We start from the raw sequence: 144,179 nt of genomic DNA, 5'->3' as shown, positions 1-144,179 counted from the left end.
CAAATATCCAAGATTTCTATGAGTAAATCTAAAGTCATTTTCATCTTGAAGATAAAACACGCAAATTCCTAAAATAAAATGTTTATTTATTACATTTTATTTTAAGCCTTCTTTGTGAGGGGAATTAATGGAATAGAGGATCAGCCTCAGCAGTACTGGAGTTTGGAGTAGGGAAGAACATTAACAGCCAAAGAAGACTTCCTGGAGGAAGAGAGATTTGATCTAGGCCTTTGCGAATAAAAAGAATATTCACTGATGGACCAAGGCATGGAGGACATTAAGAAATGAGAGAACAACAGGGAAGAATTTAGACGTGTCTGAAAAACAGTGACTAATGCAATTTAGAAAAGTGTATGGGTATTAGTAGTATTAGTATCATAGCAACCCAGAAAAGATAATGTGGTAAGGGAAATGTATTGAGCATCACCTATGTGCCAGACATTGTTGCAGGCAATCAGAGTGTAAGGTGGCGGGGGGTGGGTATTGTATAAAAGAAATTATAAGAGGCCTTTTGACAAAATACGGAGACTTATTAGTATAGAGTCCTTGGGAAAAGGTGAAGTTCATGAGCATTCAGAGGAAAATCCCCCATATGCATGAGTAAACAGTGCTATCCACTGCAGCCTGAGGAGTGAAGACAAGCTTAAGGGGGAAAAATTGATATGGCATTGACTTCCACTCGTTAATTCAACAAGTACTTATGGAGCCCCTTACTTTGGGCTTAGTGTCATGCTAGCACGGGGAGGAATTCTGAGCTGCTAGAAATGACCCTAAGAAAGGCATAGGGCTTCCTCCCAGAATGTGCTGCTGAATAGCACAAGCCTGACAGGAATGATTGGAGCTCAGGGCTTGAAGGACATGTGACATCTTTTGATGGGGCAGGAAGCTTTTGCAGCCCTCTGGTCGTCATTATGGACATTGGCTATCTTTTGACTACAGATTTGCAGAACTGAAAGCTATTAATAGACAGCAGAAAGCAGAGTTTACTGTAAGAGCCTGATAAATATAGATTTCAGCTATCATTATGCTGCCAATTTCTCTTCAGCCTGCAAAAGGTTTGCTGGGCCTTGTACGTCCTCCTTTTTCATGGTATTCTTACTAGGACAAGAAAGCACAATTGGCCAGGTACAGAGCATATTCTAGGTCTATCTTTAAACATAGATAAGGCACAAAATAAGAAATAAACTCTGTTCTTCTAGGCTCACTTTCTTATATTTATTTACTCTCTGACTTTTCAAGGACTAAACATTTCTTCTCCATCTTTTGGTCCTCTCTCCACTCTGAGCAGCCCAGAGCATTTAAACTTACATCTACTTTTATGCATGATTTACAAGCTTTCTTGGGAATTTTGAAGCTAGGTCCATCACTGAGAGAGAATCCTTAAGTCATGTCAGAGAAAGCTAATATCTTTTTTTTTTTCTAATGGAGCAATAAACTGGTTATGGAGTTTTCTTAGAACTTTTTGAAAGACTGCTGTAGGCCATCATTTGAAAGTCTTCTGAATTCCAAACCTGTCTTTATGTCTTTAATAATTACAGCACTGTCACATGTTTGTGGTTATCCCAGTGATAGACTTACTTGGAAACAGAGCAAAGGACTATTAAAATATTGTCCACATGGTGGTTCTTTACCTGCATAATTGCTAAAGTAAAATACATCAAACTTCCGGGAGTTTCAGCTATAGCCTGAGAAAGTATACACTGTCTCCACTTGTGAAAAAGTTAAATTTCAAACATATTGTTAAAGGTAATATTATGGAATTTAAATTACCTATGAATGCAGATACATAGCATTGTAGATTTTTAAGTGAATGATAAATGTCAGTTTCCAGTTTCCAGTGTAATTTTAATTGCTTATCTAGATAGAGTAAGCCATTGTGGAATTACGGTCTGACAGCTTTGAGGAGAGCAGTGGTTCTCCCAGCACGCAGCTGGAGATCTGAGAAAGGGCTGACTGCCTCCTCAAGTGGGTCCCTGACCCCTGACCCCCGAGCAGCCTAACTGGGAGGCATCCCCCAGCAGGGGCAGACTGATACCTCACACGGCCGGTCAGGTACTCCAACAGACCTGCAGCTGAGGGTCCTGTCTGTTAGAAGGAAAACTAACAGAAAGGACATCCACACCAAAAACCCATCTGTACATCACCATCATCAAAGACCAAAAGTAGATAAAACCACAAAGATGGGGAAAAAACAGAGCAGAAAAACTGGAAACTCTAAAAAGCAGAGTACCTCTCCTCCTCCAAAGGAATGCAGTTCCTCACCAACAACGGAACAAAGCTGGATGGAGAATGACTTTGACGAGCTGAGAGAAGAAGGCTTCAGACGATCAAATTACTCTGAGCTACGGGAGGATATTCAAACCAAAGGCAAAGAAGTTGAAAACTTTGAAAAAAATTTAGAAGAATGTATAACTAGAATAACCAATACAGAGAAGTGCTTAAAGGAGCTGATGGAGCTGAAAACCAAGGCTCGAGAACTACGTGAAGAATGCAGAAGCCTCAGGAGCCGATGCGATCAAATGGAAGAAAGGGTATCAGCCCTGGAAGATGAAATGAATGAAATGAAGCGAGAAGGGAAGTTTAGAGAAAAAAGAATAAAAAGAAACGAGCAAAGCCTCCAAGAAATGTGGGACTATGTGAAAAGACCAAATCTACGTCTGATTGGTGTACCTGAAAGTGACGGGGAGAATGGAAACAAGTTGGAAAACACTCTGCAGGATATTATCCAGGAGAACTTCCCCAATCTAGCAAGGCAGGCCAACATTCAGATTCAGGAAATACAGAGAACGCCACAAAGATACTCCTCGAGAAGAGCAACTCCAAGACACATAATTGTCAGATTCACCAAAGTTGAAATGAAGGAAAAAATGTTAAGGGCAGCCAGAGAGAAAGGTCGGGTTACCATCAAAGGGAAGCCCATCAGACTAACAGCGGATCTCTCGGCAGAAACCCTACAAGCCAGAAGAGAGTGGGGGCCAATATTCAACATTCTTAAAGAAAAGAATTTTCAACCCAGAATTTCATATCCTGCCAAACTAAGCTTCATAAGTGAAGGAGAAATAAAATACTTTACAGACAAGCAAATGCTGAGAGATTTTGTCACCACCAGGCCTGCCCTAAAAGAGCTCCTGAAGGAAGCGCTAAACATGGAAAGGCACAACCGGCACCAGCCACTGCAAAATCATACCGAAATGTAAAGACCATCGAGACTAGGAAGAGACTGCATCAACTAACGAGCAAAATAACCAGCTAACATCATAATGACAGGATCAGATTCACACATAACAATATTAACTTTAAATGTAAATGGACTAAATGCTCCAATTAAAAGACACAGACTGGCAAATTGGATAAAGACTCAAGACCCATCAGTGTGCTGTATTCAGGAAACCCATCTCACGTGCAGAGACACACATAGGCTCAGAATAAAAGGATGGAGGAAGATCTACCAAGCAAATGGAAAAAAAAAAAGGCAGGGGTTGCAATCCTAGTCTCTGATAAAACAGACTTTAAACCAACAAAGATCAAAAGAGACAAAGAAGGCCATTACATAATGGTAAAGGGATTAATTCAACAAGAAGAGCTAACTATCCTAAATATATATGCACCCAATACAGGAGCACCCAGATTCATAAAGCAAGTCCTGAGTGACCTACAAAGAGACTTAGACTCCCACACATTAATAATGGGAGACTTTAACACCCCACTGTCAACATTAGACAGATCAACGAGACAGAAAGTCAACAAGGATGCCCAGGAATTGAACTCAGCTCTGCACCAAGCAGACCTAATAGACATCTACAGAACTCTCCACCCCAAATTAACAGAATATACATTTTTTTCAGCACCACACCACACCTATTCCAAAATTGACCATATACTTGGAAGTAAAGCTCTCCGCAATAAATGTAAAAGAACAGAAATTATAACAAACTATCTCTCAGATCACAGTGCAATCAAGCTAGAACTCAGGATTAAGAATCTCACTCAAAACCGCTCAACTACATGGAAACTGAACAACCTGCTCCTGAATGACTACTGGGTACATAACGAAATGAAGGCAGAAATAAAGATGTTCTTTGAAACCAAGGAGAACCAAGACACAACATACCAGAATCTCTGGGATGCATTCAAAGCAGTGTGTAGAGGGAAATTTATAGCACTAAATGCCCACAAGAGAAAGCAGGAAAGATCCAAAATTGACACCCTAATATCACAATTAAAAGAACTAGAAAAGCAAGAGCAAACACATTCAAAAGCTAGCAGAAGGCAAGAAATAACTAAAATCAGAGCAGAACTGAAGGAAATAGAGACACAAAAAACCCTTCAAAAAATCAATGAATCCAGGAACTGGTTTTTTGAAAGGATCAACAAAATTGATAGACCACTAGCAAGATTAATAAAGAAAAAAAGAGAGAAGAATCAAATAGATGCAATAAAAAATGATAAAGGGGATATCACCACCGATCCCACAGAAATACAAACTACCATCAGAGAGTATTACAAACACCTCTACGCAAATAAACTAGAAAATCTAGAAGAAATGGATACATTCCTCAACACATACACCCTCCCAAGACTAAACCAGGAAGAAGTTGAATCTCTGAATAGACCAATAACAGGAGCTGAAATTGTGGCAATAATCAATAGCTTACCAACCAAAAAAAGTCCAGGACCAGATGGGTTCACAGCCGAATTCTACCAGAGGTACAAGGAGGAGCTGGTACCATTCCTTCTGAAACTATTCCAATCAATAGAAAAAGAGGGAATCCTCCCTAACTCATTTTATGAGGCCAGCATCATCCTGATATCAAAGCCTGGCAGAGACACAACAAAAAAAGAGAATTTTAGACCAATATCCTTGATGAACATTGATGCAAAAATCCTCAATAAAATACTGGCAAACAGAATCCAGCAGCACATCAAAAAGCTTATCCACCATGATCAAGTGGGCTTCATCCCTGGGATGCAAGGCTGGTTCAATATACGCAAATCAATAAATGTAATCCAGCATATAAACAGAACCAAAGACAAAAACCACATGATTATCTCAATAGATGCAGAAAAGGCCTTTGACAAAATTCAACAACCCTTCATGCTAAAAACTCTCAATAAATTAGGTATTGATGGGACGTATCTCCAAATAATAAGAGCTATTTATGACAAACCCACAGCCAATATCATACTGAATGGGCAAAAACTGGAAGCATTCCCTTTGAAAACTGGCACAAGACAGGGATGCCCTCTCTCACCACTTCTATTCAACATAGTGTTGGAAGTTCTGGCCAGGGCAATTAGGCAAGAGAAGGAAATCAAGGGTATTCAATTAGGAAAAGAGGAAGTCAAATTGTCCCTGTTTGCAGATGACATGATAGTATATCTAGAAAACCCCATTGTCTCAGCCCAAAATCTCCTTAAGCTGATAAGCAACTTCAGCAAAGTCTCAGGATACAAAATCAATGTACAAAAATCACAAGCATTCTTATACATCAATAACAGACAAACAGAGAGCCAAATCATGAGTGAACTCCCATTCACAATTGCTTCAAAGAGAATAAAATACCTAGGAATCCAACTTACAAGGGATGGGAAGGACCTCTTCAAGGAGAACTACAAACCACTGCTCAAGGAAATAAAAGAGGATACAAACAAATGGAAGAACATTCCATGCTCATGGGTAGGAAGAATCAATATCATGAAAATGGCCATCCTTCCCAAGGTAATTTACAGATTCAATGCCATCCCCATCAAGTTACCAATGACTTTCTTCACAGAATTGGAAAAAACTACTTTAAAGTTCATATGGAACCAAAAAAGAGCCCGCATCGCCAAGTCAATCCTAAGCCAAAAGAACAAAGCTGGAGGCATCACACTACCTGACTTCAAACTATACTACAAGGCTACAGTAACCAAAACAGTATGGTACTGGTACCAAAACAGAGATATAGATCAATGGAACAGAACAGAGCCATCAGAAATAATGCCACATATCTACAACTATCTGATCTTTGACAAACCTGAGAAAAACAAGAAATGGGGAAAGGATTCCCTATTTAATAAATGGTGCTGGGAAAACTGGCTAGCCATATGTAGAAAGCTGAAACTGGATCCCTTCCTTACACCTTATACAGAAATCAATTCAAGATGGATTAAAGACTTACATGTTAGACCTAAAACCATAAAAACCCTAGAAGAAAACCTAGGCATTACCATTCAGGACATAGGCATGGGCAAGGACTTCACGTCTAAAACACCAAAAGCAATGGCAACAAAAGCCAAAATTGACAAATGGGATCTAATTAAACTAAAGAGCTTCTGCACAGCAAAGGAAACTACCATCAGAGTGAATAGGCAACCTACAAAATGGGAGAAAATTTTCGCAACCTACTCATCTGACAAAGGGCTAATATCCAGAATCTACAATGAACTCCAACAAATTTACAAGAAAAAAACAAACAACCCCATCAAAAAGTGGGCGAAGGACATGAACAGACACTTCTCAAAAGAAGACATATATGCAGCCAAAAAACACATGAAAAAATGCTCACCATCACTGGCCATCAGAGAAATGCAAATCAAAACCACAATGAGATACCATCTCACACCAGTTAGAATGGCAATCATTAAAAAGTCAGGAAACAACAGGTGCTGGAGAGGATGTGGAGAAATAGGAACACTTTTACACTGTTGGTGGGACTGTAAACTACTTCAACCCTTGTGGAAGTCAGTGTGGCGATTCCTCAGGGATCTAGAACTAGAAATTCCATTTGACCCAGCCATCCCATTACTGGGTATATACCCAAAGGACTATAAATCATGCTGCTATAAAGACAAATGCACACGTATGTTTATTGCAGCATTATTCACAATAGCAAAGACTTGGAACCAACCCAAATGTCCAACAATGATAGACTGGATTAAGAAAATGTGGCACATATACACCATGGAATACTATGCAGCCATAAAAAATGATGAGTTCATGTCCTTTGTAGGGACATAGATGAAATTGGAAATCATCATTCTCAGTAAACTATCGCAAGAACAAAAAACCAAACACCGCATATTCTCACTCATAGGTGGGAATTGAACAATGAGAACACATGGACGCAGGAAGGGGAACATCACACTTCAGGGACTGTTGTGGGGTGGGGGGAGGGGGGGAGGGATAGCATTGGGAGATATACCTAATGCTAGATGACGAGTTGGTGGGTGCAGCGCACCAGCATGGCACATGTATAAATATGTAACTTACCTGCACGTTGCGCACATGTACCATAGAGCCTAAAGTATAAAAAAATAAAATAAAATAAAATAAAATAAAATAAAAAATAAAGTAAAATAAAATAAAATATTTTCCCCGCTACGGATCTATTTTCTGTTGCAACTTTGCCCTTTACTTTGTTTCAAAATATTTTATTTTTTTCCTCATAGACTTTCTTGCCTGTAGGTGTTTTAAAACATTGTGCTAATATAATTTTTCCATGGTTTACACTTTTTTCATTTTAACCCTGAATTTAGGACTACTTTTTCAGTCTTTAATTGGAAAATTTTTTTATCTTTTTATATAACGCAAAAAAACTTTGGCTTGAAGTTCTGCTTACTTAATAATGCATTGTGAAACTAGAACATATAAGTGGCATTGCAAGCATTAGAGCATCTCTATCAGAAAACAGTGAGAAAATAAATAAACCAGAAATCTGATGTTAGTGGCGATATGAGGAATATTATTTGTTAGTGTAATGTAAACTTGTGACTTGTTATGTGTCTGTGAAGATATTGGCTGAATGTGAGAACTGGGTAAAAATCCAAGCAGGTAATGTGACACTTAAACCTTATTTATTGGAAAGCACTAATATTTCTGAAGAATGTTGTGTGAATAATAATTGCTTCCATTTGTCACATGCTGAAAAATTGCCAGGGACTGAGAAGGATGCTGCAGATACGCTGGTGAGCAAGAGAAAATCTCTGGCTGGAAGGGCTTAACGTTTATCGGGGAATGAGCCATCGCAATACTGTAGGATACATTCTATGACGGTTAAGTGCAGGAAAGTACATGGGAGTTGGGACTAATTCAGTTTTAGGGGTCAGCAAGGTACTAAAGGAAGAGATGTTAACGTTGATGTGGTAGGCATAATTCTAAGATGATCTCCAATGAGTAATGGCATTGAACTGTCTTTTCCACAGTTCAATTCCATTGAACTGTGTTGGGTAAGTCCTGTAACTTCTTTCTATCCATAGAATATGGCAAAGGTGACATGATATAACTTCTGTGATTATCTTAAATTATATGGCAAAGGTGTGGGGACATAGCATATACAATTAAGGCTTCTCATTAATTGACTTTAAGTTAACCAAAGGGAGACTGCCTTGAGTGGGTCTGACCTAATCAGGTAAGCTCTTTAAAAGAGACTAGAAGAGAGAGAGATTTGCCTCCTGGCTTTGATGAAGTAAGCTGCCATATCGTGAGAGAGTCAGTGAGTAGGCCAGGTCACATGACAAGGAACTGTGGTGGCCTCTAGAATCTGAGAGAAGTTCCTGGCTGACAGCCAGTAAGAAAGCAGAAACCTCTGTCCTACAACCACAGGGAATTACATTCCCTTAACCATGTGAGCTTAGAAGAGGACTCTGGGCTCCAGAAAAGAATGTAGACCAGCTAATACCTAGATTGAAGTCTTGTGAGCCCCTGATCAAAGGACCTAACTAGGATGCATTTGGACTCTTGGCTCATGGAAACTGTTAAGAGAATACATGTGCGTGTGTATATATATATATACACATATATACACATGCACATGTATATATATATGATTTAGAGTACATATATATTCTATATATATATTCTCTCTGTATATACATGTATATACGTATATATACATATGTATATATACGTATATATACATATGTATATATACGTATATATATATATGATTTAGACAGCTAAGTTTGTGGCATTTGTCAGATAGCAATAGAAAGCTGATACAACTGAGATGTGAAGGATAACACTTAGATGGGGAAAGAATGTTCCAGGATTTTAGTAGAGTGGCTAAAATCACAGGCTTTGTAGGCAGATTAACCTGGCTTCTAGTTTAGCTAGTAGGTGACTCAGAGCAGGTTACTTAACCTCCCAATTTTTCATTTTTTTTTTTTTGTTGTTGTTGTTGTTTTTATATTTTGAGACGGACTCTCACTCTGTCACCTAGGCTGGAGTGCAGTGGCGCGATCTCAGCTCAATGCAACCTCCACCTCTCAGGTTCAAGCAATTCTTTGCCTCAGACTCCCAAGTAGCTGGGATTACAGGAACCCGCCACCATGCCTGGCTAATTTTTTTTGTTTGTTTTTTTTTTTTTGTTTTTTTTTTTTGTATTTTTAGTAAAGACAGGGTTTCACCATCTTGGCCAGGATGGTCTTGAACTCCTGACCTCATGATCCACCCACCTCGGCCTCCCAAAGTGCTGGGATTACAGGTGTGAGCCACCACGCTCGGCCTAACCTCTCAATTTTTCTAATGTGTAAAATGAACATTTTCATTATCATCACCACCATTTCCATCCTGCTCCTCTTCTCCTCCTCCTCCTCATCATTCTTCTTCTCTCATAGGGCTATTGTGAGGATTACATACATTAAGCTGTCGAATGGTTTTAAACAGAAGAGTGGCATGAACAGATGCAGGATTCTAACTTAGTCAGCCTGACACTAGGTCCTTGTTATTTTCCAGAATGATCTCCTATACTATAATTTATATTGTTCTCTATTGTTATGAGCTCAGCTTTAACAATCTGATAGAGCTGGATTTAAATTCTAGCTTTCCTTTGAACAAAACAAAATTTTAAGCCTCGGTTTCTCATATATGATATTTAAGAATAGTACATACTTTATAGGGCTGTGAAGATTAAATGAGATAATGTATATGAAATGTGTATACATTTAAGAATTTCTTAAATTATGGAAGAAATGTTTATACATAATATGATTTGCAGTCTTCATTCATTGTTTATATGACATATATAAATAGTTATGTCTACACACACATTAAAAGCTTTCCCACACAATGAATAGATTATTGAGGGAAACGGTAAAGTCTTTCTAAAGATCATTGAAACTAGGTCATTTTCATTGGTCTTGAATGCTTTGGGTCAGGTAAATACCGAAAATTAGTTGATGGGTTAGATGTTATTTTAAAATTTTATTTTAAACATGCTTCATCATAATAATTTCCTGGTATAGGAATCTTCCTGAGTGGGCTGATTTATATTCCTTCGGTCCTTCTTCACGATTGCAAAATTATTGTTCTTTGATTTTCAAGGGATGAACTATTGCTTTCTAATTTTTAGCTCCTTTTTCAGAAGTGGTTTCCTTGCCCTGTGACTAGGCACTGATGATATTTAGTTAGCTGAAAGCAAGTGTTTTCACATCATGTGGCTTATGATTACTATAATTTTATAAACTTGGCTATTGCTACTGCTGGTCCAGAACAAGCTGAAAATCAAGATGCTAGAAGTTATGATGAGGAATGGGGAAGACTTGTTTTATTTTCTCATTGTGTAAACGCAGTCGCTCCCATGGCTGCTCTGCTTGTTTTATTGGCACTACTGTTTGCTCTTTCTTTCTATCTCATTGGGTATAGACTATGTTTATTGTTGTCTTACAAATTATCCTTGCATTTGGCACTTCTGTTGCTAATTGCCTACTAACTTTCTCCTCGTTCGAGTAATGGGTGGCAATTTGGTGTCTACCTCCATGCAGACATTATAGTTTCTTATCATTATTACACTGCATCTATTTCTCCCTTTTACTTTATTTGACTTATATGTATATAATGCTTTTTTTTACATGAAGGAAGCAGAAGCCATTTATATTCATAATTATTCCATCTTTTCAAGAGCAAAGCATAAAAGTATATTCAATGTGTTCTGTATGGCGACTTAGATTACTGAATTACAGTTACTAACATTTTCAATAAAGTTTGAAAATTGTGCAATTGTGCAAACATATCAGAGCCTCTTTATCACTTCTGTCAGGGCAGAGCACTGAAGCCTATATTTGCTTTAGAAGAACTGGTTGAGATTTCTGAGTGCTAGTGGTAAACTGATAGTTTAGTTGAGACCCCTTTATTGGTCACCCTATGGCACATTTGAAACTCTCAACAGCTGTGCCCATTGACAGCACCATCTTCTCCGACATCATTTGGACCATTGAGAGTCCTGAGACAAAAAGCAATAGAGGGCAGTGCTCTTTTGCTATAGGGAGATTACATAAAACATAGTACATTTATTATTCTGTGGCTGATTTGAATACACATTTCTACCCATATTCACCTGATTTTGGATGGGAGATTCAATAGGCATCCTCCAGAGGGTAGCTGATTGTTACTGTAATCACTATTGACAACACTGTTAGTTTAAGGTCCTGTCTTCTTTCGAAACTGAAAGCATCTCCCTCTTCTCTTAACTCCAGGCTCATCCTTAATCCACTGTTCACACAGCTACCAGGATTCTCTATTTTAAATAGGAATCTGATAATATCACCCTATATTTAAAGATAGTTGCCATCTCTTACTGCACGCAGGAGATGATGATTAAGAGCACAAGCTTTGGTGCAAGGGAATTTTGCCTGGACAACCTTGGACAGTTATTCTATCTGAACCTCAGTTTCCTTCTCTGAAAATGGGGTTTTCAGAAGGTGACAGTAACCTGCCACACAGGGCTACTATTATGATTGGAAATAACACGTGAAATGTTTAGTGAAGCCCTTGGCACAACGCAGACTTTCAAGAAATGCTAACTCTTAACTATTATTTTTTAATAAGTATGATTGAGGTAAAGTCAGTTTTCCTTTCAGAAAAAGGAAAAGCATGAGGAGAGACAATTCATGTAATTTGGTCTCTTCCTCCAATCCATCAAAACTTATTGTAATCCAATTATAAAGCAACAGTAATTCACTACTCCATTTTTCTTCATGGTGCCAGGTTATTTTATATGCTAGAGATCATGACGATTAGAAGAATATTCCATTTTTAGAATCTGTTTTTAGGGGGTTGACAGAAATGCCAACATAACATGGCCAAAAAGAAATAGATAAACAATCAGATCAAAGAGACTCAGCCAGAAGAAAATCATATTCAGAGCAAGAGAGAAAAAAATGTTCAGAGGAAAATTAAAGACGCTGACAACAAATTAAATATAGTCAGCAAGAACGTTTTTATCTGATGCAAGATGCTGTGTGGGTTCATATTCATTTTTGAAACATGCATTCATGTGAATATCTTTGCATTTGCTGGCCCTCTGCCTGGGATGCACCCCAGCATCTACCCACATTGCTGTTTCCCTTTATGCACATCTTTGCTCATTCCCCATCAGCTAACAGTGCCTTCCCTGATCACCCCATCCTAAGGAGTTGCCCCCTTTTATACCTGTCCCTCTTCACTGCTTTACTCTACATGATTTCCTACTTAGCACTTTTCACTACTATGAAATACTTGTGTATCATCTGTATCCATCATGAAAATGAACACTGTCCAAGGACAGGGGCTCTGTGCTATTCAGTTATATCTCTATTTCCTAGAGTAGACCCTGGTACCATACTGGGTACTCAATAAATACTTACAGACGAGGCCGGGTGCGGTGGCTTATGCCTGTAGTCCCAGCACTTTGGGAGGCCAAGGCAGGCAGATCATCTGAGGTCGGGAGTTCCAGACCAGCCTGACCAACATGGAGAAACCCCGTCTCCACTAAAAATACAAAATTAGTCGGGCATGTTGGTGCATGCCTGTAATCCCAGCTACTGGGGAGGCTGAAGAAGAAGAATCGCTTGAACCTGGGAGGTGGAGGTTGCGGTGAGCCAAGATCACACCATTGCACTCCAGCCTGGGCAACAAGAGTGAAACTCCGTCTCAAAACAAACAAACAAACAAAACAAAAAACAGTAACAAAAACAAACAAAACTTACAGATGTGTAAATGGACATTAGACTTAAATCCCCAAGGATAAATATTTTAAAGACATTCTCCTACTTTGTTAATTGTCAAAGAAATTGATTTTTTATGCATTGGGACTTCTTCCTAAACGGGTCCTTGGTAAGGAAAAGCTGCTTGGGCACCCATTTTGTCTGCAGATAATGTGCTTAATGAAGTTATTGGCATATAGTAAGTGTTTAATAAGTACTAATTATTGTTATTATAAGTATGATAAATTAAAAGTGGAAATTCTACTCAAGAATAGAATAAAGCCTGCATTATAATAGTGTGAATATACTGCTCACAAAGGTGTTTCTGGACATCGGCCTTCTGTTAGACTTGAATGACCAAACTCAAATTGTTAGTAGGTGTAAAACAGGAGTGGAGATTGGGGGAGAGGGTGATTAGTTGGAGCCTGTTGCTGATCAATGAGTATAAAGTTTCAGTTATGCAAGATGAATACCTTCTGGAGATCTGCTGAATATTGTGACTAAAGATTACAGTGTTATATTGTGCATTTAAAAATGTTTTAAGAGGGTAGATCTTGTCACATGTTCTTATCACAATAAAAATGTTTAAAAAGCTGCATTGAGTTATACCAGCAAAGCCTCATGGCCACCACTCCTGAGATACCTTCTTGCTCTGAAATTTGGTGCAGTTCCATCTGGCAGAGTTTTCAATGCTCTTTCCTAAGTTTCTTCATCATTCACGTCAGACTATTCACAGCTGCACTCAGAGAGGCGCCGAAAGAGGAACTGTGGGTCAGGAGACGTGGGTTCCTGATTTAGCCTCACCACTGTATACTCCTCATTAAATACTACTTAATCTTCTGCTAACTTAATTTCCTATCTAAAAATGGGAATGATCCTAGCTGCCCTATAGTACCTGAAAGGAATGTTATGAAGAGGAAACAAATGATCTCATAAAAATATATTGACAAATATAAGCAAAAAAAAATTCTTTAAAAAGCAACATTTAGCACAATGTATTAGCCTCTTTCTTGCATCACCAAAAGAGACAAAGAAAGAAAATAAGAAAAAATCCTGTAGTCATTTTAAATGCAGTCCTAGCTATGTTAAAGACACGGAAGAACTGCATCCTATCTTCAAAATTAGCTTCACTGGCATAGTTTTCTAACTGCCATTTTATATCTGCTTTAAAAGAATAAATATGAATGACAGATTATAAAGAAGTAAAGACTAAGACCAAGAGAAAATACAAAAGAGACTCTGTAAATATACACATATCTCAATTTTGGTGTATGTTAGCTAGAAAAATAAAAAAAAATATGTTTGTAAGATACATCATCTTTTATTTTTCCATCTCCCTTCTCTTCTTAATTTCTCTACAGATTTTATAAACTTTGCAGAGGCTTTTTTTTCATATTAAACTTAAGGGGTTTCAAATGGGAGCACAAACAACCCTTTGCTCAATGAAAGATAAAGTAAGTCTCTTACCACATAATTATTTTTGCAAAAAGCTATTATGTAAATACACAAGCTTATACGAGCTTAAATAGTCTGAGTCAAGGATGCACAGAAAGGGAATACATACTACTGAAGCAATGCTCACAGCAGCCTGACTTTAACAGAAAATTGCATACACTCACTTACAGGGCAAAAAAGAAACCATATGTCTGTTTTAGTGACTCCATCCTGAGATGGTGCACTCATTCCTTTTATAATATTTTCAAATAAATACATATGGGACCCGTCAGATGTCAGCAGTGGCTCAGAAAAGAGTATGAATTAGTCACACTGGCACACAGGGCTCAGGAACAATGAACAGTGCTTTGGAAGACCCTTGAATACAAGCCTATTTGCCTCTTAATCCAAATGAATAATTAATGATAATTATCATGCTGCAGTTATTATCTGTGATAATAATATATCCGTAAGGTGAATAAATTTAATCTGCTACTATGCAGAAATGGCAACTCATAATATTCTTAAGAAATACAGATATAATTATCAGTATTAATGGTCAAGGAAAGAAAGAAATTTTTATATAAGGAGTTACAGCAAAAGGTCTAAAATAAGGTGGAAATGAATCCTCCGGATGATTTTTTTTTTCACAGCCATCACTGCTGTGGGCCTGCTGTGGTGATGTTAGGGTTCCTACTTTTGTGGGCAGGATCCATTTAAGTAAAAGCTTTACCATGCACTATGCACTGCAATCTGCCCACAACATTTCCATTATTGCCCTTTAGAAAATGACTTCAGTGAAGTTTAAAATCCTGTAAAGGGCATGTGAAACATGTTAGGACAGGTGGGGGTGATTGGGCCACCACCTTGACAATTTAACACTGAAAGGAAAAAAAAGCAAAAAGTCAAACCAAATAAAATGTGAAAAGCTTGGTTATGTGACTGGGGGTGGTGGTAGGGTAGTGCTGATTCATGGCGGTTGTGGATGGTGGTTGTTTCTTTTAAAGTGCCCTAATGGCTTAGAGTCAACTAGCGAAATGGAATGCAATTGTGGCACATGACCTAATCCTTCCTAGCAGTTCTCATCACCATTGGAAGGTAAGCTGCTTGACTCCATCTTTGTATGGCACAGAATGAGCATTCGTACGTATATATCCTTTTTTGCAAAAGTCAGGTCTATTGAGGTATAATTTACGTATAGTAAAAATTATCCATTTTTGATTTATAATTTTTGAAGTCTTCAAAAAAGTATACAGTGATGTAATCTCCAGCCCAATTTAGATATAGAATATTTCCATTACCCCAAAGGCTCTGTCATGCTTCTGTGCAATCTCTCCCTTATTCCCAGCCTCTAATAATCATTTATCTGTTTTCTGTTCCTATAATTTTGCCTTTTTCAGAGTGTCACATAGATTAAATAATATGTGGCTTTTTGTGTGTGTCTGACTTATTTTGCTTAGCATGTTGTTTTTAAGATCCATCCACGTTGTTGCATATAACAATAGTTGTTTTTTTGTGTTTGTTTTCTGAGTAATTTCCATCATGTAATTTTTCACAATTTGTCTATCCATTTGCCTGTTCATGAACATTTTGAGTTCTTTCCAGTTTTTAACAATTATTAATAAGTCTACTGTAAAAATTAGCTTACAGGTCTTTATGTGCACGTATTTTTTAATTTCTCTTGGGCAAATACTTAGAAATGGGATTGGTAGGTCAAATAGTCAATGCATGCTTAGCTATATAAGACTGCAAAATTATTAAAAAAAAAAGTGGCTGAAGCATTCTACATTCCAGCAGCAAATGAGAGCTCCAGTTGCTGTGCAGCCTTTCCAACACTTGGTATGTCAGTTAAAAATTTTTTGCTATTCTGCTTGGTGTGTAATGGTATCTCATTGTAGCTTTAATTTGCCTTTCTGTATTGACTAATGATGGTGAACATCTTTTTCATGTGTGTATTTACCATCCATAAATCTTCTTGGGAAGATTTTTGTTCAAATCTTTTTTTATCAAAAAAAACTAGACAATATGTCTTATTATTAAGTTGTGAGAGTTATTTATTTGTCTTGGATTCAAGTCTTTTATCTGATACATGTTTTGCGAATGCTTGTTTTTCTCTGGGGGTTATGTCATTATTTTGTAGGCAGAATCTTTCAAAGAGCAAAAGTTTATAATTTTTTGAGCCTGTCTGACTTTAGCAAGCAAAACAAAATAGAGAAACTTTGCAGATTAAGACACCTCCCTCCTTCCTAAATAAATCTCTGATACTTACTGAGTATTTACTACATGTAAGACTCTAGGCTAAATCTGTAAGAGCATATAAGAACACACTTAAGAAAAAATAGTAGCAATAGTAATTCAGTAGCTTGCATAATTTAGTTAAACGTCATCCTGCACTGTGTCATTTTGTCTCTACAGAAACAGCTATAGGTAAATATTTTTGCTTAGGAAAATAACTAAGATATGGGCCGGGTGTGGTGGCTTATGCCTGTAATCCCAGCACTTTGGGAGGCTGAGGTGGGAGGATCACCTGAGGTCAGGAGTTTGAGACCAGCCTGTCCAACACGGTGAAACCACGTCTCTGCTGAAAATACAAAAATTAGCTGGATGTGGTGGCGCTTGCCTGTAATCCCAGCTACTTGGGAGGCTGAGGTAGGAGAATCACTTGAAGTGCTTGTTAGATGTTGGAGAGGGAATAACAAGGAAACAGCAGTTCATCTCCTTGAGGTCCTTTGTCCCTGACAATGAACAAAAAAGGATTTAAAAACTTTTAAAAGGAAAGCTTCATCATGACATCCGGTTATTTCCTTTCTTTTTCCAGTTGTGTCCTGTTTGTGCCATTATGAAATTACTCCACTTTACTGGGTTAAAGAGACTCAGCAGGGGTTGGGAGAGTGAAACACATCAATGTTACCAGAGCATCTGGGTTTTGACTGGTTTTCTTTACATGTTCCTACTTCACGACAAACTTTAAGTTCTTACTGGGACTGTCAAAGTTAAAAATTCATTTTATAATTGTTGAGAATATAATCTCAATATTGTGATGCTTTTCAGTTGGAGAACTTCCAAAGCAAGATCGGGTATGTTATGTTTAAATCTCAGCTTTACAGAAAAAAAGTCACAGATAATCAAGAATGGACTAGATCAAAAAAAATAGAGAAGTAGAGACTAGGTTAGAGAAAATAATAAACTAGAGAAATTAGAGAAGCCATTTTGCCCATTCCTTTCTTAAAGAGATGAAAAACTAATTTTGAAAGATCTTCGAAAGTGATGCCTTAATCCAATGCATTGTTTGAATCAATTATTCAACAATATTTAAAGCCAAAAAATATTTCTTTAGGTTTAATGCTTTATACTGAAACATGGCTTTACTTCCATTCTCCAGGGGCCTCTGTACTCTGTGTGGGAGCCCGTCACACACCTGAAGACAATAACTAAACCTCCCCTCAGCTTTTCCCAGCATGTTAATCATCTTGGTGCCATGTCCTGAATCTGCCCTGAGTTATTCTTTTCTCTTTTACAGACCCTAATACAGGGCAACTGGATAAAAGTCTGACTAGAACTGATTAATATGGAGAAAATAATTAATTTTGTGCACCCTAATATTCTAATAAAAATTACAGTATCATGTTATTAACTAACTGCTAGTTTATTACTTTCTGTGATTTTCTCATCATTTCTGATTTATATTTCTTCTGTGAGGATTCCTGGGTTTACCACGTGAATGGACACATTAAAAAATACACACATACGGCTGGGCGTGGTGGCTCACGCCCGTAATCCCAGCACTTTGGGAGACCGAGGCGGCCAGATCACGAGGTCAGGAGATCGAGACCATCCTGGCTAACACGGTGAAACCCGGTCTCTACTAAAAATACCAAAAAATTAGCCGGGCGTGGTGGCGGGCGCCTGTAGTCCCAGCTACTCAGGAGGCTGAGGCAGGAGAATGGCGTGAACCCAGGAGCCGAGATCGCGCCACTGCACTCCAGCCTGGGCGACAGAGTGAGACTCCATCTCAAAAAAACAAACAAACAAAAAGCAAACAAAAAAATACATTTACCTTCCTACTTATATTTCTGCGCTTTGAAACTCCTTACTGGTTTATGTCCTCTTTTTTTCTTCTTGAAACGGAGTCTCGCCCTGTTGCGGTGGCGCCATCTCAGCTCACTGCAACTTCTGCCTCCCGGGTTCAAGCGATTCTCGTGCCTCAGCCTCCCGAGTAGCTGGGATTACAGGTGCCCACCACCACGCCCGGCTAATTTTTGTAATTTTAGTAGAGACGGGGTTTCACCATTTTGGCCAGGCTGGTCTCGAACTCCTGACCTCAAGCGATCCACCCATCTCGCCTTCTACAGTGCTGGGATTACAGGCATGAGCCACTGCGCCTGGCCTATCTACTCTTCTTTACTCCATGGGGTCACCAAGAAGTGGGATCCTATCCCTTGGTGTAATGGAGGGACTTGGTGTGTTAGCAGAATTTTTATTTTTTGTTGTGTAACCTTTCTATTATTCAAAAACACAACATGGGATCTGAAAAACTAAAAAGCCCGAAGAGTTCCAGACACCAATGAGAGGCATTGACCGTGGTGAGCTGGCACTAGCATGGCAGATAATGGCCTTACGTCAGAAGTCCAGACTGTCGATGGATAGTCTGCAAGTGTAAAGAGAATCAGGGCCTCCTACTCCTACTGTGATGGAAGAATCTGGGATTCTGAATGCGCATGACAGAGATTTGAGGGAGAAACTCACCAGGTCCCAGTGTTTTATGCACTGGCTCCATCACTGCTTTATTCTCTTGAATGCTTCCTAAATTATAATTTATTTCATTACAAATAAATTATAACTTACGTTCCAGACACAGGTCTGTATAGAATATATTCACTAGGTAAATGTCTACATAATATTAAGACTAATTAATATCAATGATATTTCCTTAATTTATCTGGAAATATATATTCTGCCTCTTAAATATAAATGCTCTGTCAGTCTGAGGAGAGGAGTTTTATTTTTTGAAAATTTGCCAAAAAGTTTTGTGTGGAATTAAAGTAAAAATTATGTCATATTAAGGCATTTTTATAAACTGTTCTTTTTATAACCAGACACTAAATGTGCTGCCTGACATATGCAGAGATGATACTATTGTGATAATGATAAGCCAGGGTTTTATGCTTTGAGGCAATGAACTTACCTTGTGTTTTCTTATTGTAACCAAATAAACCTCCAAAATGTCTGGCCAAAATTAGTGGATCAGTTATAGTTGTGAAACAAACTAAATGTATGTGAATAAAATTGAAAATTTTCTAGAATTTTTTTCTAGATGTTACAGGGAGACTTTCCTATTTGCATTTCTTTTGTGAGGACCCCTCGGTTTGTCACCTGAGTGGGCACATTTAAAAATACACACACATACTCCACATTTACAATGATATTACTGCCATCTATATTGGTAATGAGAACTGGTCTAATGTACAGCACTGCATCATGTATTCAAAAGGCCATGCCATGTTATTGTGTGTAATGGCCTGGAGCAAGATGACCTAGTTTTGACCTTCACCATAGTTGTCTTGAGTTAAAACTGTGTGATAAATGAATTTGTATTTGGCTCATTCCATCTTTTTTCTTAGCTCTCTTCCTTTCATCTGCCCAGACCGTGTGGTCCTCAGTTACTTAGCATTCTCCCGCTGTCTGCTGGCTGCTTAGAATCTTCCACTAAAGCATCACCACTTGGGCCTTCCTAGACTCCAGCTCTTTCCCTCTGCTCTTTCCAAATAGATCTGCTTTGTGTTCCATACCTAGTATTCATAGATGATGGAACCTAAGATGATTTATTTTTTTAAAAGTGGGCCATGAAATTCCTCACCTAGAATGATTAGCATTATGAGAGTTTCAGAGACTCTTGAAGAGTTGAAGGGTGAGATATTTTCAGGGTAGAGAGTAATCTGGATTTATGTCCATCATGTCTGTAAATCCAAGTACTTTTTTAACACATTTGGCTAACTCAGAAGTATGACTGGGAGTAAAGCAGGGAGAGCGGTTGATTCCCTGGAGCACATGGCACGCCTTCTCTCAAGATGGCACTTTTCAAAAAACATTTTCAATGTCATGGCTCACATTAAAAAAATTATTTATGGCATGGTGATTTTAAAAACCATGATAAAAAGATGGCTTTAGAGTAAGCAGAGTGGCAGAGAAATGAAGGCAACAGCTTGGAGAGGGCCAATGTTCTTTCTTCCTCACCAATCAGTCAGGTGGGCTCACCTGCCAACCTGGCCCCATCCTGAAGGTGGCTACCCCTGATGTTAGAACCTGGAATTGGCTCTGGACCAACTGTGAGCTCCTCCAACTGACCAGAACCTAAGCTGTTTTGGGAAATCCTTGGAATTTCTAGAACATTCGCTTCCAGCATTTGTCATCTTCAGGGGAAAATTCACCGACTAGGAAATCTTACCCTTTAATACACACATGTTAGCAGAGTTTGATCTCTACTGACAGAGCAAAGAGAATTTCAGGCATTATGACGTTGCTGAGGAACTATGAGTTTCGAAAAGCAGGCAGTGTTCCTGAATAGTTCTGGATCTGGATACTCATCTAACAAATTTTAATGGCACACCTGTTCAGTTAATGTATTGAAGGTAGAGGAAAGCAAAAAGGGCATGGGGATTTAAGAATCTTGCACTCTAGTGGCATGAAAGCCTGCTATAAAATTGAAATCACTGTATAAATTAGTTACTGGTTATAAATTGCTACAAACACTTCAATAAATATTTAACAAATATCTTTGTATTCTGAGCATTGTGCTTGGTTCTGGGAACACTTAAGAATATTAAGGTATGTAAAATAAAATTTCTTTGCCTGAAGAGTTTACAATTTTGGATAGACAATTATCTAAACAAATAGCCAAAATGTCTAGAATTAAGCTCTTTAAGAGAGGTAGATACAAAGGACTTCAGGAGCACTAAGAAGGGTACTGCTAACTACTTGAGAAGGTCTAGGAAGGCCTCTAATAAGCAGATGGTGTTTGATTTAGATTTGAAGGATGAGAAGGAATCTATATGGTAGAAGACAGTCTGGGTAGATGGAAGAAGGGAAATCCAAGATGTGTGTGTTGGGGGACATTTCCAAGGTCTGGAGTGCTGTGCATTCATTCATCTGCACAGGCACGAGAAGAGTTTTGCACATGAGACTCATACAACTCCATAACTCCTCTGAAACTAACACAATGGGCCAGTTTTCTTCCTTCATACCTGGGTTTATTCTGATATAATATCTTGGCCTTCACCAGTAGCTTACTTATTAGTACATTAACAATATGTTCGTATTTGCATAAATATCTCTTGCAAAATGTGTTAACAACTCAAGTGTAATATAGCAATAGTGTGTAATATGGCACATATACGCCATGGAATACTATGCAGCCATAAACAATGATGAGTTCATGTCCTTTATAGGGACATGGATGAAGCTGGAAACCATCATTCTCAGCAAACTATCGCAAGGACAGAAAACCAAACACTGCATGTTCTCACTCATAGGTGGGAATTGAACAATGAGAACACATGGACACAGGAAGGGGAACATCACACACCGGGGCCTGTTGTGGGGTGGGGGGAAAGGGGAGGGATAGCATTAGGAGATATACCTAATGTTAAATGACGAGTTAATGGGTGTAGCACACCAACATGGCACATGTATACATATGTAACTAACTTGCACGTTGTGTACATGTACCCTAAAACTTAAAGTATAATAAAAACAAAACAAAACATACAATATATAATAAAATAGAAAACATTTATATCAATGTAATATAAAATTATCTCTTTAGAAGATAGATGTTATCACTTAGTCAAGTTTTCAAAATGCCTTAGGTATGTAAGAACTCATATGCCCTTAGGTATGGCACTTTTGTCTCTATATTATCTTTTTAAAACATAGCTCCTGAAATCGTCGGCTATATTTCCTTTTCTATGGTATTATTTCTTGGAGGTCTGGATATAGAAATCCAAGGGCACTTTTGGCTCAGAGAATTGGACAGGAATCTCATGCATTGGTGCATTGACATTTCACCCAGCAAATTATGATGGGTTGGTAAATGTGAATTCAAGTTTAAGCAGAGAAATGTCTGCAGAGATTTGCAATCTATTTTGATGGCCCCAAATGTCACATTTTCTTTCCTTTAGAAAAGAATAGTTCTGTCCTTCAACATCTTTAAAATTCAGATCTTTAACATTCCATGATCCTTTGAGTTTGTAGTTGGTGAAACTGGAGTTTTCCATTTCTTCTCTTATGCTATAGTCTTCACCCTTCATTTCATCAAACTCATAATCTAACAGTCTTTGTCATTAATATTCTCTTTTCATAACCCCCTTCCACCTCTTCATTATGATCCAAACATTTGAGGACTTCTCTACCTACAATTTGCCCCAAAAGATCCTCTCATTTCTCTTTGTCCATATTTTTCCATTTATTTCCCTTTCTTTCTCATGGCTTTATAGACCCTGAACTCCTCTGCTTTCTCATCATCCACTAATTAGCATGTCTCCATGGTAACAGACAGTTGCAGAGCGGGAATCATTCTCTCTATCGGCTACTGCTGAGCAACCTCTGGGCCTAGCAAGGAGGGGCCTTGACCCGATTAAGATAGGAAGACTTTTCTCTTCTTGGCAGGAGAGGATCCATACATTTCAGAGAAGGCCCTGTTTCCTCAGGGAAAGAATAAGTCAATTTGGTTGAAAAGGAGTGTATACTTAATCTCAGGCATATGAAATCAAAGTATGAAATAAACTAAGAAAATATCCAACAAGATCTAGGAAAAATATCTAATGTTGGATCTCTGCTTCTGGTTTGTAAAGATTAGCAGTGCTTTGATCTGGAAGATGCTATGAAGCAGCTAGTAGCAAATATTTGTTAACTTTTACCTTCTAATTTTACACATGCAATTCCATAACTGTGCCTTATGGGGCTGAATCTATGACAGAGAACAACCCTACTCCTAGTTTTATGAGGTTTATTCATATATTATAATTTTTTAATTTTATGGTTCCTATTTTCAGCTAGATTTCAACCCATAATCATATGCTTACTAAACAGATATTATTGCATTAACTATTATTGGAGATTCTGGTTGCAGTTCTTTATTGATAAGTTGCATAACATTATACAGTTCATATCAGAACACATTTCCTGTATATTTTCCTATAGTTCAGAAGCTAGAAAAGATATTATTAGTTATAATTTATTAAGTGCCTGTTATGTGTTAGGCATTATACTAGGTGTTTTGTGTTTAATGTCTCTGAACCTCATGCCAACGTTTCAACCTAAGATACCACTAGTCCAGTTTTGTAATATGAAGAGACTGAGATTCACAGAGGTTAGGTAGTTTCCAAATGAAAAGCTAGTAAAAAACCTAGTGCTGGAATCCTGGATACCTGAAACCAAGTCTGTACAAGTATGCATTACCTATACATTCTCATATAAAGATCTTTGTGTGATAATTAGAAAGCTATACAGATTTGAAACTGTAGACTTCTGCTTTCATCCAAGGGAGACTGAAGTTTGAGGTCTTCTCAGTTGGAAGCTGTAGCCGCTTAGGAAATGATAACCTGAAGCAGCAGGTGATTTTCCTGGATGTCAAGAAATGAAATGTTTTAGCAACGTATGAAACCCACAAGAGTAGGAGTGTGATGCCTGAAAGCATAGATTATGATGTAAGCTTGTGTAAATTGGATGGAAAAATTTTACCCCCAGACATGTAAACCACGGATGCCACTGCTATCCTGGGAACTCTGCCATTGATAGCAAGCGGGGATGGACGACTCGTGTCTGCTGGAAGAGTGCAAGACTTTCATCCTCTTCTTCCTTCAAAGTTTATGATGAAAAACATTCTTTTTCCAAATATGAATGAGATGTCACCAATTTGTATACTGCATTTCATAACTGCATTTCATAAACTGAAGATCAACTTACATCTCAAAGTTGATTTAAATCACGAAGACTTTTAACAAAATGACATCAGGCTGGATGTAGTGGTGTGTACCTCTAATCCTGGCTTACTTGGGAGGCGGAGGTGTGAGGATAACTTGAGCCCAGGAGTTCAAGATCAGCTTGAGCAACATAGAGAGACCCAGTCTCAAAAAAACAAAAACAAAAACACCACCAGAACAACTCCATCTAAGGGAGAAAGTACATGTATTGAATGACTTCTATATGCCAGTTACTGGTGCCAAGTGCTTTTCATATGTTATCTGTTATGAGAACATGTCTCTCAAATCTCTTTCAGCAGGGAGCATAATTGTCTGGCCCCAGCTGTTGTGTTCTGAAATCCATCACCAAGTTTGTATGGAGGCCAAGCTTCCCACGGCTGCTCCCAGCTGATGATTGAATGTGGCAGGGATGCTAAGGCTGATCTGTTTCTGGGAAATGGAGAATTCGCTGACAAGTGACTTAAGCTTGGCAAGTACTTCCCATTGGCCTTGCTGAACTTTCTTAGAACCCCAGTCAGGAGGCTCTCGCCCAAGCCTTCCCTCTCGCCTTCACAGGGGCCAGACTGCATTGTGGTCTATCTCTCAGCCTACTCCGCTTCCTTCCTGTTTTATCTCTCAGATGTTTCCCTGAATGAACTCTCTTAATGCCTGCTTCTTGGAGGAGTTAAATCAACACATTATCTAATTTAACCTTCCAAATCCCGTGAGCTATTTATGGTGATAAGAAATTGAGCCTCAGGGCATTTGCAGTACTCACTCAGGTCACTCAGCTAACTAGTGACAAGCTTTAAACCCAACTCTGTCTGCTCTCATGGTCCTTTGACACTTCCCATTGTACCATGCTGCCTAGGATGCCTTCCTGTACTCACCACTATTTTTTTAGCTACTTTATCTGATGACAAATTGCTTAGTAAAAAAGGGAATAGGTAAAATTTTTTCTCAAGCTCCCTGAAAAAAAAAAAAAAAACCTGGAAGGAAACAAGTTGTTAATATAAAATGTTCAGCCTTTTCCTAGAATAACTTAACAGTTTGAGCTTTCTTATCTGTGTCTGTGACAGGGAGCTGTCTGGCTACATGAATATGTTTTTTTTCTTTCTTTCTTTCTTTCTTTTTTTTCTAACACCCCTTCTTAGGTAAATCAGAGCTGCAAGTGCTGTATCTATTTTTCAGAGATAGCATGTGAATTTGTGACATTCCCTGGGGAGTTTGAGGTCTAGAAACCAATGAAGAGATCACAATGAAACACGAGCGTTATGTTTTCAAGTTCGAGGGTGATTATTATCTGAAAGTCTTAGCGTTGCTTAAAAGGCAGTTCTTCTCATTTGGATCAGGGAGCAGTGTGAATTTTCCAAAGGCGAGAAGGCCTTTCTAGCATGAATAAAAGCCGAGTACAGAGTGGGGCTGCAGGCTGCTTGTGTTACTGTGAAGGCTACCAGTGAAAGCCAGGGTAGCTGGCTCCAGGGATGCTCCAGGAACTGGAACGGATTCCTAATGAATCAAGAACCCAGTAGGGGAGTGAAGAAAACAAAGGGAGACTTTTATTTTTATTTTTTTTTGGCCCTGCCTCTTTTCTGGGGCCGGGGGAGGGGGGGTAGAAAAAAGAAAAGAAGAGAAAAAAAGTACAAATTACTGCAGTTCTCTCCAAAACCTGGTGAGGGTTCAAGAGGACAGGGAGCCTGAGGACCTCCACCTGAGGAGCTTCTTGAACATGCTGTATCTAAGATCTTTAGTGCCAGGAGAACATTGACATTTTCACCTTTTACTTTGCAGGGCATCTTTTCATGTGATTCAGGAAACTTTATCCTTCTCAGAGTTGTGCCCCTGGTGTTATGAGAGCTACAAGACCCCTGCTGCCAAGCCAGTCTCTGTTTCTGTGTTCTAGACCCCAAATAAGGGCAGACCCCCTTGATAGTTGTGTGATTTCTTTCCCTGGGATGTGCCTTCCACAGAGGCATTAGCTCATTGATGAAGGCTACCACTGTTGGTCTTAACCTGCTTCAATATTCCCTTTAACTTGATAGTGTCTTGCCTACTTCTCCAGCTTCATCACACATGCCTTCTTCACATCACACATTTGTGAGAATGTAGTGCTTTCCATTCTAGAATCTTCCATGTTCCCTTATGTCACATGCCTTTGCTCATGCTGTGTCTTTTGCCAGCAGTGTCCTCCTGCCCCTCATCAATGCCTACACTCTTTTCCCATTTGGTGCATGTCTAATTCCATTAAGACTGAGTTCAAATGTAACCTCCTCACTGCCAGCTTCCCTGACCTCCCCAGACTCAATTAATAACTTTGTTCTTTGCATATTTCAGTAATTTTGTTGAGCTGAAATTAATTTACTTTCCTATGAAGATACAGATTCAAATTCAGTACTTTGTTTTCTCACTTACTACTAAGTGCCTGGCAAAGGAATGGTCATTTTTATATGTAGCATTTCTTAAATTTTTATTTGAAAAAAAAAAAAACTAGAGACAATGATTCCTTTGGATGGAGATGAACTATTACTATTACTGCATTCTGAAATTACTATGGACTTGTCAGAAGAGGGTATGATTGGAGAGATGAAGGACAATTTTAGTCACTGGTAATGATCAAAACAAAATAAAACAACAACAAAAATCCTTGTTATGTAAAATCTCTGATTTTCTCAATACCCTTTGGAAGATGTTCTAGAAAATTGTGAGCCTCACTTCCAGAGAGCCTCTGCAACTCCAAGACACATGTAAATAATCTTCCTCATAGATCTCTTTGGAAGCTGCATTATTTTCTCACAGTTGTGTGAGCTCTGGGGGCCTCCAGTGTCAACGCACAGACCCTGCCTGGTCCCTGTCTAGATGGCCACCTGAGCTATGAACCCCTCAAACTCGGTCACTCCTTCCTGTACAGTTGTAGGTAACAGCGAGTATACCAACATAACACAAGAAGTCCCACTATTTAATGCCTATTGGAATTTTGATCCACTTCTTACACTCTACTCCAAGCTGTAAGGAGTGGATAGTCAGCTCCAGAAAGCAATCATCAATCTGAAAAATAGCTTTTATTTTTCACTAATAGAAACATCAAAAAATATCTTTTGGAAACGACAACTCTGCTTTGAATTGAGGACATAGACCAGGGGCTGGTCAACCACAGCTTCTCTATCACATCCATCCTGCTGCTTGTTTTCCTAAATAGTTGAAACACGCTCATGTCATTTATTTACATATTGTCCAAGTCTGCTTTCACATCTTAATGGCAGAATGAAGTAGTTGCAAAAGAAACTGTGTGGCCCATGAAGGCTAAAATATTTGCTATTTGGTCCTTCATGGAAAGTTTGCCAACTCCTGACGGCAATCCAGAGTTCTGCCAGAACCCATAAATGCAAACTCTCCAATATCCATTTATTGCTCAAAGTCTGATTCTGAGAATATATTTCTCTCAGAACGCAGCATCAGGAAAGCCACTGGTGAGTTTGTAATCTTAGGAGCACTGTGAATCGCATAATGGATTGTGTCTCCTCTTTAGCTTTGGCTCTTAGAATATGCTGAGCCAAAAATTGTCATCCTCTGTAGAGAGGTAGGTGGTACTTATCTCTACCCACTTTTAGATTTTCCTACCTTTAAATCCTCTTCGCTCTGATTTCCTAACTATTAGCTTTTGTCAGATGACCTTGCATGTACATATCTTTTAAGAAAAAATTAGATATAAATACATGTCAGTAGTGCATACCCTCCGCACTTTCACAGTTGATTGTCTAGAATTAGCTGCTTGAACGTCTGCTTCTATCTCCTAGTTTAAACACCCTTTGGGGGATTTTTTTTTGTTTGCTGATTTATTTTGTTTTGTCTTTTTCGTTGTGTTTGTTTTGGTAGTGGATTACTTTCAGAAAGTATTTATTTCAGAGACCAGCACATTTTCAACTTAAATGAATTGTCAGTTGTAGTATAAATAATAGTGTCTTCAAGGTGCCTGAACTTCACTCCTTGGTTAAAATAAATTACTGAGTTTTCATGCTTTTATTAATAAAATAATAATTGTTACTATTTAATAATAAAATAATAATTGTTACTATTTAATAAGTGCCTAGTATTTTCTGGGTGCTTATGTACATTGTTGAATTTTTTTCCTTGTAGCAGGCATGGTGGGTCTTAATATTTCCACTTAATAAGATAGTAACAATAAGCCTCAAAGAGATGACATACCTTCCTTGGAGGGAGTGTACAGTGTTACAGCCAGTGATGCCTGCAGGAGTCAAGTGATGTCCATGAATGAAGCAGGTGGGTATAATACATTCTGGAGCCATGGGGACCTATGAGTGCATGCTTTGTCTGAAGCAGCAGCTGCTATCCAGGTGGCCAACCACTGCCATATTCAAGTATCAGCTTGCTATTGCTTGAGTTCCCAACTTATCAGAAACCAGAAATCCACACATTAGGTGAAATATTTTAATTTTAAAAACACTGTTTCAAAATAATGAAACATGTTGTGGATTAGGTTTGGCACCCAGGCTACCAGTCTTTAAACTTGGTGATGACCACAGGCCATTGGGCCTGATAAGTTGGGCCCGAATCCTAACTTTACCACATTTTGTGTTACCTCGAGCAACTTAACCTCTCTAAGCTTCAGTTTCATCAACTAAACAATGAGACTAATAGTAGTATGAACTTACTGAGATTTGGTAAAATGTTTAACCTATGCCTGTCACATAAAACATACTCATTAAATGGCTAACCATTATGTTACGGCTAAGTAATTTCTTACTTGGAAGTTATAATCAGGCCTTTATGACCTCAAAACCACATCCTTTTCTCCCAGTATAATCCTGTCTCTCATAATTCAGTGTTTCATTTTTTTTATTCCTAACTCTAGTTTGCCAGTTGTTTATCATAATAGAAGCAGACCAACAATTTTATAAGCCATATAAACACTTGTACTAAAAAGTATAATTGATTGAATAAATTATTCCTTTCATTTTTGTTCAAAAAGTCATTTTTAAAGTTCTTGCGATTTCTTCTAAATTAAAAAAGTTAAATTTCTCTTTATAAATGCACATACAGCTCCCATTGATTTCAGGGGGAGTCAAGAATCCAAGGTTAGAATCTAGCCTGAAGAATTTTAATTTCCTGTTTGTTTACAGCAGGAAATAACAAAAATGGCATGTTTGCTTAGAGTGTATCAACATTAAGTATTCTAGCTAGCTGGGTCAAGTACAGTATTATGACTGAAGTTGACAGCAAAGGGTTTCTTCATTTCATGAGTAGACCTGAAGATGCATTCTTACAAATGAGCAAACATAGCTGTAGGTATCAAAGATAACAAGCAATATTGAGTAGGAGAAAGGATTTCACTGGGGTGAGAAGGGGAACCAAATATGCATTACAGTTGTTAAGTAGATTTTTACCTGTGTCTTTTCTTCTGATATTTCTATTAAGAGAAATGATTAACATAGTAAAGAAATATTTTCTCTAATAAGATTTTTTTTTACAGGGAACTTTATTCACACTACCTGGAGGGTTATTCTGTCCTGACACAGTTGAGTAAAACAGTATCATTTCAAAGTACAGTGGCAGGATAGGGCAATGAACAAAGAACTGGTTTTGGGAACGAAGGGCCATAGGTTCTAGTCTCAGTTTGGCACACAAATAACTGTGATTTTGGGCAAATCACTCTCTGTTGATTGGAGATAATAAACCCATTCTATCAATAGTGAGAATATCTGTGGAAGATTTTTGTTTTTAGATAAAAGTACAGTATTGTTGCTATAGTTATTTTTATGTGATGATGATGATGGTATAGAGCAGATATGAAATTGTAAGCACTAATCTACTAAGGAATTAAATAGTTTCAATTTCTTCAACAACAGAGGAGACATACACTGTCAATTATGTACATTTTGATTTTGACCTCCCAGAAATAAATAAGTTAAGGCCATTCATCTTTTTTTTTTCCCTGAGAAGTAAGAGGCATTTTGTGGACAATAAAAAGAGTAAAAATGAATGGCTTGTGGATAGAACAAGAAATAAGGAATAAGTAACGTGAGTAATGTAAAGTGGAGTTAACTGAATGTAAGTAAAAGCAATGCTAAGCAGCCTGAAGCCCCTGGTGGTGTATAATTTTGATAGCTCAGTTAGCTGATTTCTTTCTTTCTCTTTCTTTCTTTCCCCTTCCTTCCTTCCTTCCTTCCTTCCTCCTTCCTTCCTTCATTTTTTTCACAGTACTTAGCAGTCTGGACACAGGAGCAGAAAGACAAATTGTAGGTATTCATATGGCACTGGTGACTATTTGGGAAGGGGATTCAGGAACATGACAAGTGGGCAAACATATTAATGAATTTGGAAATAGAATTCTTTACTTGGCAGAAAATATGTTTCAAAAACAGCGGAAAAGGAAGTGAGAAATGAAATCTAAAGAGACTAGTCATTGTGGTAAAGGAAATGTACATTAGTCTTTGATGTCTGGAGATGTCTTTATTGTGCTCGATATGATGATTTAGCTGGGTGTAAAACTTCAGGTTGACTTATTTTCTTTCAGAAATTTGAGAAATGCCATTGTATTCTGACATATACTGTTGCTGAAGGGAAATCTACCGTAACTGTTGCTCTTTTGTTGGTATTTTCTCTCCAGCAGCTTTTAAGGTCTTATTCTTATCCTTGATATTCTGCAGGTTTCAAATCATATGCTTCAATGTATCATATTTTCATTTATTGTGGGACTCAGGTATTTCTTCAACTTTGGAAAATTCTTGACTATATGTCTTTAAATATTATTTTTCTATAATTGAAAAAATGGAATGCCTGTTTCACAAATGTTGCATATCCTTATTCTATCTTCTATGACTTTTTGAAGTCTTTTCTTTTGTCTATCGATGATGAATTAAAAATAATTTTCGGAGTATTATCTTTCAGTGTTTAGATCTTATCCTTTGTGTTTAAAACAAACTTCAATAACATTTTTAAAAAATTCTAAGATATCTAGCAAGTTATTTTTATATCAATTTGTTGTTTCTCATTTCTGCCTGATTTTATTTTATATTTTATTTTCCATTTCTAATATTTTTAAAAGTTTATAATTCACAAACATATAAGTTAGTTATCCCAATGCAAACACCTCTGTAGCTCTCACGTAAGTCAAGAAATAAAACATTGCTAGCATCCCAGATTCTTTTCTTTAGGCCTCTTTCTAATCACTACCCTGTCTTTTCCACACAAAAAAAACAAGTATCATATATTCTGACATCAGCATGTAGTTTTCCTGTTTCTGAAGTTTGTATAAGTGAAATCGTAGAGTATATATTTTTTGTATCTGGTTTCTTTCACTAAAATTTATGCTTGTGATATTCTTCTATCTTGTTGCTGAAGGCTATAGTTCATTAATTTTCATTGATATTTAGTATTCAATTGTATTGATATACTGCAATTTAATTATCCATTCTAATGTTAATAGACATTCTGATTTTTCCTAGTCAGGATTTATTATGAATAATGCTACTATAATCATTCTTGTACATGTCTCTTGGTGCACATGGCATACATTTATGTTAGGTAAGTATGTAGAAGTGCTAGCTCAAATAATATGCATGTCTTCAGCTGTAGTAGATAATGCCAATTGTTTACAAAGTTAATTTACCAATTTACATTCCTATGAGCAGTATATGAGAATGCTTATTGCTTCACATGCTTGTTAGCACTTGATATTATTCGTTGATTTTTAGTTTTAACCATTCTGCTAGCTGTGCTGCGATACCTCGTTGTGAGATTGACACCTTTACATATATTTATCCTTTCTTTGGATAGCATCTGTTATGAATGCCTGTTTAAGTGTCCTACTCCTTTTTCATTAGATTGTCTGTTTTTCTACTTGGTTTTTATTAGTTCTTTATGCATTTTGGATGTGAGCTCTTTGTTGACTAAATTGCTGAAAATATCTTCTGCCGTGTGCTAAAGCGAACTAAATATGGCCTGAGAAGGACTGCATACTTCCATATTTGAGTCTTTGTGGACAAACTGCAACCTAACTTAACAGGTAGAGAAGACTGAAAACCTAATTTAGGAGTATGTGCCTTTAACAATAGCTGAGTCTTGGCCAATCCCAGCAGCCGTACTTCAACCACTCGTACACTGCTGAGTGTTCAAACTGTGTTCAAATAAGGCAAATGCTGAGCTGTAACCAATCCTCTTGTTTCTGTACCTCACTTCTGATGTCTGTACCCACTTCCCTTCTTCTGTCTATAAATCTTCTTCCACCACGTGGCTGCACTGGAATCTCTCTGAATCTGCTGTGATTCTGGGGGCTGCCCAATTCACGAATTGTTCATTGCTCAATTATACACTTTTAAATGTAATTAGGCTGAAGATTTTATTTTAACACATGTCATAGCTTGCCTTTTCATACTGCTGATGGTTTCTTTTATTTCTGATCAACAGAAATTCTTAATTTAATGTAGCACAATTCATCATTGTTTTCTTTAATGATCTGCTTAAGATCATTTTCCTTTTCCAAGGTCATAGAGTTACTATTCTGCATTATTTTCCATTATTATTATTTGCCGTTCATGTAAATATCTCAAACTACTCAGAATAGATTTTTTTCCCACGGTAAAATGTAGAGAGCATTTTTCCCTTTGTGAATATTCAGTTAGCCAAACACCATTTATTGAAAAGGCTACCCTTTTTCCACCTTTATTATAAATCAATGTCTACATAAATAAGTATCTGTTTCTGTGTTCTCTATTTTCTTCCATTGGTCTATTTGTCTATTGTGTACCATCGACACACCATTTTAATGTTAGAGCTTTATAATCACTAATATAAGTAGATAGAGCTTTATAATAATCACTAATATAAGTAGAGCAAGCTGTCTTACCTTTTTCCTCTTTAAGGTTATCTTGATCATTCTTGACCTTTTGAATATCCAAATATACATTTAATATTACTTTTAGAATCAGTCTGTCAAGTTACACACACACACAATATTTAAATTACATGGATCTATAGATAAATTTGGGAGAACTGGCATCTTTACAATATCAACTCTTTACTCCATCAGCATGGATTATCCTGTAAGCATTTAGATTTGTTTTTATTTCTGTTAATATTATTTTATGGTCTTATGCTTAGATATTTTGTATTCACTTATGTTTATTTCTAGGTATTTTTTATATTTTACTCTTATTGTAAATGCTATCTTTTAAATTTTCATTTTTGGTGTCTCTAGTATACGCAAATTTAATTGACTATGGTGGAACAGCCTTTATTCATGAACTTTGCAAAATTCATTTTTTTCTCCAAAATTTTATTCTGGAAATTTTCAAACATATAGAAAATAGACTTGTGTAACAGACTTTTATGTGCCCATTGTACATCTTTAACCATTACAGTAAGTTTTTTAATTTCCTTAACTCGTATTTAATTCTAATACTTTTTTTATACTCTTTTGTATTTTCTATATACACAAGCATACTATTTGTAAATAATGGCAGTCTGATTTCCTTCTTCTGAGGTTATTTATTCATTCATTTGCTATTCATGCTGCTGAAGATATTCAGAACAATGTTGAAAAACATTATAATAACATTCTTACTATGTTTGTGAGCCTGACCATTCCTTTTTGTTTTCGTCAAAAGACACTTACAGAAGATCAATTCTTATGTATTTGTCATAAAAATCAATGTCTTAACTAAGTTAAAGCACGTTTATGCTGAAATATTTGTATAATTTGAGCAATGCTAGCCATAAGTATAATAAATTCAGAACAAGGTTTTTTTAAAAAAGCACTGCAAACATGTCAGTAGGTAGTCCGTGTTTATATGTGGTACTTACACATTTAAACTTAATTCTCAGCATTTACTGTACAGTTACTGCTGTAACTTAAAGTCTCACCAAGGGATAAGATATAACAAATTGGCATATTTGTTAATTTTTTAGTTTATGAAAATATCTTGAACTGATTTATACAGGGACCAAATTTCAACTCTGACAGTAATCAGCTTTTCAATGAACTTCATAGTTTGCAACTGCATAGAGGCAACAGAAAATATGAAAGAATTTCTAACTATGGGAATTACATGTTTAAAAAATTTAGCGTTGTATTAGATTTTATTTTATTTAACATTCTAGGGAGTTCACAGCCATCAGCAATTTCAATGTAATTTCAGGTGCAATTGGGAATTTGGCATTCTCAGTAGAGCTGTTAGTATAGAAAACCTTGTAGATGGAATAAGTACATTTAATAGCACATGTGAAGGGATCGTTCTAAAATTCACTTCGATGGCTTCATTTTCCACAACTGAACTGGGTCGCTCAACATGGGTGTTATTGTTCCTGATGTTAGGGCATATTCTCTTTTTACCATAAAATTATGACTGTCAGAAGATTTTAACTTGACATATGTGGCATCTCTGCCTCCACAACCTCCATAGGATTGTTTCTCTCCATCTATTATGTTCGTGTGAAATCCTATTTCATTGCCTTAGGAACTACAATAGTTTCTTGTCCGTCACTGCAGCTAGGTTCCTGCGCTTGGCCACAGCCCCTACTCCAGGGCCAGCTCTTCTCCTTTTCCTGATATATATATATATATACACACACACAACATATATTCTATTTATATTTATTGAATATAATTCTATTTTTTATATTTATTGAATACACATATGTGTATATATATATACACACATATATTCTATTTATATTTATTGAATATTCAACACAATATATAAAAATATATCCAAAATGAAGAGTAATAACATAGGTTTAAAAATATACATATTAAAATATATATTTAAAATATATATTTAAAAATACATTAAAAATATATTTTAAGCCTATGTTATTGCTCTGCATTTTGCATCAATGTGTGACTATTGTGTCATCGTGACCAGAAGCCAAATTTGGGGTCACTGTAGCAAAAGGTGGAGGAGAAACTGGAGGCGAGTAGGCATGGACACAAAGCAATTGTGTAAATCTTTGGGACTGAGCTGGCACCATAGAGAAAGGAAGAACAATCTTCTGAATCAGCAGGCTAAGCTAGAGACCTCTGAATCTTCACCCTGACTCAGAATTCTGGGGACTAAGGATGTGTTAGAAAAGGGCAAGTCTTAATTTAACTTAAGATGTTCATAGAACTTTCTGGAAAGGATTAGGACTTTTTTCCAATAGAGATGAGATTCTGAGAGTCCTGGATTAGAATCTAGGTATGGTGTGTCAAGGTAGGTGTGTCAGGATGGGAGGGGGACACAGGGTCCCACTAAGACACACATTGAGCTGGTAGTTATCATGAGAAGAGGACTGATATTGTGTACTTACAAGATTTATGGAAATGCATTGGGGAATGGCAATCAACCTTTAGAAGGAAGTGAAGAGATGAAGAGAAGGAGTGTGAAAATATATGTGTGCACAAGAGAGAAAACATACTAAATCAGAGAGTGAAAAAATGAATATTTCTGTGAGTCCACATTTTTTCCCAAAGCTGAAAGGATTTGTGGATGCATGAGTTGCTCCATGAAAATTATCCAGCATGTTGCTCACCCGCAAGATTTGCAGGTCTATGGAGGAGTACAATAATGGCAGTGATGACACTCATGTAAAATGACACTCATGTCTTCTTTTCAATATCAATAACACATAGAACTCTTCTTCCATCACATTTGATTTCACGTTTAATACAGTATGTAGCAGCTGAATATTTATATCCCCTTATAATTAAGAGATCAAGAAGGCATGACCTTACAATAACTGCACAAGGGGAGGCTTTTATTCATTCACCCACTCATTCAGGTATTTAGAAAATATCTATTAACAGCTGATCGAGTTCCAGGATGTAGTCTAGGCCCTGGAAGTACATCAGTGGGCAAAATCGTCAAATTTGATTCGTAGTAAATGAGAATAAAAGGAAGAAACAGAAAAACTGTGTGTACTTTCTAAAGTGTTTTAGTAGTGGTGGAAGAAAAAGAACCAGGACCTAGTCTTTTAATCACTAGTTTTCTGGATCTTCCTTCAACTAATTCAGCTATGAAACATAATATATACAGAATATACATATTTGTTTGCATGTGACTGCTAGGAGTTTGTGGGGGGTACACAAAAACAAATAAAATCAGATTTCATTATTCAAGAGACACACAGTTTCAAAGGGAGACATATGCTTGATTACAAACAAAATGGTACAAACACGACTTTAACAGAGCTAAATGCAGGGAACTCTGGAGCACATAGTAGATGCAGTTCCCTGTGCTGGAAGGAATAGGAAAGGCTTTTTACAAACGACCTCTGAGCTGGCTCTGGAGAGAGTGGGAACTGGCCAGTGTTGGTGGTGGAGGGAGCAGTGTTCAGGCCGGGAGAGGGAAATGTGCAAATACCTCTCCTGACATGCTCCTAGTGCCACCATGTTGTTACTATCTCCTATTCTCACCTGCTGGCTTTCATGAAATTACGTTCTCCTTCTTCTTAATGGGCACACTAGAGGGTTTTTTCTTGGCCAGTCTCCTGTGTCTGGCAGAAGACAGGCCCGTGATGAACTTTAGGTATGGGGTGTGCAATATGACTGGGAAGAAGCAAGAGGAAGCCTGCTGGAGTGCTGGAATGTTTTAGATCATGATGTGGGTGTTGGTTACACGTGCCAAACTCTATTCAGTCATATGCTTATTAGTGCATTTCCAGCATTTTACTATGTGCATACTAGACCTCAATGAAAGCAGGAAAAAAAAAAAAAAGACTCCTAACCCAATGATATTAATGTCGGTCCTATGATACTAATTTCTATATGGAGCAGTTTAGCACTTGGTATCGAATGTATTTTGTTTTGTTTTGTGTTGTTTTGTTTATTCTCTGTTCATTTCTTGTATGAGAATCTTTTCAGAAATCAGATTTTAAATGCCATTTAAGATCTCAATTTTGTCTTAGGCTCATTTGTCCTATTCTGTGGAATCTCTGTGGCTTTGAGTTGGAAATATATAAACTCACACACGGGGAGCAATTGGTTTTATATTTTAGAAGTTTCCTTTGCATACAGCCTGTGGAGCACATGTTTTTGTTTCTCTCTGTAAGTGCCCTGTGGCAGGGGATAATTCTGCTATTTCTCTTTGTAGTATCTGGGAGATTGAGCTGTGTACACAGTCGGAGTCCTCAATAAATATTGCTGAGAGGGAACAAGTGTGAATTTTTTTATTTTGATTTATGAGCTTCTTAGAAAGGAGAGGGGAAAGACCTAAATAGTATACTTAAGGGATCTTATTTCTCCCCATACCCCTTAAACAGATTAAAAGAGGAAAAGAAATAAAATACTCTTAAAGGTTGATTGAGGGATAAAACATCCACAAACAAATTAGAGTTACTCAAGTTTTATGCATCTCCAAATAGCAAGTTTATATAGATTTGCTGGAGTTTAGATATACATGTCTGCCAAACAAGATAACTTTTAAAGAAAGTAGGTTTTTTTTTTGTTGTTTTTTTTTTTTTTGCATTCTTTTCAGGTCAGAAATTGAGTTTTTAGCTTAGCTTTTGCTCTTAGAAAATATCAGGAAAAATATGCCATCTATGTTGTAATTGTACAACAAACTCAATGAAGAGATCTCATTTCAGGTAAAGCAACTCAGAGGTCCCCTGAACCTCCATGTAAGCATAAAGAACACTGTATTAGTCTGTTCCCACGCTGCTAATAAAGACATACTCGAGACTAGGTAATTGATAAAGGAAAGAGGTTTAACTGACTCAGAGTTCCACATGACTGGGGAGGCCTCAAAATCATGGTAGAAGGTGAATGAGGAGCAAAGTCACGTCTAACATGGCAGCAGACAAGAGATTGTGTGCAGGGGATCTCCCCTTTATAAAACCATTAGATCTCATGAGACTTATTCACTATCACAAGAACAGTATGGGAAAGAACCGCCCCACGATTCAATTACCCTCCACCGGGTCCCTCTCATGACACCTGGGAATTACAGGATTCAAGATGAGATTTGAGTGGGGACACAGACAAACTATATCATAAGCATGATTTTTTTTCATGTTGCTCTTACTTGGTGATATTTGAGGCCAGCCAAGGCAAAACTTATTGAGCACTTTCAGAATCCTTCTAGAGCTCTCTTTTTCTTGGTAATCCCTGTATCTAATTCTCTCTTACTCCTACCAGAGTTGCCAGTGACCACACACTGGCCTTGTGGCCTAAGACCCTTTGCTATAGATCCCCACCTTGGGCTATGCTGCATGTCATTAAGTAATGCTTGGTCATGCCTTGTCTATCTTTAATTCTTTTCCTTGGTATCCTGAACTTTGCCATCCAAAGATTATTTGTTGATTCCAGAACCAAACTATGCAAATATGTTTATGTATGCAATTTTTGTAATGCAAGATATATTTATACTATGCTTCTCCTTTTTACCTTCTTTTTTTATTATTATACTTTAAGTTCTAGGGTGCATATGCACAACGTGCAGGTTTGTTACATATGTATACATGTGCTATGTTGGTTTGCTGCACCCATTAACTCGTCATTTACATTAGGTATTTCTCCTAATGCTATCCATCCCCCATTCCCCCACCCCACAACAGGCCCCGGTGTGTGATGTTCCCCACCCTGTGTCGTTTTTCATAAGTCAAATGTATGTGAAAGTGAAAATGCTTTGCTGGGCTGGGTGCGGTGGCTCACGCCTGTAATCCCAGCACTTTGGGAGGCCAGTGTGGGTGGATCACAAGGTCAAGAGATTGAGACCATCCTGGCCAACATGGTGAAACCCTGTCTCTACTAAAAATACAAAAACTAGCTGGGCGTGGTGGTGTGCACCTGTCGTCCCAGCTACTCGGGAGGCTGAGGCAGGAGAATTGCTTGAACCTGGGAGGCAGAGGTTGCAGTGAGCATAGATTGTGCCACTGCACTCCAGCCTGGCTACAGAGTGAGACTCCATCTCAAAAGAAAAGAAAAAAAAAGAAACAAAGAAAATGCCTTGCTGCAAAGCACAGAGAAAACACAGATAATCATTCACAAGAGAATAAAATGTTTTCAAAGTCTCTCCACCGTTAACCCCACACACATGCACATACACTCACACATATACACACACATATATACATACACACACATTACACGTATTACCTGCTTTTTCAATTTAAACAATATTTAATTAAAATGTTTCATGTCAGTAAATGTATTTCCATAACATTTTTGTTTGTGTCTGGAAAGCATTCCACTTTATGAATAAACTGTCGTTATCACTTTATGAATAAACTATCATTTATTTACAGTCTCTTACTGTTACACATTTTTGCTATATTAAATTAATAGGGAATCCTTACAATACATATGTTTCTCATCAACAATTTTTTGAAAGCTTCTTAGAATATCCAAGTCAAAGACATGCGTTAAAAAAACTCTAGTCACTTTTGGATCTAGCTTATTTTTATTAAAAAAGGAATGTATGTCCATTGTAAAATTTCAAATAGCATATAATGAAAAATAAGTTCCCCTTCCACCTGAGCCTCCTACTTCTCCCCATAGGCAACCAGACTTGTATATCTCTTTTATTTCTTTCTGGAAATATTCTATGCAGATATATATATGGAGTTTATCCTTTTCTTTTTATACAAATGTGTGTGTGTGTATATATATATATATATATAAAATTCTGTACCTTTATTTTGGAAATTTTAAAAAATGTATTTTGGACCTTCTTTCAGTTTAGGACACATAGATCTAACTCATGTTGTTTTTATGGACACACAGTAAACAAAGTATAAATATATGAAATTTGATATAATTAGTGGGCTGTTGATGGAATTTGGCTATTTCTTTTGTTGAGATAAACCCAGCAAAAACAAATACTCTTGCACATATGGCTTTTTGCACAAACATGAGAGTCGATGAATTCTAAGAATTTTAAGGCTTTTGATAAATACTGACAAACTTTTATTTAAAAGAGAATTTACACTGCTATGGAAAAAATGTCCCCACCCTACCCCGCCCCGCCACCTCCTTTAACATGAAGATTTTAGAGACGGGATTTAAAGCCTGAGGACTGAGGGTAAAGTTGGCATTTTTCAGTCCCTGGAGAAGAAACTTGGGTAAAGACAGCTTTCCTTTAATATCCCTCCGTTTCTCTGCTGAAGAAGCCAACTGCTAAGCCTACATGAACATTTTAGTGCTGCTGTTTGTGGCTGTGCTCCTCAGAGACGTTTTAACCTTAGCTCCTTCTCCATGGAAAGGCACCATAATTCTGCCTGATCAAATCGCTTGGTCTATTTCTTTGCCCGCCGTAGCATCTGTGCTTCTTACTATAGTTTTCTTAATTTTTTTTGGACCTTTCTTTTAGATATCTTAATCTTTTTTATCTAAAATGTAAATTCTGTGAGAGCCGTTGATGATTTTGTTCACTGCTATATTCCTGAATCTATCTAGTCCATAGCAATGGCTTAAAAAGTTTTTGTTGAAAGAATGAGTCCATTCAGTCAAACAACAGAAGTTTCTAAAAATCTCCATACAGCTTGACATAGTTCCCCATCACAAGTTTTGCACCATTGTCTTGGGGTTTGTTACCCTCTGACTAAAGCTGGGATTTAAAAAAATCTATGTTTGGAGGATGAACTTCAGAGGGTGTGTGAAACCCCAGGGCTTTCAGGCCAGGTCTGGGGTACATGTCTGAGTGTGCATTTTCTGGGGTGGGAGGAGGAGAAGGTTCCTAGTACTTGTGGAAGCAAAATGGTTAATTCTTTTTAATCTTTCTCTCAACAATAATTTAGCATAAATGATGCTGAAACAGATGTGTTGGGAATGATTCTTTTCAGAGACTGGCAAACTAGGTGTGACCCCTTGGCTCTAGATAAATATTACCTAGATTTAAAACTAGATAAAACTCAGATTAATCAGAGTTTTGGGTAACTATAGGGCAAGCAAAGTTATGGGCAGCAAAGAAACCCTTACTAGTTAGAACCAAGATCTTTCTTTTGGGTTGATAATGATGGCTGCAATTTTTTTGAAAAAAAATAAAAGGGTGACATTTGCACATTCACTTTGAAAGAGAGATAATCAAGCCTACATTATAAAACATTAAAAATAAAGTATATTAATTATTTTGATCACTGCCACTTATAGATGAATAAAGTGGATGAAATATGATATTTTATAATTTAAAAATTTTCATGTGATCTTTCTGATTTTAGAAAAGAAGAATCCCAGTGTAAAGTGGATTAATAAAATGATTTAATCACATTTTTAATGTTTCTCTCTTCAAAGAGAATTTCTAATAACTTACATTTTGGACATAAAATTGCTACATGTGTGAAACTATGGGGATAAATGAAAAAGCAGAGTGTGTTCTTTTTGAGCAGGGATTTTTTTTTTTTTTAACATGTGAGAGGAAATGGGACAGTGATTTAGATGTCTTTGGGTTAAGTATGGTACCGAGAGGATGGACAGTTCAAGACCCAAGAAAGTGTGCTGCTGGAAAAACAATGAGGAGAAGAAAACATTGGAGCAAATGTTTGAGAAAGCTGTCAGAAAGTAATAAAGATAGCAATAACATCTTATTTTCAGAATCAATATTAACACATCACTCAGGTACCAAAAATCATTCAGGAGAAACAAACAGGATTGGATTAAATGAATTTGGACTGGATTTTAGGAAGGAATTGTTTGGCCTTTTAAACAGGACATTTCCCTTCATTTATTCATTCAATATTAACATAGCATGTACTATATCTTAGCGCTAGATATTTAGGAAGACAGACCATTGGCAACTTTGGTGAATGCCGGGGAGGTTACCTAGTTAAAGTATAGCAAATTTAGAGTGTTTTAGCTTTTTAGAGGGGAAGCTGAAAATGAGACAGGTCCTTACCATGGCCAATTTTATAATCAATTAAAATTATAATTTTTTCTATAACCCCACTACGCAGGTAGGAAAAATAAGCTACCAAAGGGTACATGATCCTGGACCTCAGATTCTACAGCTTAGCTGAAGTTAACCTCACTATTGATGTTCATCTAGACTTTCATTAACTTCTGACCCATGCTGATATGCTTCAGGTGAAAAGAAGTAAAGATTTTATTGTAATATGAACAAATTACCCTGTTTAAATTTTAAATGTTTACTAATGGAACATAGGCCGGGTAACAAATACATGGAGTAATTAGGCAGTAAGCTGCTATATGGGCGCCTATTAACTGCAGAATGAATTTGACCAGAGATTGATTTTTTTAAGCATTTCTTAATTAACAAAGAATGAGCAAGATAAATCTGAAAAATGAAGAGTTACACTGAGTTTTAAATAGTGAGCAATTTGGAAACAGAAGTTCACTGTTTATTCTTTTCAGTACATGAAAATGAGCCAGCATAGTTAAACACATTTCATATTTTACATTTTCTTACCAGAAGTGAAACACCCACATTTGCATGATTGCCCAAAGTTATGCTGTATGTTAAGGAAATATATAAGGAAATATATATAAATATATAGGGAAAAATATAAGGAAAATTTATAATAAATATCTAAAATGCTGTATCATCATGTAATGGATTTAATATGGTTAATATGTATCATCATGTAATGGATTTAATGGTTCAACAATTGGGAATGATAGAGTCCTTCTATGAGCAACTTTTAGAAGAATGTCTACTTAGTACACATTCTCGTATATGAAATAAGCTTTCCAGTTGCCCAAGGATATTTATTAATCATGTGTGTCTTGTTTTAGTCCTAGTTTTAATATTAGAGCTATGATACAGACTTTATTAAAACACACATACACACACACTCTTCATCAAAGTTAGAACAAATTATGCTCAGTCAAAATAACTGTGGTTTCCTTTAGTAGAAATTTGGAATGGTTGATATATCCATGTAATAGTTTTAAAATAGACTATTATTGCTACATGAAAGAATTCTTTAAATTAAGAACGGCAAATAAAACATGATTTAAATAGGTAATTTTTAATATCCTCCTTTTTAAATAAACCTTAATTTTGAAAAGTTGGATGAAGGGAACTTTATTTGTTACCAATAAGACATGGTTTATTAACATTTGTGCATCAGATTTATAGTTATTTTTTAATAAAATTGTGCATTTTTTTTATACAGCTGGGCCACCTCCATGAAGAAGCTAAAAATTTGCATGATGACAGCTTACATTGGTTTCGGAGATAAATCATTATATATTTCTTTATCTTTTGTTTTCATTTTCCCTTATAAGCTGAGATAATTTGGCCAGCCTAATGGTTGCCCTATTTATGGTACAGTTTTTGTACCCTGACCAAAACTATGACCTTTTTAAACTAATATGTTTGATGTACCTATTCAAACTTTTTTGGATAAATACCTTATCAAAGAAATACCTCAAGGTTGGGGCATGGTGGCTCATGCCTGTAATCCCAACGCTTTGGAGGCCAAGGTGGGAGATCACTTGAGTCCAGCAGTTCAAGACCAGCCTCAGGTCGGGCATGGTGGCTCACGCCCATAATCCCAGCACTTCGGGAGGCCGAGGCAGGCGGATCACTTGTGGTAACTTGAGGGCCAGACCAGCCTGGTCAACATGGTGAAACCCCATCTCTACTAAAAATACAAAAGTTAGCCGGGCATGGTGGCACACACCTGTTATATCAGCTACTTGGGAGGCTGAGGCATGAGAATCTCTTGAACCCAAGAGGCAGAGGTTGTAGTGAGCCAACATCACACCACTGCACTCCAGCCTGGGCAACAGAGCGAGACTCTGTCACAGCAACAAAACAAAACAAAACAAAACAAAACCCAAAAACCCCAAAACAAGCCTGGGCAACATGGCGAAACTCTGTCTGTACTAAAAATACAAAAATTAGCAGGGTGTAGTGGCACAGGCCTGTAAACCTGGAGGCAGAGGTTGCAATGACCCGAGATTGCACCACTGCACTCCAGCCTGGGCGACAGAGGGAGACTCTGTCTCAAAAAAATAAATAAAAATAAATAAATAAATAAATAAATAATTAAAAAAAGAAAGAAAAATTAAAACAGAAAAATCTCTCTCTCTTCCTCCCTTCTTCTCCCCTCTTCTGACCTTTTAAGTCTTTTCTTCTCTTATTACCATTTTCTTTTAAACAAGTGGATACCCACTTAGTCTTATCTTAATCTCAATCTTAATTTTACCTTAATCAGATTAAAAAAATATTCAGCGTGTAAAATAACCCTTTTAACAACAGGGTAATCTAAGAGACTGACATTTACAGGAGTTATCTTCTTGCCTCTCTCTCTGAAGTGACTTGTGAATCTGAAGGTACAGTGGGTAAATCCCCTCACAGTGGGTGGCTGGGAGATTACTCCTAATGCTGACTCTGCAGGTTATCTATCTCCCTCTGCCTCTCTTTTATTCCTTTTCCCTTTTCTTTTCTTTTTAGCCAAAAAAGTAATTCTTAATGACATATGAAATGACAAAACTCCCACGAAAACTTTAAGGCTAATATTGTTCCTCTGAGAAACAATGAGCTAAATGATCACTTTAGACAGAAGAACCAATAGAAATGAATACAAAGTGTGATAGGGGTCCTGGCTATAGCTCAAGTTGTGTTGATTGCCGAGGTTCAAAGATGTGTGAGCCTGTGAGCTGTACTGGAAGGGGTGGTCCCCCAAAAATCTCTTTTTGGGAGGGACTAGGGATCTTACTAATAGATAACTCATCCTATGCAAAGGAGTTGCCATGCATAAGAAGCTTGATTCAATAACAACACCTAGGACTCCTGAAGGAAAGAGAGTCTCTGGGCCTTTCTCGGGTGGCAGTGTCTATTACCCAGGGGAATTCTTCCCCCTGTACCAACTGGACTCATGCCTGAGTCTTACAGTGACTCTTGAACAGGATCTGTAAGTTAAAATAAAAAGACATGTTTGACAAAGTGAAGAATGGAGACACAGTATAATGTTTTGGTTGCAGCCATTTAACATAATGTAATACATGAGGAGAGAGAGAGACATTCTTATCCATTTTGCAGGCCAACAGCCAATGACACTGGTTCTTCAGGGGCTCAGATGTATTAGCAGTAGTAGTAAGTTATGATGTGTGTAAGGACAGTAGTGCCCAAAGTTAGTGCCGTATCCAGCAGACCCAGTGTCTGGCAACTAGAGATGTATGTTCTGGAGGGGCAATGGCATGTTGTAAAGATGAAATGTGTGGTGCTGAAGTCAGCAGGTATAGCATGCTGGGGAACCACACCCATGTATGAGCCAATTGGAGACACCTGAAATACATGGAGGTAAGGGGCTTTACAGAGGTCTTAATTATTGGAGGGGTAAAACAGTGATATTTGTGTTATTACAAATAGACTCTACTTGCTACCAGTGTGACTCCTGAAGAAACTCAGCCACCCAGAAGTGGCACACAATAACACTGCCATGCATCAATACTTTAGTTCTCCATCCCATTTCCATTCAGCCCACTTTTTAAGAAGATAGAATAATGAGTGTTACGGAAAGAAAAATAGGTCACCAGTTTGATAAGGAAGAGGATGGATGGTGAAATGTGGGGGCAGAAAAGAAACAGCAGAATTAACAAAGGTAATTAAGGTAGCAGAAGCGAGAGAAGCTGGTTTTCACATTGCCAAATATATTTCAACTGAGCAAAAAGGACAGTTATTCACATACATGTATTCACAGAAGGCAGAAACGGAGAACAAAAATAACCATGAAAACTGACACTGGAAATTAAAGAGGAGGAAATAGAGTAGTTAATTCTTGTCTTCAGCCTAGTTTTTTTCCCCAAGCTGAAAAACGACTGTGAATTATATAAGCAAAGCTAGAATAAAATTACTGTGAAATAATGCTAACTTTTTAGCAGCCTCCTTTAAGTGCATCCTCCTTATTTGTCAATTCACCTGCCAAACATACAAGAACATTCATTTTTTTTTCTCCTTGAACTACCCACAGATTGGGCAATCTTCGTGCACTGAAAGCATGTGTTTCTTCATGCATTGGTGCATGCTGAATAGGGCTGTCCTTTTTCCAAATTATCATCTGCCTGCCTGGGCAATTTCCATGAGCAAATATGGGTATTTGCACACGCAAATGGAAGTGCATGAAAATAATATGTGCTCGGTATTAGTGGGCCCAGTCAGGATTTGCCTTTTTGGAGTTAAAAGCCCCGTAAATGCCGCATGGATTTCCGAGGAAGCTTCATTTAGCAAGCACAATTCATGAGCCAAGCCAAGGAGTTATAATTCCACTAGCTAAATATCCCTTTGTGAAGAAAATAGATTTTTTTAAAGGACTTGCACTTGTAGAATGGTTTAAAAGGCAACATTTTACTAGGATATGGTATAAGCTAACTTCTGGCTCTGAAGTATTTACTAATATGTTACGGGTTTGAGATGTACGGTGCAACTTTCCATTTCCTCTTAAAGTGTCACTGGAAAGGTTATATATATAGTTATGAAAAACAAAAGTGAGAGCTTAAACATTCAGGGTTATATTGCCAAATAATATCTGAAATGCAAAGGATTACAAAAATTAGCAAAGATTAGTAATTACACAGAGCCAAGCTTCCTCTCAGAGGACACATAATATTTCAATACTTCAGGAAATCTATTTTCCATTTTACCAGTGCAGTATTCTAGTGCATATGTCTTATAGCTATGCTCACACACATATCCATATTTTGAGGAATCTATTAATTTCTTCTTGCCAGAAATCTTCTAGCCATGGCTTAAGAAGTGACTTCCAGTCTCTCTAATTGCTCTAGAATCTTTTAAAACCTCCCAGCTCATAGACTCTGAAGTCTGAATCTTGCCTTTCATGACACCAGCACAAAATCCTAAAATGTATTTTTCAGTTTGCATTTTCACAAAATAATTTTCTTAGTTAAGCTATTCTGAAGTATCATTTAGGAATTTCTGCTTTCTTATACATTGTTTATCTTTTCTCAACACTATTTTTTTAAATGAAAAAGAATACAAGGAGGAAAGGGAGATTTTATTGGACCTTCCAAATGCAAAACAACTGATTAACAAGTGAAAAACTGAATCAATCAACTGGAATTGGTATATACTGAGTAATGAATGAGTCAAATGACATTTTCCCCATTATTTCTCATCAGTGATTTTCTTGAATTGAGGTGGCCGATTGAATTTTCCAAAGAGGGCTGCAATGCAACTTCCTATCCTACATGCTATTCTAGAACCTTGCCACAGTCCTTTCAGGAAAGAATGTCGAATTCTCTCCTCTGTGAACCTGGGCGGCTTGTGAGTTGCTTATCGATGGGAGAATGCAGTGGAAGTAATGCGTGTGATTTCTGAGGCTGAGTTAGAAGAGACATTGCGGCGCTGCTTTGTTGGCCAGGACACTCAACTCCTGAAACCCTGACCCACCATGTAGAAGTCTGATCATCCTAAGCTTCCATGCAATGAGGAAGCCCAGGGACAGGTAGAGGCCACTTGTAGGTGTTCCTGCCAACAGGCTGAGGTGCCAGGTGGCAGCCAGCATCCACCACCAGGCATGTGGCGAAGATGCCTCCAGATGACTTCAGCCCCTGGTTATTGATTCACCCCCAGCCTTTGAGTCTTCTAGCTGGGAACCCTGACATTACAGAGCAGAGACAAGCCATTCCCAGGAAGCCATGCCTGAATTACCGACTCACAGAACCTAATAGCTCAATATAATGCGTATGTTTGCTGCTAAGTTTTGGGTTACAGTTACCCCTCCCTCCGTATCTATGGGCCACATCCCTGGTTTCAATAAACTGCAGATCAAACATTTGAAAAAAAATTACAAAATTACAGTATAACAACTATTTATACAACATTTACATTGTATTAGCTATTAGAGATAGAGATAATGCCAAGTATACAGGAGGGTGTGTGTAGGTTATAGGCAAAAACTGCACCATTTTATATAGGGGACTTGAATGTCTGCAGATTTTTGGTATCTGCAGGGGTTCCTGGAACCAGTCACCCACAGATACAGAGGAATGACTATAATTTGTTATGTAGCACTAGTAACCAGAACTGTCAACAAATTACTTGAGACAAAATGTTCAAATCTAAACAGTCAGAAAGTATCATCTCATATTTCAGAGTCCATTTGGGATAAGATGTTGAGCTACTCATTTCCAAAATCCAGTGGCATTTGATAATTTTCCAGGGAGAAATTCCACGGGTTAATTATTTTTAGGTCAACAGTCTCTATTTAAAAATGTTGTAGCTTAAAAAAAAGTATATACAAAAGTTTATTTTTTAAAAGATCTCATTAATAAATTGATCAGACTAGGAGATTCGTTGCACAGAGTGCCCTTGGAACACACATAATTTGAGCTTGGCCAACAGGCAGGTTGCCAGTATATGCAGATGCAGGGGTGGCTGCTCCTATTCCATTTTCACTCTTCTTTTCCTTTCTCATCCCCTTTCTTTTCTCTCCTTCTAGCCAGTGCCCACTTACAAAGTGGCTGTTGCATGTATGTGGTGTTCAGCCATGTGTGATAAGATGCAAAATGAGCCAGGCGCGATGGCTCACGCCCGTAATCCCAGCACTTTGGGAGGCCAAGGTGGGCGGATCACCTGAGGTAGGAAGTTTGAGACCAGCCTGACCAACATGGAGAAACACTGTCTCTACTAAAAATACAAAAAAAATTAGCTGGGCATGGTGGCACACGTCTGTAATCCCAGCTACTCGGGAGGCTGAGGCAGGAGAATCACTTGAACCCAGGTGGCGGAGGTTGTGGTGAGCCGAGATAAAGCCATTGTACTCCAGCCTGGAAAACAAGAGCAAAACTCTGTCTCAAAAGAAAAAAAAAATGCAAAACAAAAGTGGCTTATGTCTGGCCTCTCATCCTATAATCCTAGATGTATCGGATCATGGGAAAAGTTACTTATATGTGAAATAAACATGAACTTTTAATTTCACCTCATAAGTCATGATGAGAAAAAGCCAATAAATTCTTTTCACCAAATATTTTGAACCTGAGAGTACCTAATGCTAATGATGAAAAGACAGATCCATGGCTAGAGAAGTGCAACAGAAAAGCACAGTAATAACTTTCCAGTATATAATATACACATTTAATGGAGAAAAAAGAATTCTAAGAGGAATAAATAGTTAGGAGTGGAAAACAGAAGCATAAGATAAAGAAATAAGCTGCAGTGAGAAAACAATTCTCAGCAATAGCTCCTGTATTCCAAGTGATTCCCATGTATCCATAGGTAGACATGAGGCTTCTGCAGTCCTCTGTACATTATTTATATGATAGTGAAGTGAGAAATGGATTGGGTGGAATTATGGGAGCCAGTTAGGATTGGAATGGTAATACGAGTTACTACAACTCTAGAGCACATAGGCTTAAGAATTGTGCAAGTGAGAAGTCAGTAAAGACGTGTGAGGTCCTCATTCAGTTTTGTGTTTTTAAATGTGCGCTTCAAAATAGTGAAACTTTTAGAACAAATTTGGGGGATAACTTCTGTGTCAAATTCTCCTTGCCTATAAAGGAAACTCCATATTCTACAAAAAGCCTTAAAACTGATTTTATTTCTTTCTTCAAAATCCTGCAATGCCTGACATGACTCATTATTGTCTATAAATCTACCTCCATAGCAACACAACTTTCATAAAACAGACCCTTCTTTCTACTGCTACCTTGCTTTCTTGGTGACAGGGACCAACGGAGGGTGGAGTGAGTGAGCCCCAGGGTGGAGGGAAGGGAAGGATGAGGCTTCCTGACAATCTCTGTTGGTTCTTAGTGGTCATCAGACCAGTGGTAAATGCTGCTGTAGGAAGGATGAGAGCAGCATCTGCTATCTGTAGTCTGCAGGAGCATTCGTTTCCTTCAGGGCAGATGCGTTTGGTTAGGATCCAGCTGGTTCTTTGTGGTTATGTTTGCATCCTGGTCACAGACCTGTGCTAATAAGTGTTCAATTAATATTCAGTTGAATAAAATTTTTTAAAAAAAGGTGTCCTCTAACCTGCTAATTTCCCTTTCCAACACCTTATGATTTTTTCCTCCCACAGTGTCTCTGATTCTCTTCTTTCTTTTTTTTTTTTCTTTTTTTTTTCTTTTATTATTATTATTATTATTATTATTATTATACTTTAGGTTTTATGGTACATGTGCGCAATGTGCAGGTAAGTTACATATGTATACATGTGCCATGCTGGTGCGCTGCACCCACCAACTCGTCATCTAGTATTAGGTATATCTCCCAATGCTATCCCTCCCCCCTCCCCCCACCCCACCGCATATTCTCACTCATAGGTGGGAATTGAACAATGATTTTCTTCTCAGTGTGGTCACTGGAGCTGATTACACACAACTAAATGTGGATAAAAACAACAGCAATAATCATAATACTGTTTATAATGACAGCTAATTTTTGTTAAGTGATTCCCATATCAGGCATTGTTTTAAGCACTTATTGAATGCAGTCCTCACAACAACAACCCTACCAATTAGGTCAGTCTTTTCTTCTGAACTTCATGATGAGGAAACGAAGTCCTAGAGGAACAGACGTCTTTGGGAAGTGAGGGCAGATGTCAGCAGAGGAAAGAGGGAAGGGTGCTGTGTGGCATTAGGACAGAGTCTCTTCTTGAGGATCCTGGCAGAATCTAAGGCTGTTTTGCCCCCTCCAGTCATCTTTACTTTTCTATTTGACTAAACTTCTATTTCCTTTTACTATTGTGGGAAAGTTGGTCTGAAGTTATATCTCTCTATCTCTCTACACTACCCTGTGCTCTAATCTCCCAGGTTTGTTTTGGATTCGTATTGCTCTCAAGCTATTAGAACTTAGAAAATCCATTTCTTTTTCAACAAATCTGAATTTTAAGGCTATAAACTTAGAAAAAAGTCTAATTGGAGACTTAAAACTGGGCAAGAACTGCTTTGTTTTAGACTGTGACTCATCTTGAAAGTGAGAAATGCCATTGATTTAATGAATGGGAACTACAGGGAGACAGGATTGACAGTATGTAAAAAATATATTGGAAACCATCCTGCCTCATTTAAAGGAGTGTGTGGGGATAGTTTACTCTGTGTTTTGGGCTAAATACATATAAGCTTTCTACTGAGTGTCGTTCAAAGGCATTTGCCTGTCTGCCCTCTTTACCTTCTGTCTGTTTCCTCTGCTATTCTCTGTTTAATATCAAAAATAAAACTCAAAAAAGCATTTACATGAATTTTGGCGAGGGCTCATTGTGGTCTCAGATTTTCAGCTTACCTCCTCCTACACTCAGTTTCTTGAGTAATGAGACAGTGTCTGTTTTGTTCCAGCATCTAACATGGCAATGGACATATAGGAGGTGTGCAATAAATATCTGGATGTTAGGAAATCATAAAATTACCGAATACAGGAATGTTCAGAGAATTAGTTTTTTTTTTCTCATTCAATCCAATTTCATTCCTGCTTGTCTGCCTTCCTCCTCCTCTTCCTTGTTTTTCCCTTCCGTGGGTATCTGTCTTGGCCAGAGTGGTTCCTGGAGTTTGGAATGCCAAAACCGAGCACAGGCAGGAAAACAATCGATCTAAGAGGCTGGAGGTTGAGGGAGAGGTCTCAGATGAAGAAAAAAATTGGTGGACCAGAGGTGGTGGGGGAGGGAGTCAGAGGCTGGATGGACAGTAGAATTGGTGGGGAGTGGTGGCTGGAATAATCCAGGTTTGCAAGCATATGAGGTGCAAAAAATGAACTAGGAAGAACAGTTACGAGAAGTTTGGCTGGTGATTATGAACAGAATTCTCTTTAAAGTTTTAAACCACACAAGTGAAAAATGACATTCCTTGCTTTTTATTTATATTTTCTTTGTGTGTTTTGACTAAATTTCTTTAAAACAATAGTCATGGCTTAACAGAGTTGTAATGTGTTAAAAGGGCTATAAGAGAATGAGCTTCCTTTATAGGAAGATCCCATCTTCTTTTCCTCTCTCTGCTAGTCACTAACATTCATTGAAGTTTACTCTGTCCCAGACACTGTGTTAAATATTTGCATGATCATATTTAGTTTTCACAGTAACACTCAGAGGCAGAAATTATTACTTATATTATTCCAAAGAGAAAAACAAATCTGAGAGAGGTAAAGTTGCTTATCCAAGTCACACAGTGACAGACACAGGATTTGACCATAGCTGCATCTAATGCAAAAATTCAGATTCTTAAGTTCTATGTAATACTCCTGAAGATATTAATTAAAAATGTTTAATAATAAAGTTCTGGAACCATGAAACTACTGGAAATTGATGCTCTCTGTTCTACGATATGGCTAATGATTCATACCACATGATTTTTGTTTATCCCTTTGTGCTCTTCAAAATGCACTTGGATTGCAGTTACATAAGTTGCCAACATACTGGATTTTCTGGATTCTGCCTTTTGAGAGACTCATTGTGGTTCTCAAAGTGTGGTTGGGGAACTCTGAGATCCCTGTGACGATTTTAGGAGGTCTTTGAAGTCCCCAAACCACATGTCTGCAGATGCAGACATTAAAATCTCGCTGTCTTCTATTAAGATAGATGCTAAAGAAATTTACAAAATTTAAAACTGCTTCTTTTCGTACAAATTTTTTTGCTTTGGAAAATATAATTGTTAATAAAAATATGTTATGTTACTATATAGTAAGTTTATTTATTAAGTCATTTTAATTACTCAATAAATTAGTATTTAAAAAATTCTCAGTTTTAATTTTCAGTACTATAAATAGCAATGTAATTAAAGCTCTTTTGGTTCCCAGACATAAAGGCTTGAGAACCACTGATATAGTTATTCACAAATCCATTTAGTGTACTTTTGAACACCCATTATGCTCAAGCATTGTGCCAGGTGGAAATAAAAAGGTAAATCTGACATAGTCTTAAGCTTGGAGTAGCTCCAAAGTTTACCTGTTAATGGCGTGTAAACATAATCATGGTATACTTAGTACTGCTGTTGCAGAGATACAAACAAAATGCAAATCTTCTAAATTGAATTTAATTCAGCATCCCAGTTGCAATTCTGTAATACCTGAGGTAATTCCAGCATTCCTGTTTTACAGATAAGGAACCTGAATGAAGCTCAGAGAGAAAGTGATGTGGCCAAGGTTTCACAGCTAGTGAGTGGGGAACGAGGGTAGCCAGTTCAACTCATAGGATGTATTTGTGTTATTACCATGATTTCCTCACCTGTCTTTGTTAATCTCCAATATTCTTGGATTGTATAATAAATATAAACTCAGAATTTGAATTGTTAAAGAGAAGTAAATGAACAAATCTCTTTGGGACAATTTGTAAAGTATATCAGTGACCTTTATTAAACATAAGCTAAATCATTTGGTATAAATTATAATAAATTATGTTTTAGAGAATAAGATTATTTGTTACTTATTTAAGATATTAGTTTGTGAATTTTCCCTTTACTTGGGTAAATAACCCATTTCATTGTTAAGTTGAATATATGCAGTAATGTCTTAAGAGGAATTTCTGTGTTTCCACTTTTATTCAATTTCATTAAAATGTAAGAAGAATATGACTAAAAAAACCAAATCTCCAAATAAACATACAAATACATAAAGTAAAATGCAATAAATCTGCTGGGAAAATCACCCAGTGCCAACTGATAGGATTTCACTTTGTGCAAAACCATGTCCATTTCAGATGATGCTCAGTGCAATAAATGTGGCTCAGCAGAACTTTTATTCAATAAGGAAACCTTCATAAATACACACCTTGTGCATTTTACTTATCTGCCATAGAAGTGCATTTTGTTGAAACATAACTTTAAAAAGCTTATGAAGACATCCCTTATATTCAGAAATATCATTCTTGCAGGGGAAAAAAAAGCATCAGCAGCCCCTCGAATCCTTTAATCATAGGCATTAAAGATGATCTGTTCAGAGATTGCAAGGCTGCTGACTCAAGTTAACATTTTCTTGGCTTGCTTCTGGGCTGCTAGCTATCTTTGCATGTGCATGATGCTGATGTAAAATGACATTTGCACCTGTTGTCACCATCCTATGTTAATTAGCATAGTGCCCTAAGTAGTAACCAGGGCATCACATCCAAACAGAAGCTATTAACATATTGCAGCTGTCATGACTAAGAAAGATACTGGAGCTGGGAGATGTGCGCATCCCCACGTACCTTGACTCAGTTAGCAAAGCTCTCCCAATTGGAGTCACTTGGGAGAGGAAAAGAAGCGTGGGATGTAGCCAGTCAGGAGTGAAAGAATACATTTTACTGCAGGTTTACTTTCATGTATTATGCATAGCCTTCAAGGTCACTGCATGATCATTTATAAGATTTTAATGAGATATCAAAGTGGAAAGAATGGAATATAATTAATGGAATCTTATTGAAAAGATAGACAGGTAAAACAAAAGCCTCAAAATACAACGCAATCTTCCGAATTCTAGAGCTAAGTAGGAGACCGAACATCAAAATCACACTGGGGGGGAGGGAAGGTTACCATATTGAGATAATACCTCATTACAAAAGGCCTCTTTGTGTTACTCTTTTCAGCAAGGCAACAATTCAAAAAATTAAAGAACACATAGAAGTTTCTGTAAGAGAATAATGATAGGTACTTGAGTTAGAATACATAGATCTTTTCTAAACCCAGAGGAGGTAGATGACCTATTCCAGGACTTCAAGAAGAGCTTCTATTAAGTATGGGTATCTTCTATGAATCATTGGAACAGGGCACACAAGGTCAGCTATCTCATGCCAGTGAGATTCCCCAGAAGGTGTTTTGCTCAACATACAGTCATGTTTCTTTGAAGTTAGTTTGGCTGTATGTATTTTTCAACTTATAAAAATTGCTCAGCTCATACAAATGCTGGTTAAAATGTAGACACATAGCATAGGAAAAGTCTAGATTGATGAGTGGGTAACCAGAAACTTCACTCAATTGACTTTTTTGCTATCAACCTAGGAGAAAGAGGCAAATGGAAATAAATTAAATGGGCAATAGGGGTTTATTTATTATTATTATTATTATTTTTTTAAAGAGCAGCTTATGGGATATGTCCTGGGGACTGATATCCATGCTACTAAATTTTTTAGATCTTTATCCCCACATTTCTGTTCAGGGAGAACTGATGTTAAAAATAATGATCCCGAGGCCCAAAGGACTTTGAATTCTTTCATGATTCATCAAAGAAAAATAGATTCCATTCAGCACACTGGTCTAACTAAAGCAGGAATGTGTAGTATGGCTTAGAAAGATTTCATAGCTAAAAATCTTGGGGGGAATAATAACTCTGCTTAAAAACTTAACCTGAAAATCTAGATATTTAATTCCTTAAACATGCTGGTTAATTTCATTAAGCCCCAAATTCTGTCTTTTAAATGTGAGTTTCTTTGTGTGGGTAAAAATTTCTTTTTAGGGTAATAGCAAAGAATAGAGACCTCATCTAAATTTCTTCTTACATATTACCTTCTGGAAAGTTGCTTTGTAAAACATTTTTGTCAGCTAGAAAATGTTGTCACTTTTATTTACTCAATATCCAACAATGTAGTCAACTTCATATGCATGTAAATATACAGCAAAGGGGATGGGAAACAACTAAATCAGCCTAATCAAAACTATAACACATATTGATTGGCTAACCAGCTAGTGTTTTTACTCTTTGGCTGTAGTATTTCTGGGGTTGACGAGAGAAGATTTTTATCTGTTCGTAAGGCTATCATAAACCACATGGAATATTAGTATTTTGAACAAGTTTTGTTTACTAGTCATAAAAATGCAATAAAATCATAGACTTATTGATGATGCAGAAATTTTTATGTAACTGTCTCAAAAACGCTTTCAAAATTATATTTTCTCTTCTGGTCTAAATACAGAGAAATTAAGCCATGCTTGAAAGATACTCAAATAATTAAATGAAAAGTTAAAAATAATCTTACTTCTGCAGATCTCTTATTATACAGCATTTGCATATTATCAAATAACTAGAAATAATAGCCAGGTGCTTTATGTTTCACCAAGATATTGGACCTCATTTAATCATTTCTAGATAAGTAAATAGATTGGATAACATCAGCCACAAATTTGAGAATAAAATTTGTCTACTTCCTCTTCAATACTGGAGTTATGAAAATGTGCTATTTTCTTTAGGCACATTATTACACTAGTACTTACTAATAGGTCTCCTTCAATCTGTAGCCACAAATATGAGTACTATCATTTATATTTTCCCCCAGCCATGTGTGACTGAACAAAATTTGGTATTGGGGTAGGGGGAGAAAACAAAAAATCATTTTAATCTAATCAACAATCCTAGTCACTGGAGATAAAAATAATTTAAAATTCATGAAGACACCATCTTCCCATTTTTAAAAGGTTAAGTTCCCCTAAGCTATGAAAGAAAAACGCCCTCTGAAGACCTGGGGAAGCAGTAAACACTGGTGGCAAGTGACAGGAATTGATCCTCCTTGGCTGTGCCTGTCATGTCTCTAAATTTTATTTCCACCATCTCTAGAATGCTATGAAAAGAGAGTGGGTGCCGGACTATGGCCCGAGGGCTTGGTACCTGGGTCTCTGACTTTTTCTCAATTAGGAAGCCTCCCTGCCTGATGGAGAGACGTGCATCTGACTGGGGCATGGACAGTTGTGAGGTATTGATTAGCCATAATGTGAAGTCAAATCTGAATAAAAAAGACCTTCATTGGAGACAGCATGCCCTCTAAGTCAAGGGTCCAGAGATTCTGATGAGCTCTGTTTCCTTTCTGGGAGAGAGAGAGTTCCAGCTTCCTTATAAAGGCTCTCTTGATAAGAAAGTCCAGTGGACCTTCTGTCAGAAAAGCTGAGGCTTCAGAATTGACAGGCGCTTGTTAGTTTTTCATTCCAGATCACTCAACATTCAGGGAAGAGAAGAAAAGAAGATTTCTAATATTGCCGGGCACCACAAAAGTTAGCCTTGCACTTGCAGTAGGAAGCTACAGCTGCCTTCCGCTACATTAAAGAAAATGCAAACTCTATCTAGCGTGGAAGGTGCCTTTTTCTACAATGCTGGCCTCACTGCAACACAGCATACAGAACATGCACTAATTTTTTAGATCATGAACAACCAGCGCATGGATTTGAGTTGAATTTTTTAAAATTATTTTATTTTCAAGTGATACCTTTGCATTCTTTTTGCAAACCCTATATTATGACCTTAAAATGTCTCAGTCCCTTTCATTTGTACGATGTTTTTAAGACAGTTGTATATATCATCTGCCTTGAGGATTTAAAATAGCCCTGTGAAGTAGAAAGTCCAAGTGTCATGGTTCCCATATAAAGAATACAGAAACAAAGATACACAGAGGGGCTCTGAGATGGTCTACGGTCGTAAAGATAATTAATGTTAGAATCAGAATTAGAACTCAAGCACCCTCTCTTTTAGTCGACTTTCTTATCCCAGAACCAGAAATAAACCATTCTGACACCAAAACTACACACTTGCAAAGTTGTGACTGAATGCTGTCTTAGGTAACCTCATTCTAGAATTGCCATACTTTCATAACCTATCTCAGCAATTACTGTTCCATTTTTAAAGTTAGCAAGGATAGAAACAGTGTTTGCTGCATCTTCTCTTCACTTAACACATTACTATTAATTGGTGACTAACTAAACTCTTATTCCTACTGAGAATATCCTCCTTTTCTTCCAGTAGTCCCTTAATATGCTTACATGGATTTATTTAATCACATATTGTTTTGGATTTTAATTTTCCTTTGTTTCAGAAATATGTTTCTCTTACTCACTCTTGTATGTGTACCCTGGTCTAGCACCACCTCTGACCCAGAACAGATGTTCAGTAAATACCAGTCACAGGAATAAACAGATGAGTGAATAGAAGCACCAAGAATCAAAAGGAGGACCATAAGCAGATTAGATGCTATTGATAAAACTCTCTATAAATGAACAGAAAACACTGCGACAACTACTACCTTTGTCAAATTTTAGAGAATTTGGGAACTCTTTTCAGAGCCCCCCTTTCTTATAACATAAATCATGTCTTGTTCACCTTTGTTGTTGTCTGTTTGTTTTTTGAGGCAGGGTCTTGCTTTATTGTCCAGGCTGGAGTGCAGTGGCATGACCATGGCTCACTTCAGCCTCAACCTTCTGCACTCAAGTGATCCTCCCATTTCCATCCCCCAAGCAGCTGGGACTACAGGTGTACACCACCATGCCAGGTTAAGGTTTAAATTTTTTATAGAGACAGGTCTCACTATGTTGCCTAGGCTGGTCTTGAACTTCTGGGCTCAAGTGATCCTCCCTCCTTGGCCTCCCAAAGTGCTCAGATTACAGGTGTGAGCCACCATACTCAGCTTTGTTCACCTTCGTATCGCCAACTGCCTGGCACAGAGGAGGCACTAAGTAAGAATTTGTTGAAATGACTGTAGAAGACAAATTCTTTCTCCTCCTTTTTCCCTTCTGTTTCTAATGTACATGTAAACATTAAAAAGAAACATTTATTGAGTACTGCAACAGGCATGTTGCCATGCACTGGATGTGCATTATTACTTTTATTTCTCAAATAACCCCAAGAAGTAGATACAGTTATTATCTCCATTATGGAGGTGAGGAAGCTGAAGCTCAGAAAAGTCATATGACTTGCCAAAAGTTGATAAGAGGTGAAGCACCTGATGTTTTGACCCAGGTCAGATTCCTAACTATTCTACTAGTCTGCCTCTCAGACAGACACATTGTACTATTTGATTTGTAATGAATAACAGTAGCAAACACTTACGTAGCACTTACTGTTTGCCAGCTATTGTTCTAAGCACGTTGCATAGATCAATCAATTTAATACTCATATCTTCTCTTATCAACCTTCTCATGGAGGTTCTAGTATTTTACTCATTATGCTGATCAGACAATGGATGCCTAGAGAGTATAAACAAGATGTGTCAAACCACACAGCCAATAAGGGTGAAACTAGGGTAAAAACCCAGGCCCTCTGACCCTGAAGTCAATGCTTTCAACCGCTTTGGAATAATAATACTCTCTTGATAGGGTAGTCAAGTTTTCTAGCAATATAATCGTAATATTTACCCCATAATACTTAGAATTCCCTTAGCATACATAGTCTATACCTCTCATTTGGTACTTACCCCAAAGTGTATTAATGTTTTTTGTGCAGCGTTCAATTTCTCTAACTAGATTTTAAGCTTTAGAGGAAAGATGGCTGCCAATTTTAAATCCCGAATCCTTAGCTTAAGAGTGGAAACACTTGTCCAGAGATGTTATGGTATACTCATAGTATAAGCTAACTTATAAAAATGACTTGCATATATTCATTCAGGGTGGATGAATATTTCTATTTTAATACCAAGAATATAGAAGGTAAAAACTAAGATGTTGTTAAGTATAGTTAAGAATCTAAAACTATTTTAGACATATCAGGGCTATTACTTCTTAGATAATTCTGATCAAATGAAAATTTGGTATTCAGCAAAATGAAATTCTAGTGTTACAAATGAAATTGTAATTTTATTCTGACATATGTCTTATTCTATTAATTAACCATTGGAAATGTGTGTCAAGCCCTTAAAAATATAAAAAGGGAATGCTAGGAAGTAAAAAAAATAGTGTTTTAGTATTTATATTTGCACTTCTTGAAAAGTAGCAAATATATTGCCTGATGTTTAAAAGCATAGGAAATCCTTTCAAACACATGTTGAAATATATTTGATATTAGGCTCTCCATTGTCAGACTAGAATGTCAGACTATTTATGGCTCATGGGAAATACTGACAAAGTCTTTCTGTTTTGCCTGAAACCCTCTATTTGTCTTTATTTATACAAAACATCTTTTACCACAATGTTTTGCAAAACTTGTCTTCCCAAACGTTAAGCCAATGATAATGCATGGAATGTCAGTACGAATGTCAATTTACATTGGTTTCTATTTGAATTGATGCCAAGAAACCCTTTCAAAAAAAAAATCATTGAGTTTTTAAAGCTTCCTTGGATGTTGCTAGTTTGACAACCAGCAAGGGTTGATTTATAGAGTCTGGGTCAGCTTTCTTAGTTGCCTGATAAAGAGATTTCAGGAGTATCCAAATATAATACATTGTATATTATGAGACATATTACATTAACTTGGTGGTTCTCAATTAGGAGTGATTTTGTTGCCAAGGGGACATGTAGTAATGTCTGGAGACTTTTTTGGTTGTCAGGACTGGGGGATGCTACTGGCATCTAATGGGTAAGAGGGTCAGGGATGCTGCTAAACATCCTACAGTGTATAGGACAGCCCACACAATCAAGACTTATCTGGTTCAAAATGTAATAGTGCCATGGTTGTGACAGTCTGCTTAGTTTAAGGCCTCTGTCTTTCTGTTAAAATGCCAGTGCCCTTCAAAGGATATGAATAGACATTTTTCAAAAGAAGACATGCAAATGGCCAACAGGTATATGAAACAGTGCCCAACATCATTAATCATCAGAGAAATGCAAATCAAATCCACAATGAGGTATCATCTTACCCTAGTTAGGATGGCTATTATTAAAAAGACAAGATGTAACATGTTCATGAGGATGTGGATAAAAGGGAATGCTTACACATTATTGGTGAGAATGTAAATTAGTACAGCCTCCATGGAGAACAGTAGGGAGATTTCTCAAAGATCTAAAAATAGAACTACCATTTGATCCAGCAATCCCACTGCTGAGTATCTACTCAGAGGAAAATAAATCAATATATCAAAAGATACCTCCACTAATATGTTTATCTCAGCACTATTCACAATAGCCTAGGTATAGAATTAACCTAAATGTCCATCAATGGATAAAATGGATTAAAAAATATGACATGTATAGATACACAATGGAATACTACTCAGCCATAAAAAAGAATAAAATAATGTCTTCTGCAGCAACATAGATGGAACTTGAGGTCATTATCTTAGGTGAAACAAGCCAGGCACAGAAAGACAAATATCATATATTCTCACCTATAAGTGGCTGCTAAAAAATGTGTTTACATGAACGTAAGAGTAGAATAGATAATGGAGACTGGGAAGGGTGAGGAAGTTGCGGGGGGACAGTGGTGGTGAGGATGATAAGAAATTGGTTAATGGGTACTATGTATGTTACTTTGGTGGTGGATACCCTAAAATCCCTGCCTTGACTATGATATAGTCTATACATGTAACAAAATTGTACATGTACTCCATAAATTTGCACAAATAAAATAAAAAAGCTCAGTACCCTTGAAACAGGGAATACTAATGATTTGAGTCATATCAGTCATTTACATTTTAGTGTGAATTTACCCTTACTTTTGGCCAGAGTTTTTGATGGGGTGGGGGTGGGGCTTCAAGAGAGGGAGGAGATTTCTGGAGACACCGCATTGAGAAATGGCACCATGGTAGGAAAAGATAGAATGCAGAAATGATAGGCTGAAGGCTAAAGAGGGCAGTGCATTTTTTTTCTTTACATACAGCTTCAATTATAGCCTAGGAAATAAAGAATGAAACAAGTACGCATACAAGAACATTATATAAGTAGGCAATCGGATAACAGACCCTAGTAACCTGAAAGAAGTATAAAAATGAGGCAATTGTTTTAGCCCTTAGCAATCTAAAGTTTTCTCTTATTTCTATCCTATGTGATTTCTGCTTTCCAAGCTGAAAATATGCTATGAACTTGGCTGGCTCCACTTTGGCTTACATTTCTTACTTCTGCTTGAAATGCATTTAACTTTCCTCTCTGCTTTTTTATATCAGGGATGCCAAAGAATTTTACCTTGAAGGCCAACTCCACCCAATTGGAGTGGACTATGTTGAGAAGGATTCTGATGCTCTGTCTGGGTTAAATTGGAAAGACTCTGCCATGCTTACCTATGTCTTGTATGGTCTGGGAAGGAGTTGTGGGCTCAATTGTGGCCAAGCATCTGCCATCCCAGACTTAATGTTTCCAGGCTCAGTTAGTACCATTTCATCAAGTCTTCCCTAACTAAATTAGCTCTTCTCTGAGTTTCCATAGCAAACATAGTCTATATCTCTCATTTAGCACTTAATCCAAAGTGTGATAATGCTTGTTTTGAAGTAGTGTCTGATTTCTCTAATTATATTTTAAGTTTCTGGAGGAATGATGGCTCCCAATTTAAAATTCCAAACGCTTAGCTTAAGAATCGATGCTTGTCATGAATGGATAAATAAAATGTAGCATACATATACAATGGGTTACTATTCAGCCCTAAAAATGAAGGAAATTCATTTGTAACAACATGATTGAACCTGGAGGACACTATATTAAGTGAAATAAGCTAGGCACAGAAAGACAAATACTGCATGATGTCACTTACATGTGGAATCTAGAAAAGTGGAAGTCACAGAGGCAGAGAATAAAACAGTGTTTGCCAGGAGCTGAGGGTGGGGGATTGGGGAAATGTTGGTCAAAGTATAAAAAGTTTCAGTTAGATAGAACAAATAAGTTCAGGAGATCTATTGTGTAACATGATGACTCTAGTTTATAACAATGTAGTATATACTTGAACATTACTAAGAGAGTAGATTTGATGTTTTCTCACCACAAAAAATAATTAGTATGTGAGGTAACGCATATGTTAATTAGCTTGATTTAGCAATTTCACAATGTATACATATTTCAAAACATGTTGTACACCATAAATATATTCATTTTTATTTTTCAGTAAAAAAAAGAAGAGTTGACTCCTACCTCTACAGATTATTAATCGCATCTTTAACACGGTCACCTTTATTTGCCTTTCACATCCTCTGCCAATGACTGGCCTCAGATCACCAGTGGAACCTTTTCAAAAAATACACCGTTGGCTCTATCTAGTCCTACTGATCTAAAATATCCATGTGTGGGCCAGGAGCAGTGGCTCATGCCTGTAATCCCAGCATCTTGGGAGGACGAGGAAGGAGGATCACTTGAGCCCAGGAGTTTGAGACCAGTCTGGGCAACGTAATGAGACCCTATCTCTATAAAAAATACAAAAAAAAAAAATAGCTGGGCGTGGTGACCCACAACTGTAGTTCTAACTACTTGGGAGGCTGAGGTGGGAGGATTACTTGAGCCGGGAAGGTTGAGGCTTCACTGAGCTAAGATCTCACCACTGCCCTTCAGCCTGGGCAAGAGAGGGACATCTCTGGTTTAGAACTGCTTGGTTACAATTTTTTTTTCAAGTTCCTATTTCCTTCTCCTATGTGATTACAAATGCTGTTTTACCCTTCTACTGAAATGCTTTCCACATTTTGCTGTTATCTTTAAAACTCCTGTTGTCCTTTCCAGGTCAATCTCAGAGGCCATCTTTGTTGTGAGCCTTTCATGGTCTGTTCAGATTGAAATTCTTCTGGTTTATTCCTTGTGAGCTTTTCTAGCCTTTCAGTGATAATTATCATATGACCCCTGTGTGGTGGTAATTTATGTATACATCCCACTCTTTGGGCCGTAATCACTTTGAATTCAGAAATCACATCTCATACAGAAAAAGTGATCAATAAAATTTGGTTGAATGAATTTAGTATTGGTACAGCCCTTTTTTGTTTCTTTTATTTTCTTTACTGTTTTGCCAAATATAAAAGTTAGTATCATAAAGGTGGTCATTGATGAGATATTTTTAAGTCTTTTATTTTGTTAAAGACAGTTGAAAACTTCACATTAACTAATTTCTGATTCTGATGACCTTGTCAAATTATATCACTATGTAATCATTTTCTTATTTTGTGTCTTCCATGATGCTTTATGCTAGGTACCATTCTAGGCACAGAAGATGAAAGCATAAAACAGGATTCTTTAAGGAACACATAGACTAACAGAAAAGACAGTAGTGTGACTGAGGTGCTTTGTCAGCTTATGCACGAGATAGAGTGGAGACACAAGATGGAGAGTACACAGGAAAGAGGTTTAAGAAATCTTCATGGAAGATGTGACACTGTGTTTCAGTTCATTTCAATGTTATATACAGTCCTGCCTCTAGATTACTTATAGTACCTGACATAATGCCACATATCACTTCATTCATATGGATTCAATGTGGTACTTCATGCATGACAAGTTTGCTTTGCTTTATGAAACTTTGTGAAACTTCTTTTTTCATTTAAATTTTTATTTTATATTCAAGTGTTACATTTGCAGGTTTATTACAACAATATATTCTGTGATTCTGACTTGTGAGTTTCTATTGATTCTGTCACCCAGCTAGTGAACATGGTACCCAATAGGAAGTTTTTTACCCTTTCCCCGGCTCCCTCACTCTCTCATTTGGTGGTCCCTAGTGTCTACTGTTTCCATCTTTATGTGCATGTGTACCCATGGTTTAGCTCCCACTTATAAGTAAGAACATGCAATATTTGGTTTTCTGTTTCTTCATTAATTTGCTTGGGATAATGGCCTCCAGCGCATCCATGTTGCTGCAAAGAACATGATTTCATTCTTTTTTATGGCTGTCTAGTATTCTATGGTGTATATGTACCACATTTTCTTTCTCCAATACACCATTGGTGGGCACCTAGGTTGTTGCCATATCTTTGCTATTGTGAATAGTGCTATGATGAAGATACGGGTTTATGTGTCTTTTTGGTGGAACAATTTATTTTCCTTTGAGTATAGAGCCAGTAATGGGATTGCTGGATGGAATGGTAGTTCTATTTCTCATGTGAAATTATTTTTTCCTGAGCATTTTCTAGGTGTAGAAGGTTGGATTTCTAGATGCAGAACCCAGGGACATGGAGGGCTCATCTGTACATATACTGAAATGCATATCATGGGTCAAGGACTGTCCAAAGTTCTGAGAAGACAGAGATGGATAAACAAACTATGAGTAGCAGATTACAGAGTAAAAAGTATAAAATTGTAGATAAAGCCAGGAGTGGTGCCTCATGCCTGTAATCCTAGCACGCTGGGAGGCAAAGGAGGGAGGGTCACTTGAGACCAGTGGTTCTAGACCAGCTGGGCAACATAGCAAGACCATGTCTGTATGAAAATAAAAAATAAAATTAGCTGAGCATGGTGTTGCATGCCCGTAGTCCTAGCTACACGGGAGGCTGAGGCAGGAGGATCTCATGAGCTCAGGAGTTTGAGGCTCCAGTGAGCTACAATTGCATCACTATACTCCAGCCTGGGCCATAAAGCAATACCCTGTCTCTAAAAAAAAAAAAAAAAAACAAAACACTAATAAAATAAAATAAAACTGGGAATGGTCTAAGGGCAGAGAATGCTGAGGGACAGGGAAATGCATTGCAAGAAGAAAGAGTGGTGCTGAGTAAAGAGTTAATGGTGTAAAACAGAATCAGGCTTCTGCATCTTTAGGCATAAATGGCACATAGGATTCTCACAACTAAAACACAGGATGTTAGCTTGTCTGATGATAGAAGAGGCTGTAAAAGCAGCCAGAGTCTGAGTGAGAAAAGGCTTTATATAACCTATAGTACTGTTAGAACTTGGTCTCATGGCAGTAAGAAGACAGGGAAGAGCTTTGATGGTGAAAATGTGATTGGGTATGTGTTTTAGAAAAGTTACTCTGGTAGGTATGAATACTCCGGTTTACTAGTTATGACAATAAAATATGAGGGAGCCAGATGTTCTAGATGTACCTTTTCAAAAAAAGCAAGAACATTCTCCAGAAAACATCTTTTTTCTTCTTAAAAAAAGAAAACAAAAAAAATGGGATACATGTGCAGAATGTGCAGGTTTGTTACACAGGTATATGTATGCTATGGTGGTTTGCTGCACCTATTGACCCATCCTCTAGGTTCCCTCCCCTCACCCCCTACCCCGCAACAGGCCCTGGTGTGTGTCATTCCCCTGTCTGTGTCCATGTGTTCTTATTGTTCAACTCCCAATTATGATTGAGAACATGTCGTGTTTGGTTTTCTGTTCCTGTGTTAGTTTGCTGAGGATGATGGCTTCATCCATGCCCTGCAAAAGAAATGTTCTCTTTTTTTATGGCTGCATAGTATTCCATGGTGCATATGGGCCACATTTTCTTCATCCAGTCTATCACTGATGAGCATTTGGGTTGGTTTCAAGTCTTTGCTATTCTAAATAGTGTTGCAATAAACATATGTGTGCATGTGTCTTTATAGTAGAATGATTTATATTACTTTGGGTATGTACCCAGTAATGAGATTGCTGGGTGAAACGGTATCTCTGGTTCTAGATCCTTGAGGAATCACCATACTGTTTTCCACAATGGTCAAACTAATTTACAGTCCCACCAACAATGTAAAAATGTTCCGATTTCTCCACAGCCTTGCCAGCATCTATTGTTTCATGACTTTTTAATAATCACCATTCTGACTGGCATGAGATGGTAACTCATTGTGGTTTTGATTTGCATTTCTCTGATGATCAGTGATGTTGAGCTTTTTTTGCTTTTTTTTCTTTTTGAGACGGAGTCTCGCTCTTTCGTGCCCAGGCCGGAGTGCAGTGGCGCTATCTAGGCTCACTACAAGCTCCGCCTCCCGGGTTCACGCCATTCTCCTGCCTCAGCCTCCCCAGCAGCTGGGACTACAGGCGCCTGTATGTTGAGCTTTTTTTCACATGTTTGTTGGCATGTAAACGTCTTCTTTTGAGACGTGTCTGTTCATATCCTTTGCCTACTTTTTGATGAGGTTGTTTTTTTTCTTGTAAATTTGTTTAAATTCCTTGTAAATTCTGGATATTAGACCTTTGTCAGATGGGTAGATTGCAAAAATTTTCTCCCATTCTGTAGGTTTCCTGTTCATTCTGATGGTAGTTTCTTTTGCTGTGCAGAAACTCTTTAGTTTAATTAGATCCCATTTGTAAATTTTGGCTTTTGTTGCAATTGCTTTTGCTGTTGTTTTTTTTTTCATAAAGTCTGGCTAGCCATATGCAGAAAACTGAAATTGGACCCCTTCCTTACACCTTATACAAAAATTAACTCAGGATGGATTAAAGACTTAAATGTAAAACCCCAAACCATAAAAATCCTGGAAAAAAACCTAGGCAATACCATTCAGGACATAGGCATGGGCAGAAAATATCGTTTATACAAGCTCTAGTAATTATGCATAAAGAACATAAACAAGAATTGCATAGAACCATAGAAAGGGCTAAAATCTGTGTAAGTAAAATTTTTTTGTCCAATAGTAAAGTGTATAAATGTATTTTAATAAAAAATACTTCATGCATTTGTACATATAAGCATACATAATACATATATATGTATATACGTATGGGAATGTATTTTTATACATATGCAGGTTTGTGTGTGTGTAATTTAATCAGGCATTCTCATATTAAGGAAAAGTGATTAGGAAGCATATATTTAGTGTTATGCCACAAGCTTTGAATGCAATTATTGGAAAATTCTCTTTGGATAACTTCTCATTCTCTGGATAATAATACAACTGCCACAATATAGAATTATATATATGTATATATATATGGATTAATAAACTGTCAACACCAATATAACCACTAAATTTGGTGAATGCATTTTAAAGGAAAGAAATGCCTTGAAACCTAGGGCTCTGTGAAAGTGCAGACCTATATCTGTCTCTGAAATATATACATATACATGTACATACCATATTGTATATGGTATACATAACATAATAGAGATTGTGTGTGTGTCCACACGTGCACATGTGACTAGGTGGCTGTGGGTGTGTTTCCACATTAAATGGAATGTGTAAGCACAGAATTCACACCTCCATGCTACTCTTCCCCTCATCTCAATAAACTACCAAGTTGTTAAAGACAAATTATAATTGATTTCTTGTTTCTTTTATCATATTCACTTCTAAAACTCTAGAAACTCTTTCAACTTTATAACTAGAGTATATCCTGAACCCTTACCCTTTTTTCCATCATCATCACTTCTACCCCAGTTTAAACCAGGATGGGCTTAGTAGTTCCTGGATTATTGCAGTGGTCTCCTAACCGTCCTTTCATACCCAGTCTTAACCACATCCCCTTTCAGAAAATTAATCCTCCACAAGGTGAACAGAATGCCCTTTTTTAGAAAATAAAAAAATTGTACAAAACTACAATCCTGCTGGAACACTTCTAAGACTTTCAGTTACACTTAGTTGCAATAACATCAAAACCATTTTTTGGCTCCTGCCCTCCTGGCTAACCTTGCCTGGCACCATCCCATCTAGCTTTCTTCCCACTTTATGATTGTTCCTCCTCTATCTTCATGTCTGGTCTCTCTGCTCCTGCCACACTATCTATTCCCAGAGGATGTTAAACTCATGAAGTCCTGGAGCCTTTGCCCCAACTTCCTTCTGCATGAAATGTTTATTATCAGATATTTTATGGCAGCTTGCTTCTTATAATAAATGTCACCATCTCAAACACAGATCTTTCCTATCTACCTAATATAAAATGGACATCCCTCAATAAAATATTTCCATTTTCCTTATAGCAATTGTCTGATATTTCTTATCTAATTATTTCTATTTTTTCTGCTTTTCTTCACTGGAAGAAAACACTAGGAGAGGAAGAATTTTTATCCATCTTGTTTAACACAATAGCCTGACATCCAAAACAGGGTCTGGCACACAGTAGTTGCTTACTAAATGTAGTTGATTACATATTTTTGAATGGCCATTGGATATAGATGGTATTTCACAGTGAAAACACAAATGACCCTCTTTGGGGAATACCCATGAAGTGATCTGTTGGCCCTTTCCTAATTAAGATTCCAGACTTTTAGCTTCACAGAAAGCAGAAGAAAACCATTAGAGCAGTGTCAGTAATGGTCTCTTTGCCCTTGGGTCAGGATGTTACAGAGAATGGGCTTAACGTAAAGACTTCCCACCTATGCTCCCGCTAATGGAAGATGTAATGTTTGATGTAAGAATTAAGTTGGGGATAATCACCAATTTTGCCAGCCATAAGGCTTTTCAAAATTGTTAGAGAATTGGGAGATGGATGACAAGAGAAGTGAGAAGCATTTATTTTATTACTTATGAAGCACTTGAGCTATTACTAAGCTCCATATACTCTACATTATGCTCAAAAAATACAGCAATCTGCTCTTCCCACCCTCTAGATGAAAGATGGGCCAAAATTGGCATCAAAACATGCAGAATCTTGAACTATGCTTCTTTTTAAGTTAATCAAAGTGTGTGGAAATGATCAAAGGGATAATACAAATAGAAAGTAATCATGACATTGGTGATTGGAAGGTGTAACAAAGAGTTTGCCAATAGCTAACAAAGGTAACAGTAGCTAAAATGGTGTGCTTGTTTTCTTAAGCAAGGAAACACATACAGACAAGAGGCTTTACTTGATGTTATTTGAGTTTCTCCTACTTTTGCAGCAGTCATGAACTCTTAGGGCAGGCCATGTGTATTTAGTGCTGGTCTTGAGAGCTGCAAGTCATCCTCATTCTGGCTGTTTCACTCATAGTCAGGTAAGCAGATTTACTCCACTGACCTAACTATGATCTTCTCTAAGGTCAGGACATATTGTCTATTCAGGCATTTCTCCAAAGAAGATATACAAATGGCCAAGAGGTATATGAAAAGGTGCTCAACATCACTTCAGAGAAACGCGAATTAAAACTACATCAGTTAGGATGGCTACTATAAAAAACAAACTAGCAAAGAAACAAATCAAACCAAAGATAAATGTTAGCAAGGATGTGGAGAAACTGGCACCCTTAAACACCGTTGGTGGGAATGTAGAATGGTGTAGCCTCTACAGAAAAGTTTGATGTTTCTCTCCAAATTAAAAAATACCATATTATTCAGAAATCCAATTTGTGGGTATAGATACAAAATAATTGAAATCAGGATCTCAAAAAGGTATTTCTATCCCTTGTTCATTGCAGCATTGTTCACAGTAGCCAAGATATGGGAACAACACAACTGTCCATCAACAGATGAATAAAAGTGTGGTATGTACATACAATGGAATATTATTCAGTCTTTGAAAAGAAAAAAAGTCTTGCTATTTGCAATAATATGGTTATGCCTAGAGGACATTAATGGTAAGTGAAAAAAGACAGTCACAGAAGGACAAAAACAGAAGCATTCTACTTACATGGGGTACCTAAAATAGTCAAACTTATAGATACAGAGAATAGAATGATAATCACCAGGGGATGAGGGCAAGGGATATGGGGAATTGTTCCTCAATGGTAGTAAAGTTTCTGTTCTCTAATAAGTCCTAGCGATCTGCTGTACAACATAATACCTACAGTTAACAATATGGCATTGTGCAATTTAAAATATGCAAAGAGGATAGATGTCATGTTAAGTGATTTTGCAAAAACAAATAAAAATCAAACAAACTCACAAAAGGACACAAAATTTTTGGAGGTGATGGATATGCTTAGTACCATCTTTGTAGTGATGATATCATGGGTGTGTATGCATATGTCCAAACTCATCAATATGAATACATTAAATGTGTGCATTTTTTTGTATGTCAGTTGTACCTCAATAAAGCTTAAAAAACAGGAAACAAACAAGGTTGGGCACGGTGGCTCATGCCTGTAATCCCAGCACTTTGGGAGGCCGAGGTGGGCAGATCATTTGAGGTCAGGAGTTCAAGACCAGCCTGGCCCACATGGTGAAGCCCCATTTCTACCAAAAAATACAACAAATTAGCTGGGCATGGTGGCACATGTCTGTAGTCCCAGCTACTTGGGAGGCTGAGGTGGGAGAATCACTTGAACCCAGAAGGCAGAGGTTGCAGTAAGCTGAGATCATGCCACTGCACTCCAACCTCGGTGACAGAGTGAAACCCTGTCTCAAACAACAACAACAACAACAAAAATAGGAAACAAACGAAACAAAAGAATATTGTTTCTAAGCTAATTAGAGCTTAAAAGCTAAATAGATATAACAAATCCACTTAGCATCAGAATTGCTCCAAAAAAGGAAAAGAGGAATGGTTTCATGCCAGTTCTGAGTTGAATATTTGGTTTCCCGATAAGGCTGGATAAGCAAACTTTATTTAAGAGGCATACACTGTAAAAATTTCAGCATAAGGAAAATGAATGGTCTCAATATAGGAGGTTTTGGAGTTTCCATGGGTTTAGATACTAGAAAACCTGCTGCCTCCACAGTTTCAACACCTTTTCCTCAGCAAAATGTTACACAATTGTGTTGAAGACACTTGTGGCCTCTAATGGCCAGATAATGGACCACAATAAAAGTTATGGGTCCCCAGCTGGGGTGAAGCTCATAATGGTTGGCAAGATCCATTATTTGACCATTAGGATCTACAGAAAAGGGAGACAATTGTCAACCAAAAAGAAAAAAATATGTCATTACATGTATTCCTTTTATTTGAGAAAAAAATTCCAGTTCCCCATAGAGTGCGTGGCAATTTTCCTGCGTATACAAGTTTCTCTATACCCATCCTGCATGTATTTTTAGAAAGTTTTCAATGTATAAATGCATTATGTCAACACAAGTTGATGGATAGTGATTGCAGCTTCACATTGGATTTCAAAGTAATTAATCACAATTTTCAGTGTTTTAAAAGAAATAGAGAACAACAATAAGAGAAAATATAAAGAATAGATCGGGTTCAGGTTAAATCTCTCTGTCCTCAATTCAAGTATGTTCCACAACACAACATGTGAACACCATCATATATTCTGGATATCTGTCCCCTGCTTTAGAAAGAGCCAAGACCTTTTCAATGACAACGGTGGTGAGTTATTATTCCAGTGTCTTAGTAATATTTCTTTAGAAATCAATAAATACATCTTTAGCCATTTCATTTTGCCTTTGGGAAGTATTGATATTTTAGTTGTTGTCTTCTAGTGAACATAATGGTACATAATATCAATATATATATTTTAAATATAACGCCTGCAATTCTGTTCTTTTGTCCCTTTCGCCTTTGGATGAGACTAAAGTCAAGGTAGAGTAATTCATGATCTATTGTATGTGCTTGGGATGGGGGAGGACGGCCACACTTTGTGAGCCTTAGGATCTATTAAAATCCTAAATTTTTTTTAGGAGTGATTGAGATTATCTATCTGAGACCTTTTCTTATTAAAGGAGAGTCTAGTCCTGATCCTAAGGTAGCTCCCCATTTTGAGGAGTTGCATATTCAGCCTTGGTTAGTTGATTAGAGAAGTACATGTTAATATAGTTTGTTTAGAAATGTTAACATTCTATTTAAAAATGATATTCTGTAGCATAAGCAAATATTTCTAGGACTTTTTATAGTTAAATGTATATGAATCTTTCCCTTTATGTCACATAAGAGATGAGTTTCTTTCTTTCTTTCTTTCTTCTTTGTTTTTTAAGAGGCAGGGTCTTGCTCTGTCACCTAGGCTGGAGTAAAGTGGCATGATCACAGCTCACTGTAGCCTGGAACTCCTGGGCTGAAATATCCTCCTGCCTCCATCTCTGGCATAGCTATGACCACAGGCATGTGCCACCACTCCCTACTAACTAACTAAAAAAAAAAATTGTAGAGATATTGCCATGTTACCCATGCTTGCCTTGAACTCCTGGCCTTAAGCACCTCAGCCTCCCAAAGTACTGGAATTACAAGTGTGAACAACTGCACCCAGCCAAGCTTCAGTTTTTAAAGAACCTGAATATTGGTTTGAAAACATCCAAGGCACTTAAAATTGCTATTATTATTTTTGAAAATCTTGATAAATGTTCTGTTTTAAATTTTAAAAAATTTTTATTTTATATGGGTACATAATAGATGCATACATTTATGGTATATATGAGATATTTTGATACAGGCATACAATGTGTAATAGACACTTTAGGGTAAATGGGGCATCTGTCACCCCAAGAATTTATCATTTCTTATTTTTTGTTGAGTTCTTCATATTTTGTGTGTTAAATAAAATTTGCTCTAATATATTTATTTACTGATTTTTAAAAATGTAGTGCATTTCTTTTTTGAATGGAGTTATAACATTTGTGTTTTATAATTTTTTTTGCATTACATTTTTAATGGATTTTCATCATTTTATGTTCACAAAGTTTAGTTCTGGCTCCACAATATCACTGTAATCTTTCAGGGTTAGACAGTAAGAGGCTTATTGTTTTGGACATATAATAAGAAGGTTGACCACCTGTTAGATAATTTGAATTACAGAAAAAGCATGGAATAGTAAAACAATACTACCAGTTTAATTTTTCTTAAATTTTTTCAGGATCCAAGTCTTTTCATAAAGATCAGTTTTTATCACAGATATTGCGTGAGAGTTTCAGATAGTACTGATAGACTCTGGTTTCTAGTGTGTTGTAGAGCAGAGTCTTAATTCTTCAAGTAAATCTGAAAAAAGCACCACAGACACCCTTTATAGAGTAGGCCACCATTTTGTATTCATATTTTAACTTGGTATGAGTTCAGATTTATAAAGCCAGAAGAGGATAGTTCTCTAGAGCAATGGTTTGAGTTATCTTAGCAATGCTGGACCATATACTGTGAATTGTGTAGTTGGTCATGCTGCTCACTTTCTCTTGTAGCCGTATTTGTGGCTGGATTTTTAACTAGTGAGTATGATTTCATGTGTCTTTAAATGGTATCTTCAGTCTTTTTTATAAAAAAAATCATTTTCATGATTTAGAGTCCAGGCCTGTAGTTATTGCTATTATATCCTTAGCATATAGAGCACTCATAGACAGAAGGAGACAGAGAGAGAGAGAAAGAGAGAGAGAGAAAGAATGACTAGGAGGATGGAAGATGAAGAGAAGAAGACAGGAAGGAAAGAAGAAAGGGAGGGAGATAGGAAAAGAGGGAGAGAGGAAAGAAGGCAGGAACTCAGAACGAAAGAAAGATAAATTATTTGTGTGTGTTTATACTATAAAACTGTGCTATCTATGTTGGTAGCCACTGGCCACACGTGGGGTATTGAACACTTGAAAGATGGTTAGCCCAAATGGAGCTGTGGTGTATGTGTAAATACAATGTATTTTGAAGACTTAGTATAGGAAAATAATGTAAATATCTCATTAGTTTTTATATTAATTATATGTTAAAATGATATTATTTTGAATACATTGGGTTAAATAGATTTTATGAAAGTTTTATCTGTTTTTTACTTTTTAAAAAGTGACTATTAGAATATGTAAAACGATGTGTGACTCTATTTATGACTTTATTATATGTCTCTTAGCACTATTCTGTAACATCACAATAAGCTGGAGTTGTCTTATCAATTTTTCAGAACGAATTTTCCTTTGACCTCATATTCTCTCTCTGAGTTAGCTGTAGACAAAGCTTATTTGTAGCAAAACCGAAGTTGGCAGGATCTCCCATCCCCACCCTCCCAATTCTTAGACTTTTTCATTTTGATAATTGTAACTCTTAATATAATCACAAAAACTGCTCTTCCAAATTCTCTGTTGAGAACCAGGCATTATAAGATGTCACCTCCAAAGGATATGGTCACATGGCACTCATGCTTTGGGAGAATATATCTAAGATATCTTAGTGCACATATACACCTCCAGTTTCATATACTTAAAAAAAACTCGGTGAATTGTCTGTCTCTACCATAAATTAAGAGTAGAATACACAAAGCTATCCTCTTTTCTAGAGAACAAACAAGCTGAGGATATTGTCTTCTATCTAATTTTTCTTAGCTTTATAAAAGCTTGGCTAGGATAGTCATGTAGAAAATTCCGGATGGATACATTTTTGAAACTTAGAAGATATTCTGTATGAATGTTTTCTGAATTGGAATTCTGAATTAGAATCTATGGCAATTTTATTTTATTGTAAAATGTATATATTTTCATTAATTTTGAGCCATAACTGTCAGTATATTGTTCTGCAGTACTTAAATTATGAGGATAAGCATATTGGACTCAATAATGTGGCCTCCCTCTCCAGCTTCAATTATTTCATTTGCTTGGCCATTTAAATACGAGTGACTATTTATAAGTGGCTATTTCCGTGACTGTTGAAACATGGATCATTGAGAATTTCTCAAAGCAATTTATTTCCATATTTCACCGTGGGGCCCCACCCTTTCTGTCCTGCCTCCTACAAATTACAGTAGAGGTAATTCCCTGTAAGAGAAGGTGAAATTCCAAGGCCCCTTTGTCTTCTCCATAAAGCCCATTGCCAATGTCAGTGCATGAAATTATCACTATTAATGCAATTCCTTGGGGGTGAAGGCCTTGTCTGCAGAGGGTCCAGGTAAATTGTTCCTGTTAGAGAATGAAGCCACTGTCAGTGGTCTTCGGGAACACGGAGCATAGTCAGCTGAAGAACAGCACTTAGGTGAGAAGCAAAAGAAAACTCTTCCTTCTAGAATAAATTTCAAGGCACCAGGAAATGTTTTGCTAGTAATATAATATTTAATGTTTTCATGAATAAAATATTGGTTTGTAATACATTTTTTAAAAAACGTGAATGTGATGACCAGTTTAAAATTCATGCATCTATTTTCCTCTGGAATGATCAGTGACTTCTGATTAGGATGACAAAAATGGGTTATAAGCCATGCGCCTTTCTGCAGAATTGCTGTATATTAGAGGCCAAGATACAGTAAAATTAGATTAAGGTTAAGGGAGGAATGTAAATTTTGTTAATAAGGTTTCCATATTTTAATTCAAATCCAAACACCCTGAGGGCCTATTGATGGTAATCCCATTTAATCTTGCAAAAAGCTTTTCTGGTATCAAGGGATCCAGATCGGTACTGCCTTTATTACCTGGAAAATGAAGAATTTTCTTAAATCTTCACCTCTAGTTAGTATAAACATAATAATAGAATTTTATTATTTCTAACAAGCAAATATAATCATGTGATTATGTATCAACTCAAATGAGTATGTTCTATCAATGAATGTTACATAGAAATGTCAAATGCATAAATCATAGAATCATCCATTCTACAACTTTGTGTTCAAAATGACTATACTTGCATCTATAACATTTATGCTTAATTTACTAACATGTGCCTTTTGAGGTGGTGAAAGCTCAAAATGCTTTGAAAGGACAATTTTTTAAAAAAAATTAAAGATATATCATTGTGGTCCTTTGTAAATGAATGGATCTTTGGTAAATGACTCACTTTGGTAAATAACTTCTCCACTTTAGGGATATTTAGCCATCTGCTTCTCTCTCCTTTCATGTCTGTGTCTCTCTGCTTTCTTTCAACTCCATCTTTCCATTCACATAGTCCCACTTGGACCCTTGTCATGATGTATCTCAAATTTTAACATATGCTTGTTCTCTTTTTCATGCATGCTGATGGCATCCCTCTTGAGCTAGGTGCTAAACCATTCTGTATTCATTTTCCTTGGAACTTTACCTATCTATCTATCTATCTATCTATCTATATATATATATATATAGGAAAATATATATAGTATATTTAAAAATATAAAAAATATATATATTTCCTAAAGTCCCAAACGCTTAAATCTTTTAAAAAAAATATTGCTATAATGGCATGTAAAGAATGAAAATTTTAGAGCCAGATAAATGCATGTATGCTCTAATTTCCTCCTTTCTTATCTAATCAAGACATCAATACCTACAATTGCTGCCCCCATCATAGTTTCTTCTATCATTCCCATCAGCATAAAACATGCAATACTAACTTCATATCTTGAAAATGCTCTGGATGAGACACATACCTGCCAGGGTCCCTTACTAGATGAAAGCCCCATGATGCCAAGGTATTTATGTGTCTTATTCAGTACTATTTACCCAGCATTTAGAATACTGCTAACAGTGTTCTAGCATCTATTAAATTTTCAACAAATATTTGTCAAATGAATGAATTAATTAATGATATCTGGATCATAGTATAAGCTTAGTCAAAATCAGCTATTATGAAACTGACAATTTTTGAACATGATATTTGTTAAAAGTGACAAAATGATTCCAAACAACTGTACACAAAGGCTGTCTAAAAACATTATATATGTCACTGAAGTCTGGGAAACTGGTATGTACACATTTCAGTGGTTATCTGGTTTTATGTGTTTGGCATTTCTTTAAAATTCTACAGCAAAAAGTCTGCCATAGATTCTTAGGACTTTCTATTTTACTTACCTCCCTATTATTGTTTAAATATGGTAGTGTTTAAATAAACTATAATTTCTAGCTATTTCTCTATAATTTTAGGATATGAAAACAATAAGCACAAACTTTTATAAAGTTTTTCATCTAGCTAGAATATGTTAAAGTTTTAAAGAGCAGAACTGGCTCATTTCAATGATCTTTTGGACTTAGGAAACAAATAGTGAATGCAGCCATTGATTGACAGAAAATATACGACACATGAACAATTCTAGCTCAATATATTCCAATGGTAACTTAACTTTAAAGCTTTCAAGCATTGGGTAGAGCTGAAGGTCATTATCCTAAGAAAATTAATGCAGGAACAGAAAACCAAATACCACATATTCTCATTTATAAGTGGAAGCTAAACATTGGGTACTCATGGACATAAGGAGGGCAACAGTAGATGCTGGGGAGTATTAGGTGGGTACAGGGAGAAAGGTTGAATAATTATTGGGTACTATGCTCAGTATCTGGATGACAGGATCAATTGTACCCCAAACCTCAACAGCACACAATATGCACCCAAATCTCATCGTGAATTATAGCTCCCATAATTCCCACGTGTTGTGGGAGGGACCTGGTGGGAGATAATTGAATCATGGGGCGGTTTCCCCCATACTGTTCTTATGGTAGTGAATAAGTCTCATGAGATCTGATGGTTCTATATTTCCCCTTTCCCTTGGTTCTCATTCTGTCTTGCCTGTCGCCGTGTAAGACATGCCTTTGCTTCTCCTTCGCCTCCCACCATGATTGTGAGGCCTCCCCAGCCATGTGGAACTGTGAGTCCGTTAAATCTCTTTTTCTTGATAAATTACCCAGTCTCAGGTATGTCTTTATTAGCAGTGTAAAGTAACTAATACACAAACCTATGTATACCTCTTGAATCTAAAATGAAAGTTGAAGTTATAAAAAATAAATAAAATAAAATTAATGTGTTATATACAGAAAAGAACTTTCTCTAAAAGAAAAATAAAAGCTAACAATGTAGAAAGTTTTGATTTTGTCCTTCCAATGCAATCACTGTGTGCTTGGTAATCTATGACAGATAATGTCATTGTAAACTAGATTTTAGTAAAACTACACAGTACAATTAACAACACTCCTGATTTTAGTGCATGCATCCTATCAAAATAAGTCCCACAAAACTAGAACAAAATCATCTTAAAATACAATTTGAGCATGCTATTTCACTTCCCACAAAACTGATGTCTCTTCCTTACCTAGAGGATAAACAGCAAACAACTCCATACCCAGGAAATCATGTTGTTCTGCACTCTGACCCCAACCGGTCTTCATAGCTTTATTTTTGTCTAATCCCATATGCACACCCGGTGTGACAGCAGAGTGATTCACAGTGTGAACTCTGAAGTCAGGCAGAGCCAACTGAGAAACCACTAATTCCTAAGTTGTGTGACTTTGGAGAGGTTTCTATTCAGCTTCCTGAGCCTCAGTTGTCCTATCTTGGGTTAATCATACCTATCTCACTGGATGGCTGTGAAGATTGTGGTTATGTCAAAACTCCACATCGTCCCTGGCAATCAGAAGTTTCCAATAATTTAAGGCACTATTATCATTCCTTAAGCATGTCTTTTTTTTTTTTTTTGAGACAGGGTCTTGCTGTATCACCCAGGCTGTAGTACAGTGGTGTGATCTCAACTCACAGCAACCTCTGCCTCCCGGATTCGTGATCTTCCCACTTCAGCCTCCTGAGTAGCTGGACCTACAGGAATGCACCACCATGACCGGCTAATTTTTGTATTTTTTGTAGAGACAGGGTTTCACCACGTTGGCCAGGCCGGTCTTGAACTCCTGAGCTCAAGAGATTCTCCAGCCATGGCCTCACAAAGTGCTGGGATTACAAGAGCGAGCCACCGCATCCTGCCAAAGTATGTCCTTTTAAGTTCAGCCTCAGTGTCTTTGTGCCCTTCCTTGGAACTCCCTGAAAAGTCCATTTTTCTGTGTACTCATCATTTAAAGCTTCTCCTTCTACATGAAGCCCTGAAAGCCTGCTCTGCAGGAGTACAATGATTGCTTGTTCTCTGAACTCACAGTTCTTATTTTCTGTATTATTCTTGTAAAAATGTATCATCTTTTATTATCTCTGATGGTCTTCTCTCACAGTTTATCTTTCCATGTAGTCATTTTATGGTCAGGGTTAGCTGCTTAAGAAGCTGTGGATAGGAGCTAGAAGGAAATAAAAACATGATCAGACTAAGTGGATCCTACAGTGTCCCTTGGAGCTTCCTTGGGAGACATCATGGTAGGATAAGGTGAAGTGCAGTGGTTTTTGGAGGATGTCAAGTAAATAAGGCTCTGAGTCTCATCCCCAATACTTATTAAAACAGCAATTTTTCAACTATTTCTTCATCATTACTGTTATTATCAAAACCCATCTTGTAAAATTAAATACTGAGATTCCAGTAAGAATTCACCAACAAAATAATTCCATTATTATATAAAATTTTTACAGTCATTTATCCAGTGCCACCTTCTAACATTTAATGGGGGACAAAGACTTAGAGAAAACAATCAAGGTTGTGTACCTAGGATTGGCATTTGAACAACATTCTCAGAACTCCCGCTCCTTTGGTTTAAAGTTTGCCTGTTTATTCAACTAGATGATCAGAGGCCTTCAGGGCAGAAACCATTTATTAGATTTCCTTGTTTTCCTCCCAGTCTAGCTCAGAGCCTTAAATATAATCCTGAAGCCTATGTATAAGGGGGCAATATGCAAATAGTGCAATTGAGAGCATTGGATTGTTCCAACCATAGCTCTTGTAGACTGAAGAGACTTTAGCCAGAGTAACATAACACACTATATGTTAGTATAGTATGTTATGCTATATAGTAAGGAGTATTGTAAGGAATATATGTTATGCCATATAGTAAGAAATCCGCTGATAATGGGATTGAGCCTTTCAGGGAGCAGAGCTTAAACTTCAAAATATTAAGTTGCCAAAGGCTTAGGGGCTGTGGGTGGAGCGGCATTTTTCACACTCCCACTGAATCTGGAAAGAGCAGCTGTGGAGCATTGTCACTAGTATTAGACAGCAATGAGGGCACGATTGACTTGCCAGCACTTTCTGAAATCTGTGAAGTGCTAACAGGGACTGAAATAGACAGAGTTAAGGAACCATATGAAATAACAAAGACTGAATAATCAAAAGGGAACTGTATAGTTTCCATACACAGATGGAAAATTCTTTCTTACTGGTGTTTTACTTCTGCCACAGAAACTGATCGGTCCATTGTAAATAGCATGGATCAGTATTGAAACCAGGGTCCATTTCACTTTGGACCTTTTAGATGTACCTGAAAGGTCCATTCAAGTCAGCCTGGGAAAACCTCATGTAAAGCTATCCCCAGTTTCTGCTTGCTGCCTTCGGAATTCCTCAGATAAAATTCCTGTTTATCTTGTCGCTGACCTTTGTGTTCCATCAAGACACCAGATTCATTATTTTCTTCCACCTCTAAATACCACAACTATAGGCAAGAGTGGTCTGATTCCTGTATCTTGCTCACCTCCAGGAAAGCTATGATGGTGTCTTCCCTTCCCTGGGATGTAACTGACTGAAGAGAATGACCCAATCAGTCTAGGCCATGGGCTAAAGAGTAGATGATGAAAACAGAGCAGCCAATGACACACGATCTAGGAAAGATACTAAAATGTTGGCCTAGATCAAAAGAAGGACCAAAGAAAGTTTGATATAGGAAAAGAAGCCAGACGAGTTTACTCTTCTCTCTACTACTTACTAGCTAAACCCTGAGATCCCAGACAAATTTCTTCATCATTCTGAGCCTTCATTTTTTCACTTTTAAGAGTTATTTTCAGGAGTCAATGACATGACCCAAGGAAGATGCCTAGAATCTGTAAGACACATAATGGGACTCCCACCTTTCCACACACTCTAGTCCCTCCTAAAAATTCACGAAGGGCAGTTCTCAGGAAACACTGATACGCTACTCTTAATTATGTGCTGTTTGTAGTTGTTTTAAATATGTTTAACAAGTTGTACATATTTAATTCCCACAGAATATTTGGTTGTTTTCAACACATCTTACACATTTCTAAGTTAAAAGACCACCTCAATAGAATATTAGGTGCCTGAACAAGGATGACAAGAAAACATGGATTTTAGTGTGAGGCAGGGTTAGTTGGTTCCATGAGTTACTAGTTGTGTGATTTAGGGCATGCTTCAAAACCTATCTATGTTTTCTCACCTATAAAATGAGGAACAGTGATAGCAAAGCCTTTGGGTTGTAGTGTGGATTTAAGAAGACAAGGAATCCTTTCAAATAGAAAAACACAGTGTACTATATTTCATGGATTTATCCAGGATGATGTTATCCAGTAGAAAGATGATGTATGCCAATATGGGTCACGTGTAATTTCAACTTTTCTAGTAGTCACACCAAAAAGTAAAAAAAAAAAAAAAAGATGAAGTTAATTAAAAAATGTTTTTATGTAATCCAATACAGTAGGTTCATAATGTTATCATTTCAAAATGTAAAACATATACAATTATTAATAAGATATTGTGCATTCTTTTCTATATTAATTCTTTGAAATTTGGTGTGTATTTTACCGTTTTGGAGTAGTCACATTTCAAGTGGTTGATATTTATTAATGGCTATTGTATTAGGCTATTCAGGTCTTGGAGATACCTAGATTTTGATTGTCTATTTTCCAATTAATTCACTTAAAACTTTGCTGTCATTTTATTGCTAAGCAAGAATGATAATTAAAGTGCACAGTTAAGTTGCCTATAACATTCTGTAGGCAACATTACGGTACCTTTGACTGTTCCTTTAGGGAGCCCTACAGTTTTCTCAGAGCCATTCATTTGCCAAAATGACTCTTCAGGTCTGTCCCCAAGAGCCAGACCTTGGATGAGGCTCTTCTTCAGTCACTGGGCCACATGATCTTTGAAGAGGAAGTAAAAATAACCAACTCTGTGATATGAATATTGTTTCTTTCTGAAGCACAGAATTTTTGGCAGCAATTTGCTCCTAATTCCTGTGAGTAATTTTTTTTTTTTATGGACATGGTGAATGTCCGGTCAGGTCAGAAAAGAAAAAATATATTCCTCAACTTCATCAGATCCTACTTTGAGTCAGTATCCTGCTAGCACAAGGGAGGCCTTTCCCTCAAAAGGTGAAGCCGACCCGTGAAGACCACTAACCCTGTGGAACGACATTGTAGGCAACTCATGAATGGAGAAATTATTTTGGAGGAACTTTGATTACTTCGTAAAATAATGTGTTAAGACCCCGTTACTTCAATATCATTTTATTTAAAACAAAGTGCAATTCAAGGTGACTTTTATGCTATTCTTCAACTTTTTTTTCTTTTTTAAAGGATCATCTGAAACTTGGTTAATTCAAACTCTATTGTTTTGGCTCCCTGAATTTCAGATTAAGGAGATTTTGCTATCAAGACCTGGCATTGTCCTTAGTCACTGCATTATCTTTCATAGTTTTAGAAAAGCTGATTCTCTCTCTGGTTCTGATTTCCCTTTGATCTACAGATTCTACCACTGCCATCCTCATTGAGCTAGAGCAGAGGCCTCTCCATTCTTTCATTATGTGAAGATTATTTATTGGTCTGTAATTTCAGCCTCTATTTTCTCGGCAGTCAGAAGCAGCATCTTAGCTGGATCATCTCTTGCTCAGAAGGATGCTTAATGTAAATTTCTTATTTTTTTTTTGATATGTAGGCAAGTCTTATATCGCACACCTATCCTTGATTCAGAGGTCTGTGTTTATTCCCTAGGGCTATAAACATTTTAAATTCCTATATAGAAAGGTGGCTTTACTCTGAATGGTCTCATAAATAGAGAAAGCCTGATTTTTCGCTGTTATTTAAAGACAAGTCTCCCTTAACCTGGGCTTGATTGGAGACCCCAAATTATTACCAGAATAATTTTTCTTCTGTTTCCTAACCTCCTTATTGTTTCCCTCCTTATTGTTTCTATTAATAAATCTATCTCCAGTCACTTACTTATATGAACACTGTCATGGGAACCCTGGTGTTACTCCTATTAGCCTACCACCCAAGGCAACTCCTTGTGCAGAAATGATCCACAATGCCTGAGGGGAAGCATCTTGTGGCAAAAGTAGTTGGAGCCCCAGCCCTCCAGTCATGGTGCTCCAAGCAGCTGCCTCCTTACCCTAAGCAATGAATCTATCCATCATTCCAAAGCACTTGATTTAAATGTGAGTCAGACTAAAGAATTATAGTTTTGTCCACAAAGTTTTTCAATATGTGTGAGGTGAAGGAGCATTTAGCTTAGCATTAACTCCTTGTGACATGGGAGTGGGCTATCATGCTGCTAGTTTTGCTAGTATTCATTCCTGGGACAGTACTGATATTATAAGGCTTTGTGTGCTTTTATCCATTTTTCTTGATATCAGTGGAATGGTGACAATTCATTAAGACCCAGAGTTGATCACTAGGAATCTAGTTAGAAATTAGAATTCCATTGTAATTTGTGATTAATAACCAAGAAAGAAACATCACCCAGCAAAAGAAGACAATGTACTGCGTTTCTCCACTTTTTTTTTTTTTTTTTTTTTAGTTCGCTGTTTTAGCATACTTTCACTTCTCTGCAGCCAGTTAGTTCAGCTGGTATGGCTAACGAGGTCAAGGCGGCAGTTCGTCCTGTGTCTGTCGTTCAGCATTGTTGTGTTTCCAGGCCATAGGCTAACTCCTCAACGAGAGCCAGCTCACAAATTTGTGCTCTCGGTCACAAATAGTACTCCTCCAAGAAAGTGGGTCTGGATGTGGATCAAAGCAAAACCATTACCGCTATTTGGAAGAATCATATAGATCCATATGTGTGTCCATGCTAGATTAGTGGTATTTCAGTTATGAATTAAGGATTAAAAATTCTGTTCAAAATTGATGGCCTTTGTTTCACTTTTTGATCTAAGTAGATTACTTAATCTTTCTGGGCCTCAGTTCACCAAAGTCATGACTTAAGTAATAGTTTACACCATTTATTTTATAGACATATCAATATAGATGATATAGCTATAGGTTATTAGTTAAGAGAGCAAATTCTGGGGATAGTCTGTCTTGTTCAAATCCCATCTGCATTTCTAACTAGTTGACCAAGGGAAGCATTGCTTAATATCTCTTCCCTGCGGGTTCCTCATTTGCAAATAAGCGTAGTAATGAGGGACCTACATCATAGGGTTGTTTTAAAGATTAAATGAGATGATACATGTCAAGAGTTTATAGCACTGCTTGGTACATTGCAAAAGCTTATTTTGTGTTACCTATTTTAGCTATTATTAAACCATTCTTTAAACTAGCTAACAGGCTGGTTTAAAGATCTTGAAGAAATATTAGTAGAACACTGGAAAAACTTTTATTTTTTTAGTTTTGGAAAAACTTTTTCAAACCAATGTTATCAACATCATTTTTAATACAACAAGTAATTGCATTGATAGTCAACCCATATCTTTGGCAATAGTAACAAGAACCTATTTGTCATAATTGCATTTCAGTTTCATTTTAGACTAAAATAAGATAAGTACTATAGACTCTCTTTCAAAGTCCTGTGGCTCTGCTGGAAGAGAAACCAAGCCCAGGTATCTCTTATGGTCTAGTGTTATATATATGTTTTCTAAATGTAAAATCAATGTTTGAGTTTATTACACCGATCTGAGTCTGCCATGTCCTAAAATTTATTATTCCAAATTAGTGGCATTTATGTCTTTGCTATGGTGGTTGCTATTCAATACAGACATGCATTTCCTAGTTCCAAATGACAAAAACTGGACTCCACTATAGGTTTGTTTGTATTGTCAGCCTGACAGTGTTCTTCCTTTGGAAAGGAATAATGAGATAATAGCTAAGTCAGAGTCAATGAAGATTTTATAGCATTGAGATAATCTTTTCTCAACTACATCAGGGTTTCTGCTCATTTTATAAATTTGGCTATATTCACAATATTGTAAAGGCATTATATCTTTTCCTAGTGCAATAAGAATATGCTTAAATAATTTACATTAATAAATGACCTCATAGTAATTTATCAGTTTTATTAAACGCTACCATCAAAATAAACTGTCTGCTCTTTTAATTCTTATGTTTTTGGAACTTATTTTTCTAATCTTTTTTTAATTCAAGATGCTAAGTTTCAGTTGTAGAACTGCCTTATATAATGGAAGAGAGTTTATGGTACTAAGTAGCCATTGGCATTTGCATATTATTCAGGGCCTATTCTTAATCTATTGGACAAACATCGTTTATTAACATGCACTAGTGACTGATTTCTGTGAAAGAAATAATATAAGTCTGTATCATTCTTTACCATCCCCACCCCTTCCAATAAGAAAAATTGGGTTCTCATTATTTGAATAATTTAAGCCCATCTCTCCAGTGCTTTTTGTCTAAAATAGTTCTCAGTTGGGGCAACACTGACCCCAAAGGACATTTGTCAATATCTAGAGACATGATAAGATTGGCATGGGGGTGTCACTGGCATCTAGTGGGTAGAGGGGAACCTGCTAAAAATGCACAGGACAGTCCTTCACAACAAAGAAATGTCATGATCTCGTCTAAAATGTCAATAGTTTTCAGGTTGAGAAACCCTGGTATAAAATGTCCCAATGTCTCAGTTATGGAATTAAAACTAGAGTTTATATTTCAAAACATTCAGATAGGTTTCCGAAATAGTTACCTCCTTTACCCTAAAAAAAACTGGACATGTCTTGGCAAAAGTATTATTTGACACTGTGATAAAGATTTTTTTTTGAGAGAGAATAATCCAAATTAAATAGAAATACATGGTGTATATAATCTTTCTTCAAAGTGACTTTTTAATTATGAAAATTAGCTAAAGATTTAAAACTTTACAATTATAAAGTATCTTTTCATTAAAAATAATCTAAAGAATTTTTATTGTAGGACTTTTCTTAAGTCAATAACATCAGACACATACAGAAAATAAACAGAATTTATTTTCTTTTTCTTTCAAAGTTCAATGCTTCTATCTTTTTAAACAAATGCATGCTGTTTAAAGACTGACAACTGGATCCTTTTACCTGATCTTTGAATATGATCACTTGAAATTTAAGAAAATGCAAGTTATGTTGACTCAGAGAAACAGTTTATATCATAGAAAAACACACATATACACAGACACAAATCAACAAAGAAACACAGCATCCTCAAACCAGGCCTTCTAGAAAAAGAGTGTGTGTGTGTGTGTGTGTGTGTGTGTGTGTGTATGTATTAGTTTGTAAACCTAACATAAAATACTTTCTTAGGCAATTTTCCATTGAGCATCCAAGTTGTGTTGAATGTTCCATTTCTAACTCTTAAGTCAATTTATGGGAGGGGTATGTAAAAGCACTTTAGTGAAGAAAACCAGTGATTGCAATGCATCAAAGTTAAGCCGTAGTGGGGTTATCACTCCATGAAAAATCACATAAACATTTCACATATAAAATATTATTCATCAAGGCAAAACCCTCTAAGGGGTTGAGAGATAACAATAGTGTCATAAAATCTTTTTCTTTCTTTTGAAAAAACAAAATATATGCCACAACTGAGACAGAATCTGTGGTCATGTAGCAGGCATGACAACGAGGTAAGACATGAGTATAACTGAGAAGAAAATTAGCAAATCTTAAATATCTGACTCTGCAATATCATTACCCATAAACTTGACCTTTTTCTACCCTCTTTTCCCCAAAGACTGATGTCCCATATCTGAACCGAGGGAAATGTGTGCTTTCTAACAGCTAAATCAACAAGGTCTCACATGAGTAGTGCTGTGCGGTGTGGTTGACTGATTTCATGAAAAACTAATCATGTATTCATCATTGAGATCAAACACTCTCCAAGTAATTATCATCCAAACCCAATCTGATAGGACCTGAAAAATGGCACTGCTGATATAATCAGAGGCTGAACGGAATAGTTCTCTTAGCTTTTGTAAACCTTGGTTTGGAAGGCACGAAACTGAAATTGTATTTTATAATTAAGAAAGGTGAAGTTGGCAGGCTGCAATCAATTATTTCAATCAATCATAACAATTTTAGATTGCTTGGGTAATTACTGGAACACATTTAAAGATTGACTTTTCATACATGGTCTTTGGAACTTTTTTTTCATCTGAAAAAAAAACACAAATAAATTTTTCAAATTAAAATATGAACTCTGTATGTATCCACTATAAAAATGTGTCATATCGTTTGCATAGCTTCCTTATTTTTAGCTGCGGTACTATTAGTTTTCATAAAGGGATGTTATTATATTGAATTACATGTCATGGAAAAATGATTGTTTTCTGAAATCTTATTTTAGCTTTCTGTCTATGATTATAAATTTAAATGAAGACAATGTAGAATATTTAAATGCTTTACAAAATATTTCTGCATTACCACAGGTGCTCCTTATGTCGCAAGTAACATACTTTTCATGTGTTATTTCATTTAATCCTCAAACAGGTTAATGAGAGAGATCAAGTTATAACTCCCATTTACAAAAGAGAGCCACAGGGGAGCTGATGTATTGCTCAAGGTTATCTGTAATAAGGGGCAAAGGTGGGACATGGCCCCAGCCCAGTGAGTCTCAGCCTAAAGCAGGCCCCCTTGACCATGATTCTGTAGTGTTTCCTTGCTAGCCATTTGATCTTAGAGTAACAAATATTTGTTTTTAAAAGAACTTTATATATGCCAGGGATTGAGCTACGCCCTTTATGTATCATCTATTGTTCCTAATTTCATCCTGACAAGGTTTTGAATTAGATGATATGTTGTTCATTTTACAAACAAGGCAGAAAACTTTGAGACATCAAGAAAATCGAAAGTCGGAAAGGGAAAGTATTAATATATGTTGTTGGGAATCAGGCCTAAGTTGAGAATCACAGCTCTACTGATGGTGGCCTTGGGCAAGTTACTGCACCTCTGTAAAGCTCAGATTTTTTAATCTGTGAAATGGTGATAAAAATTATTTTCAGTTATGAAAAAGAGCTATTGTAGGTCATGGCTCTACTGCTACACCTACAAAGTGCAGAGAGCTTGTTAATTGACTTGTCTGGGGTTCAACAACCTGACACTGACAAACATAAATATTTGTTTTACAGGTTGACTGGACTTCAGATATTAGCCTGAGAGGTTGGCAAAGCTTGGACTTCAGATATTAGCCTGAGAGGTTGGCAAAGCTACTGCCACAATCATGCCATTCTTGTGGGTACAAGAAACATCACCAAACCCAGGTAGTGGGAGAGTGCCCTTTCCAATATATCCTGCCACCTCTCTGGAAAAATATGTATAACCGGAAGTTTAGCAAATCACATCGCATTTTTCTAGTCCCATATTACCATTTAAGAGGTGTTTAATCTATTGCATTATTGATTTTTAATCAATTCTAATATGGTAGAATTGCTTTATTATTGCTCCCTCCATTTTTGCTCCTCTTCAGTGTAATTAACGCTTCATGAAAAAACATGTTAATGAAATATTGGAAGAATTTTTATGAGATATTTTTAATATATTATGTTTAAAATACACATGTGTTTCATAATATTAGTAATTGATTTTGTAAGTCTAAATATTCACTTTTTGTAATCTCTTTAAGATGCAACCACTGCAATTTTTTATATATTTTCTGGCTTTCTGTACATTATTCCAGATTAAGTGCAATTATACATGTCCTTAATCTAGAAAGTTTGCTTCATTTTCCATTGTTTTCTTTCATTTATTGTTAACACTAACCAAACTATATTCTATGTCAACACTGAATTTTGAATTTCTTTATCAAATTCAACAGTATTCATTAAACATTTACTATTTGTCAAGCACATGGAAAGCACCTGATTTTTTTTTTTTTACAGAACTGGAGTATAAAGAATTGGGAGTTCTTTCTAAGAACAAACCTCTTCACCAAAGTGAAACTCTATTCATTTAGATGAGACTTTACAAAATAGTTAGAAACTTGTCTTTTCAGTGGAGACAAATTTATTACCTTAATGCTTCACTTAATTCAAGTGTACTGATGAGAAAAAATCGCTTAAGCACAAACCTTTTAAGAATCACCACTGACAAATGAAAACATATGCATTCACACACAAAGTCTCTTAAAGTCAAGCCAGGCCTGTGGGGATGAGATCAATTCCACACATTTCACCTTAGATCTTCTTTTATCTAAATGTTATTTTTGCCTCGTTACAAAATACACCGACAACTAACTGAGAAAGTCCTTTTTCTCACTGCATCATTTGTTAATGGTTCATATCTACATGGATCAAGGAACTCATTGATTTGTCTACCAGTTAGCTGCAAACACTTTTCTTTTTGTAGGCGGGATTTATACACTTGCCTCATGGTGTAAGGCCCGAACTGGTTTTTAGTTCGCTAGAAAAGTAACTCCTAAGGCTACATTATATAAGTGTGATTAGAAGTAACGTCCCTCAAGGGCAACATTGGTGTTGAATTTTTGGATTAGAAATTTTTTGATAAACATGTTTAAGATGTAGCAATAATGTTAATGTATTAATAGCAAAAAGCACCATTTAGAATATTACCCTTCAAATATTTCTGAGCACAAAATGATTAATATTAACGAGTTAAAATAATTTCAATTGTCATGATAGAATGTATATTTTAAAATGCTGTTTTTTCATTTTTCATATTCGATTTTTAAGCATGTCTTTTAAATTCCAGTTTTTCCCAGATTTCCTTTTAAATGGTTATTTGTGGGTTTCAAAGTATCTGAAAACAGTCCAGATCTTATTAATTGTCTAAGTATTATCATTACTTTTAATAAATGTGACATCATGGTTGTTTCTTGACAGAACAGTACATCTAATGAGTAGCAGTAGCTGTTTTTTTTTACATGTATACATGATTCTACCTAACCACTATTTCATTTTCAAGTAATTTACATTGCTATATGACAATAAACAAAGAGCCCAAAAGAAACATTCAATGTGTTTGTAACTCAGAAATTTCAAGAAAATTAAATCTATAGGCCACTTTAAGGATTAATTTTAGAAGGATACATATAGAAGAGTAATTTTACCTAAATTGTCCAAATGTTTGGCCTCTGAAATAATTGAACTATTTACATGTTCCATTATTTTTACATGTTTACATGTATAATGAAACTATATACATGTTTCAATATTTGAAACAAGGAAATTATATGTTAGATGAGAAAATTTTATATACAGGATGATGGTGGCCGGTTTATTCTGGTGATATTTTAAAGTGAAAGCATTAGATTTTGGCTTCGAAAGTGATTCAGTAGATCACTGTCAGTTCTGTCTAACCTACAAAACAAGAAAAGTCAATGAATTTCTACAGCATTTGTGATGACAATTGCATGAATCCACTCCCCCTGCCTTTTTTTTTTTTTTTTTTTTTTTTTGAGACGTGCTCTTGTTACCCAGGCTGGAGTGCAATGGTGCAATCTCGGCTCACTGCAGCCTTCACCTCCCAGGTTCAAGAGATTCTCCTGCCTCAGCCTCCTGAGTAGCTGGGATTACAGGCATGCGCCACCACGCCTGGCAAATTTTGTATTTTTAGGAGAGACAGGGTTTCTTCACGTTGATCAGGCTGGTCTCGAACTCCTCACCTCAGGTGATCCGCCCACCTCAGCCTCCCAGAGTGCTGGGATTACAGGCGTGAGCCACCATGCTCAGCTGAATCCATCCCTTTTAACTGGGCTTTGAGATGCTGAAAATATTTTGTGCAACCCTTCAGCATAATATCATTTTTGTCCATTTAATAAAAAAAGTGAAATTCTTCTTGTTTAATGTAACACTCACCAACATTTGAAGATAAAAAGTTGTTAGAACTCTTATCCTTATTATATTATGAGATTATAGGCTGAAGCATATTCACAAAAAGAAAATGTACAAGTCGTTCCAGAGTATGAGTGTTATGGGGACTACTTCAGTATTTATGCTGGTGTGTGCATGGCCTTATAAATGCCTCATCTGTTTAGTTCTTTTGAATTACAATGCAAGCCTTTCACTTCTTTCAATTTGCCTTCTGTTTTATTTTATTTTTATTTTTTGCTGGAGATCATTTAACACTGTGGCTCTGGTTATAGTAGAATAGCTGTGTTTTCTCTGTGCTGTTCCCAAGTGTTTCCTTTCATTACAGACATCTGCATAAGTGAAAACACAAGAGATTGCATCTAGGGCTGTGGAGGCCAACTACAAGTAAAACTAAGACAAACAATAAGCAAAGATTTAAAATCCTCATCTGTCAGAAGTAATACAAGTGGTAGATTATCCTCTGGGGTAAGTAAAAAAGCTCTTCAAGAACTATAAATGACAAAAAAATAAAAAAGCAGGAGAATCCTGTGGATATTGTTAAAATGGTAGAACCCCTAATGCAAATATGAGCAACAAAACATGTTTGTATTACAAAGAAGGTATATATGGAAAACAAGGAAAGGGACAGGACTGCTGAGACAAAATGGTAAAATTGCAGGAGTCAGCCATGAAAGAGGCTTTAGAAAGCACGAGGGGAATAGGAGGTGCAAAAAAGCAAGAGACAAGGAAAAAACAAGCATCACTGTGCTTTTATCTCCTTTGAATTTTAAACTAGGTCATCACCAAAATGACATAAAAACGTAACAAGAGGTTTCCTCTTGGGGTTTGTAGAAATACTTTTTGTTTTGTCAACTAATTAATTAATATTATTATTTTCGCACTCTCTCAGAAATGACTTCTTAGGAAATAAAATATACACTCTTCACCAGAGTACTCTTAGAGACTTTTCCCTCTCTATATTTGATGTCTTGCATTTCCAAGCCATCTTACTTTTTAAACCTCATTCCCAGGAGCCTGAGCTATTGTTAAAGCCACTCTGAAAAGACACACACAAGAAAACAAAACTATGTCAAATGGGAAAAAGAAATTATTAAAAACGGCCGGGCACAGTGGTTCACCCCTGTAATCCCAGCAGTTTGGGAAGCCGAGGCGGGTGGATTACGAGGTCAGGAGATCGAGACCATCCTGGCTAACACGGTGAAACCCTGTCTCTACTAAAAATACAAAAAAAATTAGCCAGGCGTGGTGATGGGCGCCTGTAGTCCCAGCTACTCAGGAGGCTAGGGCAGGAGAATGGTGTGAACCCAAGAGGTGGAGCTTGCAGTGAGCTGAGATCGTGCCACTGCACTCCAGCCTGGGCGACAGAGCGAGACTCCATCTCAAAAAAAAAAAAAAAAAGAAAAAAGAAAAAAGAAATTAATAAAAACAACTTTCTTCACTGGGCATGGTGGCTTACACCTGTAATCCCAATCCCAGCATTTTGTCAGGCCATATCAGGTGGTTAGCCTGAGGTCGTGAGTTTGAGACCAGGCTGGCCAACATGGTGAAGCCCCGGTCTCTATTAAAAATACAAAAATAGCCGGTCATGGTGGCGGGTGCCTGTAATCCCAGCTACTCAGGAGGCTGATGCAGGAGAATTGCTTGAACCCAGGAGGCAGAGGTTGCAGTGAGCTGAAATTGTGCCACTGCACTCCAGTCTGGGTGACAGCACAAGATTCTGTTTCAAAAAAATAAACAAACAAAACAAACAAAAACACACTTTCCTGTAGCAAACAGTGAGTAAATTTTTAGCCTGTGAGTATTCACTCTAATCATCTGATGACTCTATGGAGATTCTTACTTTTCATGGATGCCAGCTGGGAATATTAAGTCCATTCCATTTGTGGAATCATTCCATTAAATTACCTTTTAGCCTAGGTGAAACAGGATGTGAGGAAATTTTAAAGATTATTCATATTGGTTTTGCAGAACAGCTCAGGGAGGGGTTTTCATGCTGGGATCTTGAATAACATCATTTCTGTCTACTGGGGCTTCTTTATCGATTTATTTACCACCTTTTAAAACTGTATCTTAATTTAAAAGCTGTCATTACAAACTGGAAAACAAGATGAATAAATCAACCCATCAACACATATTGCCAGACACAGCAGAACATGTGAAGACCTATGTAAAATAAATAGAAACAGAGAAGTCCACATGACACTAGAAAGAGTTCATTATTCTTTGGAGCTGTTGAAAAAAATCAATATAAATCACTTGTATTCATGGCAAGAACCACATGCATTGTATTTAGTACTCACCAGAGTAATGCTCAACAGTCTTAACTGAATTGCTTTCACATTTGATTTTAGCACTAGCTTGCCAAAACACAAACCAAAAAAAGACACCCTTCCTCCCAAAATCAATCTATCTATCTATCTGTCTATCTATCTATCTATCTATCTATCTATCTATCTATCTATCTATCTGTCTATCCCTTCTGTCTTTTTATCTACATATTGGTAGCTTTTTGTTTCCTTTTCTTTTAAGTGGTAGGTACCAAAATAATATAGATATGGCTTATTGGTAAAAATAGAAAGTTGTCCCTTCAGATGTTATGACTTCTGGCTTCCAGACCTTTATGTTCACCTCAGTAGGCATAACCCTTCAATAAAATTCTCTGCCAAGGGAATCTCAATTCAAAACTGTCAAAGCTTTTAGATCATCTGCACACAAAATCATGATCTTTCACTGGTTTACATTAAATATTATCTGTGACTAAGTGAAGGAAATAATGTATACAGTGGTCCGTTTCCAAGACAAAATGCCTTAAATTGGCTTAGGTCAGCAAACTAGTCAGAGAAAACAGGATATACTAGGCCCTGCTTGGATAGCCAATGCCGGCTTGTCAGCCTTAGTTGCCCTCACCTGAACCAAAGAAGTTTAGTCTAAAATGAAAGTTTATCAGCCTGCAAAATAGTTCCCTTTGTCTGTTCTTATCAGCCTGCCCAGCTACTTAGGTCATAAGTCAAATACTTGAAGAGCCCGTGAGCTAACTAGGATTGTAATGCGTTGTGGGCTACAACAAAATGCAACAAGACATTCCCCCAGAAAACCATCTGAAGCCCCTAACCAACCATCAATAGGCGATGTCCAGGAAAATTGTAACCCGATAGTAGTCAGCCTATAAGGAATTGGGGGAGGGACCTGAGCAGTAGGGGATAAATTGCTTGTTAAAACTGTGCTGGGTGTGCTACTAAACACCCAACCTTGCAAGACCATCATTAAAGTCTCACTTTCGCTGTTCTCTGGTCTGAGTCCATTTTTGGGTTTGGACGGGTGAGTTTGTTTTTCACAACCCGATGGCCCATACGGGGATCTCTGTGCCTGCGTGGAGTGAAGCTCCGACTGAGAGGGGAGATGCATCCCACTTGGTTTATGTGGCCTGCTCTCTCTGGAAGTCCCAGCTCCCTGCAAAAGCCATAGACAAACCCGAAACTGTTATTCAGGAGACAATGGAAGTGACACAGGGAGAAAAGCAGGCACTGCAGTAACCAGGCAACCTCATGCACTAGCCAAGGTAGGAAAATTGGACTGCATGTACTGCCTTGGTGGTTGGACATTTTTGGAGGACTCAGGATGTGCAAGAAACTGCCAGTCAGGGAGGTTGAATACATAGAGGTGTGCAAGAAATCTCCAGTGAGGGAGTTAAGTACAGAGGGTAAAGCTCAGATACAGAGACTAACTGAAAATGGGAACCAGAAATTCTAGGTCTAGGGAACAAAAGAAAGAGGGAACTAAAAAGACCCCTTGTGACATTCTCCCAGATAGTCCACTGGGGGGAATGTTGCAGGTTTGAAGGGATAATCCTCAAACCAGGGACAAGGAAAAGCAAAAGATAATAAAGTATTGCATTTTATCTCGCCCAAAGAGCCCATTTGTCAGCCTTCAGTCTTTCAGCCTAAGTTTGGCTCAAATGAGGTGTGCCCAGCTTTAATTCTCTACGTGAATAATAAAACCCCATTCTCATAAGAGGAGATGAGTTATGCTTTGTTGGATTGGTGGATTAACTCCCATGTTCCCCCTTAAAAAGGAAGAAAAGAGCATAGTAAAGCGCCTTCGCCCAGTGAAAAGCCCTGGAATCCCCTAACACGCTTGCCCCCATACATCTCAGAAAGTAGGGGACAGGAAGATCAAGGGGCAACACGAAGGCCAAAGGAAGAGAAATACGGGGCTTGTGAAGGAGCTCAACCCAATGCTTCCCTAAATCCTTATCCAAAATTGAGGAAATAATTAGAGCAATGTAAGAAGAACATTAAGAATTTCCCTATTGCTTCTAAACAGCAGATGTCTAACAGGTACCCTCTTAGAGAAGTCCCCATGAGGGGTTGGATTTGTGAGTGCACCTCTAACAAGTACTGAGGTTAGGAATTTTAAAAAGGAAATGAGGCCACTCTTGAAATTCTCTCAGATTAGCAAAGCAGCTAGATCAATTTTTAGGACTCAGTTTTTATACTTCGGCTAAGATAATGTCAATCATGAATATTTTGTTTACTGGGGAAGAGAGGGGAATGATTAGAAGGGCAGCCATGACCAACTGGGAGAGATAGCATCCTCCCGGGCAAGGAATCTTGCCAGCTGAGCAGAAATTCCCAGTTTGCAATCCCTGAAGTAGAGAGAGATCTGCTGGGGAGAAGTCTGCCAAGATGCTTTGAGGTGGGATATATGGAAGCTCTGTATCCCAGAGCCAGGCTGGGATGGGGGAGGATCCTTGCAGCTGAAGAGGAGGAAAAGCCACTTAGTCCCCTCCCAGAGCTGGACAAACCAGAGACCCTTTGCAGTTGCTAGGTCACCAGCAGGGGTGGCATGGAATAGAAACAGTGCAGCTCTTGGCCTGCCAGAGAGATGGATGGTGCCTTTGAAGCAAAGAAAGAGGAAGGGACAGCGGAGCCAGGGATGCCTTTGCTGATAAGAGTGTCCATCAGGGAAGGTGCCACAGGCTGGCAGCTCTTCAAAACAGCAGTTCTTGGCCCAGAGTCAGACCCAGCAGAGCTGGGCTAAAGGCATCCTGGGAGGCCAGCTGGTCAGTCCCTTGCCTCCCCAAATTCCTCCTGGGGTCAGTGGGCCCTGGGGAGGTGCCTAACCTAAATCCAGTCAGTTTCTTATGGAAAGGAGAGAATAAAAAGGTACCACACCATAACTTAAAATATCATAGAATATCAAACTAAGGTTAGATCAAACCTTAAAGAAACTCCACTACATAATGGAATCAGGCAGTTTGTGGATGGGTCATCCCAAGTGATAGATGGTAAAAAACACAATGATTATGCTGTTGTTAATAAAAACAAACAATCCTTATGTAAAAAAGATAAATTACCCAATAACTGGTCAGCCCAAACCTGTAAATTATATGCTCTTAACCAGGCCCTAAAGCTCCTAGAAGGCCAAGAAGACACTACATATACTAATTCCAAATATGCCTACAGAATAATACACACCTTTGGAAAAATCTGGACAAAGCAGGGCCTAATAAATAGCAGGTGGAAAGAATTGGTACATGGGAAACTGGTCAAACAAGTTTTTAAAAAGCCTCTTGCTTCCAGCAGAGATAGCCATAGTTCCATGTAAATGGCCATCAAAAAGGAAACACTATAGAAGCTGCAGGAAACAGGCTTGTGGATAAAGCTGCTAAGCAAGCCTCCCTGGAGGAAAAAGTTAAATTGTTTAACCTAATCCCAAACATCCCTAAGGTGGTATTAAAACCCCAATTTTCTAAAGAGGAGGAGGAAAAGCTGGGCAAGGTAGGGGCCACTCAAACTGAGGACAGGAGATGGGTGCTCCCTAATGGAAGAAAAATAATAAGCAAACCCATAATAAGAGAACTAATGTCCATACTGCATAAGGGAAGTCATTGGGGTCCCCAGGCCATGTGTGATGCAATAGTCAAGAACTATGAGTGTATAGAGATTTATACCCTTGCTAAACAAGTGTGTGGGGATTGAGTAACCTGCCAGAGAATAAACAAAAAGGTAGTTAGAAAACAGACTACCGAAGGAAGACCTCCTGGGTTAAGGCCATTTCAAAGCATTCCCGTATTTAGGCAGGACTATTGACCGTCCTACTATGAAAACCAAAAAGCAATTTTGAAGAGATAATATACTGGCCATATCCTCCACCCTGTCATCCCTTAGGTTAAAAGAACTTCTAACTCAAACCCCGCCTCTTAAGTTCAAGTTCACCATTTCCAGCCTGGTGATAAGCTCCACCCAAGCTGGGAAGGTCCCCATCAAGTGCTCCTCATCACTGAAACGGCCGTACAAACAGCTGAACGGGGGGTGGACACATGACACTCAGGTCAAGAGACTGGCAAAAGAACCCCCAGAAGGAAGGGAAAAGGGTAAATGGAGAGTGTAAAATCAGGTAAGGAACGCTTAAGGCTAACTCTAAGGAAAGCCTAAGAGGAAGCTATAAGCAGGCTCTGTCACTGGGGGTAAATATGCTTAGGATGAATCCTAACACAAGGTGTGAAAGGAGACCTAAGTACTGGATAGGGCCCAGTATTAGGGGTGAAAAGTAGGGAATATCCAATCAAACCAATAGTCAACACAGCTAAGACCTCCACCTGCTCCAAACTATAAAATTTAATGCCTGCCAAGTCTTACCTTGTGGGAATTTAGAGAACTAAAGGCAGTTGTCACAAGCAAACAAATATCTACATCCTAAAACAGACTGTTATTTGACCCTCTCAGAAAAGCCCTGTGCTAGCTGGAATCAGGTCTGGTGGACCACACAGTATCGAGGCTGGGTGAGTCATTCTTCCAAAAACAAACCCTTAAAGAATCAAATATGAGGACCCCATGACACTTAACTATAGAAATTTAGAATGCAATCCTATATTAATTACTGTAAACAACCCAGCTACTCTGGACCAGGAACCTTGGAGGTATGTATTAGGAATAGATATCTCAGGAAGGAATCCCGTGGGACAGTTAGCTTTTAGACTGGTTACCAACTCCACCCCAAGCACACCAGGATTACTGTAACTCCCAGTCCCACTACTTCTTTAACCCACCATACAATGATCCTAAGAAAGTAAAAATAATTAAGGTAACTAACTTGAGGCAAACTTTAGAAATTAAGACTGGATATGGGGATGTAAATGCCTGGGTTAAATGGGTCAAATTTTCTGTACTAGCTCCTGATAAGAGTGACTGTTATGCATGCTCTGCTGGGCAGACTCAGACACAGGTAGTTCTATTTCCCCTAGAATGGGATACCTATCCCAAAGGAATACATTGCATGTTGGCTGTATAGCAGGACAGGGATGCAAGGGGAAATAAAACCTGCAAAAGTCTATTATTGCTCTTTCCCACCTTGCGAAGGTCAGATCCTAAAGCAATCCCCTTGTTCTCCGCAGAGAATATGAACCACTCCTCTTGCCTCTTTAGGCAGGGAGCAAAGTTCAATAGGCCCATGGGAAAACTCTCAACTTGTACCCACATCTTAAACGTTGCTGGTGAGCCAAACAAAGGCAACTACTTGGTTCTTCATATACCCCGGGCTAATGTCTGGTGGTATTGTGGGAAGAGGAGCCTTTGTGACCTGTTGCTGTCCAACTGGACAGGGACTTGTGCCTTAGTTCAATTGGCCATTCCATTCACCTTGGCATTCCATAAGATCCCCGAAAATCCACATGGCTACCAAAACTGGAGAAATCTAACAAATTCTTTTAACCCCAACATTTATGTTAACTCAATAGATGTCCCTAAAGGAGTGCCTAATAAATGTAAGAACCAGAGGACACAAAAATAAATGTGGAAATGGGACCAATAGGGGTCAAAAAAAAAAAAAAGACTACAGAATTGAAGGAAATAATATATACAATGATCCATTTCCAAGACAAAGTGCCTTCAGTCAGTTTAGGTCAGCAAACTACCAGAAAAAAACAGAATATACTAGGCTCCTGCTTGGATAGCCAAAGCCTGATTGTCAGCCTTAGTTGCCCTTACCCAAACCGAAAAAGTTTAGTTTAAAATGAAAGTTTACTAGTTTGCAAAATAGCTTGCTTTGTCTGATCTTATCAGCCTGCCCAGCTACTTAGGTCATAAGTCAAATACTTGAAGAGCCCCCTAGTTAACTAGGATTGCAATGTATTGTGGGCTGCAGCAAAATACAGCAAAACAACCCTGAAAAAAACATCTAAGGACCCTACCCAACAATCAATAGGCAACGTCCGGGAAAACTGTAACCTCATAGTACTCAGCCTATAAGGAACCTGGGGAGGGACCTGCACAGTAGGGGATAAATTGCTTGTTAAAACTGTGCCGTGTGTGCCTGCCTATCAAACATCCAATCTGCCTCAGCAGATTCTCCTGCCTCAGCCTCCCGAGTAGCTGGGATTGCGCCACCATGCCAAATTTTTGTATTTTTAGTAGAGACAGGGTTTCACCATGTTGGCCAGACTGGTCTCGAACTCCTGATCTCAGGTGATCTGCCTGCTTTGGCCTCTCAAATTGCTGGAATTACAGGTACGAGCCACTGTGCCTGGTGATAATTCCCTTTTAAAAATAACAATAATTTATTTTATGACCTATGACCATTTCAAATGGTCTGAAAAAGTGAGACAGTTTGGTGCCCATTGATAATTTGGCCATAATTCACCCTCTCCCCCCAACTTTTTTTTTTTTCTCAGGCCACAAATTGAACCTAAAACCCCTTTCTTGTTGCTCTTCACTTTATTTCAATCAAAGACAGTTTCAGGAGCTCATGCCCCATTTAACTGTTACCCTTTACTTTTTAAGTAGCAATCTTTTAAAAAAAAGATTTTAAAAAAATGCTCATTAGTTTTTTTCCAAAATCATCGTTCTGCATTTCACAAAACAGACCAAGTTAAATGAAATCTTGTATCCCTAGTGATTCAGGTGTTAAAAAAGGAGGTAGCTAAAATTTTAATCCCTAGTTGCTAGTTTATAAATAAATAAACATGGATTTGCCCTACACAAAGGAAATGTGCTGGAGGATTATGATGGCAGACTTTCTTCCTTCCTTCCTTTCTCCCTTCCTCCCTTCCTCCCTTCCTGCCTTCCTCCCTTCCTTCCTTCCTTTCTCCCTCCCTCCGTCCCTCTCTCTCTCTCTCTCTCTTTCTTTCTTTCTTTCTTCTTTTTTGATGGAGTCTTGCTTTGTCACCAGGCTGGAATGCAGTGGTGTGATCTTGGCTCACTGCAACCTCTGCCTCCTGGGTTCGAGCGATTCTCCTGCCTCAGGCTTTCGAGTAGCTGGGATTACAGGCACCTACCAACACGCCCAACTAATTTTTATATTTTTAGTAGAGACGGGGTTTCACCATGTTGACCAGGATTGTCTTGATCTCTTGACCTTGTGATCTGCCCGCCTTGGCCTCCCAAAGTGGTGGGATTACAGGCGTGAGCCATCGCGCCTCTCTTTTTCTTTCCTTTCTTTTTTTCTTTCTTTCTCTTTCTTTCTTTCTTTCTTTCCTTCCTTCCTTTCTCTCTCTCTCTTTCTTTCCTTCCTTCCTTTTTTCTTTCTCTCTCTTTCTCTCTCTTTCTTTCTTTTCTCTTTCTCTCTCTCCCTCCTTCCTTCCCTTCCTCCCTTCCTTCCCTCCCCTCCTCTCCCTTCCCTTCCTTTCCCTTCCCTTCCCTCCTTCCCTTCCCTCCCCTTCCCTTCCCTCCTTCCCTTCCCTCCCCTCCTCTCCCTTCCCTTCCTTTCCCTTCCCTTTCCTCCTTCCCTTCCCTCCCCTTCCCTTCCCTCCTTCCCTTCCCTCCCCTCCTCTCCCTTCCCTTCCTTTCCCTTCCCTTTCCTCCTTCCCTTCCCTCCCCTTCCCTTCCCTCCTTCCCTTCCCTCCCCTTCCCCTTCCTTCCTTCCTGCCTTCCTTCCTTCCTTCCTCTTTCCTTTTTCCTCTTTCCTTCTTTCTCTTTCTTCCTCCGTCTCCTTCATCCATGTCTCCCTCTCTCAGTCTCTCTCATTTCTCTCTCTCTCTTCCTTCCTGTTAACTTCTTTGCTGAATTAACTTAATTTACAGTGATAGGGATAGGAAGGAGTTACAGAGGAAGTAACTGTAGCTGGGCAGGCTAGAATACAGATATTTTCTATGAATACGCAAAACAGAAAAGGGGACCATAATTTCCCAACTGTTGTCAGGGCCAAGATGAGAGAAAGAATAGCCAGGCTGGCCATATGCGTAGCATGAGCTAGGACCTAGACATCAGGTTATCTGTGTCGACAGCTGTGCATATTCTCTGTCCACTTTTTATTTTTGAAATTCAACTGCTGGTGTTGCTCCGGAGGTCAGAGGTATTTGATGCACCAGGTAGCCTGGACTGTGCCCTGTCTAGCACAGAAATAAAAGGGTTGTTCAAATTTTTTTTCTTTTTCTGAGACGGAGTTTCACTCTTGTCGCCCATGCTGGAGTGCAGTGGCATGATCCCGGCTCACTGCAACCTCTGCCTCCTGGGTTCAAGCAATTCTCCTGCCTCAGCCTCCTGAGTAGCTGGGATTATAGGCATGCGTCACCACGCCTGGCTAATTTTTGTATTTTTGGTAGAGACAGGGTTTCACCACATTAGCCAGGTTTGTCTCAAACTCCTGACCTCAGGTGATGCACCCACCTCGGCCTCCCAAAATGCAGGGATTACAGGCATGAGTCACTGCACCTGGTTGTTCTAGTTTTTCATATGCCCTCACCATGCCCAAGCCCACTGGCCACATTGTTTTTTTTTTGGTACCAACAACTGTTTACTGTTTAGCTCCTACATGCTAGGTGGTTAATGTTAAATGGATGTTCCCTTAACTGCGTTGTTTTTTTTTTTTTTTTTTTGCCGTTTTATAACTTTGACAATCAACAGTTTTCATTCACACTGATTGCGTATGGATTTTTTTAAGTGGTGACAAGCGCATAGGTAACCAATATTTACCTGTGTTTAGTGAATCTTCATCTTCTTATGTTGATAAGAAGCATATGATAAACATATGCTTATGTTTTCTGGACAACTTCACATGGATATGGTATGGGACATCCCTTATTTCTTTGGCTCAGAAAACTTTGTTGAGACTGGTATCAATGCACACATCTGGAGTCCCCATCTCTTTCATGGCAAATTTCCAGATATCTTTGAGTGCCTGAAACACAAGCTTCTTAAAGCCCACTCTAGAGATATGGTTGTGAATGTTGATGGTATATTCCCAGGTCACCATCTCACTGATAGCAAAATGACCCTTCTTTTCACCACCTTTCTTTGCGGGAGCCATTCTGCCAAGCCGAAGTGGGAAAGAAAGATTGTGAGGAATGGTGGGAGGAAGCTCCTTTAACTATTTTGTGACCAGCTGGCTTCACCTACGCTTCTCACTGTTAGTGACAGAAGCTAGAAGGACTATTGATTATTCCTTTGACTTTATTCATCAAAGGACTTTGGCTTGAATTTTTCCCTAGGACGTGCTGGAGGGAAGGCTTAGTCAACTCAGTGTCCTTGGGAGTTTTGGGAAGGAAAATGGATATAGCACTTAGAAGAAGAAATCATGCTAATCATCAAGCTGTATTTCCATAGAAATATGCATTCACCTCTGTCACTGCCCTTCTGGTATGGGAGGATATATATGAGCCTGGAGCTGGACAGACTGGAAGATAAACCTAGGTGCTGCTACTTTCTAGCTGAGTGACCTTGGACAAGAGTCACATAAACTTTCTGAGCCTCAGTTTTCTTATCCGTGCATGGGGCTAGGACTATCTGTTTTGCAGGTGTTTGTGAGAATTAAATTCGATAATCTATGCTAGGTTCAATATCTGTTATGCTGTAAGAGCTAAAAAAAATAATAGGAGCTATTATTTGTTTCATGCCAATATCCTTCTTAGACTTTGGTCCCTAAATGCAGGAACCACTTATGTGCCTTCTTTTTTTCCCTCCACCGTGAGTCTAGCAAGTCAGGAGCAGAATGGGTAACTATCATTGAACATTAGCTCCAGAAGCCACCTGCTTCACCCATGAGCTTTTTATAGCGATTTACATTCATCCATATGAACAGAAGTAACAGAGACTAGGTAGTTTGAAACGCTTCATTGATAGTTTGATCACAGCGATACACCTTCTGTGTGACCATAAGGGCATTGGTTGACCTCCCTGTGCCTTAAGGCATGTAGACATATGCCTTCTGCCTAGCTTTAAAAGCTCATCGCTTACATGGTCCTTTTGAAGTTGGGCGTATGTTCCACAGAGTGCATAGTGTGGCCAGAGGCAAATGTGGCTCTTTGTTTAAAAGAGAAAAAAGGCCAAGCTAAGCATATTGGCTGCTGATCACATGAACTCAACAAAGCACTCATATGAGTCTGTGTTTATTAGTAAATAATGTGTGTATGCAGGTGTATATATGTGCATATAAATTATATACATATGTATATATAGGTGTACATATACATATGAACACATGTATAAATATATGCACACAAGCATATGTCCATGGCAAATGTACATTAGATGCAATTAACAAAGACTTTCTAACTCTTCAATTGTCAAGAATAATATGTATAGCATTTAAAAATGCAAAATATGATAAAATAAAAAGTAAAATAATTTCCAATAATATTTCTTTAAATAAACTTACAGTTGTATATATGAAAAAAAGATTATTCAAAAATATTTTAAGTCTTTGGAGCCAATACCTCATGACCTTGTATAGCACTAAGGCTTTATTTTATGCACATCTATGCAAGTAAAATGCAGAACTGAGTTATTATTTATATTACAGGGACCCAAACCCACTTCCAGCTACCTGCCCTCACACAATATAAAGTATTATTGCAAAAGTGAATTTTATGGAAATGTGTCCTAGATTATTATACTTTCTTTAGTTACAGTTACAGAGTAAAATACACAATTGAAAAGAGAAAATGACACTTGTATATTTTGCTTAATGAATGTCAAATATTAATATCATTTTGAAGATCAAATAAAGATTGTCTAGTTGGATGCATGTTTTTTCCCATTTGGATATTTGGTGATTAACAGTTGTCCACATATATAGAGATACATAGCCTAGGGAGTGTGACAAGAAATAGATTTATTTTCTTTATTTTTTTCCAAGCGATGACCATTTCGTACTATTAGAAAATGTTCTGAAATTTTCCTTTGTCTTCATACCTTTTAAAATAGATACAAGAAAGAACGAGAAAAAAAGTTATTTGTTCATGCAGAAACATACTAGGATTCTTTTTTTCCAGAACAGCACAGAGAAGCTTTCTTTGTCATTCTAGTTTCAGCTTGATTTCTACCTTAAATTTAGAAAATGTGTATACACTGCAAGCAGCCAGGTACACTCACATGGAAGATAATCTATGGCTAAAATATACCTTTTGGACCTACATTTTCCAGTTATTCATGTACAAGCCACTTTCAGTAACCATTTTAATTTCCAGTTTTGATTATTGAAAGCAACACAATGACTTCAGCCTGTGCATATATTTATCTAATCCCTTACAGGAGAACCCACTGGCCAGGAGCACTGCTTGCAGACATTTCTACCCAAAGGTTTTAGCAGAGGAACGTTCTCTCATAATGGGGTTATGAAAGACACACCGCCTCTGTAATTTACTGAAGTTCAGCTTTAGAACAAGTTATTTCTTTTAGGTACAAAGCTCGCAATTCACAAGTCCCAGCTGAAATGTATTTTTTTGTTGTTGTTGTTGGAAGGTTTCAAAGATATGGCTTTTGGAAATTCCTTAATTAGATTTAAGATTTTAGTTTTACAGTGGGTTCTCTTTGTAACCAGAATGCATTTATTTGGCTGTTGCTTTATTTAGTGATGCTCATTTCACACTGTGACTAACCAACAAAAACTGTAATATGCTAGCACTCCAATAGCTTTTTTTTTCCTTTTGAAAACAGAAAGCAAAGAAACCAGAGGAGATTTATGGAGAATGGCCCAAATTGAAACCTATTTGGAAGCACCTTTCCTGTTTGCACAGCTAAACATCTTTGTGTTTTATTTTAAATGAAGGAGTACATAGACAGATAGCTCTAAGTTTGAAACACACATTAGGATATGTTTCTATAAAAACACATTACACTATCAGCATTCATAGAGGGCTGCCAGCTCTGGAAGACTTGCATGCCCATGGGTCATCCCTGGGGGACAGGCTGTATATAAATACCAACTGCCAGTTCACAGTTTGTGCAAATATAAAGTCTGTTAGGCCAAGATAACATGTATATAGTGTGACATGGCTGTACCTAGCTATGTACGTGTGAACCGCAGCATATTTAGTCCTTGGAATTATTTCACCTCTCAGTAAAACGACATGCTATTTTCAGACAGATTGGTAAAAGGAAAATAACTGTAAGATACATGGATTAAAAAGATTTGAAGAGCAACAGTAACGAATCTCCAAAAGGCTATGCAGGGAAAAAAGTACTGTATGAAATCTGTATTGGACATCCTTTTCTTTCCTGAAGCATTAATGAGAGAAAGAAGAGAGCTTAGGCCCCAGCATCTAGCAGTATTTGATTCATATTAGGTGCTAAATTAATATTTATTGAAAAAGTGACAAGTCCTATTGCTTCTGATTCCTCTGACTCAAATCTGTCCCCCTCCATTCGTTCATGGCCACTGCCAATAACCAATTCATACATCACCTCTTTTGTGGGTGATTAAAATAGCCTTCAGGTTGGTTTTCTTTAGCTAGTCTCTTTACTCAAATTCTACCCTCTATTATCTGTTCCCAAATTATCTTTCCGATTGGCTGCCTTCCTCTTCCACACTCCATAGGTTTGAGTGGACTTATTCCCTAAGCATTTTCCATTCTGTCCCACCTCCCACAGCTGTACTCAGCCTTACCCTTTCTGTCCCTGGAAGATTAGCCTCACCACACTTCCAACTCGTGGTCACCCTGGGAGGCACAGTGTAAAGACCAAAGCTTTTTATTTAGACATATTTCTTCTCCATTCCAGATACTTAAAAAGCACTTTATGTGTATTTTTCTTAGAGGGACTTTTAGCATTTCATTTTCTGATATAATTGTTTGCATGGGGGTCTTACACTTTCCCCTTATCAGCTGTTTCTGTAAGGGAAAGTGTTCATAACGTAATCATTTTTTGGCTCTCATAAAACACTTTCATAAGCCTCCTTTGTCCCTGAAGACCAGCTGTTCTTCTATACTTTCATCTCACCCTGTAATTCTGATTTGTTCCTTTTATTACAATTAAAATTATATAAATGATTGAGTAATTTGTTTTTATGCTGTCTCCCCTGCAAGAACGTAAGTTCCACAAAGGCTTGTTAGCCAGATACCAACTCACCAGTAGAGCATCGTTCCCTTACCAGGCATTCAATATATAAGTGTAGAGATGGATTTGTTGAATGATTAATTGATCAATCGACTGATAGGTGTATCAGGGACACAAACACTCATTTATGTCCTCATCTGGTCACACTTCTCTGGTCTCCAAAAGACCATAACCCAGAGAACAAGGATGAATAATTGCTATATCATAAACTTAGGTAATTTTCATATCCAGTCCCTGTGAAATGGACACCTTTGTAATAGTACCTTATTTTCATATGGTACAAACTGTCCCCTGACTATGCTTATCTATTCCATCTGCACAGTTATGATTTCTGAATCTTTATCTCCAATCAGGACTTCTCTCGAATTCCAGAGGTTCACTTGCTTTCTGGATATCGTCCCTTAAATGTCCTATGTCAGAAACTGAATTTTTTTTTACCAAATTATTATTTTTTTCTTCTTTTCCTGGTTATGTCTCCAGACCACATTTCTCAGCCTTCCTTGCAATTAGGTGTAGCCAGGTGATGGTTTGGGTAATAAAGTGTTGATAAAAGTTATGTACATCATTTCTATGCCTGGCCCACAAAACTTACATTTACCTTCCACTCTCTACATCCATATTGCCTGCTGGATGTTAAGAATCCAACAGAAGTGTGTGGCTCTAAGATATGGCTGGACTGTAGGTGGAAGATGCCTGGGTCTCTCAATCACTGTGTGGAGCTGAAACATTTCATCCTCACTAATTGGGCTTAAACAAGTAAGACATTATCCTACTTTGTTAAGCCATTGAACTTTTCACATTGTGTGTTACAGCAGTTGGCCACACCTGTCTAATAACATATTTTCTCTTAAATCATATTTTCTTCTAGCATCTCTGATCTATGTTAGCACCATTTCACTATTGCTCAGTTAGAATGCTGTGAGTTCCCCTGAAGTATTTTCCCTTGTCTCTTATTCCTCACCAGTCAACATCCCTTGCTCTTTGTTACTACTCTTACTGCTTTAGTTTAGGTTATGATCCTTTCCTGATTGATCTATTAAAACAACACCCAGAATGGTCTTTCTGCTTTCTATCTTGCCTACCTCCAACCTGTCCTCTATACAGCCCACCATGTTTCTTTTGAAAATACAGATCTGATCTAATAACTCTTTCATTTAAAAAACTTATGTTTTTTTCTTTCACTTCAAGATGAACTAAAATTTCTAGAATTACAAGATCCACTCTTGATATATATTTGAAAGAATAGAAAACAGGATTTTAAACAGATGTCTGCACTCCCTTATTCACTGAAGTGTTACTCATAATAGCCAAGATATGAAAACAACCTAAATGTCCATTGATAGATGAATGGATAAAGAAAATATTGTGTGTGTGTGTGTGTATATATATGTATGTGTAATATACACATATATAATATACACATATACATATATACACATATACACACACGTATTTACACACACAATGGAATATTATTTAGCCTTAAAAGAAGGAAATCCTGCCATATGTGATAACGTGAATAAACCTGGAGGACATTATGCTAAGTGAAATTAGCCAGTCACAGAAGGACGAATAAGTACTGCATGGTTCCACCTATATGAGGTATCTAAAATAGTCAAACTCATAGAAATAGTGAGTACAATGGTGTTGTCAGAGGCCGGGGAAAGTTGAAAATTTGGACTTGCCAATCAATGGGTGTAAATTTTTGGTTATATAGGATGAATAAGTTCTAGATATCTGCTGGACAACATTGTGCCTGTAGTTAACAATAGCACATTGTACACATAAAAATGTGTTAAGAAAGTAGATCTCATGTTAAGTGTTCATACCACAATTTCAAAAACACCAATTTTTTAAATGTACCATTCATTTGAGCTGCCTCATAATCCATGCATTCCCTAACCATCTGTCACATGTATTTCCAATGATATAACTCAGGCTCTCAAAACCAAAATGACAAAAACAAAAATCAGAGGTATACTTGTCCCCTAATAGAACACATTTTTTACACTTTAACTTTTCTGCATATGATATTTACCCAGCCTAAAATGCCGTTTCTTTTCTGACACAACTTTTACACAATTCTTACATAATATTTACCCAGCCTGAAAATGCCTCTCCATTTTGTGACACAATTTCATTCTTGTAATAAGGCTCAATTAAATAATCACATTTTCTCTTTCTTCTAACCTCCCAAACTGATTTAATTGCTCTCTCCTCTGCATTCTCCTACAATGTTTATTCTTTTGAATTTCAATTATATCTCTGTATTTGTCTTCCAATTGACTGGGAGATTCTGGAGGGCAAGAAACAGGTCTTATTTATCCCTGGATATTCTGTGCCTACTTTGGCAACAAAGAAGGCACTCAAAAAAGGTTTGTTGGATAAATTTTTAACTATCATGTAATTCACTATCAAAGCAAAATGTGGCCTTATTTTCCATTATGGGACTATCTTAGCAGGAATGTGTAAATTCCACCTTGCAATAGCTATGATAATAAAGACTAACCTATTTTGATAATAATAATGATTACTAACATTTAATGAATGTTATGTGCTTGACACTCTGCTAAACTCTGTATGTGCTTCATTTTGTTTGATCCATTCAATGACTCTATGAAGTCAATTCCATTATTATTAAATATTTCCATTTTAAATTAATGTATTAAGTTTGTATGCAGTTATAAACAAATAATAGCTAAGTGAAAGGTATCCTCTCCTACAGGAGCTACTGAGTAAGGTACAATTGATTTTGCCCCCAGTGGTTGACAAACCATTTGAAGATATTCTAAGGTCTTTCTTGACTACTAAAGCTTTTTAAATTTTATTTCATTTTAAGTTCTGGGATACACGTGCAGGACATGCATTGTGACAGAGGTAAATGTGTGCCATGGTGGATTGCTGCACCTATCAACTCATCATCTAGATATTAAGCCCCACAGACTACTAAAACTTTACTTCTTATAAATATACATAGGATAATAAGGAACTTGGAAATTTCTATTCAAAATTATTTTGAGAAAACTTTTCTTTCCCTAGGCCTTTCTGAAGTTCTTCTGACATCTTTGGAAACAGGTAGGGAGTAAATCTTTGAGAAAATCATTATGCATTTTAAGAGTATTCAGAAAAGTAAAGTGTATTGCTGTGGCATGTTAGAGAAACCAACCATGTGATCAGAGGGTTGAAACTTTCAGTCTCACCCTTCAACCTCCAGGGAGGCCAGAGTGGCTGAAGGTTGAGCTGATCACCAATGGCCAATGATATAATCAACCATGCCCATCTAATGAAGCCTCCATAAAACCCAAAAGGGTAAGGTTTAGAGAGCTTCCAGATAGCTGAACTCATGAAGGTCCCTAGAGGGTAGCAACACCCAAGAGGGTATGGACGTTCTACAACCCTTCCCCCTACCTCATACTATGGATCTCTTCCATCTGGCTGTTCATCTGTATCTTTTGTAACATGCTTTACAACAAATTGTTAAACTTAAATGTTTCCCTGAGTTCTGTGAACTGCTCTAGCAAATTAATTGAACACAACAAAGAGGTCGTGGGAGCCCTGATTTATATATCAAGTCAAAAGCACAGGTCACTCACTACCTGTGCTTGCTACTGGCATCTGATATGGGGGGATAGTCTTCTGGGACTGGATCTTCAACCTGTGGGCTCAACTATCTAGCCAGGTAGATAGTGTCAGAATTGAATTGATTAGAGTATCCCCAGCTGGTTCACCAGACTATGCTGCTGGAGAATTGCTTGGTATTGGGGGGACAACCTCCACACATCTGGTGTCAGAAGTGTGGTGAGTATAACCATATAAGAGAGAGGGAAAACACTATTTACCTATATGTACATACCACCCAAATTCCATCACATCCAGGAAAATCTCCCCTCATCATATCTGTTTAAAATCCTCTCTCCTTCTTAGCCCTGTAGAACCCATTGCATGCTTTGTTGCCACTTTTCACTGTTGCCTCATGCATTTTTCATCTTTTTAAGTTTTATTTTTCTATTGATACACAATAGATGTACATATTTTGGGATACACATGATAATTCAATACACTACATGTATTTTTCATATGGTCATATGTGTTTTTCATCTCTAGAGGCATTGTCTCATCTTTCTAATTAGATTGTAAGTTTGTGGACTGTAGGGCCATCATCTGTGATATCCCATAATCTCTCATAGTAAAGGGAAAAGGAACTAAAATTTACTGAATTCCGGCTCTGTGCCAGGCACTATGCCATTTTTTTCTTTCTTTCTTTTTTTTTTTTTTTTTTTTTGAGACAGAGTCTTGCTCTGTCACCTAGGTTGGAGTGCAGTGGCGCGATCTCGGCTCACTGCAAGCTCCACCTCCCGGGTTCTCACCATTCTCCTGCCTCAGCCTCCCAAGTAGCTGGGACTACAGGCATCCGCCACCACACCCGGCTAATTTTTTGTATTTTTAGTAGAGACGGGGTTTCACCATGTTAGCCAGGATGGTCTCAATCTCCTGACCTCGTGATCCACCCACCTCAGCCTCCCAAAGTGCTGGGATTACAGGCGTGAGCCACCGCACCTGGCCCTAAGCACAATTTTTATAGTATTTCACATTGGTATTGTTTCTTAACTGTTTAAAGTGCATGCTATTATTTATTCAAGTAGGCTGCCACCTTTGTGGGCAGTACAATGTCCCATGCTTTGTGTCTTCATGTGTATGCATTTCTCTGCAAGTAGAGAGCCTTTGCTATATATCTGCAGGATGCTTGACCAATGAAAGTCTTTTTAAAAACACCAATTATAAGTAAAAAAAATCAATTAAAACAAATTTTAAAATATTTACACATGAGTAAAAAGAATAAAACTGAATTTAACAAAGATTATCTCTGGCCATCAAAACTCCTGATAGCCTCAATTATGTTCACCCCGGTGACTTAAATTTCACTATTCTCTATTTTTTAAAAAATCTCTAGAAAGCCATGTTACCTGACAATTGAAATAGCTCTAAATCTTCTGGCAAACTGAGATCCCAAGAAAATCTAGCCCTTATGAAATAAAACTATAGTGAAGGGGAAAATGTATTAAATTGTTATTGTGTAGTCTTTTTAAAGTAATTTATGATGCTTATATATTGGTCAATGATAACCTTCTGGCATTCATGTTAATGTATTCCAAATGTATTCATGAAATCAGCTCAAATTTTATTGTCTTCCTTCTCATTTAGCCCTGTATGCAAATTTATGTACCACCTCAATTCCACTTGTTATTTTTGGCTCTGCTGGATTGATGTTGGGTATGGATGTTCTGAGACTAACAGTATTGAGGGCTGACTTTTGGGGATTCTGAGCAGCTGAGGTGCCTGAGAGTGGTGGGTGTGCCAAAGTGGAAAGCAGCAGTGAGGGAGCTCACTGTATCAGGTCAGCAGCTTTTCTATATTAGTTACAGTAATGTTTTCCCACCACTGGAGTAGATAAGGGAGACTTGGTTGGAGCTGCTGCTATGCTCATGGCCAGAAGTTCAGGATTTGCAGTTCTACAGTAATTGCAGTTTTTTCTAGGACCTCAAAGACTGCACACATGCAGAGGAATTTATTGTTTTTTATCATCCAAATCTTAAGAACTTCAATAAATTTTTAAGAACTTGCCTACTTCCAAGGCATGTAGAAAGAATGATTCTATATTTATCTCAATATATAATGAACAATAATTTATAAGTAATGAGTTTCATGTTCTGTAGACAAATGACTGGACTTTCTTTCTTCTTCTTTTTTCTATAAATACTGGCTGGGAGTTGGGGTTCTGCACAGTGATTTCCGTGACACCCAATTTGGCATCTTAGACTGTCACAATGAGCTCATGATTTCAGGTGAGGAATAAGCAGGAGCACATGAACCCTCAAGCAAAAGAGATGAAATTTTCATCCAAATGTCCTAAAGAATAAAAATGATGGAGATAAAAACAGAAAATATATGACATGGACAAAGTTGTTTCTAACTAGAACATTTTTCAAAGTTTTCTAGGGGCATCAATTGCTCTCTGAGCAAATCGTTTAGTACAGAGCTCTAGTGAGAGCATTAGCAAATGATCCTCCTCTGCCTGCAATTAGATTAGTCATGCACTTGTAGGCCAGGATTTATGGTAATTTGTATTCTAGAAGAATCCTTGTGCTTTGCACTTCAGGAAAAAAATTAAGAAAATGACTAAAGCATGCACCAAAGATTGCAGATTTCTTTTTCTTAATTTGCTCTCATTTCTCCTTCAGTTTAAAGAGGATTATTTTGTAGAAACAAAGTAAGATATAATCACTGTATATAAATATTGTCAACCCCTGAATTGATTGTTTATTATTGTCATCATAAATGCCATAATCATTCATCCCTCCCATCTATGTATATCCATGTATTAACTTTCTTGGTCATCTATTTTATAACATCTAGAGGGGAAAACATACATTTTATACCTTTCTATCTTTCAGGTACAGAGCACGTCATTATTTATATTATCAGCATCAACATCATCATCATTTTTCTTATTTAGTGAGTTTTCTCTAAGTAATGATCAGAATTAAAAAATAATAATTTAGGACCTTCAGCAGGAAAGGTGCTGTGTGTGTTTGGAAAATGAAACTTGAGAAGGGTAACTAGTTGTTCTAGTGAATTGTGTGTGATCTTGGCTTATGTCTGCACAGGAAGGATCAGGATGGCTCTGAGATCTTTTTCAGTTGTCACACTGGACTAAACTGATAAGCAAAGTCTGTGTGCAGACACTGTGATGGCCATGCTGTTATTTCTGGACTGTGCTGGATGCTGCTGCTACATATATACAATCATCACGCTGACTGATCTGCCTAAACACTATTGTATCCAGGATTCCTGAAGTCATTCTGCTTCATAAGCCACGGACACAGAATTTTATCTTTTACATATCTTACATTTTCTAGATTGGATCCTTTTTTAAAAACAAATCTAAGTGAGTGCCTTAGTACTTTTAAGCAAGTGACTAAACTCAGCTTGAGGTATGCAAATAAGGCCAGTCAAATTGTTCAGGTCTATGTGGGATGCCACCTAGCTAGGGAAGTAAAAATCTCTTAGCAGTTAGGTGGCTTTTTCTATGTGCCAGCTACCTAAGGTGCTGAGAGTACAGTGGGAAAGTATATCAATGTAATATCACATAACAACTGCAACAATGGGCATGTGTACCAAGTTCAGAAATAGCACAGAGAAAAGACAGATAGTCTTAATGTTTGAAGTACATTTAAGTGTTGCATGATAATTGTTATAATGAGAAATGTTACATGAGACACTTTTGTTCTTAAATTGTTTAAAAACTTTGATGATGAACCAGAGCTTCAGATGATTATTATGGCTATTAAAGAGCCAACCATTTGTTTAAATACAGATAATGTTAATTGCTCTATGAAAAATAGCTACACCCTACATTAAAGACTGGCTTTCCTTTATCTTTGTCAGTTATTAAGAATTATGATTTGCTTATATTTAGGAAATAAATTCAGGCACAATAAATCTGTAGGAATTCAAGGCAAAATCTGGTGAACAGTTCCTACACTTTTACATTTTTGGATTTTGCCTTATATCATTCAATGATTTGGAAATAATTGTACAAATAGGAACATATATTGAGCATGTTTTAGGTACCATACAAAGAATTGTTCGCATTCAGTAAGTTTTCTCTAAGTAACTATCAGAATAAAAAAATAATTTAGGACCTTCAGCAGGAAAGGTGCTGTGTATGTTTGGAAAGTGAAACTTGAGAATTACTTCTTAAATGTGATCCACAGATCAACTACATCATCATTACCTAGAAGCGTGTTAGAGAGGTAGGATCTCTGTCCCCATTCTAGAACTGCAGCATCAGAATCTGCATTGTGACAAGCTCTCTATGTTGCCTTGCACATTACAGATCTGCATTGCATATTACAGATCTGCTTTCACACTTTCTTTCTAATTCCACACCACAGCCCTACAAGTTTGGAGAGGTTCAGTCGCTGCACAGGGTAACAAAGCCATTAAGGGATGGAGCAGTTCTCTGTTTTCAGATGACAGTCATGTTTCTACTATATAATTATATCCTTTCGCTTGTTGAAACTTTACCCTTTCTTAATTGTCCAGCTCAAATTCCACCACCTCAATTAAGTCTCCATGCCTCCTGTTGCAAGTAATCTTTTTTCCTATTTAAATATATGACCGTATTTTGATTCTTTCTGGCTTTGCCATAAAACACTGTTTTGTCTTAGATTCTTATTGTTAGTGTCCGTGAGAATAGAAACCATCTTTTTTGGCTTGCAGAATCTATTGTACCCTAGCATAGTAACCACCATATAATTTGTGCATAATAGGTACTTCAGTAAATTAATGATTGCCTTTGCCCTTTAAGTAAAATCATTCTATAGTTCATTAGGACAAGTAAATCCAGTTTAGTATATTAACAGCTGCTAATTGCTTCAAGGTTATTACTGCCTAGCTCACATTAATATTAATAATGATAATTCCTACCAAGTGTACAAGATTTATAACTTACGAGGAACTTCAACACCTATGACAACAGTTAATCCTCATTACAATCCAGTGGGATAAGGATTCTATTATCCCCATTTTACAGATATAGAAATGTATGCTTATAGAAATTAAGCGAACTGCAAAATATGGAACAGAAACCTAGGGCTTCTGACTACAGGTTTGTGCCCCTTCTGGTGTCTTTCTGAAGCAAAACATGTCTTGTATGAAATCAAGAGCTGTTTTCTCAAATGACATTTGTGGTAGAAACCCTCATATATAATATTCATTGACCTTAAGGCATTTTTCCTCAAATGAGAAAGTCAGAGATATGAAAAAGAAAAAGTCTACAGGATTTGGTAACTGGCTAGTAAGGTGTTAGACAGAATGAGGGAGAGAGAATTAAAATGGAGCCACAAATTGAGCACTTTGGTGCCTGGAGGTGTGTTGGGGGAATTGATAGGGTAGATGAAAACTTGGACACGCAGCAAGGCCGTGGCTCACCAGGCCCTCTTTTTCCTGCTTCTATGGTTGTGGATACCTGTGTTGAGATGGAACTGAACCCTGAATGATTCCATTGTTCATAGGTCCTGTCACATGAGTGAGAATTAAATGCAGTTGTTTTAAGCCACTGTGACTTTGGGGCTCTTAGTTTCTACAGTATAATCTCAATTCTAGGCCACCCTGACTCATAGATATCTGAGGAGAACTCTATAGGCAGTTGGTTGAGCTAGAAAGCAATTCAGGTTCTTGATTTTACCCTTTGGTTAATTTCATTCTCTCTCCTCCCTATTGCTGTGGGTGAGGGCCCTGTTCGATTTATAGAAACAGCAACCCGAAATCTTGCTGGCTTCTTTCTCATCCAAGCTTAGGAGTTGAAAAGACTTATTATCTAATTGTTAATGGCACAGAGTAGGAAGATCTGGGATCTGAAGTCAGAAGTCCTAAGTGACATCCTTGGGTCTGCTTTTCCAAAGCTGTGTCCTAGGCAAGTCTCAACTTATTACTACTCTATCAACTGGGTGAGTAATACTGGGTAACTTATGTGGTTGCAAAGAGCCAACAAGCTACTATGAATGAAAGTAGTTTGTAAATTTTAAGATGCTTTATAGATGCAATTATTAGTATAAGACCAGCGCAAAGGACAAAAGTAAGAGTAGCTGCATGTAAATATCTACTTAAAAGCAGTTATATATTTAAAAAATTAAGACGTGTTTTTTAAAAAAATATTAAAATCAGAAAAATACATTACTAAGCACACATCAGCTAGTGATAACCACTTTTGAAAATAATAGCTCTCGCTTGTTGAGCATCTGCTATGAGCCAGGCCTGTGCTACTTGCCTTGCATCCTTCAATTTCAGTATAATAATGATTGCTATTTACTCTCTGTCACTTACCTTTATATAAAAACAAAACACATCTTTAATTTAGGAATGTACAGAAGAGCTGATTCTGGCTGTGCATGTTTTGTGTTGTTTACTTTTCCCATAAATCTACATATCCATGGTTACTAAATCTTTAAAATGATACCAAAAAGGAACATGCCAGGACTCACTCCTGCTATACCCAATCCATCATATCTTAAGAGTAGCTCCAAGAGATAACTTATGGAAGAGAAAGGCTGTTAGCGAGGGTCAGGACTAGGGTAAAGCAATATTGATGCCCTGAGGCACAACATTTTAGGGAGCACTCACTCTCAGTTGCATAGTCTGAGAGTGAGTGTCTTCTTAACATTGTGCCTTAGGCTCCAGCCTTGCCACTTCTTATTCCTGGCTACGTTCCCCCTATTGTAACCCTGCCAGAAATTTAGCAGAAAAAAATAAATTCCCTAAAACATCCCATTATATATGTAACAATTTCTTTCTTGAAAACTGATTAAAGCCACTATGTAATTTATACAATATTTAGTACAATTGTAAAAGGACTTGGAATTTAAGGAAAGTAAGAGTATGACAAATTTTATAATGGACCACTAAGGCAGAACCCACTTTAAAAAATGCTGCTGCTGATGGAGATTAGCGCAAAGCACACATCTACAGTAACTTGGACCAAAGACCCAACACAAAGGAACTTTTTCTGAATGCATCCTAGATATAGGTCTCTACTGGACAGAGACTTCTTTTCAGTCTCATTCTGGGATTTCAATAGAGAAATAAACCCACTTGTTCCCCTCATTGTTAGACCACTCTATTATTTTGGAGGTTAAGTGTAATTGTTTTCTTACACTTTTCTGTATTTTCCTCTTCCTTTTTCTTTAATGAGTGTGTATTACCTCACAATAAACACATTTGCAATCAAACAACAAATAGAACCTAATCTATTATTGGTGGCTTTTGGCCTTCAAATGACTATTTCACACAGGTCCCTATCCCCCAGCCCCCTGCCTGAATCCCCACATTCAAATTCTCCTTCAGTTTTCAAGGGCTTCAGCCTGGCTCCCACCAAAGGCCAAGTCTTCCCCGTGTGCTGTGGAGTCCATGTCCTTTTTACTTCTCTCCTGTGATTAAAGTTTTTCTCTTTCCTGGATTGTTGCTATCAACATGGACACAGCTCTCTTCCATATTTAAAAATCTCTTCATGGATCTCATATTCCTAGTAATTGTCGGTAAACATTTTCTTCACTTGCTCATCTCCCATTCTCGTCCCACCCAAGCTTTCTTCTGGCCCCACACATCATTGAAATGGCTCTTGTCAAGGTCACGACTGACCTCCATGATGCTAAATCCAATGGACATTTGTCTCTTTTCATCTTATTCAACCTCTCATTAGCATTCAACGCAGCTGGCTGCTCCCTTTTTTCTCAAAACATTTTCTTTTGTTTCCAGTGTCGCCCTCCTTTATATTCATGTTTTGTTCCCCTTACCTCACTGGCCACTCAGCTTCTGTTTCCTTTGCTAGCTTCTCCCTCTCTGCGGCTCTGTGTAAGAATCCTGGAACTCTGTCTTTGCTCTAAGTACACTGCCTACCATGGGTAATCTGCTGTTCATGTCTGAATATCAATGGCTGCTTCCCTATTTTATATATTTAGCCTTGGAGTCTCCTTTAATGTCCAGACTCATATGTCCAACTTCCAACTTGACATTGCCATGTGAATGCCTAATAACTTACTCACAATTTCAATGTCCTGTATAACAAAACATCAAACTTATCTCTAAATCATATTTTGAACCCAGGGGCTTAGCCTGGGTGGTAGCTTCTAGAACACACAAGTAGACTTCTAAATGTTCTCATTGCTTTAATTCTTATAGTACTATGCCTTTCCACTTCTGTTTTCCAGGCAGGAGCCAAAGTGATCTTTTTGAAACTACAAATTAGGTCATCTGTTTTGGAAAACTCTTCAGTATCATTTTGGTCTCAGCTTCAATGTGACCTCCTTGAAAAGATGGTCATTCCCTAACACCCAGATTAAAGTAGTCTTTCAGTCACTCTGTCACATTACCCTACTTTATTATCATCATTGCATTTATCAATAACTGATGGTTTCCCGTTTATTTGTAAGCTCTATGAATATAGGGACATTGTTTTGGTCATTGCCTTAGCCTCAATGCACAATGTATGTCACATATGTGTTCAAAGGTAAAGAAACAAATGAATGAATGGATTTATTCCCCAACATCCATTGCAATACATCATGACTTTCTTTGGCTATGTCTATGTGACAATACTAGCTTAGGAGATTTTACAATTAATTTGGATAATTAGATTAATCTTTCTGCAAGTACCTGGAATAATTCATTTGACTGCTCATTCTTGTCTCTGTGAAAGGGTGGGGGTTTTACCCAGCTGTAATTTACTTCATGCATGTTACATGAAGCCCAAAAGAAGGGCCATCTTTGCAATGCTCTTTATAATCATCATGCATAATTTGGCATTCTTAAAAGAAAACATGTAGCACTGTGGTGGTGAGAACTTTTATTTTGCAGAAGGTTTTGATGTCTTTACTTTCCACTTGCTCACCTAAATATTTTGAAAATATGATGCTAGTCATTCCAATGTATGTATCAGATGTATGTTCCCAGATAAATTTTAGGCATGACATGTATGATATTCATCCTGGAAACAACTGCCTATTTGTAAATTCTCTTTTCCTCATTATATAACCAAAGAACATATAAAAGCAGAAATCGGCCAGGCACAGTGGCTCATGCATGTAATCCCAGCACTTTGGGAGGCCGAGGAGGGTGGATCACAAGGTCAGGAGTTTGAGACCAGCCTGACCAACATGGTGAAACCCTGTCTCTACTAAAAATACAAAAACTAGCTGGCGGTGGTGGCGCATGCCTGTAATCCCAGCTACTCAGGAGGCTGAGGCAGGAGAATTGCTTGAACCCGAGAGGCAGAGATTGCAGTGAGCCAAGATGGCAAATTAATTGCCCTCCAGCCTGGGCGACAGAGCGAAACTCCCTCAAACAAAACAAAACAAAACAAACAACAACAAAAACAGAAAGCACAATGACATCGCATGGCCTCAGGTGAACTAGACCATAAAAAAGCACTGGAAGACGGTTTCTATGCAAGTATACCTCAACAACTCAGTTTCAAGCTGAGCCTCAAACACCTTGGTTTAGTGTTTACTGTAGACATGAGGAGATAATGTGAATTTCCATACTCTAAACGTAAGTGCAATCTTATTGTGTTACTATTTGGCTATTTCCCCTTAGCCTCAGCTCTGACGTACAGGCGGCTTTAGTAAGAGTGTTTCCAAGGAGCTTTATGTCTGATTCATAGAAACTTCCTCTTCTGAAGCCCCAGCTTAAGATCCCTCCCCTGTATAGTTAAGAGTTTAAGCTAAGTGCCAGTGAATGCCACATTTTTATCACTGTTTTGAGTGACTGTTGTTTGGCAGAGGGCACAGGCACAATGCATCTTTGTCTTCCCGTAGCTAATAACCCAGGGTGTAGTAGGCCAGCCATGCCTTTAACATTTACTGCTGCTACATTTGTCTGTGTTGTATAAAAACCATGCAACGGCCTGGCCCTGCTCATTGTTTTCAGAACCTTGACTCTCCTTACCATTCTCATCATCCAAATTTATTTAAGGATGAAACTATTAGAAACACAATTGGTGAATTAATGTCATAGGGACTGCTGCTGGCAGCTCATCAATTTTTGATATGCCACTCAGACAAATGAAACATAAGCCACCCAGAACAAGGGGACCTTTTGACACTTCAAAGGAAACCCCTATGGGTGGTTTCCTCTTGAAGCTACACTAAACTGGCTCGATCTCCTCAGCTGGAAGCTGCCAATGTCTCATTAACCCCTAAAAAGGCCCGGCATGAGCTTTTCTTTTCAGCTATAATTATGCCATGCACTCCTGTTATGCTGCACTGAATCGCAACACTGTCACCAGCACATTATAAACATCCACCCTAATTGAAAAGCAGATTAGACTCTTGTGTTAATTAGCCAGAAAGCCCGCCCACTTGCATGCATTATGATTGCCTCTTAAATACTGAGGATGTTGAAATCCCTCAGAAAGACAAGGCAGACTTAATTGCAATAACCTGCAAATTAAGTTTAATTTACTTTAAATTTACCGGTTTAGCAGGCTCATTTGATGGTGTTAATGTTCTAGCAAATTAATTATCTGAATTAGTCATGCCTGGTGGAGTTTTGCAGCAGAATACATTGTACAGTGGCCTGTTAATAACAGACAAACAGGACAGGATTAATGAGAAGATTATGCTCGAGTTCTTAAAAAAAAGGATCTTGCATGAATTCAAATATAATCACCAAAGTGCAAATACAGACACAGAATATAAACAAACTGAGATTTATTACACTCTATGGCATGCCATCCAGGAGAAACAGTAAAACATGACTGGTGAAATATCAGACAGCAAGAGCCCTATTCCATACACTCCTGTGGATCTCTCCTAGCCACAAACTGTTTCCCGTTAGTGAGCATATGTGAACACCATGGTCAGCAACCGAATGCCTTAGACAGGCAGTGGACTGCAGAAAAGGACGGGAATGTCACTTAGAAATAGCTTGCCCTGGCTAGTTCTATTGCCCTTTTAGTAATGTATAAAGCTTTCAGATGTTTTCTGGAACCCACTTATAGCTATCTCTTAGGCTAGATCTGAATACTATTAGCCCAAATAATCTGAAATAATGATTATCTTGTTTCCCCTCTTATCTTTATCCCAGTAAAATCTGCCCCGGTTGCATGTGTGAAATTTGGCCAGGGTGGTGAAGAGGGGGAAGAAGGAAAATAGGAATGCAGAATATTAGAGGAAATTTAGAGCATCAACATCTTTGTAGAAGCTTCTACATTTATTCCTCTCTGGGGATAACAAGTGCATCTTATTTGTGTTTGTATCCCCCAGGTTCTAGGATACAGCCTGGGAAATAATAGAGGCTTAAAAACATTCTTATTTTTTGAATGGATGAAACACAAAATTAGCTTAGTGACAATTTCAGGAGAATTACTCAGCCTGGAGGATACTGTAGGGGATTCCTCCTAACAAATATGAAACCTCTCTGAAAATTCTGTTTCAGTGCTTCCATTGTTATAAATAGTTAGGCTTTCTCCATTTGGTTCTGAAGAGATGCACACAAGCTCTCTTTCCGCCATCCACAGCAGAAAGAAATAGCCTCTGGGTGTCAAACTAATAATCTTTGGCTGGCTCGAACTGAATATGGTCATGCAGTGATTGACCTCAACATGCCAGATTATTGATTGGGCTGGAGATGCCTAAGCCATCATTTTCTTGGAGCAGTCACCGCTTTTGTCTTGATCCCGTCCACAGCTGTCACACTGTGGTGAGCCACTGAAAGAGCCCAGATTTGCATCCTTCATGCATTTATGCCTCTCTGCTTAAAATAAAAATGCCACCACTTGAAGGGCTGAAACATTGATTCTGTTTTTTTAAAAAATTATCTCATTAAAAGCCAAGGATTTGGGTTTAGTTGGGAGTGGAGAGAGACATGCGGAATATGTTAACTTGCTTTATGGGGCATATTTAATTCGGGGGGGAAAATAATGAGAATAAAATTTGTTGCAATATGTTTTCTGTATTGTGTCAATATATCGCACAGCTCCTTTCTGGAGTCACATTTGCTGTTAGGGTGGTTGGGTTTTTTTGTTGTTTTTGTTGTTGTTGTTCTCTGTCGAATTACAATTTGCAGCAGTAAATGAAACTGGCACAAAAGCAGGTGTTATTAAAACTGGGCAGAAAAAGGACAATAACAGCATAATTCCACTTTAAAGGCCGATATGTGTATGGTTGAAATGACTTTGGTTGGAACCCATAGGGAATAGAAAATACACCATAAAGAGAATGGATTTCAGTGACATATAAACAAAAGGCAAATGACTAATATATTTACATATAACATGTGGTGTATTCATTGCACACCATGGTGACAGAATTGTTTATTTCATTTATAATTTATACATCAAAACCTTATTAAATGTGTAACTAGTTTGCCAGATGATAATATACGTAGGAGATTAGGCTTCTATTATTGAATATCATTAACAACAAAAGATTTTCATTTGTAAGTTAATTTTTTTCCCAGTCCTTTCTTTTCTGTACTGTATGCTTTGAATGGAATCCTGCCTCTCTTCAATCATTATGATGCTGTGGTAAGAAAAAGGTAGCAGTGAATTTCTGGAGAAGAATGCTCACTGGACAACACTACCCCACCTCTACCATCTTCCCTAGAATATCAATCTTCAGAATATATAAGGCATAACTGATGGGTGTGTATAAATCCACGGTAATTTCACAGATTCTAGAAAAAGTCTTCTCTGGCAAACAACATTCTGTCCAAGGCCAGAAAAAAACAGAATCTGGAACCAGACAAAGATTGCTTTAAAGACTCAAGGGTCCCTTGAGAAAGTGTTGTCAAGAGAAAGAGTCACTGTGTTGTCTCTCTTCGGATGGACCATCAGACTAGAGGTTTAAGAAACTTCCAGTCACCAAGGTGGTAATATATGTAGTGCAGAGTGCAAGCAGTTTTGCATTTAATCATCCTTCTCCAGATACTAACTGAACAGGATTTTGTTTCTTCCAACATGACAGTGTGTACAACTTCTTGTGTGCTATCTGTTCCTCTCACATACACAAAATACTCTGTATTAGTTCTCATGATTCATTTTCAGACTAAGAAAAGGAAATCCCACCTTTAAGATTTTCCTTCATGCAGTGTTATTTAATGAGGGTTAAACAATTTTAGAATAATTGCAGTGAATCTCATTTCAGGCCAGGAGAGGGGTGCTTATAACGGATGGTGGGATGGGCGGAGTTTGTGAGGGGGGATGAAAGTGAGGTGGCAGAGAAATGCTTTTAAACAATAAAATGTATTTTACTTTCAAGCCTGGAGCTGTCAGGCTTCATTTCAAATAACGTATCCTGACAGTTCATAGCTACTCTTAAAAACTGGGCGAAGCTTTTGCAGTTGCAAACTATTGTGATGAAACATGAAAATACTTTATTCAGGTAAAGTGGAAATAGCTGTTCAGTCTGGTTAAGTTACACAGAAACCTTTTTCTCTCTAAATTAATGTACTGTGCAAATATCTTGCCTGTGACACCATAGCTGTCCACTTAATAAAAGCCCTTCCAGTGAGAACTGTGTCTTAGTGCATCAAAGCATTAGTGAGTGTTCTGAACCTAAAGCCCGATAAACTTGAACATTCAAAACAGGCCTATGAAGAAGTGAATCTTAGTGTTGCCTATCGTAAGTGAAAAATGAAAGAACATGTGTTTATTCAGTCTCTATTGTTGGCGTGGGAGAAGGCAAATAACTGCTGGGTTTTGTTTTTGGTTTTTGAGAGACTGTTTTGCACATTTTCCCACTTATTAGTTCAATAATTGCTCAAGATGGGAAAAAGTAGCTCAAGGGGGACCTTCCTTGGGTATGCAAGCATATCAAAGTAACCGAAAGAAAAATAAGGAAAAGAAAGAAGATAGAAAGAATGAGGCTATTTTCTTTGATTAAGACTCAAAGTAGTGTGATGCAACTGCTGCTAAGGAGCTAAAGAGTGCCTGGGTTCAATTAACAGATGTATGGAGTATAGAATCTAGGAGAAGATAATACTGCTCAGACCACATCTGGACTATTGCGCTCAATTCTCAGCCTGAGACTACTCAAAATTAACTACTATTTAGGCAACAGCAACAGGGCTGGTAATAAAATATAAAATTATTTTACACGGGGAACAATTGAGAGAATGGAAAATATTTCTCATTCAGAGAGATTAAATTCTAGCAGAAGATGGATAGTAACTTGGAGGGGAATCTGCAAAGGCTTTACAATAGTGTTTTTATCTTCTTCACTGAATAATAATATTGTTAATATCATTAGTAATAGTAATAATGATACCTGATACTTGTCTAGTGCCCCCAAGTTTACAACCCTCTTCTTATAAATATCATCTCGTTTAATCTACCCAACAGCTTGAGAAGAAATTATTGTGTTCTGTGTTTCACATATGAACAAATGAATTCAAGGTGGCTCAGCTATGTGCTCAGGAAGTACAGATAATAAGGGAAAGTCTTGGGATTCCTGGTTTGTTGACCCCCAAATCACGATGGGTAGCTGGACCATATTATCTAAAGTATTCTTTTCAATATTCAGTTTTTATGATTTTAATAAACACAGTAGGTTGGGAAAATTCTTATTCATCTATGTATTCAGGCAAATGGTTATTAATAAGTGTGATAACTGGGCTGTACTGAGGCTACCAATATGAAGAAGGTGTGGGCAGGTCCATTGAGGATCTTGTCCAGTGCAGGAGAACCAAGGAAATAGATAATCACAATGTCATGGGAGGCATGAAGAAGTGCGGCAGAGTCTTAAAGGGACAGTTAACCTTGTGATTGGTGGAGGGGAGGTAGGAAAATCTTTACAGAGAAAGCTACATTCATGTGTCAGGAAGGCTGGAAAGAAGAGAAGAAATCAGGGTGCTCGGGGCTGGGAGCCCAAATCCTCAGAATTTGCATTCTCTATGTTTATTTGTGCCTTTGTAGGATGACCAACTCCTAGTCTTCCCAGGACTTTCTTGGTTTTAGCAAGTCCCACATCCCATGGAACTCCTCAGTCCCCTGCAAACCATGGTGGTTGGCCATCCTAATTTACCAGGTTAACAGTAGACACATGCAGCGGAGGTACAAAGTATATGAAGCACTCCAAACAGAAGTGGGCTTTGAGAGTGTAAAGGATAAGACACGACCTAAGTATATTTGCTATTGCTAAAATAATCACTTTGGTTTCATTTTTTTGTTCTACTGCCAAGGTGACCCCTGAATGCTTAGTTGATTCCAACAAGAAAAAAAGAAAAACAAAAATCTGATTGATTCTAGATTGGTTAGTTCAATAGCACTAACCAAATTTGGCCTTTATCACTTAGTTCCTTTTTTTTCTTTTTCTTTTTTGATTAAGATATTATTCATACAAAATAAAACATACCAATTTTAAACGTACAGTTTGATGAATTGTGGTAACTGCATAAGATGAGGTAATCATAATCAGGATATAACACAGTTCCATCACCATAAAATGTTTTCTTTTTTAAAAAATTTCAACTTTTATTTTAGACTTAGGGGGACACAGGTGCAGATTTGTTACATTGGTATATTGCCTGATGCTGAGGTTTGGACTATGATTGATCCCGTCAGCCATTACTAGTACTCAATAGAGAATACTACTCAATAGGTAGTTTTTCAGTCCTTGTCTCCTTCCCTCCCTCCCAATTTTTGGGGTCCCCAGTGCCTATTGTTCCCATATTTGCGTCCATGTTTAGCTCCCATTTATAAGTGAGAACATGCGGTATTTGGTTTTCTGTTTTTGTGTTAGCTTGCTTAGGATAATATCCTGCAGCTGCATCTATACTGTTGCAAAGAACATGATTTTATTCTTTTCTATGGCTGCATAGTATTCCATGGTGTATATGTACCACAATTTCTTTATCTAATATACCACAGATAAGTACCTAGGTTAATTCCATGTCTTCTCTATAGAATCACTTAGTTCTTAATACTGTAGTAAGGTCTATCTGTAGAGGTAATATTTGAAAAAGAACCAGCAGAGCAAAGAAACTAAGAAATAAATATCCAGGCAAAAAGACATCCCCAGTTCCTAGAACAGTGTCTGGCATATAGTAAGTGCTGATTAAATAATTTTTGAAGGCATGAAAGAATGAAGAACTTTTCATGATTTGCAGTAGACTCCGGTCAGTGGAAAGAATGTAGTGGCAGGTCCTTTGTAGGGACATGGATGAAATTGGAAATCAACATTCTCAGTAAACTATCGCAAGAACAAAAAACCAAACACCGCATATTCTCACTCATAGGTGGGAATTGAACAATGAGAACACATGGACACAGGAAGGGGAACATCACACTTCGGGGACTGTTGTGGGGTGGGGGGAGGGGGGAAGGATAGCATTGGGAGATATACCTAATGCTAGATGACGAGTTGGTGGGTGCAGCGCACCAGCATGGCACATGTATACATATGTAACTTACCTGCACATTGCGCACATGTACCATAAAACCTAAAGTATAATAATAATAATAATAATAATAATAATAAAAGAATGTAGTGGCAGGCATCACTCCTAGGACAAAGGACAAAAGAATGCCTAAAGTCCATTTCCCAAATTTTTTCTAAAGTTAGGGCTCAAAGATAAATTATCTTTTTGGCAAATAAATAAGATAGTACATAGGGGGCTAAAATAAAACAGATTTATAATTTGGAAACAAACATATAACATGGCCATTTTTAAAGATTTGAAGTAACAAAAAAAATTCACAAAAAAGTGTTGAATAGGTATCTATAGAAGTTTTCTGCCCTAGAAGATGTACATTAACATGAGAGATTTGGGAAATACCCAAGCCCTGTCAAAGTGCCTTAGTTTCGGCTGCTGTAACAAAATACCATAAAATGGCTATAAAAAACAGGAGGCTTATAAAGAACAAAAATTTATTTCTCACTGCTCCGAAGGCTGGAAGTCCAAGATCAGAGTCCCAGCATGGTTAGGCCATGGCTAGGTAAGGGGCCTCTTCCATTCTGCCAACCTCTTATTGTATCCTTATACGGCAGAGGAAGAGAGAGAGCTTTGGTCTCGTCATCCCCTTAAAGGGCATTAATCCCATTCATAAGGGCTCCACCCTCATGACTTAACTACTCCCCAAAGGCCCCACCTCCAAATACCATCGCATTGGGGATTTAGGCTTCAACATATGAATTGTGAGGGCAAACAAACATTCAGTTTACAAAACAAGGTGATTAGAAAGTACATTTAAGTCTGAAAGGTAGGCTTGCTAAAGAAATAGATTAACTCCTCTCTATCCTCAATAGAGAGGATCCTAGAGCCATGGTCCACCTAACTGGTGATTCTAGTGGAGATGATGTAACAGTCCTTCAGCATTTGCCAACTACCACCTTGGCTCTGATTTCACATCACTATTCAATTTTTCCATGAACATTTTCCAGGGGTAATTGACTAGAATCACACTAGACTAACTTTGTGAGGTCAAGAACTGTATCTGTCCTACTTACCTTATCTGTGCTTCTAGCATAGAGTGTATACAAAGTGGAGCTCAATATTGGTTTAATAAAATGGATATAGCTTTGTTTTTATTTTACAGCCCTTCTCTTACATATTAGATTATCATTGATCAGCTTTGAGTAATTGGAGGTCTTGACTTTGGAGTGTTCTGTCAACCTGAGGACCAGAGTATTATGGGCTGCATTGTGTTCGCCCTCCCACCTCATCCATATATTGAAGTCCTAACCCCTAGTACCTCAGAATGTGACTGTATTTGGAGACAATATTCTTATAGAGGTAATTGAATTAAAATGAGGTCATCGAGTAGTTCGTATTTCAATACGACTGATGTCCTTATATGAAGAGGAGATTAGGACACAGCCATGTATAGACGGGAGGCCATGTGAAGAGACAAGGAGAAGATAGCCATCTACAAGCTAAGGAGAGAATCCCCAGAAGAAACCAGCCCAGCTGACACCTTGATCTGGGATTTCCAATCTCTGGAATAAAAAAAAAATTCTGTTGTTTAAGCCACTCAGTTTGTGGTGCTTTGCTTTGGCAGTACCAGCAAACGAATACACAGCTGCCCATCTAGGAGGAGGTGCCACCGTCCTGGTGTTTCTTTGACATTTCTGTCAATTCATAGAACAAATGATAGCTATGACAACAGTCTGAAAAAAGCCAAAAAAAGGTACTGCCAGATCTATTTTCCAGATAATCATATTGAGGCTCAAAGTGGTTAGAAGTAAAATTAAACATGCAGCTTGCTTGGCTCTATTGTCTTTTAAGTCTGTTCTTCAGAACATTATCCCTGGAAGATCAGTAGAAAAAAGAACTCTATGATCCAATATATTTGAAAACACTATATATTCTCTCTTACCTTTAGTGATTCATGCAGTCTATTAGCATATTAAGGACTCTGATACTGTATTTCAGAGGGCTGTTTAATTTTATTAAGTCTAGTATTTACCAAGTGTTTTTGATCAGAGAACTTATTTCCTATAGTATCTCCTAATATTTACTGCAATGAATATTCTATTGAAAATATTTCAGTAAATGCTTAACTATTTGCATTGGTGTTCCAATCTGCATTGCCAAATGGACATCAAATTCTATTTTGGTAATAAAGTACTGATGTTATTATTAGCCAATGAGAACATTGGCTTAAGTGGCTCTCAAATAAATTGATGACATATGCTGTCCCCCCTGGCCAAACTGCCCTGTCCATCCTTATCCCCTTGGTTATGTTTCAAAATCCTTCTCAAGTTTCACTTTCTTTGTATAACCATTCTTCACCCTTTCTCCTCTTACCCCCTACCATAAGACATAGTCCATCACACGTTTTTCTGGATTGCATTCTGGTACATGTCATTTGTATAGATTTAATTATGTTTTGTATTGTATAGATTTAATTACGTTTCTATTTTTCCTCTTAGATTGAGAAACTCTTGAGGGCAAGCTGTGTGTCGCACTCATCTATTGCTGGCACAGAGCAGAGTGTCTGACACATGGTGAGTGCTCAGTGAAGGGTAACACAGTGAATTATTTCCTGGTCTGTAACCAGTCCTCTAGTGCTATATTGGCTGGACACACTATCTTGTCTACCTTTTTAATCATATTAAAGTCATAGAATAAAAAAATTTTTCAATAGAATGATCTGGAATAAAGTACCAATACCTTTAAAATATTAAACTCAGCAAGCTGTATTGAGCATGCACTGAAGCTAGTGATGATCAGTTTTTGAATAATAATAGCTCTCATTGGTTATACACTTACTATGAGCCAGGCCTGTGCTAAATGCTTCGCGTACACTATTTTAGTATAACAATGACTACTATTGGCTCTGTGTTGCCATCATTTCCAAACAAAAGCACAAACACTATTGAAAACACAAACTGAGCCATGAGTTCTTATCTGGAGAGTTGTGAGGAAGTAGTAGTGAGAAAGAACACAATTTCCTGTGGTCCAGCCCCTTCTCTTTATGCAGGAACTCCCTGCCCCCCAAATTATCCCAACTTAGCCTGTTACATTTCACCGCTACTGTCACCACTGAAGGCCAAGCTGCCACCACGTCTTGGCTGAACTACCACTAACTTTCCTATTTGCACCCACTCTTGTCTCCCAGTGGATTATTTTCCACCAGCAGCCACAGCAACTTTTTCAACTGTAAATTATATTACCAGATGTATTTGTTTAAAAACTCTAGTTGTTCACTGTCACATTTGGAATAAAATTCACACACCTTATCAAGGTCTACAAAGCCTTTTTGATCTGTTTTCTACCTACCTCTCAGATACAATTTCTATGTTATTCATTTTTTTTTATTTGTGCCTTGAGCAAGCTTATTCTTGTCTCAAGGCCTTGGCATTTGTATGTAGTTCTTTTTGCCTGGAAATTTCTTTCCCAGGTTCTTTGCTCTGCTGGTTCTTTTTCAAATATTACCTCTACAGATAGACTTTACTAATATTAGTCCTCTTTAGTTACTTTCTATTGCTTCTCCTGCATGTGTGTGTGTGTGTATTTACTCACATAAGTGTGTAAAATCATCTTGCTTATTTGTTTCTTATTTCTTTTATGTCTTCCTCAATTAGAAGGCTTGTTCCATGAAAGCAGGGACATTACTAATTTATTTATGACATGCCCAGTTCCTAGAACAGTGTCTTGCATATAGTAAGTGCTGATTAAATAATTTTTGAAGGCATGAAAGAATGAAGAACTTTTCATGATTTGAAGTAGACTGTGGTCAGTGGAAAGAATGTAGTGGCAGGCATCACTCCTAGGACAAAGGACGAAAGAATGCCTAAAGTCCATTTTCAAGATTTTTTCTAAAGTTAGGGGTCATTGGGTCACTGAATATCAAAACAATGATCTACACACTATTTTATAAGTGGAAATTAATTTTTTAAGGGACTTCCCATAGTGACACCACTAGATCCCAGCCCCACCACTAGAGGTGAAATAGCATCTAATTTAGTCCTTTGGGTACTTTAGAAGGGAAATCCTCTTGGGTATGGTTTATGATAGTCAAAATTTGGAATCAATTCTATCCTAGAATTAACAACAACAGAATGAAGCTCTGGTAGAATGAAGTGGAATGCCTGCTGAACCCAGAAGCGAAAGAAGTTAGAGGGAACAGGATTGGAGCCTATGAAAACATCTCAGCAGTGAAAGAGGTAAAATGTCAGTTCTTGTGCTTTATTTGTGAGCTGGCCTCTCTGGGAAACTACAGCCCTCAAGCCCACTGGGGAATGCATATCTGGTGTCATCCTTACATGACAAAATCCTTTCTCCTCTGGATTCAATGGGAAAATCATGTCAAGGTGTTTTTTTTTTTTTTTTTTTTTTTAAGTTACTGTACAAGAAAGAACTACACTGTCATTGATCAGCTATAAACCTTCATGGCAGAGAAAATCATTGTGGGATCCAGCATATTGCAAGAGAAGATGTGAGGGGCCTATGTAAGGTTCTAGGTATAAAAGCACCTGAAACAATTTTGGCACTCCATAAATATTCACTTCCTCTTCTCTCCTTCCTTCCTTCATCATTTTCCTTTCAACCCAGGTATAGTGCATGGAGAAAAGCAAGTTGAACACTCTACAAGTGCTACGTATTATCATTTAAAGATAAATTAAAAACAATTCCTCCTAAAATTGGTATGAGCAAAATGGAGATTTGCTTTGCAATAGTTTTCAAATGAAAAGAATACATTTGATCAAGCTCAAAGTTAATGCCTTTTTACTTTTAAACATATAAAAATAACTCAATTTGTAATAACAATCATGATTACAATTCATAACCTAACATGATCTAACCTCTTCCAAATAACTTTAAGAGCTGTAGTATCTCCAGCATCTAGAACAATAGTTGGCACATAGTAGGTTATAATCAAATGTTTTTGAAGATATAAAAGCATGAAGAGCTTCTTTATTATCCTTGGCAGAATCCAGCTGGGGGACAGAAACTTGGGATGGTCACTCCTGGAAAGAAGTCCCTGAAATTTATTTCCTGCACCATTAATGGATTAGTGCTTTATTATTATTTCTTGAAGTTCCTGAATTTGCTAAGCATATTCTACTTTTGGAAATACTTTAAAATATGTTATACATAATCTTCACAGCCCCCTTGTGAGGCAGGAGGAGTTTTGCTCTTCCTTACTAATTGCTAGAGAAACTACAACATAATGTGTTTACATAACTTGCCTTCTCCCTCCACCGATTTGTGGCCCCTCCAAGATTAAAGCTGTGATTTTCTGGCTGTAATCAAGTAGGCTACCTGAGTGTAACATATATGTTTCAAAGAGAGGATAAATAGGCTGCAAAAGTGAGGATTTTCGAAGAAAAATGAAAAAGGCTGGTGCTAAGATTTTTAAATAGTGCAGATGAAGAACAACAATAAATTCTGGAATCATTGTCTTAGGAGAAGTGAAGACAGGTGAATACTGAGTGATGATGTTACAGGAGAGTATGTGATTATTATAAATTTATGATACTTTTTCATTTTATCTTACATTACAGTTTCTGGTGTGCCCATTTATTTCTACACTATAGAAAAAGAATCCTGGCAGATAGAACCAGTATTTCGTACAATTTTTCATCATCCATAATACTTCAAGCATTTAAGAATCTAAGTAAATTTTAATTAGTTAGACTCCTCCATTTCTGCATTCACCCTCTGTATCATAAAGAATAATGAAGATGTTTTCATCTTTGCTAGGCACAGAATTAAAATGGAACAGCTAGAATCTAAGTCTACTAATATTTATACTTTAACTTTTTCAAACCACTTTATTGAGGTATGACTGACATACAAAAAGCTGTACTGTTTAACGTATGCAACTTGAGTTTGAAAAGAAGTATACATTGGTGAAACCGTCACCACTATCTATGCCATAAACCTCTTCATCCTCTCCAAAGATTTCCTCCCACTCTGTTTATTGTCATTTTTTTTTTTCTGATAAGAGCGCTTTAGATAAGAGCTACCATCTTATGGTGGTTGCCAGGGGCCGGGGCAGGTATTAGTCAAAGGGTACAAAGTTTCAGTTATACAAGATACATAGATCCTAGAGATCTACTGTAGCGTCTAGTGTCTACAGTTAACAATACCGTATTGTATACTTCAAAATTTGCTAAGAGGGTAGATCTTATTTTAAGGCTACAACTCTTTAAGTCAGCAATTCTGGCCGGAGCTATAGAGAAGAAGACAATGTATACCGGCAGTGCTTGGAAGGCCAATTTGGGGCCCAACATGGGGTTGATGAATTCATCACCCTGAGATCCGCTGAAACCCCCTTACTCTCTCCTTCTCATGGCCCAGACCTGGCAGACTCACTGGTAGTTATAGTCCTTGCTCAGTTTCTCTAGCTCACTGGCCATGCCTTAGACATCTTGAAGTCTAGTCTTTCCATGAACTTGATGGTGTTTTAACCCAGAAATTGCTTCTTGTCTCCACAGGTGCTTACCAATGGGCATAAGGGTCACATAATATGATGATGTGATGTGGGAAAGGACACTCCATCTGCCTGTGTGCCTGAGAAGATGAAGACCTAGGCTGAAATATTCTGGCATTCAATAAGGATTAATTTGTCTATACTAGCTACTGTGTATTTGAATTTTATAAAATTATATTTTATAGTTGTATAATGTTATGGTTTTATAATTTTATCACCAAAGTTTTTCAAGATCTCTTTCACTTTGTATTTTTGCTGGTTTCTTTCTCAAATCACATGTCTGGTAATGCCATTCTCCACTTCAAAGAATGGGACACAATTACAGAAAGCATAGAACAAAGCCTAGGTTTCTTTCATGGCATTTATTGTTCTTTGGAATCTATTATATCTCTTACTCCCTCCACAAACCCTGATTTTAGCAATGCTGAAAACACTCGGTGCAGAGACCAAGGTGGATTAACTTTATTTCTCCTGTGCTCAGTACAAGCTGTGGCACAGAGCAGGTGGCCAGCACATGCTTACTGAATGAATGGATGGATGCAACTATGGGGCAGTCTCTCAAGCATGCCCTTCCCCGGCTCTCCTTTATGTTTGCTCGTGCTGTGCTCTCCACCTGGAAAGCCTTTTCCTGCCACTTTCTATTTTATTTGTATCTATTATTGCCCTTTGTGTTCATGTCCAGGGCAAATTACAGCTCCCAGGGCAACTTTCCTAGATGTTGGACTTCATCCCTCTGTGTTCTGAATCCGCCTTATGAATATGGCCTTCATGGTACTTTTTATTCTACCCTAGATGACAGTGTCTGTGGGCACATTTATTTCTACCCTGAACAAGAATAGAACAAGAATCCTGGGTGATAGAAGCAGTATTTTACAGAACTTTTCATCCTCTGTAATACTTTGAGGATTCAAGGGTCTAAGTAAATCTTAATTAGCTAGAATCCTCCCTTTCTGCATTCCCTCCTCTGTATCCCCTAAACTTCTCCCTTCAGTTCATCATTTTCCTTAGTTCATACCCTCCTACCCTGTTTTAAATGGTATCCTCTTAAGTCCCACATTTCTCTCCTGACTCCTCATCATATCTTTCACCCCACTCATGGAAGCCTGGGCTCAGGTCCTCCTTTTTCTTATAGGGCCAGCTCCTGCCCCTGCACTTTTTTCTTCTTATGAATACTATAAAGGCAGTAACAGTGACTGTTTTGAAGACATAGAGAGGAGTGTGAGATAGTTAGAAAGATAGTGGCCCCTTGGCCTGGGGAATTAGAATAAATGAAAAATAAAAATATGGAGGTAGAGTATATCTCTCTAAGGAAGACAGCTCTCTATTTGGCTTTAGCCCACATTGTTGAGGGGGACGTATTCTTTGAGGAGGTCCTCACTTGCCTTCTCTCTTGCCAGCTCTGCCCCAGAACTCTCCAAGCAACTCCAGGTCACAAAATATGAAACAGTAGTAGATGAGTCAGTCCATGCCCAAGAAGAGGCTCTAGTGGGGATTGATGTGAGGAAAGGTTATGGAGGCTGGATCGGGGCCAAGGCATAGTCCAGGTAGCAAGGGGATGGTGAGGCAGGCAGGACACCAGGGAAAGGGAGGGAGGCCTAAGATGCTTTCTTCTCATCTATGGTAAGGGCTGGGGAGAAGAAATGTTAAAGATGGTCCAAGTTCATTTATATTCACATTTTCCCACTTGTCCAGTTCAATTTCCCTTTCTCTACACCATACCAATACTTCCATTTTTTCTTAAATTCTTTTATGCATGCTCTTATTCTTTTCTATCCCTAATAGTACAGTTCTCTTTGTCATCATTGTTTGGTCACCCTGTATGTTTTTTTAATAACCTGGATTTCTCAGTTTGTTTGCTTTTTTGTCCAAGTCCATCTGAGTCATGTCTTCATCTGAGGTGGATTTATATCCTCATCCTCCAGTGATTCTGTTATCATTTTGAGGTGGGGGAGGCCTGTGGCTGGAGGGGAACCTGGGGACTTATTCTACTTTCTAGCACTATCTTAAGGAAGACTGCCACCAGGAGTGGGACTTCTCAGTGTTTGGTTCCCATACCCGGACAAAGCAGGTCACCAAGCAGGTCGGGGATCTGAAGCTGTTTGTCAGAAACTAGCTACAGGTGTGAGGAGGTAGCCATGCAGATAGGAAAAGAGAAATAAGCCTCAGAGAAGTTTTGAGAGAAATTACACGCCTATGGCCTTAAAGCTGAGCCACAAGGTGGAGAGAAAGCCTTCTTATGAGCTTAAAACATAACCAGGAGCCAAAAATGTTTAATCCTTTTTGATGCCACATGGAAGGACCATGATATTGGGGTCTTATACCTTCCTTTCAATAACCTCCCACAAGCTGAGCTAACAAAAGAATGTTTCTTCAGCAGGCAGGTATATGGTAAGTCCAGCTAACTACTTAAAAAATCTAAATATCTAAGACAATCCCTCAACTTTTCATTCTTTTCACTCATTAATCAGCTGTTCAGTTCCTTTTTCTTTTTAATTTATGCAAATGTATATAGCACATGAGAAATTTTGTTATGTGTATATAATACATAGTGATCAAGTCAGGGTAATCAGGGTGTCCGTCACCTAAATACAATACATTTTGTTAAGTATAGTCATCCTACTCTGCTATCAAACACTGAATTTATGCATTCTATCTTACTGTATGTCTGCATCTTTTAACAAACTTCTCTCATCTTTCCCAGTCTTTGTTATCTATTTTTCTACTCTCTGTCTCCATGTGTGCAAATTTTTTATCAGCCAGTCAATTTATGTGTCTTCATGTAACTAGTGTGTGCATGGCAAACCACACTGTACTAAGGACTGGAATGGGGCTGTATGGAATGAGTCAATTTATACAAATATGTTTGCAGATATCAAAAGTGTATGACAGCCTGAACCCTAAATTATTCTGTACCTCCAAATAAAAGTTTATTTTGCAAGAATGGGAGAACTGTATTATTCTATCACTTCTTAAAATATTCATAAAGCAAGGGCCATCTTGAGAGGGGAAAAGCATTTTCCCCACATTCTATGCTGTCATAAGGGCTTCATGGTCAAGCTGAGCTTTCAAGAGGAGGTCTTTCTCTGGTCTATGGCCAGAGCCTTGAGCAACCAAATTTTATTATCTAGATCACAAGATATATAAATCCTGGCTTCAGTAGATCCTCTATTACTTCCTCCCACTTCTCCAGGTAAATCCACCTTGAATTTGTACAAGGAGAATTGGCAAGAATTAATAGGCAAGAATGAATAGCTACATGTGCCCTGGCACTCTCTGCTTTGAATAAGCCAACTACATTGACTAGAGAGCTGCAGGAGTCAAAAGTTGTTGTTCTCTTGGATCAGAATGATTTCCCACTACTCAGCTTTTTATCTACATTTTGCCCATTCCTCAAAGATCAGCTCCCTCTCTCTTGCTACTAGGGGCCTTCCCTGCTGTTGGTTCTTATGGCAGCCCCTTCCTTTTCTGAGCCTATACTACCTGCACTGTTCTCATTAATAATCCTTGGTACTCTGTCTATACCTGATTACATGGACACATTGTGCTGCTTTCTAGATTTTTTTTTTTTTTCTGAGACAGAGTCTTGCTCTGTCACCCAGGCTAGAGTGCAGTGGTGTGATCACAGCTCACTGCAGCCTCCACCTTGTGGCCCCAACAGTCCTCCCACTTCAGTCTCCTTAGTAGCTAGGACAACAGGCGCATGACACCAGGCCCAGCTAATTTTTGCAGTTTTTGTAGAGGTGGGGCTTCACCATGTTGCCCAGACTTGTCTCAAACTCTTGGGCTCAAGTGATCCTCCTGCCTCGGCCTCCCAAAGTGCTGGGATGACCTAGTGTTACATAAAGGGAAATTTTTTGGTCCTGACAGTTCCTTCAAAGAAACATCTATAACTCATTATTTTATATTTTTTACTTTCAGGAACTTATTGTTGGAAATTAGTTAACACATGACCAGTTGAATTAAATTCTATAACATTTTTAAAAATAGAGCCTTTTGATTAAAGACATCTTAAAGATCCCAGTAAAATATTCAAATCATTTCAAAATTTATTTTTAGTTTTAAATATAAAGAAATGGAAGAAATTATAGTCTTAACTTTGAATTCTTTGACTCTTATTCTCCTTTTCTCCTTGACATGGGGATGAATAATGTAATAGTATGGTTTGTACCTGCAGTGACAATAACAATACTAAATAATGTTCATCTAACACAGGTACTAGTATTCTATACCCTTTAAATGTATTTTCTTTCCATTAGCCCTTTGGGACTGTACTGTTAACATGCCCATTAATAGACGAAGTACTGGTATTTAGGGAGGTGACTTCCAAAAGTCACTCACTCACTCACTTATTAAGAGAAAGAAGGGAGTTTTGAGCCCTGGTTTATCTGAGGCCAGATCCCAAATCCTAATCACTGATCTTTACAGTATCTCTCTGTCCCTAGATTAATTATTGCAAATGTCCCTCTTGCAAAAACAAGTTGAGCCCCTTCATGTATTACCAATGAACACGAAGTCCAGAACAGTGGCATTCACCATGGGTCTGTACCCCTGCAGTACACCATGATGGCAAGCTTTCATTCAGCTCTGGTGCCATGCCCAAACCTTATCCTTCCAGGTTTTACAAGTTTTGGGAAAGACTAATTTATAGTTCACAGAGCTATGTACTTCACTGGGATATGCTGAAATGGAGACCTGGCCTGTTAAGTACATGATATTTTATTTTGATACATGTAGCTATAAGCTATATACTATTTGAAGAAACAGTAGAAAGAGGCAAACAGCTGATTTCCCTTTAGCCTTGACTCTTGAGTACTCAGGGAATTATTATCTGAGGGGATCTGTAGTATGACAGAGTTTTCATCTCTAGGTCATTAGCACTAAGTCCAATCCAGGATAATAAGGGCCATAAGGTGTTTTTTGGTGGCTATTTGACACTTTACAAGAAATAAATTTATGTTCTGGTGGACATCAGGAATATAGCCATAGAACCTTCTAACATCTGTGGCTTCCTGAAGGATTCTTTGAAGAAGTATGTTAATAAGAGTTGATAATTATATCAGAAATGATTCCCTGAAATCTGCACTGGAAATGTAAAAGAAAGCTTGAATTCCCCCCACAGACATGGGAAATGGCCCCTCGTATTATAATATCAAAAGGCTGTGCTGAAATTATTTGCATAATACTGTGTGAATGACATGGGCCACATATACATCCTATAAACCCACATGGACAGCAGTCTTTCCCTATAGACCTTCAAGAATGGGTCAAGAAAGACTAACTGATCAGATGATGTGAGGGCCATCTGCAGTTAACAGGAGCATAATTTAGCTACCGAAGAGACCATATAGGGTAAGAATTAAAAGCAGGGACTCAAGCCAGGTTGCTGAGCTCCACCACCTACGAGCTGTGTAACCTTGAGGAAGGCAGGCACTCAGTCTCTCTGCCACTCAACTCCTTAGCTGTAAAATGTGGACCATAATGGAATCATCCTTGCAGGGTTGTTGTGAGCATTAAATGAGCTGATACATATGAAGTACTTAGAATAGTGCCTGGTACATTTAAGGATTGACTATTATTATTATTAGAGCAGAATATAGGGAATGATATTGATGTTCATAATAAATGTAAAGGAGCTCTTGAAATTGCAGTTTTTCAATCCTCTTAAGTGAACTAGAAAATATCTGTATCTATTTGACATTGTCTGGGTGCCAGGCACCCAGCAGGTTGCCAAGGATACAAACATGAAAAAGTCATAGTCCTTATCCTTGAGGGACTTATCATTGTGAGTAAGGCAGATATGTATAACAATGATCCTCAATTATTATGTTAAGTGCATGAATAGAGATGTCAAGTTGTTATGAGCTGATAAAGAAAGGATTGAATAATTCTCCCTGGGAGGGCTGCTCCAAGAAGATATTGTTCAACTGCATCTTAAAGAATGAGTAGAAGTAAGTTTACCAACATTCAGGACCTGGTGATGGATCTCTTTTTTGGAAGACGCTGTATCTATCTGTATGGTACCTAGAATATTGTGTTGACTTTATCACTGAATAATAGCAGTATTTGCTAATCAACTATGACATGATGGTCTCTTTATTAGATTTTCTACAAAAGGGTAGAGAGAAAAGAGAATGGGGAGGAAGAGAAAGGGTGAGGAGAGAAAATCAGAAAGAGGAGAAAGAGGAAAGAGCATAATTTTCCCAAAGGTAAAGTTAAAGATAGGAAAGTAAAAAGCTTTCCTGTGTAATATCCTATTCAAAGGCAATAATGTCCCAGTGGCTTATTTTAGTAAATCAGACACATCGAAGCCAAGGAAGGGGCCCTGTCTTTCACTGTTATGAATGAAAGAACTTTATTTAGAGACAGTTCCTCCAAGGAAACAATGCTGTTTTAACTGATTTTCATGTGACATCCGGATTTGTCCCTCAATAAGTAATATACAGATATTTCAACTGCAGTTTGCCCAGTTCTGCTTCACTGGTCATTGGGGAAATTCATCTAAAGCTGCAAAAAAAGACTAGGAATGTTTGCATCATATTAATAAACGGGAAACCGAGGAAACTGCCAACTGGCAGCAGAGTGTGTTTTGGTGGTTTGATAAGGCTACTAAAGAGTTTATGATGTGACAGATGTTTCACTACACTATTGTGAAATGAATAGATTATGAGAAGTAATTAGATGTACATTGGAATCAATGCTGTTATCATCGAGGCCTTCGGGCGATGCAGTAGATGAGAGTCTTGGCAGCAGGTGGTCCAATGGCTCCGAGACAGGAAGACACACCGCGGGAGACTGAGTGACAGGTTTCACAGATCCAGGGGGTGAGAGATCTGAGCTGGGGCTTGCATTTGTAATCTTTACTCATGTATAAATAATAACAACTCCACCATTGACTTCATATGCTATGTCATAGCCTCTGTTACCCTCACACACGTAGAATAGTGCTGGTTTCAGACACGCAAAGTTATTCTTGGTCTTCCTGTTTTCAAATATGCATATGTATGTTCAATTGTAACTGACAGCTCTATCATTTTTTGAGGGAAGATTTTTAGAGCTAATCATCTGATGATTACATTTATTTTTAACGCTTGGCTTTGAGCCTCCATTGTACGAAACTTCCTATAGGTTGCAGATCAGAAGCTGCAAAGTACTTTAACTGCCTTTCATCAGGAAAATGATTTCTTCTCTCTGGCTCAATGACTAACGTTTAAAGACACACGTTTGCCTCTCTGCTCTGTGAAATCCCTTTGCAGGAGACTTGGCAGGGTCACCCTCCATCCTTGAAGCAACCATATGGAGTCTGCTGCTTTCAAGAGAAGGTTTTGGTTTCTGCCAGTTTCCCGGGTCAGCTATTAGCACACTGGGGGATGTTGAAGTTTCCAAGCACAGAATGAAGAGGGAGGAAAGAAATGGGTGATTAGGAGAATTAAGTAACTGATTCTCTGTGTACATCTGCCACCCCTGCAGGAAGAAATATCTGGTAAAACCATTTATTAGCCCCTATCTGCTTAAAACAGCAATGGTATTTATGTAATAGAAGGCGGGGAGCTTTATTGAACAATCTCAAAATAATAGCTCTTATAATTAAAGAGATCTTAGTAGAAAATATGTAGCATATGGTGTATACTCATTCACATGTATACAAGTTTATAATACTCTTATGTTTCTACCTCATTAATTCTATTGGTTCTTCTATTAGAAAAAGTTCCTCTATTAGTTCTTCTAATTCATTAGTTCTTCTATTCTTTTAATAAGCATTCATTGAACCTTTGCTATAACCCTATTACTTGCTGTTATGGATATGAACTTAAGTGATTATGTCATGAAGAATGCAATTGTGGATGTGTGTGTGTGTGTTTGTGTGAGCACGCGCATGCATGTGCATGCATACATGCTTTCATGTTACTCCCTGTGTGCTTTCCACACAAGAAACTAGATATTTTGTTGGGGTGGTCTTTTTGGGTGCTTTTTTTGAGGCTAGTATGCATTACGTATCAGACTTCACAGAACAGAGAATAAAAATCGATGTCATCTAACGAAATAATATAGAACTATGATATGAAAAACCCTTTAAAAACTAAGGACAGCTAGTTGGCATTCTTAACTAATCCATGGATGTTTTGGCATAAGCAGTGGCTGCAAAACACATTCTAAGATGATAAGATTTTGTTTCTTATTAGTAATCTGCTTAATGAAAGCCTAGAAAAAATAATGTACTCCACATGCCACAGATTAAAATAAGAGTGATAAAGATCTAAATGTATGAAACACAAAGCTTTTGCTTTTCAAAGTTCTGCTGTATTGGCTGTGTCTGGGGATCTCTAGTGTAAATCATAAGCTCATATATTTCCAATAGAGCTATGGTTGATCAAGCAAGACTTCCTAACAAGGCAATGATGCTTAATCCTTCATATATAACAAGACCTCATCAAATGGGCACAAGAAACAATCTGAAGAGGAAGGACCTGTGCAATGGGTCTATCCTCAAATGAGCATGAAGTTACAGTAATAAAAGCAGCCACTTATGGAATACTCTGCTAAGTGCTTTCCAGATATCTCATTTAATCTTAACAATAGACTTAGACAGTACATTCTATGATTATCTTTATTTTATAGATGAAAACATTAGAGTTTGGGTTAAGAAAATCACCCAGAATTGTTCAAAGAATGTCAAAACCTGGATTTAAAACCAGTCCTCTGATTTCAAAGCTCATTTGCTTTGTCACCATATTTCAGGTCAAATATTGTTATTTGAGTTCTTTGCTTTTTCTATGGGACTTAAGGTCTGACAGGTTTCGAATAAAGAGAACGGTTATTCACTCTTGGTGGGAGTGTAAATTAGTTCCACCATTGTGGAAGACAGTGTGGTGATTCCTCAAGGATCTAGAAACAGAAATACCATTTGACCCAGCAATTCCATTACTGGGTATATACCCAAAGGATTATAAATCATTCTACTACAAAGGTACATGCACATGTATGTTTACTGTAACACTATTCACAATAACGAAGACTTGGAACCAACCCAAATGCCCATCAATGATAGACTGGATAAAGAAAATGTTGCACATACACACCATTGAATACTATGTAGCCATAAAAAAGGATGAGTTCATGTCCTTTGCAGGGACATGGATGAAGCTGGAAACCATCATTCTCAGCAAACTAACACAGGAACAGAAAACCAAACACCATATCTTCTTACTCATAAGTGGGAGTTAAACAATGAGAACACCTGGACACAGGGAGGGGAACATCACACACGGGGGCATGCCAGGGGTTGGGGGGCTTGGGGAAGTATAGCATTAGGAGAAATACCTAATGTAGATGGCAGATTGATGGGTGCGGCAAACCCCCATGGCACGTGTATACCTATGTAACAAACCTGCACGTTCTGCACATGAATCCCAGAACTTAAAGTATCATTAAAAAAGAAAAACATTCATGGTAATTGTATTCTAGCATCTTCCCAAGAATTATTGTGATACATGAATTAGGGCTAAATTTGTTTTAAAATTATTTGATATTTTCATATTAAATATATTGCCTCAAAACAGAATGTTTTAGGATTATTAGGCTTGCTCAGTATGACTCAATGCTTTTCTTCATACAAGGAGAATCAGTGACTGCTTGCCAAAATGTAGTAGACTCTGGTCTATTTATTATTATTAGTAGTAGTAGTAGTAGTTTGTTACTTTATTGTATTTTAGATTCAGGAGGTACGTGTGATGGTTTGTTACATAGATATATTGTATAATGGTAATGGTTCTAGTAAAACCATCACCCAAATAGGGTATAAAAACACAAATTATCTATTGAGTACAATACCGGTTACAAACACAAAACTTTGAACACAATTCAAAATATCATCATTAAAAAAAGAAAATTCTTTTGAGAAGTGTCTGTTCATATCCTTCACCGCACATGTACCCTAAAACTTAAAGTATAATAAAAAAAAAAGAAAGAAAATTCATGCAACTCTATTTTCTGGTTGAATAAAGAAAATAGTGGCACAAAACAAAGCTTAACAGTATGTACATTTATATTCATTGGGATTCTTGCTATATTGACTTTGCTCCCAGTATTAACTATGGGGCTTTGAATGAACGTGCCCATGGGTTCCAGTGATTGGTGTATTATTCCATCTGTACCATAGCAATTAATTACACAATACCCTCAGGTGGTTAAATTAAATAGTATCTTTGGGTGATTGAATTAAACAAGATCCTCAGGTGGTTCATGTGTACATTAAAGTCAGAAAAGCACTAGTCCAACCTAGCAATGCTTAAACATCTCCACCCATACGAACGCCATTCTGTCTTTGGACAGATCTGGCTGTTAAAAAGTTTGAAGTAAACTTTGTCTCCAAATAGCTACCAAACTTAGATTAAAACTCTATGTTGAAGCTTTTATTAGGCAAATTGATACCAAAGTTTATATGGAATAACAAACATGGAAGAATGCTCAGAAAAACATACAAAGAAAAACAGCCAGACATTAAAACATACTATAAGTCTCCGTAATTAAAACATTATTATATTGGCACATAAGAAGATAAACACATGAGTGGAACAGAAAATAACACAGAAATAAAGCCAAGTATACACATAAAATTAGTATATATTAAAGATTGTAGCTGAAATCATTTGAGCAAAGGTAAATTTTGTAAATAATGGTGCTTAGTAGCCATTTAGAAATAAAATTAGATCTATTCCTCATATTATAAGAATAATCTCCATATCTATAAAAATTTGAAATATGAAGCCATATCAATACCAGACCAATTCATGGTTGAATTTCTCCTCAACCTAGGGATAGGAAAATATTTTTGAACTATGACTCAACATCTGGCAGTAAAAAAGGTTGTTGGTAAGTAAGTTTGACTCCACAGATTTCTTTTTCTCATGACAAAAACACCATAAACAAAGTCAGAAGACCACTAAGACATTAGAAGAAAATATTTGTAACATACATCACAAAGGTCTGCTATCCCTAATACGTTAAGAACTCTTAAAAATTGAGATACTGAGGACCCAAAACCCAATAGAAGAATGGAATGAATCCATAAATAGACAATTCACAAGAAAAGTTATCAAACAGCTTTTAAACTATGGAAAGATGTTCAAATGTACACATAATTACATAAGTGCAAATTAAAACAACACTGAGGGCCGGGGGCGGTGGCTCACGCCTGTAATCCCAGCACTTTGGGAGGCCGAGGCGGGTGGATCATCTGAGGTCAGGAGTTTGAGACCAGCCTGACAAACACGGAGAAACCCCGTCTCTACTAAAAATACAAAATTAGCCAGGCATGGTGGCGCATGCCTGTAATTCCAGCTACTTGGGAGGCTGACACAGAAGAATCGCTTGGACATGGGAGGCGGAGGTTGTGGTGAGTCAAGATCGTGCCACTGCACTCCAGCCTGAGCAACAGGAGTGAAACTCGGTAAAAAAAAAAAAAAAAAAAAAAAAAAAAAATCCCACCACTGAGGTGTTA

General features: G+C 37.6%; 1 long non-coding RNA gene and 1 pseudogene across 2 annotated transcripts; one reads left to right on the top strand and one right to left on the bottom strand.

The window, feature by feature from the left end:
* Positions 1-34,439: 34,439 nt before the first annotated feature.
* On the bottom strand, positions 34,440-94,378 carry LOC100457135 (elongin-C-like; annotated as a pseudogene).
* A 19,755-nt stretch (positions 94,379-114,133) lies between these two features.
* Positions 114,134-132,871, top strand: LOC129049567 (uncharacterized). Of its 2 annotated transcripts, XR_008512766.1 has the most exons (5): positions 114,134-114,233; positions 115,644-115,754; positions 128,673-128,747; positions 130,289-130,409; positions 132,687-132,871. It is a non-coding gene; the product is annotated as an uncharacterized LOC129049567 (long non-coding RNA). The 2 variants fall into 2 exon arrangements; XR_008512765.2 differs by lacking the exon at positions 115,644-115,754 and having other exon boundaries at positions 114,142-114,233.
* The last annotated feature ends 11,308 nt before the right edge of the window (positions 132,872-144,179 follow it).

Source organism: Pongo abelii, chromosome 14 (genome assembly GCF_028885655.2).
Source record: "Pongo abelii isolate AG06213 chromosome 14, NHGRI_mPonAbe1-v2.0_pri, whole genome shotgun sequence".
In the NCBI taxonomy this organism is placed as follows: Eukaryota; Metazoa; Chordata; class Mammalia; order Primates; family Hominidae; genus Pongo; species Pongo abelii.
The sequence above is the reverse complement of the archived record's forward strand: the minus strand, read 5'-3'. Positions and strand labels throughout refer to the sequence as shown.